The 121,896-nt window shown below is 41.8% G+C and overlaps 2 protein-coding genes and 1 non-coding gene across 4 annotated transcripts; 1 reads left to right on the top strand and 2 right to left on the bottom strand.

The window, feature by feature from the left end:
• Positions 1 to 34,378: 34,378 nt before the first annotated feature.
• Positions 34,379 to 39,220, bottom strand: Aard (alanine and arginine rich domain containing protein). The gene is made up of 2 exons (XM_075963622.1): positions 38,873 to 39,220; positions 34,379 to 35,282 (listed from the first exon to the last, which is right to left on the bottom strand). The coding sequence occupies exons 1-2, from the start codon at positions 39,212 to 39,214 to the stop codon at positions 35,127 to 35,129; spliced, it is 498 nt and encodes a 165-aa protein (XP_075819737.1). The 5' UTR covers positions 39,215 to 39,220; the 3' UTR covers positions 34,379 to 35,126.
• A 31,308-nt stretch (positions 39,221 to 70,528) lies between these two features.
• Positions 70,529 to 98,721, top strand: Rad21 (RAD21 cohesin complex component). Of its 2 annotated transcripts, XM_075961029.1 has the most exons (15): positions 70,726 to 70,926; positions 75,821 to 75,863; positions 80,361 to 80,535; positions 84,274 to 84,403; positions 85,914 to 86,013; positions 88,020 to 88,126; positions 88,767 to 88,973; positions 89,412 to 89,537; positions 89,862 to 89,984; positions 91,394 to 91,617; positions 92,813 to 92,984; positions 93,507 to 93,655; positions 94,478 to 94,627; positions 96,275 to 96,358; positions 97,068 to 98,721. In XM_075961029.1, exons 3-15 carry the CDS (start codon positions 80,392 to 80,394, stop codon positions 97,257 to 97,259), a joined length of 1,908 nt encoding a protein of 635 aa, XP_075817144.1. In that variant the 5' UTR covers positions 70,726 to 70,926; positions 75,821 to 75,863; positions 80,361 to 80,391; the 3' UTR covers positions 97,260 to 98,721. The 2 variants fall into 2 exon arrangements, with proteins under 2 accessions (XP_075817143.1, XP_075817144.1); XM_075961028.1 differs by lacking the exon at positions 75,821 to 75,863 and having other exon boundaries at positions 70,529 to 70,926.
• A 3,633-nt stretch (positions 98,722 to 102,354) lies between these two features.
• LOC142845367 (U6 spliceosomal RNA) lies at positions 102,355 to 102,461 on the bottom strand. Its single transcript, XR_012909912.1, has one exon. It is a non-coding gene; the product is annotated as a U6 spliceosomal RNA (small nuclear RNA).
• Between the last annotated feature and the right edge of the window lie 19,435 nt (positions 102,462 to 121,896).

The raw sequence follows: 121,896 nt of genomic DNA on the forward strand, positions 1-121,896 counted from the left end.
TCGTGACATTTTGGCTAGCATGTCCTTTATGTCTGATAGGATTTTCCAGACGAAATCACTCGGAAAAGGGGAGTTAGGATGCGCACAGAGTGAAGAGGCAATTGAAAGGGCTCTTGAGCCTGTTGTTATCCCCTTGAACTTTAAACAGCTGTGCACAGGCGCACAGGCACGGGCATTTACAATGAGATTCTGCTGAGTTTTTCTGGAGCTGTATCCTGATTTTCAATATTGTTCACCACGTCACTGGCTGGAAGAAGGAAAACAGCTCTCTCTTAAACCAAGTCTGAGGAAAGCCTTGTTGGATCAAGTGGGCCTTGCTTCTTACAGCACCACATTCTAGAAGCCTGTTCCAAGGACCCAGAATTTAAAAAAAAAAAAAGGTGTTGTAAGGCTGATAAGCAAAGGCAAAGACACAGAAATCTCTCTGTCGTGTTCACCTGACAGAATCACTAATTGATTGTTTCGTCTGCTAGTGAGTCCATGTAGGGAAATCTACTTGCCATGAACTGCTTATATGATTAAGATTCTAAAGAAGCTGCAGAAAATACAAAGTTCCGGTGTTTTTACTTATTAAGATCACACTCATTGTGTAAGTGCATATTAAATGTTATTCTTTCCGTGACACCCTGTCTGTCTGTGCTCGAGTTATGTATCCCTGAAGGAAATGAAAAGGCAGGTTGATAGACTTTATGTTGGAGTGTGATACTGCGCCTAACACTTCTTCCAAAATAATTTTTTCAAGTAATTTTGCCTTTACTTTTCCTAATAACTAGTTATCTTTCTCCTTGCAAAGTTTTAATAGATTACAATATTTCTGCTCTTTTAAATTAGCCATTATTATTGTCAACAGCAATGCTGAAGAAAGACTTCTTTAAGAGTTTGTACAGAGTAACACATTCAGTGAGCTAGCTCATCTCCACACTAAATAAGTGTGTGTATGCATTCCACTTTGTTATTTGACCACTCTCACCCCATCTACCACGGAGTAGGTACTCCATGAAATACTGGTTCTTATAATAAATGCATTGGCAATACTAGTGGTTCACTGAATAGCCACACAGGCCTTAATGAGAAATTTCAAAGGCCATAGAAAACACTGTGTGTTGTAACAGTCTTTGCTTTCCTTCACCACAGGCATTCTGGACCTTGAGTGTTACACTCTGCAGAAATAAAAAGCACAGCTGTAAGAGAAAGTACCAGACTAATGTCCAACAAGATTACATACCATGGCCTTTTTTTTCCAAAAAAGAATAGAGTCATTCAATCATAGACATAGGATGCGTTTGGCTATCATTTATTGTACTATATCCAAGTTAGTTAATACAGACAAGATCATATACTTCCAAATATTACAACTCATAATTAATGACTGTTGAAAGCAATAATCATCTTTCAATAACAGCACACAGAAACATTATGGTAAATTGCACGTTCCTTTTCTAGATAATTTCTTAAATTTTGAGTTAAGCTGAAAGATTAATATTTTTAGAAGCAGTAGGAGCCATGTACGAATTCCAGTTTTATGGACTATTTCAGCTCTTTTTAAAGTCCTTAGGGCAAGATTCAAATGACAGCTTGAAGCATGCAGTTTGTGATAGAGTAAGTCCCACTGATAATAAGAAAATACCTGAGTTAGCAAAGTGGAGTTTAGCTCCCCTCTCTCTCTCTTGCCCTTGGCAATCGTCTAAGACGTCTAGTTCTTGAAAAAGCAGCAAATATGCTCAAATTAAAAACTGACTCTGGCAAAGCTCAGTTTTCTCAGATGATGGCTGCTTGCCTTGGATATCAATCCAAGATACTAGGGCAATGGACAAAAGTTTAATAGCAATGGGGTGGGACTTTGGTTGCATGGAAGAAGTATGGTATACTGACAAGAGCTAAGACATCTGGGAAAGTCAGACAGGAGTATTAACTCCATTTTCAAATAGCGCAGCATTTATTTAACATGTAACAATTATTTATTAAAAGCTCAACTTCTGTTAGGTACTATTTTAGGCATGAGAGTTTAACACCATTTCTTTATATCAAGTAATTCTGCAAAAGAGCTACAGGAAATGCTATCAAAGCACCTACCCAAGCCCCCGAGACACAGGGAGTGGCTCATAATATCAGTTAATATTATATTGTTGTTTCTATGGCAGAAGTCTGACAGTTTGATGTTATTCTTTCTCCATCTCCAATCCAATATGACTAAAAACTAATTTTACTATTGTATAAATACAGTCTTATCCCTATTTTGAAATACTAAAAAAAATTCAGGATAGCTAAAACAATCATAAACAATAAAAGAACTGTTGGGTGTCCAACCATTCCCAACTTCAAGTTGTACTACAGAGCTATAGTGATAAAAACTGCATAATATTGCCATAAAAACAGCCATGCTGATCAAGGGAATCAGTTGAAGACCCAGACATAAAAGACACACCTGTGAACACCTGACTTTTTTATAAAGAAGCCAAAAATACACATTGGAAAAAGAAAGCATCTTCAACAAATAGTGCTGACCAAACTGGATATCTGCCTGTGGAAGAATGCAAATAGATCCATATTTATTATCCTACACAAAACTCAAGTCCAAGCAGACCAATGACCTTGACATAAGACCAGACTTACTGAACCTGATAGGAAAGGAAGCGCGGAATAACCTTGAAAGCATTGGCACAGGAAGCAACTTTCTGAATAGAACACTTAGATAGTGCAGTCACTGAGAGGAACAATTTTTAAATGGATTTCATGAAGCTTTTAAAAATCTTCCATAAAGCAACAGACACCGTCAACAGGACAAAAGAACAGCCAGGAGAATGGGGAAAGATTCTTACAAACTCCATTTGCAATGGAGGACTAATAATCTAAAATATGTAAGGAACTCAAGAAACTGTATATCAAAATAACAAATGATCCAATTTTTAAAATGTGGTATAGATCTAAACAGAGAATTCTCTATAGAGGAATCACAAATGGCTGAGAAACACTTAAAGAAATGGTCAACACCCACACCCAGACATTATGTGGGGGAAAAAAAAGTCTAAATTGGTGGTCTCCATCAAATACCTCTCCTCTGAGCTCAAGGAATCCCACAGAAAAGGAGGCAGAAAGAGCCAGAGTGGATGGAGGACGCCAGGATAACAAGGCCCTCTGAATCAACTAAGCAAGATGTGTATGAGCTCACAGAAACTAAAACAGCAAGCACAGGGCCTGCACAGGACAGGTCTGCACCGGGTTCTCTGCATACATACACATACATGTGTGTGTATATACACTAAGCTAGTGTGTGTGTGTGTGTGTGTGTGTGTGTGTGTGTGTGTGTATTAGCTTAGTGATTATGGGACTTCTGACTGTGAGAATAGGTAGGTCTCTGGCTCTCAAGTTCCTGGGACTCATTTCCTATGGTTGGGCTGCCTTTTGCTCCATCTCGTTCAGTTTTACTTTGTCATGGTTGGTTGCTATCTCTTAGAGTCTGTTCTTTTCTAATGAGAGACATAAAGGGAGCGGATCTGGGTGGGAGGTGGGTAGGGAGGGGAGAGGGAGGGGAAACTATAATCAGGATGTACTGTATGAAAAAAAACTATTTTCAATAAAAGAAAAAGTTTTTTAAAAAGAAATATAATGGACAATTAAGTTTAAAAAAATAAAATTACATACCCACATAAAAGTGGAAGAGCTGGTTCAGTCCCCCATGCAGTTTTTTCAGCTCCATCGTTAGAGTGAGGCTGCTTTTGGCACACTGTAGTAACACCTGCATCTGGAGGTTTTCAGTTGTACTCAGGACACAAACTGCTCCAATAGCATGCCTTTCCAACTACTTTCCCCATCTCAGGTCTAAAAAGCTCAAGCCCTGCATGAGATCAAGGTAGGTAGTTCATGTGAGCAGCGTGAACTAGGCTCAGTTGGCTATCAATAACAGAAAAAGATTTCCCTTCAAAGGACACATTATAAGGAGCTGGGGTGCACAGGCACTAGTCAGTGTTGGAGGAGGTGGTGATAGACGGATATAGTTAAATACATTGTATAAATGTATGGAATTTTTAAAAGAATAAAATGTGTATTATATTTTAAAAATAACTCAATAAGCCTGACCTGCTGCATCAAGGTAAAAGCTCCCCATAAGCAGAATCTGCTAAACTCTTTATTGACTTGACCTCAAGCAGCAACAAAGACACAGACCACTGACTGTGGCCATTTATTAGTTACACCATCACTGGGCACAGCCTCATCATCCCCTTTCCAACATGCCCCGTGCCAACTTCAAGAAATTACAACTACTAACTCCACTCAATGCTGGGGGCCAACACCAAGTAATTCTGGGTCATAGCATTTGAAAGAGATCAACCAGCCCCAGCTCGGAAGGAAAGATATAACCAGGTTCTTCCCTCTTCCTGTCCTCACGGAGGACAGGCATGCACCTCAAAGCGCAGAATTTCCACTAAGTAACTCCTGAATATCTGGATGCCTAGGCCCATGGTAGTTCATGAACGTTAACCTGTTAAGAAAATCTTTCTGAAACCTGTGAGGTGGCTCAGTGGGTAAAGGTACTTATCACCAAGCCTGACGACCTGAGTTCAAGCCCTGTGACCCTCACTGAGAAAGGACAGAACCAACTCCCCCTTGTCCTTTGACTTCCACATGAGTGTCAGGGTATGTACCAGCACACACATATACATACATACATACACACACATACATATATATACACACATATACATACATACACACATACATATATATACACATATACATACATACACACATACATATATATACATATACATACATACACACATACATATATATACATACATACACACATACATATATATACATATACATACATACACACATACATATATATACATATACATACATACACACATACATATATATACATATACATACATACACACATACATATATATACATATACATACATACACACACATACATATATATACACATATACATACATACACACATACATATATATACATATACATACATACACACATACATATATATACATATACATACATACACACACATGCATATATATACACACATATACATACATACACACATACATATATATACACATATACATACATACACACATACATATATATACATATACATACATACACACATACATATATATACATACATACACACATACATATATATACATATACATACATACATATATATACACACATATACATACATACACACATACATATATATACATACATACATACACACATACATATATATACATACATACATATACATATACATACATACACAATACAATTTAATTTTAAAAAGTTTCTATTTAATTCTCATGGCAGCTAATGAAATACTTTATGATAAATTGTTTGTTTCTGTTCTGCTTCATAGCTTCCTAACTGTGAAACTTTGATTTATCTCTGAGTTTCCAAACTATAATTTTGGTGCTGTTTTATTTCAGTATAAAACATCAAAGAATCTATGGTATAAAATGGGACAATTGTGGCATGATGAGTGAAAGTCTCATCGTTTAGCAAATCCGTTCAGTCACCAATCCAATGCATCTGAAGTCCATCTGAGTCACAGAGCTGCTTTTGGGACAGATTTTCCTACCTCTGATATTCTTAATGTCTTTATACATTCATGTCTGCCAGCTCATTTTGAATAAAAATCTCAGGGTACAGATTTGGTGTTCTCTCTCTCTCTCTCTCTCTCTCTCTCTCTCTCTCTCTCTCTCTCTCTCTCTCTCTCCTTACAACACATGCTATATTCCTTTCACGCTCGCCAACCCAGATTCCAGACCAGAACCAGCTCATTTTTAAGAAGATTTGGAGCAACCTTAATTTCTGATAACCACTAAAAAATTATTATAATCATTTAGTCTTTCGCAGTTCTGGAGGGAGGCAAAGCCCAAAGTCACAGTCACGGTATCAGCGGGATTAGGTCCTGCTAAGAGCTCTACAGAAGGAAAACCCTTTGCTTTCTTCTTCCAGCCTCTGGTGGAGGCTGCATCACTGCCGTGCCTCTGACCACCCACCTTCCTCTCATTCCTGCCTCCATTTCTTCTCTTTTTAAAAGGACACCACAGCCATCGGGTTTATCTTGAGGCTAATTATTCCTCCCATGACCTCATTTCCAAGTGTCTCCTCTGATGCTCCAGCTTACCATGAATTTTGGAAAGACACTATTCTGTCCACAGTGATGTGTGAACTCCACAATGATACTGGAAACACAACCAATATCTGAGCAAACAGAATGGTTTCATTCATTTGGCTGCAAGGTCTTTAGGTACTTTAATTTATACATATATATACAGAATGAGCCCTGCATTGTCTTTGCATGATGTAGGAAGAAGTTCTATCCACATCCTGTAGGGGGCACTCCATCTTTCCACCATTACTGCCAGTTGAGAGTAGCAAATGCTCTCACCCCTCCTTTCCTGATGATTTGAGATTTTGTGTGTGTGTGAGCATGTTGTGTACATCCAACCAAATAAACATCCTTCATTTGACAGTTCTTCATAGCTCCAAGATTCTCAGTTCTAGCCAGTGTTCTCAGATGTCTCCATCAGAGATGAACCTGGACTGTGCCCTTTGCAGCACTGGCCAAGTAACAGCCTTTTTCCCAAGGTCTCCCCTCACCTCTACCCTGGAAGCCAGGCAAGCAGAACCACAGTGCTGCCGTCCTCATCCCCAGTACCAGAGATGCTTTGTGCCTAGAGTAGCCACGTCTTTCTCCACTGACCAAAGGGAATGAACCAGCAGAGAGACTTCGCCAATTTCATGGTTTTGAGTTGGATTGAATTTTATTTCTCCCTCCTCAAGCCAAAGAAACTCTTCTAACAAGTTTTTTTTTTCATTTGCAGCATAATATCCGGGGTATTTTATGATGGACCATGACTAAAATAAAATTCCAAAGTCCTATATTTATATTCATTTTAGTTGGCAATTAGGCTTTGGTGAATCAATTTTATTCTCCTGTTGTAATCTTAATTTCATGCAAAACCATCTCGGAAACAAGTTACTTTTTCATGAGTACTCTTATTTTCTGATGGCTAAATTGTTATGACTGTTTATCAACCCCCTTGTAAATAATCTAGCAGCCGTGAGCGTTCTATATATCTAACAAAGAATAATTTTTAATAGAAGGCAGGGGAAGTGTCATAAATAATGAAAGTTGTAAAAATTAATGCTTTTGCATTTTATGGTTCATCTGCAATGAATTATAGATTACGTTCTTAAAGCAGACTCCGGGCTCTCATCCCCAAAAGACTAACAGCAGAGTACCAGGCAAACTGCTCACTTGTTTTTTCTGTGATCCGTTGGCCGCTTGATGGCCATGCTTCTGGGGGCAGGTGGCATGGACGCAGTGGGGTTGCAAAGCCTGACCCCATGGATAAGGCCTGTTTTGGTGGGAACTGCAAGGTGGCGCTGCCTCCATGGAAATCAGTATGGGAATCTCTCGAAGCTCTACCAGTAGATCTACCATATGGCCCCTCCTGGGTATTTACCGAAAGGAGTCCAAGGTCATCACGTCACAGAGATACTTGGGCGACAATGTTAACTGTAGCACTATTTACAATAGCTGTTCTAGGACCAACCAGATGTCTAACAACAGAGAAGGATAAAGTGTGACACTGGAAAGCTGACACCTCGCAATAGTGAAGTCTTGACAGCCAGAGACCAATTTCATTTAAAGTGATCCCATCTCATGTCAGCTGAAAGACATGCACAAATCACTTTTTCATACCTCACAAAATAAAGAGAATAGTTGGTAAAAAGTTCCAGTGTCTGCTTTGCATTTGAGACAGAGAGAAGTTTCTGTTACCATATGACGCAGAAAAATTTTTTAAAAAATTCAACGAATTGTACAGAGACCCATATCCTGCCTGAAAGAGCTCAAGGTATAGCATTACCTTTAACCAATCACTACTTCTGCCTTTTACGATACATATTTTTGGATGTTTCTTTTGTATTTTTGCCATAATTTTATTGATTCTTTGGGAATTTTACATCATGTACCCAATCTCACTCATTTCCCAGTCCTCCCATGCCTGCCCTCCACCCTTGTAGCAACCCCTCCAAAATAAAATAAAAAAAATCACTCCCCCATCTTTCCACCTCTCCACCATGTCTTCTTTTGCTGTAGTGACCTGGGAGCTGCAGTGTGTCGCACAGTAGATCCTTTTGCCCAAACAGATGGACTTGCAAACATTCATTGCCATGAGTTGTTAGTCTGGTTCAAGGCTTTTAGTTTCTGGTACACCATTAACACTGGCCCTCCCAAAACGTCTCTCGTGTAATCTGCCATTGTCCAGAGTCATGGAGATCCTGCAGCTTTGGTTCCACAGGACAGGTCCCTTCCCAAGGTCCAGCAGGTCATAGATGAGACAGATGATGGGGTGGACCAACTCAAAGCCCCAGATATGGGCCTGGGTGGTAGCTGAGTTGTTCAGTCTGGGCATCTACCTGAAACACCCCCCTCGGGTGAGGATCAGGTCCTGTGCCCACATCACTGGGGCCAGCTCTCCCATTGTGGCAGGCTACACAAGAGGGGTGAGGAGCAGGTAGTTCTCCCAGGGGCCGCAAAAGTCAGGGCCAGCTCTTCTGGAGTCTCTATAGCCAGCTTTCCCTTGATGAGGGAAAACTCTCCCATTCTGGCATACAGCAAGGGGCAGTCCTCTGGCTCCCTGGCCACTTGGGCCAGCTTGTTCATGGCCCCGGGTGATAACATGACCACATACATCAACACGATCCCAGCTACAGTAAGACCATGAATCCAAACATGTCCCTTAGCTGCAGTTCAAACCCAGATGTCACTATGGCACTGGGTGGCAGCTCAGGTCAGTCAGAACAATATGGCCCCAGCAGCAACATGGCCCTAAGACATCAACATACCCTCAGTTGCTGGCCCAGACCATAGGCAACCTCATGGCTATGACTGGTAACACAGGCCATACATGGACATCAGTACAGACCCAGACATGGCCCTTGGTGGCAACACAGTCACAAAAGTCACATGGCCCCAAATGGCAGCATAGGCCACCATATCAGTCTGCTCCTCACCACTCCACTTCTCCAGCTGTCCCATTTCTCCCCCACACACCTGTCCATCAGAGTGGCACCCACCCGCCTGGGCCATGTGGTGCCAACTAGTCCTGTGGCTGTCTGTCAGCTTGCCCAGGCTTTTTTTTTTGAGACAGGGTTTCTCTGTAGCTTTGGAGCCTGTCTTGGCTCTAGCTCTTATACACCAGGCTGGCCTTGATCTCACAGAAATCCTCCTGCCTCTGCCTCCCGAGTGCTGGGATTAACGGTGTGCACCACCACGGACTGGCTGAGATGCATATTTCTTAACATGAAAATAAATGCCTAAAGAATTGTGTGTTGTTTCTATATTTGTCTTCTTTCAGTTGACATTAATTCTATGAGTCATCCATGATGAAATAAGTAGCCATAATTTCTAATTGCTATATAATTTTCTATTGTGTGACTAGCTACAACTATTTTACCACTTGACATTAAATTAAATGCAGATTCTTTCCAAACTGGATCATAGTGTATTTTTTTAAAAATATTTATTTATTATGTATACAATATTCTGTCTGTGTGTATGTCTGCAGGCCAGAAGAGGGCACCAGACCTCATTACAGATGGTTGTGAGCCACCATGTGGTTGCTGGGAATTGAACTCAGAACCTTTGGAAGAGCAGGCAATGCTCTTAACCACTGAGCCATCTCTCCAGCCCCCCATAGTGTATTTTTATAACATATGATTAATACATTGATTGTGTTACTTGTGAACACTGTTTTGCACTTTATTACTTTATTCTTGAAATTTCAACTTTCAGAACCAATATTGATACAGGTTTGAATCTGTTAACCTTGTCTGCTTTTGTATCTAGTATGTTTTTAAGCCCATTCTGTTGTGAGTGTTTTATTCTTTTGGCTTTTGGGGAGGGCCCTCCACTCAGTCCCAAATAAATCACACACAGAGGCTTATTTCTCGTTTTGAATGCTTGACCTTAGCTTGGCTTCTTTCTGGCCAGTTTTTCTTATCTTATTAAGGCATCTACCTTTTGCCTCTGGGCTTTTTATCTTTCCCCATTTCTGTATTTTTACTTCTTCCTCGATGACTTGTGTAGCTGGGTGACTGGTCCCTGCTGTCTTCCTCTCCTTGTTCTTTTGTTGCTCCTCATTCTCCCTCCTCCCAGATTTCTCCTTCTATTTATCCTCTCTGCCTGCCAGCCCTGCCTACACTTGCTCCTGCCTTGCTATTGGCCATTCAGCTCTTTATTAGGACCATCAGGTATTTTAGACAGGTAAAGAATCACAGCTTCACAGTTAATCAAATGCAGCGTAAACAAAAGTAACACACCTGAAAATAATATTCCCCAACACGATTCAATGAGTACTTAGTTATATATTTTACAGTTCATGAATGTTCACTTAATTCTTATAAACATTATAATGGCTCTTTTAATCCTCCATATTTTTGTGAATTTGTTCTTTTTTTCTGTTTTCAACATAATAATCAAAGTTATTCTGAACACATTAATTTAATTCCAGTATCTGGATGACCTCTGCCCTCGGGATCTAGATCACCTTTGCTCTTAATAACTGTTCATTTTTCCTGCATCTTTTCAGGGCCATCATGTTTTCCACATGGTAACTGTTTTAAACTGTGCTGTGTACTAATTTCCTTTCTCTCCATGATGCCAGGATGTTCTGATAGACAAGAGAGTTCTAAGATAAGGACCTTGCTCCCATCAAGACTTTAAATATGCAAGTTTTAGGATTAACTTCATCCCAACTCTTGGACAACATCCTCACTCCTGAAACACGACCCAGGTGAGAGCCCGAAGTGTTCCTGAGGTTACCACAGTGTCTGACCTTAACTGCGTACTTCCTTTCTCTAGCGCCAAGCAGCCTGGGAAATATATGTTCAGCTCCTGAGCCCCATAACATGCTGTCTACAGAGCATTTCAGAACTACACACATTTCCAAGTAATTTGGGGCTAGATCAAGGCTTTAGCGTCACTCACCCAGATTCTGGAGGCTTTCTTCTCTGCTCACTAGGTTGCCTGCCTTTTGTTGGGGAGTAGAACCACCTCTACATCCCCGCCTGTCTGGAATTTCAGTCTCTAGCTCCTTTACTCGCCAAATCCGTCACTTCCTGCACAGGTTCTGTATTCTTTTTTTTTTTTTTTTTTTTTTTTTTTTTTTTTTTTTTTGGTTTTTCGAGACAGGGTTTCTCTGTGGCTTTGGAGCCTGTCCTGGAACTAGCTCTTGTAGACCAGGCTGGTCTCGAACTCACAGAGATCCACCTGCCTCTGCCTCCCGAGTGCTGGGATTAAAGGCGTGCGCCACCACCGCCCGGCTAGGTTCTGTATTCTTGACTTGTCATAATCTTGACTCTTCAACCCAGAGTTGGAGAGAGAAAAGGAGAGAGAGAGAGAGAGAGAGAGAGAGAGAGAGAGAGAGAGAGAGAGAGAGAGAAATAAAGAATGAATCATCTATTACATATTCCTTCTCTCAAAAAGTAAAACGTGGGTTTCATTGCTCACCAGACTTCCCAAATAGCAATTTTGCATGCCATGCCCATGTTCTATACGATTATAACAATACAGTAAGGACAATATCAGATGCGTCTACTCTCTGCAGCTGTTAGCCAAGCCCACCCCTCCATTTCGAGTGCTTCCATAGTTGCAGATGCCCTTTATAACTAGCAGAAGTCTAATGCAGAGGTTACACACCAACTCTTGGGCTCACATCTCTTAATTCCTTTAGGAGTCTCCCTCTCCAACTTTGTGAGATTGCCACAAGTTCCAGGACAAAATGTTTTCTTACTGAATCTTTTCACCAGAACAGAGAACTCTTCATGGCGGATAAGTGACGGCAAATGAGGGCATGCTATGTGTGTTCCTTATTATCTGTTTTGTTTCCATATTTCTAGTCCCCTTTGTCTACTTCTAATGACTGCAAACAATGCTTGCTTTGATTTGAGCTCCACTTCATGTTGCTCTTGGCAGAAGCGCTAGTCTGATATTTACTCTATAGCTGTAAAAATTCCTCCCTTCCGTTCTACATCAACTTTCCAGTTCCCAGCCTGAAAGTTAAAATAGACCAAAATCCAATCAAGGGAAGAGAAGGTGTGACTGGTTTTTCTACACTTTGTCGCCCTGTTATTTTTTTAATCCCTTCCTACGTAATTTATACCATGTTTCACTTATAGTTCACTGATGCAAATAATTTCAATGCATTTTAGTCAAATAAATCTCCCTGGTGAGATATTCCAAGTTAAGACGGAACACATAAAAACCCAGACACGTTTGCCAGAACAATAAATTCTAAGGTAATTTTATAACTGTTGGGGAGTAGAACGTTATTCCAGGCTTTAGACCTATCATGCATGGCTGATCTCCAAGGCCACAGGATCCTACAGAACCAAATGGCCCTGGATAAGCCTTGTGCTGTGTGGTTTTTGTGTTCTCCCTTTGCACACAAACAGCTACCCCTTGCACAATACTCAGGATGCAGATAGAGGAAGAGTAGTTGTGTCTTCAGAAAATGGGTTAAAAACATATTGTTAAAATGTGACAAGTAGCATCATCAGGAAAAAAAACAGTAATGAAAGACAGGGTTTACACACTCACACATCAAACCTGAACACACACCCTTATTAACACACTCAAATGCAAATACACATTCAAAGGCTCCCACTCAAGAGCACACTTATACACACACAAACATGCATACACACAATTTAACATACTTATACACACTCTCCCAAATACATTCATATATACATTGCTAAACACATTCACTCACATGCATTCTCACACAAACACACACACATGCAACATGTACACATGAGCACAAGAACACGCACTCACACATGCCCAACCTCTTCTGAAAATAATTAAATTTTTGTTTAGTTATTGAATTTTGCAACTGGTGCCACAAGTGATAACAAAAATGCCTAGCAACGCTATATAGAGTGAGAAGAGGAGGCTCGAATTTCATTCTTCTACATATAGTTATCCAGTCTGACCAGCACCATTTAGTGAAGATATTGTCTTCTCTTTAATGTGTGCCTTCTTTGTCAAAATCCAGCTTTCTGGGACTGCAGGCTTACATACGGTACATCAATTCTGTTACATTGATCAATGTGTCCGTCTGATGCCATTTTCATGCTGTTTTCTTTACTAAAGCTCTCTAATAAAACATAAAATTTGTCATGGTGATATCGCCAGTAGTAGTAGGTGGTAGTGGTGATACTGGTGGTGATACTGGTGATGCTGATGCTGGTTCTGGTTGTGTTGGTGGTATTTGGGAAGTTTTGGTTATCCTGGTTCCTTCTCATTTTCACATAAAATTTAGGAATGTTTTTCACTGTCTGATCAAGCATCTCAATATAGACCTGATACTCTGAATCTGATAGAGAGTAAGGAATATGTTTGAACCCATTGGGATAAAAACAGGACTTTCTCAACGGGGTCCCGATAGCACAGGCATTAAGACTAACATTTGGCCCACTAAAATCAAGAACATGACAAGGATATCCACTCTCTCCATACCTTTTCGATATAGTGCTTGAAGTTCTAGCAATAGCAATAAGACAACATAAGGGGATCAAGGGGATTCATATTGGAAAGGAAGAAGTTAAGCTTTCATTATTTGCAGATGATATGATAGTATACATAAGCAACCCCAAAAACTCTACCAAAGAACTCCTACAACTGATAAACACCTTTAGTAATGTGGCAGGATACAAGATCAACTCCAAAAACTCAGTTGCCTTCCTATACAGTAAGGATAAGGAAACAGAGAGGGAAATCAGAGAAGCATCACCTTTCAAGATAGCCACAAATAGCATAAAATATCTTGGGGTAACTCTGACTAAGGAAGTGAAAGATCTATTTGACAAGAACTTTAAGTCTTTGAAGAAAGAAATTGAAGAGGACACCAGAAAATGGAAGGATCTCCCTTGCTCTTGGATTGGGAGGATCAACATAGTAAAAATGGCAATTCTACCAAAAGCAATCTATAGATTCAATGCAATCCCCATCAAAATCCCATCAAAATTCTTTATAGATATGGAGAAGACAATAATCAACTTTATATGGAAAAACAAAAAACCCAGGATAGCCAAAACAATCTTATACAATAAAGAATCATCTGGAGACATTACCATCCCTGACTTCAAACTCTACTACAGAGCTACAGTATTGAAAACAGATTGGTATTGGCATAAAAACAGAGAAGTCGACCAATGGAATCGAATAGAAGACCCTGACTTTAACCCACAAACCTATGAACACCGGATTTTCTATAAAGGAGCTAAAAGTATACAATGGAAAAAAGAGAGCATCTTCAACAAATTGTGCTGGCAAAACTGGATGTCAATCTGTAGAAGAATGAAAATAGATCCATATCTATCACCATGCACAAAACTCAAGTCCAGATGGATTAAAGACCTCAATATCAGTCCGAACACACTAAACCTGATAGAAGAGAAAGTGGGAAGTACTCTACAACACATGGGCACAGGAGACCACTTCCTACGTATAACCCCAGCAGCACAAACATTAAGGGCCTCATTGAATAAATGGGACCTCCTGAGACTGAGAAGCTTCTATAAAGCCAAGGACACTGTCACTAAGACAAAAAGGCAACCCACTGACTGGGAGAAGATCTTCACCAACCCCACAACTGACAAAGGTCTGATCTCCAAAATATATAAAGAACTCAAGAAACTAGACCTAAAAAGCTAATCAACCCAATTATAAAATGAAGCACTGAGCTGAACAGAGAATTCTCAACAGAAGAAGTTCTAATGGCCAAAAGACACTTAAGGTCATGCTCAACTTCCTTAGTGATCAGGGAAATGCAAATCAAGACAACTTTAAGATACCATCTTACACCTGTCAGAATGGCTAAAATAAAAAACACCAAGGATAGCCTTTGCTGGAGAGGTTGTGGAGGAAGGGTTCCCTCATCCATTGCTGGTGGGAATGCCATCTTGTGCAACCACTTTGGAAAGCAGTGTGGCGGTTTCTCAGGAAATTCGGGATCAACCTACCCCTGGACCCAGCAATACCACTCTTGGGAATATACCCAAGAGATGCCCTATCATACAACAAAAGTATATGCTTAACTATGTTCATAGCAGCATTGTTTGTAATAGCCAGAACCTGGAAACAACCTAGATGCCCTTCAACGGAAGAATGGATGAAGAAAGTATGGAATATATACATATTAGAGTACTACTCAGCAGTAAAAAACAAGGACTTCTTGAATTTTGCATACAAATGGATGGAAATAGAAAACACTATCCTGAGTGAGGTAAGCCAGACCCAAAAAGAGGAACATGGGATGTACTCACTCATATTTGGTTTCTAGCCATAAATAAAGGACATTGAGCCTATAATTAGTGATTTTAGAGAAGCTAAATAAGAAGGAGAACCCAAAGAAAAACATATAGGCATCCTCCTGAATATTAACCTTCATCATGCGATGAAAGGAGACAGAGACCCACATTGGAGCACCGGACAGAAATTTCAAGGTCCAAATCAGGAGCAGAAGGAGAGAGAGCATGAGCAAAGAACTCAGGACCGCGAGGGGTGCACCCACACACTGAGACAATGGGGATGTTCTATCGGGAACTCACCAAGGCCAGCTGGCCTGGGTCTGAAAAAGCCTGGGATAAAACCGGACTTGCTGAACATAGCAGACAATGAGGACTACTGAGAACTCAAGAACAATGGCAATGGGTTTTTGATCCTACTGCACGTACTGGCTTTGTGTGAGCCTAGGCAGTTTGGATGCTCACCTTACTAGACCTGGATGGAGGTGGGTGGTCCTTGGACTTCCCACAGGGCAGGGAACCCTGATTGCTCTTTGGGCTGATGAGGGAGGGGGATTTGGTTGGGGGAGGGGGAGGGAAATGGGAGGTGGTGGCGGGGAAAAGACAGAAATCTTTAATAAATAAATAAATAAGACTAACATTTGGTAAGTGAGATTTCATAATCTACAATATGTTCTGTACAGCAAAAGACACATAATTCGAGTAAAGAGGTGGCCTACATAATGGAGAAAATTCTTTCCCAGCTATACATCTGACAGAGGGTTCATACCTAGAACATAAAGATCTCAAGAAAAAAAGCATCAAGAAAAAAAAACAGTCTAAAAACTGGGCATAGCACTAAGCAGAGAGTATAAATGGTTAAAAGGAAATAACAGATCAAGAAGGGTTAATCTGGGTCCAGAGAGTAGAGAGTAGTTAGTATAGAGGAAAGAATATGGGGAGGGATAAATAACATTAAAGATATTTTGAAAACGATACATGGAAATCTACTACTGTCAAACCTTCTCATTGTATATGTATTCATGTATGTACATAAATAGCCAAAACGGAGCTACTCTGTAACAGGACAACAATGCCCATACTAAAGGATTAAAAATTAAAGAACCCCAGTAACCTCCCCCCACATCCACCCTCTACATCTGAAGCAGGTGGGAGAGCTGGCCCTGAGATCAGCAGAGTAGGAGAGCTGGCCCTGCCCCTCACCAGCAAGGAAACTGGCCCTACCCCTTGCCTGAGCAACACAGTAGAGTTAGCCCTGAAGGTGGCTCTGTCCTAAAAGAATATGTACACTGCACCTCCACCAAAGTTCAGAGGTTGCTGTGAAGGATGGGGAAGAAAGAGCGTAAGAGCCGAAGGCAGTGTGGATGACTGCAAGGGAACATTTTCCTAGATACAGCAGGGCAGCTCAATGGGATGAATAAAACCTGTGCAGGCCTAAGACAGACCAAATGTGAGTATGGAGAGGGGACTTGCGCACACAATCCCATCCCTAGTCTTGGATCCATTGGCAACAGCTAGTTGCTGGGAAAGGAAGTGTTATACAGCCCCTAGTAAGTTGGCTATGCTCCAGTGAAAGACCACACATCCAAGGATATTTTTGGCTCCACAAACTGGTTTTAGGAGGCTTTTTATTTTCAAGGACACAAAAATAGATATGTATGGAACAGGGTAGCTCGAGAAAGAGTTGGCATAGTGAATATAATCAAAACATATTGTGTGAGACTTGAAACTCTCAGAGAAGTAATAAAATAACCATAGTAGAAAATGATCTTTCTTAATTGGGTGTTTGTAGATGGCATAGACCTGAAATGGTAAATACATAAGCATGTTATTTCCACCTTTGGGTCAGACATCACTAATCAACTGAGCAATACTATGATAATTCTTTTATATTACCAACTGACTATAATCACTGACTCACAAATTGAAAAATATTTGCCATTCCTGGCACATGGGTACAGAAGACTGAAAACTGGATCCAGGAAGAGGCTCTTCCCCACAGCAAATTTCCTAATTGCTTTTTCTGTATACGCCAACTTCATAATGAAGACTGGAAAGTCTGTGTGTTACCATCTCTGACACACAGATGACACACATATCTGATGATACTGCATCCTAATTTATCTACATTTGTCCCAGTGTTTTAATTACGCTACACGTTATTACCTTCTGAGTGAGGTCACAATAGCCCCACGATGAGCGAGATGGTAGAAGAGAAGGACAACTTAGGTAGCTCCACCCACAGTTTTCATGCCGTAAGCTATGAGCCATAAAATCACTGAACTAGTCCAAGTATACTGTACAGATTTTAAAATGATTTTTAATAATCTATGAAAATTTTGTACAATTATTTTGATCATATTCACACTCCACTCCCCAGCTTCTCCCAGACCTACTTCTCTCTACCCCCAAATTCATCTCTTTATTTTTAATAACTCATCAAATTCAATTTGTGCTGAACTATACAAAATTTAAAGATGCTTTCTGTTAATTGTGAAATATATGTAATCCTAAACCTGAGCACTTGCCAGTATGGGGCATTAAGGATGTTCTCTGCCTTGCAATATCTAAAACATAGGCCCTATCTCCTACTACAGAAGTTCCAGGTGGGGATAGATAGATAGATAGATAGATAGATAGATAGATAGATAGATAGATAGATAGATAGATAGATGCATGCATACATACATAGATTAGTAGACAGGTGAGAAGGAAATGAACGATACGTATTAAAAACAAAATAAAGGTGTTAAGTGATGACTTCACCTGGATCACAGGCTGTGAATATGTTTATCAATCTCTTTGTCAGATGGTGGTTACATGCCTGGATCAGAGATTGTTTTAAAAGCATCAGTTTTAAAAACATATGAAGAAATAAAAAAAATCCTATTCCAAATCACCTCAAAAAAAACCCTAAGGAAAAATGTAACCAATAAGAAAAAGTTTCATCTATAATAAGAACTTAAAAATGATGAATAAAGAAATTGAAGAAGACACTAGAAGATTAAAAGATCTCTCATATTGATGGATTCATAAGATTAACTTTACCGCATTACCAATTGATCTACAGACTCAATGCAATTAGTCCTCACCAAAATGCTGATAACATCATTTTTTATTAATTAAATTTGTTCTTTGACAATTTGATATGTGTACATAGTACATTCTGATTATTTTCACCCACAGCCCTCTCCTACCTAATTCCCACCACTGCCTCCTTGCCTTCATCCTTACAAATCCTTTTCCCACATTCATGTCTTTTTGTCTTGTTTTGTGACCTCTTGATTTTAATGAGGGTCGTCTGTGTGATGATGGGTTTGAAATTATCCATTGGAGAATGATGCGTGCTCTGGTCGGTATACAACTGAAGACAATGACTGACCACCCCTATAATCCATCAACCAATGGTTCATCAGGGAAGCATAGGGACTTGTGGTTATTAACGGTGGTTGTCAACCATTTCTAATTGGGTCTGAAGCCCACTCCATGAAATGAAATCCATACATAGCCCTGTTAACAGACCCAAGAACCCGTGGGAGAATGTAATACTATTACCCTCCCAAATGGAAGTAGTATTTGGAAATAATATTAAAATAACTCCTAACGACTTAGTGCAATACCCATAGATTGCCAGGGTGCTACACAGATCTTAAGTCACATTATCCCTAAGAGAAGATGGAAAGGTTGCCTATGACTTGAGAGTCCATATGTTCAACTATTAATAAACACCAGATTATCCTATGTCTAAATGAAAACAAGGAGAAGTGGTGCTGAGGACTAACTGTTGATTCCTATGATGTGCTTTGCTGCTCACTCCTTTGTCTGCTACTTTGAGATGATAACCACAAATGTCATCCATCAAGTTACTACACCCAGCTCTACTTCCATGAACGGTTCGTGGTACTCAATAGATTTCGTTGAAGGCTAGCTCTTGATCAACGTTTAATTTGAATCTTCCTCCTTTCTAGCCACACCAACCTCCACCCCATCCCACCCCCTCAACACACACGCAGCAGAAAATGGTGGAGTAGGAACAGCCTATCTACAATTAAAACTTTCCTTTAATAAACAAAAGAATAAAAACAATAAATCCTTGCTGGGAAATACGAGCAAGAGCATCCTGTTAAACGAGGCTTATCTGAGGATGTTTTGCTTTATCGGGGAGTATAGAACCCATCTCTGTGAACAATTCTCCTAAAGATTTCCCCCCTTGGACCACGGATTTGCTCTCCGACAGCATCTTCCTTGTCCTGTGGCTTCATCCAAAGGCAGAGAGTAGGAGCTGCCAAACAACTCATTTCCTGCTCTTGCGTATATAAAAAAGTCTGATGGATACTATCAGGGTGAGAAGACACCCAAGTCTCCTTCAGGTGGGCTTGCCATTTCTTGGGAAATGCATTTCCAAAATTCAATGGATTGTCTGTTTCTTGAAGTTAATTCATCATGGAGGTGTTTTTGATCTGTTTGTGACCTTATGCAAGCAATATGCTTGTTGATTTGGTTTCCAAAGCCATGTAACTCATGGCAGTAACCCAAAACTGGCCTGGGATTTATATTTATAACATGGAAGTCAGAAGACACTAAAAATCAAGGCATTTTCCTGAACAACCAACTAACTTTAGTAGGAAATATTCACCAGTGCGGTTCCCAAAAGCAAGCATACTCTATATCTCTTTTAGACAGTCGCCCCAGCCTGATGGATCTCCTTTTCTTTAATGATATCTATCATGGCTCATTCCCCTCTCTTATTTTAACAAGCACTATCCGAAACTTGAGTCAAAAGAACGTAACTTTCATGTGCTTGCTGTCTAAAGGTCACCTCCCATTAGGTGGAGAGTCTTCATGAGGCATTTTTGAGGGACACTATGAATGAGTCTTATTTAACTCCTGCTGTTTCAGGAACAGAGAGAGTTGCTTTTTCCAGCCTTGAGTCCGTAGCCCTTCAGCCTAAGCAACGGATCAAAGGCAAAGACACAGTCTCTCTTTACAGTTCTATTTTCTTCCCTCTCTGCTTCAAATTGGCCAATTCTCATTTGATTTCAGTTCTTTCCTCTCAAATCTTGCTAAATGTAGCAAGAAATAGCCAACACACGTGACAGTCTACCTGTATTCTAACTTCTTTACTAGCTAGGTGTCCTGCCCACGTCAGTCATTATAGGTGACACTTTTACCTATTGCGTTAGCAAGACTTGGCAAAATAGTCCTAAGCTTTCCAGCCTTCTACCCTTAATACGTTTCCTGGTTGGATTCAAACTGATGATTAAGACAGGCCAGCATAGTTTCAAGTAGGGATTTCTAAATTAGATATTGCAATAAAGATTCTAAAATATAATGTTCTAAGTTAATATAATTTATTCTTTGCAGACTATTTTAAACAATTGAAAACTGGTGGTGTAGCCTTGATATTCTCAACTTGTAGCCCTAGTTGCTCCATTAGATGGCTTATGTTAAAAAAAATATACTTAGCAATTAGATATTAGCCCCTCCATCTCTTCTGGCTATAATTAACTTCACTCAAGGGAAACTTTCCATGAATCTGTTTGAGCCACCACAGTAGACTCACATAAGCCAAGTGTCTAAAAGCAAAACAAATTTATTTCTTGTAGTTCTTAAATCTGGGAATTCCAAAACCGAGGTGCCAGAAAATGTGGTGTCAGTTGATTGTCAACTCTCTAGCTCACAGATGGCGCCTTCCCCTTGTCTTCGCTTAACAGGAGAACTTCTTTTGTAATGCCACAATCCATTCACAAGGGCTCCACCATCATGATATCATCACCACCCCAAAACCCTACTTTGTACTATCACGTTGGGAGTTAGGTTTCAAGACATGGATCCAGGAGAACAGAAACATTCAGAATGTGGGTGACTAAGGGGTGCAATGTGCCCAGTGGTGGAAATTCGCATGTCCAGCTAAACACCAGAGAGATTATTACTAATAAGGAAAACGTGTGCAACAAAAATTGAAAAGATCTGGTAGTGTTTCCACAAGCAAAGAAAGCTTCATGGACCACCCACCAGGCCCTGTAGACCAGCTGTATAAAAGAGTTCTTGTCTGAACGCAGGGGAAGATCTTATACTGGATTTAGTTGTTTTAGTCTCTCAGATAGTAACATGTCTACTACTTATTGTAGATCCTCAAATGACTCTCAGTTAAGTAAAACATAATTCCATACCGGTATAATAATCAAAACTCAAACAATACAGAAACTTAAAGCTTTCCCTTCTCGTGGGATCAGGTCTCCTAACCAGAAACCTGGTTGAGAAATGAGCAAAGAGTTTGTTTCCTTTCCATTTCTCTTCCTGCCTCATTTGTCTTCACCCAACTATCCCACAGAAGGCATTTTGTTCCTCGACAGTTGAGTCGCATGTCTGTTGACCCCCTTCCTCTCCTTGAATGCAATAAGAAAACACAATCCTATCTCACTTATTTTAGCAGAAGGGTCTCCAGAAATCCACTCCGGATATTTGGTTCAATGCAGATATTCAAACAATCTTCCCAAGAGCTTTATAAATTGTTCTCCAAACACCTGAGAATAATAATGTACACTATGTCTGATGAGTAGAAATGAGGTATAACCATATAGCTGGACATGATTTGTGAGAAAGTAGGCGGACTTGAGCACAGGTAACAAGTTCTTTCAGCACTGGCTAGGCTTCTGCAGTATTTGAAATGAGCAATGCTGGAACTCAGTTGATTCTTCACTAGGTTGCTTCCTTATGACAGGAAAGCTTATAGTATTCTTAAACATGTGTGTGTCTTGGTTTATGGCTACTTTTTCTTACCTAATAAATTTCGAAGGTGCAGTGCAAAAAAAATTAACCCTAAATTTTAAAGCGGAATCTGTGACTCAGAGGAAGTAAAATATGCACAATTCAATTTATGAGAAATCTTCATTATAACTCTGAGTGTTTGTATTAACACAGATAAGAGTTATTTGGGAAATTGCCTTCTTTACTAGTCCTCAAAACTGAGTGCTAAAATAGTAGAAAATGCTCACGTGTAAAGAAATAAGCACAGAGAAGAGAATCATTTGGGATTTGATCTTTCACACATAAAACTTCCACTGCCTTCACTAATACATCTCTGTTATTGACATGGTTGGCTGTGTGAATTAACCAATGAAATACTAGTCTACTAAGGCCCTGAAGATATATAAAGTCCTTCCTGCTTTCTATAGTTTCTCTCTCTCTCTCTCTCTTTCTCTCTCTCTCTCTCTCTCTCTCTCTCTCTCTCTCTCTCTCTCTCTTTCTGAAGGCAGAGGCAGGTGGGTCTCTGTGAGTTCAAGGCCAACCTGGTCTACAAGAGTTACTTCTAGGACAGCCTCCAAAGCTATAGAGAAACCCTGTCTCGAAAAACAAAAACAAAACAAAACAAAAACAAAAACAGTTCCCATATGTCTTAGTTAGGGTTTCTATTGCTGTAAAAAAAAAAATAGCATGTCCTTAGCAACTCTTATACCATTTCATTGGGGCTGGCTTACAGTTCCAGAGGTTTAGTCCGTTGTTGTCATGGCAGCATGCAAGCAGACATGGTGCTAGAGAGGAAGCAGAGAGTTCTGCATCTTAATCCACAGTCAACAGGAAGTAAACTGTGTGTCACACTGTGTAGCTTAAGTATATATGAGACCTCAGAGCCTGCCTCCACAGTGATATACTTCCTCCACCAAGGCCATACCTACTTCAATAAGGTCTTGTCTCTTAACAGTGCCACTCCCTGTAGGCTAAGCATTCAAGCACATGAGTCTATGGGGCCCAAACCTATTCAAACCACCACAACATGTAGAGGCAACTTCATCTGGTCCAAATCTGTCAGCGAGTAACAGGGGTAATAAACGGTTCAACAGTCTTCTGCTAAAACCTGGATGCTATTTGTTGCTACAGCTGATGACTATACTTGTCATCTGAGCGCCGGTGTGGCAACGTGACTTGAAACAAATTCTTGAAGCCTCAAAGTCTGTTACTTCCTCTTCACTGTTTACAATAAAAGAGGGAAGGAGGGAGGGAGAGAGAGAGAAAGAGACAGTCAGAGAGATAGAAGACAGACAGAAAGGGCATTTTGTGTTTCTCAGAAGTAGCAAGAGCCCCAGGAGGCATAAATGCCCTATACAAAATTTGTGACATCTGACTTGAAATTTTATCTGCAATCTCCAACTAACCAGCTAACACAGTTAGCAGTGCCCTAAAAGCTGGATATATCACAGCAGCGTCTCCTTTACTCTTAGCGGCTGTGATAGTTAAGGAGAGCCAGCTCTTTCAACTGAAGCTTGTAGGGCCACACTTTACAGCGTGGTGGACTGCCATAAGGAAACGTCAGCCTGGGTCACCAGTATCCCTGGTTTATTCAAGCACGGGCTTGTTACCTCTCTAAATTCTAAAAGAGCATGACATTTTGAAGATTTAAACCTCTTGTTCAGGCTGAAGGTCAAGTTACAGAGGTCAACTTCGGATTGACCAGCACAGAAATGAGAAAGCATCCCATTCTTGCTAGTTAATTACTTTCCAGAGTGGACAGTCTCCATAGAAGCATGGAATGAAATACGTGTTTGGGCAGTTTGCATCAAGGAGTAGCTGTATACTAGCTTGGCTGAAATTAACTCCCCAGGCAATTTACAATGCATATGGAAAAGATAGTTGGCTGTTCTGTTCTGTTTCTAACTGCCGTTATCTCCTCTCCACTACGTTCTTTTTCATACCAGCTAAATTAGGTTTTGTGAATTGTGTCTGTGTCTCTAAATTTAGGTTGGTATTTAAGATGGGCAATTCTTAAAAATTCACTTGGCTCTGCATCTCTAAAAGTCCATTCCTTCTACTACGGGACTGTGATTTGAGACGTAATATTGGAGTGTTTGTTTATAGAGTGTCCCCCTATTACTTTTCTGACAATAAGATATAGTAGTTTTTTATTACTTTTCAAAGTTTAAAACAAGCAACTGAGCTGTGTAGCCAAAAAAAATTATATATGTTTAGGGAATGAGAACAGATTACTGCAAATTGTCCTGAACCTCGCTTTGCCAAGTGAGCCAGAGATTAATTTTATTCAAACCTGTGGTCCTGGTAGTTAGATGCACCTTTGCACGCTAGCAGATTAGCAATGAAGTGCTGTCTGGAACTCAGCTCCGCTGCCTTTGCGCCACTGACAGCCTTTTTATTGCTCTTGCTTTGTACCTGAGTAATGGCGACCTCTTCCCTTATTTCCCTGGTAATTTTCTTCTATAATTGAGCAAATATTTTACAAAAACCAGATGTCATCCTAAGAATATTGGGCTTCTCTTTCCTACTTTCTAAAAAGTTCAGCTTTGTCAATGCTTGTCCTTCAGACACCCAATTTCATGTGAATATAAACTATAACTTCTAACCATTGCCGCAGAGATCTAAAATAACACATGTAAAATGTGCAGGACACAGTAGGTACAAAAAGGCTTCATTGTGCATCTTAAAAAGTGTGGGCAAATGGATGGATCTAGAAAATGTCAGTCTGAAAAGGCATGGGATAAATCCGGACTGGCTGAACATAGAGGACAATGAGGAATACTGAGAACTCAAGAACAATCGCAGAGGGTTTTTGATCCTACTGCACATACTGGCTTTGGGGGAGCCTAGGCAGTTTGGATGCTCACCTTAGGAGACCTGGATAGAGGTGGGCGGTCCTTGGGCTTCCCACAGGTCAGGGAACCCTGATTGCTCTTCGAGCAGATGAGGGAGGGTGACTTGATGGGGGAAGGGGAGGGAAATAGGAGGCGGTTGCGGGGAGGAGGCAGAAATCCTTAATAAATAAATAAATTAAAAAAATAAAAAAATAAGAAGAAGAAGAAAAAAAATAAAGTCATAGCCATGAGCAAAAAAAAAATAAAAAAGAAAATGTCATATGGAGTGAGGTAACCCAGACCTAGAAAAACAAATATAATATGCACTCACCCATAAGTGGCTTTTAGACATAAAGCAAAGAAAAACCAGTCTACAATTTACAATCCCAGAGAACCTAGACAGCAAAGAGGACCCTAAGAGGAACATACATGGATCTAATCTACATGGGAAGTAGAGAAAGAGATCTCCTGAGTAAATTGGGAGCATGGGGTCATGGGAGAGGGTTAAAGGGGAGGGAAGAGGAAGAGAGGGGAGCAAAGAAAAATATGTAGCTCAATAAAAGCAATTTAAAAAATAAAATAAAATGCTTAATTGTGTAAAAAGGCATTCATATATGGGTGAGTTACTTTTTGTTCTGATTTGACTTTCATTTTGGTTAGGGTATCTAGATACTAGCTCAGTGACGTGGGGCTTGAGTGTGTTCTAGAGTGACATTAAGTAAGTGTATCAGACAACTGTGAAACCATCAATTCCAGAGAAAAATAGAGTGGTCTTGACATCTTCCTCTGGTTCCTGTGCCTGCGGCATGAGTTCCTAGTATTACTCTGAAAACAATGGATTAATTCAAGTCCAAATGGATTGTTCTGAGGCAGCCTTGCATTCAGAACCTAAGAGTGCTCTATTCCTTCCAAGTTACCTTGGAAACACTCAGTGTGTTTCATAGGTAATGAAAGCTGTCTGTCCCTTACCAGGAGATTTTTAGATATGGTCTAAAGCCACGACATAGTTGAAATTTGTTTTTCATTTTGCTATCTGACAGAAACTATTATGGAAGCCTGTTAAAATACTCCAAATGTCATTGTTTCGGGCTCTTTTGCTTCTGTTTTCACAGCAGCAATCTTCTGTTTTAGTTCACTAGAAAGTTCTGGATAGAGATAAATTAATCGATTGTGCTAGCAACTAGAATCAGTGTGCTTATATCTCAAAAAGATAAAAGGCTTTTTTTTCTCTCTCTCTCTTCCAACATCTCATTAGGAAAAAACAGATCAAATCAACACAAACTAATTCAACTCAATTTGTCTCTTTTTAGCTTCAGGTCTTCTCAGACTATAAAAGTCCATACCTTTCCAAATTAAATTTTGTGCAAATTTATTGAACTATCAAACTTCTTGCAAACTACGCTAGAATTGCTGGAGCACATGGTATCTTTAATTTATATGAGAGTTGCTTGGAGAAAAGCCTTAATAGTTTCACAAAGGTTATTAATCCTCAGAGCAATCCTTGGAAGTTGGTGGGAAAATAAATTACCGAGGCACACAGCATCCTTAAAATAAATACTTTCTCATTAAATATAAGTTCAGTAAAGTGGCATAACTGAAGTAGGATGCTGTTTGACAGTTCCTTTGTAAGTTGAAAGTAAAATTACCACATGAGTCAGTAAGTACACTATTGGTTGTACTCCAAAAACTAAAATCAGGTGTTTAAATAAAAACTTGTGTGCAGTGACTTATCATAGAAACACTACACACAACAGGCAAAAAGTGAAAACAACCCAAATTCCATGATGAGTGGAGAAATAAAATGTGATACATCTGTGCAAAGCTCAAAAATGAAAGAAGGTTTGATGTAACATAAATGAAATTTAATAATATTATGCTAATAGAAAAAAGCCTGAAACAAAACTTATACTTTCACTTATATGAAATATCCAGATTTGATATTGCTGAGAAATAGAAAAGTAAATTGGTGGTTGTCAAGATAAGAGGGGAAGGGAAAAAAAAAAAGATAAGAGGGGAAGGGACAATGAGGTGTTTGTGTAACAGAAGCTTGACTTCATCTGAAGGTTACGGATACGCCCTGAAATAATAGTGATGTCTCCTCAATGATAAGAAATATTAATGGCAATTAATGTGTTAGGGCACAGACTCTGATGCTCTATAAGGTTCATCTAAACCTAAAACTAAAGGAAGAAATTTTAAGCACCCTCTGGACCTTAGGTTCCAGATGAATGAATAAATCTCATCTTGGCTTCTTTTCTGTTATCTTTCCAGTACTGACAACCTCCTGTGTAGATCACTCCTACTCTGAACTCTTCTAGGTCTAGGACAGCTCAGCTGCTTGCAGATCTCTCCCCAGTGCTATGGATGGCATATTGTGTCAATGTTTTCTGATGCCTCTTGCTTGCTTCTTCACCAGACTCAGCTCCTTGAAGGCTCCCGTATGTTCCTTGTAACCTGCTTTGGCCCATGGAAGGATTTTTAGGAACTATTCTACCTCAGGTAAAACTATAAAATGAAAGCATACAAGGATTAATATACTTGTATTAATATTATAATTAATATAAGGTCTGCATCCTTTAAGACAAATATCAAAAGTAGACTTTTCCAGCACTAACTCCTCATTACAGATGTGAATGCCTGTATTTCCTTCTGTTTCTCATGAGTGGATGCTTCAATCCATGCAATTACTCTTGATTATACTAAGTGTTCCTAAAATAAATACACAGAAATTATGAATATACACATTTTCATATAGTCTTCTCAAACATGTTTAGTTTGTTATTTGAAGGAGTTTATAGAGTATATAACTGGATGTCTGCCTGACTTGAGGTATTCTCTATTACTGTTATTCTCTGAGTAAACATCAGTCTAGGGATCTCTGCACAAAGGAATTCCCAGTTCCTCCTAAACTGAGCCTGTAGCATCTTAACGATTACTCCATCTTTTTATTATTATGGGGGGTGGGATCAATAATTGACCTCAATTTAAAAACAAAGATGTGTTGGGCTTTCTTCCTCTCCTCTGTTACGGGCAAGAAAGAGTCCCTCTTACAAAAGGTAAGGGTCCGGTTTACCATTCCATTCTATCCAGTAAGATTGCGTTTTGTAGCCCATGAATTCATTGATCCATCCAAACAGTGTTCCTGAAGGATAATGGAAGAGGCATTTCAACCACACCTTTATGTATCCTCCCAGCTGGAAAAAAAAGCAGAACAAAAACAAACCAAACAAAATGTATGATATTAAACACCAAGCAACGAAAGTCATTGTTCTCTGGAATGTAGAAGGAGGCATGGCCATCCTTACAATAGACTCAAATCACACCTTGAGTCATTTCCAAGCTTTTTCACACGTGGGAGGATCCTGGCAGAGTTGATAGAATTGACAACATGATGAGACCTATGCTGGAGATCAATGGACAATATATAGAGTGGAAAACATATAGAAAGAGACTGTATTTTCAGAACTTCCTTCTTGGTATTTTACCAGAAGACTTATCAGTAGATACATCTAACAAAATTGCCCATAGGCATAGGGTCATCCCAAAGAATTAATACGAGTGTTTACAGAGGACTATAACATAAACACCTTCCTCAACAACCATGCCGGAAAACTTCATTGCTCATAAGACATTAGAAAGAGTACACAGGAGGGTCCTCAGTAGTTTGAAATAATTTTCTATGGACTTGGTGCCATTTTTGTCTCATCTAACAAACCTTAAATACAAGATATAAAATGATCAAATGGCTTCTAACCAATGCTACTGTATCTTGGGGAATAATTCGATTATTTCCATAGAAGCATACAGAGAAAGAGAAGGAGAGGAGTGGGAGAAAGTCTGGCAGATAACAATGTGAAATGTATGCTGTCTAGCAGAATTAAATATTCTAAGTATACTAATAAGTAGAAAAAGTATTCATTATGAGAAGAAATATTAATCAGTTGAACCCAATCCAGGGCGAAGATTTCAGAATTTACAGAGAAGTACTTTACAACAAACATTGCAAATATAATTGTTATAATTAAGATCAGGAGTGCCTGCCCAGCTTTATGTCTTGAGTGTCTGGAATGTAATGGGGCGCTGTCTCTGCAGCCTTCAAGACCAGCAAAGGGATGAGCTGAGGGAGGCATGAAGGCAGTTGGCAGTTCGGCACAACTTTCAGCAGCTGGTACTGCCTCAGACTTCAGGAGGAATGAGGTGAGAGGTTCCCAAGAACGCAAAGCAAAATCACATCATTAGAAAAAGAAGAACTTACACAGGAAGACAGTATGTCTAATAGTCCACTACTTGACTCAGCAGGTGGTAACAATAAAAACTGTGAAAGCAAAATGCAAGGGGGAAGGTTACTGTATTAAGAAGACTAAATAGTAAGTATAAGAAAACTGAAACACCCGACTCCCTGTGTCATGCTTGGAACACATAAGCTCTAAGGTCAGCAAAATAAAGAAGCATTTACAAGGCTTTCTTTCTTGGGGGTGAGTGGTCATCCCATCAGAAAACCCAAAGATACTTTGTTTTCGAATTATTTTATTGCAGTGTGTTGGAGAAAGTGTGGCTACAGCAAAAGTCCCATTTTTTTTAAAGTCTTCCTTGAATTTATTTTATTTATTTATTTTTTTTATTGAGAAAAGGAGAAAAAAAAACCAGTTTCCACCTCCTCCCAGCCTCCCATTTCCCTCCCCCTCCTCCCACCCTTCACCCTCTCCTCCCACCCTTCTCCCCCTCCTCCCTCCTCTCCCCCTCCCTCTCCAGTCCAAAGAGCTGTCAGGGTTCCCTGCCCTGTGGTAAGGCCTAGGTCCTCCCCCCTCCATCCATATCTAGGAAGGTGAACATCCAAACTGGCTAGGCTCCCACCAAGCCAGCACATTGCGTAGGATCAAAACCCCGTGCCATTGTCCTTTGCGTCTCATCAGCCCTCATTGTTCGCCATGTTCAGAGAGTCCCCATTTTAAGGTAGTTTTCAAATATCAGCTACATAGTGGGATGTGTTACAGTCACCCGGTAGGGTCCACTTCAGAAGCTGCCTCTAAAATCATAACATGTATGAGTTCCCAGGGCTGCTTGTCTGTCTCTGAAGTGCAAATGAGACACCAGTTTCCCTCAGATATAGCTATGGGCTGTGAGGAGAGCCGAGGGACAACCGAATGTGATCAGAAATGTCTCCTGTCATCAGCAAGACTGCAACAGCTGGGCCAGTGACCAGAACAAGAGAGGTACCTGGGAGAGTCCACTTCCTGGCCAGATGTGGTGATGAACAGATAGTAGCTAGTCCAGCCACAGCAGGGAGAATTAGTTGTTTCTAGATCAAAGGAAAGTCTTTGGATCATTTCTACCCTCCCTCACATCTTCAAAAGATAAAAAAATTAGACAGATACATAGTGATCTGTCCAGTCTCCCAACTAAATTCTATAGGTTGTAAGACACAATTGAAGGTTTTTATTCGGGTGGACACAGTTCCTGGGAGGTATGCCTTCATTGAAGACTGCCTTAGAACTCTAAATATTCTTCTCTTATAATTTGTGTTATAATACTGAGTCTATTTGTTCATACTTAGTTTCCTCGTCCCAGTCAGGGTATGTGATTCCCAAAAGCTCCTACTTGCTAGCTGAGAGATCAGCGGCCAGTTTTCTCCCTTCTCAGATACTTCCTCTCTTTCTCTCTGAAATGGGAAAACCACTGCACAGGGTTATTAGGACAGGTCAGTTGAACTGTACCTGGCACTGTGTGCTGGGCACAGGGATTGGAGAGGGGCAGGTTTTGTTGATTTTATACCCCCTGCTCTTTATTCCCATATTTGAAGAACTAGTCAAGAGAGAAGACTGTCAACAGAGCATTTAAGATGTAAAGGTGAAAGGCAGAAGAGGCACAGGAAAGGTCCAAGTCCAAACTGCCAGTCAGATTCTGTGGAACCGAAAGTATGGGAGAAGAAACTCCACAGAAGTAGAAGAAAGCTCCTCCATCAGAAAGGGCAAAACCAGGGCCTGGGGAGATGGCCCAGACAGGAATGGATTTGCAGCATACTCATAAGGACATGAGCCTCGTCCCTAGCACCCATGACAGCATGCACCAAATGTTTGTAACCTGAGTAGGGATCTGGCTTGTTCAGAAACAGATGGAGCTCTGGGACTTGCTGGTCACTCAGTCTAGCCAAATTACTAAACTCGGGGTTCAGTGAGAGATCCTGTCTTTAAAACTGAGACAGGAAACAATAGGGGAGGACACCCAACTTTGACCTCCCACACCCAAGTGAATACACAGACACACACACACACACACACATACCTCCAGGCTCTACACTGATATGGCTAGTTTTAGTTGTAAATTTGCACAACCTAGCATCACTCTGGAAGGGAATCCAAAGAGGGATTATCTAGATCAGGTTGGAACCTGTGGGGACGACACTGGTGGATGGTCTTGATTCTGTTAAGATGTGAAAAGACCCAGTGCCCTGTGGGCAGCATCATTGCCTGGATTTGGGTCCCAGACTGTACGAGACTGGAAGAGGCTTGCATGATCACATACATGTGTCTCTGCTCTTCAGTACAGCTATGCTGCGATTAGCTGCTATAAATCCTTGCTGCCTTGACTTCCCAGCTACAATGGACAACCTGGAATCACAAGCTAAAGTAAGCCCGTTCTCCCCACAATTGCTTTTTTGTTGGGGAGGTTTATCACAACAACAGAATAAAGCTGATACAGACCCTTCAATGTAGTCTCCTCAAAATTTAAGCAAAGTATTATCGTTAGATTTATTTATTTATTTTTGATAAACCTAATAAACTTGAAGTGTGTGGCTGGCAATGGCAGGGCTAAGACAAACCACCAGGGTCAGAGAACTCTGCAAACAGGTCCTATAAATCACTATGCGTATTAAACAAGATAAAAACAGATGCTGTCCTTGTCACAAAGGCTAGTCCACGAGCAGGGGCTGAAATCATTGCCAGCTTCCTTATTATCTATACACGGCACACATCCCTCTTAGACTGAGCCCAGCAGAGAGAGATGGTGGCACTCCGGCTCCTAAGGAAGTGGAGCGTTGAACCCTCAACATTCAGCAGCACACAAAGAAGAATTTGAATGGTCTATACTGAGGGTTCACCAATCTTAAAGTTCTTTAACCCACCCCAACTTTGTTCTGGTAGATCCAGATGCTGAGGCAGGTGCAGTAAGCCAGCTTGAACCCTAAACCTAACCACGTTATTTCTCATTGTACCCTGACCTTCTTCAAAAGCATGGGCAAAGAGACATTGGCAGTGATGGCAACCACAAAGACATGAGAGAAAGCAGCTGGGACTGGAGAGTCCTCTGCCAGGCCCGCAACCCAGGGGGAGTCAGCCATGATTACAGTGGTAAATAAAGTTGATGCCTACCCTGGGCGCTGGACCCTGCCAGGGAGAGATGGGGAAAGAGGATTCTTGTAATTGAGCTAGTGCAGGCTCAGTTCTCATGAGATTCTCCACAGCAGCCTCGTCTGTCCCCAGGCTGGGTCCTACAGCAGCACCTGTTCCAGCAGAAGTAGTTTGGCGAGCCAAAAAAAAAAAAAAAGTGATTCATGCAGGCCACCTGTAAAGGAATCTGATGCCTAACAACCTGTGCAATGCTCCTAATTGCTTAATTTGCTTGGCGCCTCTCACTGATGGGTGCTAGCGCAGAGTTAAAGACCATTGCCTGCTAATGTGGTTTTATCCCCTGTGCCATCGTTTACCACTGTGAGAAACTCGGTCATTTGAAAAACCCAAGCACCATATTTTCACCCACCAACTCATTTTTAGTATCGCTTCTGTTGGCCCCTTTATCCATTCTGGTTGTAAACATCTTCCTTCCTTGGGCTTTTTCGGTTACTTCTTCCCTGCTGCCTAATTTAGAGTATAATGATTTTCTCATTTTCCCCTCCAGCTGGCACTAGCCTTGGTTGCTTCCATGGTGTATATCTTCAAAATGTCACACTGTTGCCCTGGCTTATTTTTAAACCCCAGAAAGATGGCCCATCCTCACACCTCTTAGAGAAGTTTTCCTGATGGCTTCCCACGAGTCTCCACCGCAATGATGGTACGGCAAGCCAGCAACACACAGCTGCATACCCTTGCAAAGGAAAGACAAGAAAGCAGTTGTGTGCCTTCTGCTACTATTAAAACACCAAGGTGCGTGATATCAGAGCAGAAACACGTGATGAGCATGTCCCGCGAGTCAAGCTCCTATTGTATTTTCATGTTGCATTGTCAAAATCCAAGGCTAACTCAACTGCTTAAGACGCCCATCAATAAGACTCCATTGAGACAAAGAGTTTATTCTGCTTCTGCACCTCTGGCCCCTAAAAAGGCTTGGCGGTCCATTGGTTGTTTCTGAAGATAGAGGGAAAATAGTTTGTGACAAAACTCTACAATAAAATAATAAATACTTTATCCTTTTTGTCTGACAATGTAAGGACCAATTTGATGACTTTCAAAGTTCTCTTTTGGATTTTCTTTCTTTTTACGTCAGTATACATTACCAGAAGAACCAAGTTCTATAACTGAGGAATGATCAATGTCAGCAGTTTGTGCTCTGTATGAATAAAACTCATACAAAGACTATTCCAGTGATTTATTAAGGTTAACCCTAGCAATGTACTCGGGAATGACTGCTCCTGCACTTAAGTTGAAGTTTTAAAAAGAAATTAAAGGAGATCACCGGTAATATCACCAACTCTTTCCTCAAAATTCAAATAAAATTGGGCTGACAAATAGCTGAGTGTGTGAAGGCACAAGCCTGATGTGAATACACACACACAAAGACACACCCAAAGCTGGATGGAGCAGCCCATGAGTCTACCACCTCACCATGGTTCTGTGGGGAGATGGGAGCCTGAGGCAGGAGATCATCCCAAAGCATAAATGTCTAAACATGGGGAAAAAGAAAGGCCCAATCCCTGAAGGTTACCCCCTGCACCCACACACGGACGACAAACAAGCAGCGGCCACACCTCATGCATCCCAACACATAAAGCCAAGTGCTTCTTTCAGAGTGCTTCAAGGAATCCAGGGGTCAGAGGTCAGGGCACTGCATATTGCTCAATCGACAATGTCCACAAAGTGAATTCCAGTCTTACAAAGACAAGAAATTAATTATGAAGGTGTTACAATAGTTAACTTATTGGCAAAAAGAGTTAAAAACAAACTAAACTTGACCCACACAGTCCCCTCAATCCTTACACACAAGTTGGGTTTTTTTTCTTTCTTCTTTTTAAATTATTTTTTCTGTCCTGGGGCTTGAACTGAGGGACTCACACAGGCTAAGCTACATAGCCAATCCTAGCATTTGTTTTTAAGAAAAAGCCTAACTCCTTTCTGTTCTCTTTTGTCTTAAAAACTAATTTTAATTTTCACTAACATTACACACATTGGCATAATTTCATAGATAATAACAATTAGGAACACCAATTAGGTTTGCAACTTTTTTATTGTTTTTACTTTTGCATTGAAAAAGCACTTTTAGGGCACAATAGATCTTTTAATTCAACAGTAAGAATGATTGAAATTCCTAAGTTACTTGAACAAAAGAACTACATTAGTTAAGAATTGGGGAGTGTACCTCAGGAAACTCACACTTGAACCAACTGAGGCAGAGATTTTAGGAGGATCATTACCTATTTTGTCTTTCAATGACAGCAAGGCCTGGAGTACTTGTCTAAATGCAGCAAGAACCTGAGACACCCTTAATGGTGGCCACATTGGGGGCATGGCTGGAATCCAGGCACTAGTAATTCTCAGTTTCCCGAGTCAGAAGAGTACTGGGTTGGCAAAATTAAATACAGGGGAAAAAAAAGCAAAGCACAAAACTACAGAAAAGAAGGCGATAAGGCAACGGGCAGCATTGTAAACTGGCAATAAGGCAGACTCAGATGCTTTGGTTTTTCTTCTCCCTCCTATTTCTCTCCTTCTTCCCTTCCTCCTACTAAGATAACAACCAGTCAAACCAATGGATAAATTATTTTTTTTTACTTCACAACAATGTCTCTCTCCCCTTTCTTAGATCCTTTCTTTCCCCACTTCCTCCTTACACCTAGGTTTTCGCTGGACAGGATGCCCCTCAGAATGCACAGACAGCATCGCTAGTGTTAATGCTAGAACGGTTTCAGAGTTGCCTATGTTATGGTGAGGGTTGGGACTGCTTCGGAGTTGCGGACGTGGGCTTTCCACTATGCATTTCCACACTTGGGGTTCATGGCGTCATCTTCTGGGCTCTGGGATTTGGATGCACGCTCCAGGTCCTGCTGCTTCTTCAGCTGCTGCATCTTCACGTTCAAATCCAGTAAAGTTCGGGCCAGCTGATGGTTCTGGAAACGCAATTCCAGCTAAAAAGAAAAAGAATAATAAGGGATTTTATTAGTTTGAGATATAGATTAAATGAAACTTCTCTCTGGCTGCACTTGAGAAATAAGGAGTCGGTAGGAAAGGCAAGTAAGACAGAGAGAAAGATGAATTTCTCCTCTCGCTCTCCCTTTCCGACCGTTGGCTCCAGCTGTTAAAGTAGCTTCGTCAACAACAAGGTAAAAACCCAGATAAATAAATAGCTTTGGAAATGGCCCTGAAATGAAAACAAAAAGAGCTGATGCACAACGCTGTCCATGTGAAAAATATCTACGCACCAAAGGCTGTTTTCAAGCAATGGTGTGGGATCCCACTGACATCATTTATCTTTATGAGCTTTCGGAGCCTTGGGATAACTGCCGGGGGCCACCTGAGTGCTCAGGAGCTGGGCCCATTGACTTGATTACTTGTCATTTCAAGTTTTCAGGATTTTAAATGGCCTCCCTGCTGAGGAAAAACCTATAACGACACCTCGGAGGCACATGTAGGGTTATATGTCCTTATATAATCTAACACTCTTCGCTCTAGAACAAAGCCTGTTCTGTAGCAAGGCTGATTCATGACCTCCTCCAATGGGAGTTTATGAGGCCCCCGTGTGTTCCAATAAAATTTTAAAAATTACATCTCCAAGGACAGGTTACTTAGGAGGCAGGCTACCAACCAAGTTTGGTCCAGCTGTATTATAACCTAAAGCTAAAGATCAACTACTTGCATATTTCATCAGTTGAAGTCACGCTTGATGCAGTTTGTATAATAATGTTTTCCATGTACCATCATCTCCTATCAGCTCGACATCAGTTGCCCTCGGGATAAGCCAGGGCACTGTAAGAGGAAACTGCAAATACTGCATTGGCGAGTCTTCCTCAATTTGCAAACGAAAATGTTAGGCAGCGGTATCTTTTTATTTTCCTCGGGTGTTTTTATTTTTTATTCTTTGCACTTGGAACCACTTCTCCGGAAGCAAGAACTAGAGATGTTAAAGGAGACGGGCATCCAAGGCACCCAGCAAACAAACAGAAGGCAGATCACTTAGCCATCGCCATAAAAAAGCCCCATAAACTACCACCAGACTTTCTCAGGCTCTAGAATCCTGCCCTGCTCTCCTTGCTTCACTTCCTAGCACTGTTCCCATGACAGCTTTTTTCACAGGGGGCCAGATACCTCGCCAGTCTCCAGAGACATGCTGTGCTGAGACACACCTGCATCCCATCCTCTGTTCTAAGACTCACTTTCCCTCTTCTTTTCCCACGGGATGCAAATAAATATCAATGCTTTCTGAAACTCCCCTGTCACCATGGTCAGGCATCGTGGCCTCTTAAACGTGTTTCCATGGCGTTCCGTTTCCATGCCTCTGATAACTCACAGACTACACGAAACCCTACTGCTGAAGGTGGACCTCAGCTATGTGTGCAGTGTCTTGGCATCCAGGGTCTCGTTGTCCTTGATAGAACACTGAGTGACGGAAGGGATGAATCAATGAGATGATGGATATCTGTCCTCTACTTTCATGCCAAGTATCAAGGTATAAAATTACTGATAAGGATTCGCCCATCTAAGTAAAGGATGTGTAATTCACACTTATTTGCGAAATTCAAACACTCGTGGTTTTTAAACTTCTTTCATCAAGGATCCCTTTGAGAGCCTGATGAAAGAGGCAAAACTTCTCTGAGGGAATGAAAAAAAAGACTATCTACATAGAAAACTTTAGGTTTAACTCAGATATCCAGTCAAAGAACTTAGAAATCAATGTCATTCAATAGTAAGCTAAACAGAACATATATACATAACATTACCATCATTGCTCCTTACATAAACTCCATTGTTAATACATGATATATGAGCATTCTATACATGAGAACACTGATTCCCGTAGAGATCTAGCTAATGGCCCAGATCAAAATCTACTTCTAGTGGTGATGATACTGAGCTAAGTATCCATTCCCTTCGCTTCACACGGACTAGGGAATTCCTGCAGATACGGACCAGGCCCTACACTCCAGGGAAACAGCATCTGGCTGTGTGTAAGATTCTCCACTTCCTTTCCAGAAATTTTAGGTTCTGTTTCGATTTTTTTCATCTCTTTACTTATGCCTGTCTGTGTTTGCATGTGTAAGTGTAGGCATGCTTGTGCCACAGTGTTCCTTTGTGCCCGTCAAGGAGTGGGTTGTCTCCTGCCTCCTTGTGGGGACTGGGGATTGAACTCAGGTCTTCAGGCCTGTCCACAAGCGCCTCTAAAGCGCCACCTCCTTGGCTCAATCCTCAGTTCTCGGTATGTTCTTATTTGCCCTTTAGGCACAATCAGCTTCCAAGATCTATAATAATTATAAAAACAACAACAGTCAACAAAGAATGTGTATGGCCTAGGCATGCATATAATATAATCTCATACAATTATTACAGTCCTCTCGTGAGAGTATCTCTGCATTGCAGATGGATAATCAAACTCAAGTCGACTAGTTCACATTCTCAACGCTGTAGGGCCAGCAAGTATTAGCAGACTCTGTTAACTCCCTACCTTCTCTCACCCATAATGCATTACTTGTCTAAACCTCCAATGGCAAAGCGACTTGTTGGAATGTTAAGGTTAAAGGTGCCTCAGCACTTGTCCGGCAGGACTTTGCTATGAGTCAGCAAGAGATGGGGGAAGGGAGTGGCATAACGCCACTCAGCAGCATAGAGGGTTCTGCCAGGTCCAGGCATTCCAGGGTGGCATCCTGACCCACAGCACCAACCTCCTGGTATGCAGTGAGGTGGCTTCACCAGGCACCAAAGCAGCTTCCCCATCCAGCTTCTCGGGCTCACCATTTATACTCCAGATGAGAGCGTAATGCATTCCTTATCAAATCCAGAATGCTAATGTGGCTGAATTGGATTTATTATCGTGTTGCCCTTCTCAAAATCAGAAATGGAATCGATCACCCGCCGAAGTTTCTAAACTGCTCTGAAGGGGTGGCTATTTGTCGCATTCGATGCAGGGAACTTCCGAAGTCTCCATTATGCAGCATTCATATGCATCACCATTTTAAAGTCTGAGTTCTTTATACTTTTGCCCTTTTCAAATTGTCTAATTTAAGTTTTTTTTTTCATTAAAAAAAGTCATCTAAAGTTTCTACAAACACTCCTTCCTGTTAAATGTCCAGTCGTTTTCTGAATTCTTAGCAAAGGCTAGAATAAAGATAATTGGCATGCCTTGGAGTTTCCGATAGACTCATCCTATCCTTCTAGGTTGTCGGTTTCACTGAAACTTCCATCTCCACACGCTAAGCATAAATAGACTAAGAGTTTGCCATCGAGAAGCTTCTAGACTAGAGGATGGAAAAGTAGAGAAGCAGTCTAAAGGGTTCCTGGAGTCTGGGCCAGCACTGAACCTTGGGCCAAGCCCTGCTCCCTGGAGTTGTGACCCAATGAGGTTTCAACACCCAGCCTGGAGGCAATCGGGCGCCCAGGAGAAATCTTCCACCCCGGCCGCAAGCCTGGGCCCCCCACCCCGGGGTCCTCCTATGGACTACTTCCCAGCTTCGGAGCCGAGGACTCCGTTCAGGAGTTCGAACCCCGCCGTGCATTCCGCGCTCACCAGCTCCGCGCGCAGCCGGGCCAGCGCGCACTCCATGCGCACCCGGGTCCGCTCCTCCCTCGCTGCCGCGGCGGCCGCAGCCACCGCCGCCACCGCCTCCCGCGCGCGCCTGGCGCGCCCGCGTGCCGCCGCCCGCTGGAAGGCGCGCTCCAGCTGTCGCCGGAGGTGTTCCAGTACCGGGGTGGAAGCCCGGGCCTGCTCCTGGGCCTCGATGCGCCAAGTGCCACAAGGCGTGCGGTGCACGGAATGAAAGGCTGGAAACCACAGCGCAGCCCTGCCAGAGACCCGGTGGAGTCCCCGGGACATCCGCTGTCTGCAGTGGCTGTAGTCACCTAGACCCATCGCGGTTCTTTCCGGGGCGCTCTGACTGGGGATTTGGTTGCAAGTTGGAGCTTTTTAAGGCAGATGGGACGGGGGCGGGGGCAATTAACGGAACAGACAGGACCCTGGCCTTGGACACTGTTACTTCCCAGCCACTCAGGGCGCTGCTCTGTTTCTTGTCCATCTCCTCTATCTTCTCTACCTCATAGCAACAAGGGAAGACCTTGTGACTAGAGGATCCGACTGGATCGTTTGTAATTTTTTTTCCAGCTCCTTAGAGCTCGGTCTTTGAGAATGCATAGGGACTGGAACAGTCAACCCGTGCAGGTGGAATGCAAGGAACAAGCTGAAGGTTTGCAAGGCAAAGGATATTTGACAAAAAGTCTTCCCAGTTGCCTGATTTCTTAGTACTGTGCACTTTTGGAATAGTTTCTGACTTTCTACACTTTGAACCCTGTGTCTGGTGTGTTAGAAAGTCTAGATGCCAAGAGAGTATGGCAGCCCACCTGTAATTCCACCCTTGAAAGGCAGAGACACTGTGTTCCCACAGCAAGCTGGCTGGGGAAACTAACTGTATAGAAAAACTTTGAGCTTGCTTTAAAATCTCTGTCTCCAAGCATAAGGTGGAAGAGCTATCAGAGCAAGATTCCTAACAGCAAACTCAGAACAGCCACACGCACTCGCAAACAACACACACACACACTCACACAGGTGGGGGGCAGCGTTTATTATCATTCCTCAGTTTGTATGTGAATGAGTCTGGAGACTGCCTGAATGACAGTCCGTGGCTTTCATGACACTGTAGGCAAACATCAGCCAGCTGTGCTGTCCCCTGAAAAGGAGGTCAATATATGAGCTAGGAAAAGAAGGAGGCAGATCAGGAGAAAAGAGCTGAGCAGGCCAGCCTGGCACTGAAACAAACGTGGAGTATCCAGAATGGTTCCAAAATGAGAAAGAACAGGGTATCATCTCACAAACAAAGAAGCAACTGCTGTCCCTGTAGTGTGTTTCTTCAATGCTCTTATTCGAAGTGGGTCACACAGTCACTCATCAGTCCCAAGTGCAAGATGCTGACGGCTCACTTTCTTGAACTGTGGTATGCCTGGAGCCATATAGTCAGCAGGCAAGGAAACGGAGAATCAGGATTTGATCTCACATCTATATGACTCCAAGGGTCATCTTATTTCCCCTCTGCCACACCAAGCTACATACACTTGCTTTTTGTTGCCAGCATATTTCCGCCCGTAAGCCACTTCCCTGTGTCCTTTTGGACACCAGGAGGAGTTTGCATCTCGTATGGTGTTTCCAATTTATACAGTGCAGGGGCGAAACCAAAGCTGAGAATTCTGAAGCCTAACTCCATCTCGGAATCCCTCTAGGGAAATGGGTTGGTTACTAAATTTACCTCCTTGATAGATGAATAAAATGGGTGAAGCTCATGTCTACGTCCTTCAAAGAGCACACCTACAACAGGCTGCTTCTGCCTGGTCCCCTTTCCCTGGGAAATAGTCACCCAGATCCCTTCAAGTGTCCTCTAACTGTGCTGGGAGCCTCCAGGCTAAAGTCACGTCTTTGGCTGTCCTCTTCACAATCACTCCTTTGAGCAATAAGCTCTGATTGTTCCCTCTGTACACACAATGTCCTTGAGCACTGCTTGCAAAAAGAAGCAAATATTTCTCCGGGCTTCTGAGAATAGAGAATGTTCCTTAAAAGCCTTAAAATAAATATTTGTAATATTTTCACAAACCAGCTTAATAATTTGGCCCATTGAAGACTTGGTGGAGCACATGGTCCTTTCACTCTCTGGTTAACTAAGGGCTGAAAAACATTCCTCTTTGCTTGTGGAATGTCCAAAAGCCATTCACTGTCTTCTTCATTTCAGTTGCCAAGATTGTGGGAACAAAGGCTTCCCAGCTCTAGCCCTTGTTGGCCTTGTGACTTTGCGTTAACACTGTGGGTTACTTTGTTTACAAGCAAGATAAAGGGGCTAAGCAGCATCCCCTCCCTACCCAGCTGGATACATTAACTGAAGCTGCCAGCAAGGCACAAAACAGTGCTCCAAACATCCATGGGAATGCTTTAAAATAAACTTGGCATTTTACTTAGATGCAAATAAACTACCCAAAACTGATTTCTTTCACCAAAAACAATATTTGCAGGATTATTTCTAGATAAGCCACAAAACCACCGTTGTTATAGATTTTGCTTATAAATGAAGACAAGGCAATCACTACAATCATGGAAAAACTTCAGAAGGAAATAAACAAGCCAGTTATCTTGACGCATGGCCTCCGACTCTTGTCTGAAACATGTAGCAGAAGTCTCTGACATTTACCATGCTAAAAGGCTTACAGAGAAAGCAAAGGTTCGCTGAAGGAATGCAAGCGGCCGCCACCACATACAGAGCAGGAATGTCGTCTGCACTTCTGTCTCCACTTTAACTGTAACTTGCTTCTTTAAGGTCATCAAAAAATGACAAAAAAAAAACCCACACCGGCCCTCGAATGGGCTCACAAGCTTCTCTCTGGTGATCCCCATAGCTGTCCATTCCAGTTGTGTTTGCTTGTAGCTGTCTTATCTTTGCGGTGCAGAGCCATGTGTATACTAGTAAATATTCCACCACTGAGCTTTCTTCTCTGTCCTTGGGTTTTTTAAGAGTTTCACTGTGTAGCCCAGGATGCTTTGAGTTCATTCTGTAGCCCAGACTAACCTGAAACTTAAATTCTCCTAGTCTACCTCCCTGGGGCAGCCGTTTCAGATTTTTAACAACACACTTAGAGCTCCGACTAGTGGATCTTTGTGAATCCATGGTGCATATAGTGAGCTCCTCAACAGCCAGAGCTACATAAGGAGACCTGTCTTGAATGAATGAATGAATGAATAAAATGACTAAAACAACGTTAGAGTACCACCAGCCGAAATCATTCACAGAAGTGTGGCCTCATCAAGGCCATCCTCTGGAAGAACAGACAGGTATTCAAAGCATCAGAGTTCAAACAATGACCATTTTAGGCAGACCCTCGATGGCAGGTATAGGCATTCTAGAGGCCTATAAGCAGATATTCGGTGAGTCAGTAGCCTATTATGCCTACTTTTCTCCCATGGTCAAACATAAGAAGTTTGATTTGGGTTTTTTTTTTATGATCTTGACCTCCCCCTTGCTCACATAATCCCTCCTCCTTCTCTTCAACTGAACTCCAGAAGCTCAGCCCAGTATTTGGCTGTGGATCACTGCATCTGCTTCCATTAGTTACTGGATGTAGGTTCTATGATGACAGTTAAGGTAGTCACTAATCAGATTACAGGGGAAGGCCAGTTCAGGCACCCTCAGAGAAATGCAAATCCAAACAACTCTGAGATTCCATCTTACACCTGTAAGAATGGCCCAGATCAAAAACACTGATGACAACTTATGCTGGAGAGGTTGTGGCAAAAGAGATAAATGCCAGTTCAGGCACCCTCTCCACTATTGCTAGGAGTCTTAGCTGGGGTCATCCTTGAAAAAGACACAAACTTTTAAAGGTAACATACATATCTGCATTAACACAAGTATGGAATTACAGTGTGCACAAGTCAATTAAAGCTGATTTTTTTGTTGTTCTATGTTTGAGCAGGTAAAGGCATCTGTCAACTTTGTAAGTCTGTTTGAACTGCATAACCAAACTGTAATATAAATATCTATTCATGCCATAAGAAAGGATGGCACATAATAATAAGTCATGAGAACTCTGTAGCCAGCAAGATTTGTCATGTCTCACCTCATCTCCAAGTTGTTTCCGAGCAGATGGATCAACTTACATGTCACCTATCCTGTACGTAGTCTTTCTTGGCATCCTCCCCCATGTCTATAGTCAAGATACTCAGGAGTTACCCCCCAGTCAAATCTGATCTCTATTAACCCGGAAGGTGTAGCACCTGCACCACGAGAACCATTCGTGAGCCTCGGGCAAGGGCCTGGAGATTTAAACACAAAAAGACACACAGAGACACGGGTTATCCTTGAAACAGAATGCCCCAAGAATGCCCCCTTTATTGTGTTCAGGGGCAGCTTATACAGAGATAGCCATGCCCCAGCCAAAGCACCAGAAACCACTCTCCTGCCATCAGGAACTCCCTAGAGTCTCGCGCTCAGAGCAGCTAGCTGCATGTTGTCTCAGAGAAGAAGAAAACAAGTAAAAAGTTACCATGAAAACACGTGTAGAAGTAATTTACCTCAGACAATGAAGACCTAGTTTTGGAAGATACAGGGGGGGAAAAAGTTCTATTTACCATCCAAACACACTTGCTCTTTTATCAGATTGAATTGTCGGGTATAATAAAGTATAGAGACCATGATTGATGAGAATATATAAAACCTCTTATATGTGGTGCTGTATAATGTCAGACTGCCAGTTCCCAGTCTGAGAAGATTATCACAGCACCGTCTCGGCATGAAATGGAAAGAGACTGTGTCTTCTAATGCAGTTTTATTATTTAGCACATCTCTACACTCTTCATCTTGAAGACATTTCCATTCCATCCCTCGGAGATTCAACAAAACCTGGTGCCCTGCACGTGTGGAGATGAAAAGGCTTAGAGCATTGTTCTGAAAGGCCTTTTATGCACTGTGATAATCAAGAGGTTTGAAAAATAAAATAAATGTCAAATTTATCTATATAACAATTTTGATATTCACTGTAATGAATCTATTTCCATCTTAACATACACAAATACTCAAGTGCCTGTTTTCTTTGTAGACCTCCATTTTGAAATGTCTGTGTATTTTGACAAAAATATTAACTAGAGACTATCGTATCTGCCACCAATGAGCATATGTTTGCAGAACTGCACATAGCAGGATGCACAGTTCAAAGACACCCAAGCTGAGAACGACACCAACAGACACAATCTATTTTCTTTTTTTTTTTTTTTTTTAAATTTATTTATTTAACTTTATTATGTTTGTTGGTGTGAAGGTGTCAGATCTCATGGAACTGTATTTTCAGACAGTTGTGAGCTGCCATGTGGGTGCTGGGAATCGAACCCGGGTCCTCTGGAAGAGCAGTCAGTGCTCTTAACCGCTGAGCCATCTCTCCAGCCCCGACACAATCTATTTTCAATGGATGACACAGATTAAAATTTGCCAAAACGGTCTGTCCTTTTAACATTTGCGTGCTGAAATGGCTTCATCTGTTTATTACATATGTGTATTGGTTTTATACTTGGAATGTGCGTGAATGAAGTTCAAAGAACTTTTGGGAGTTGCATCTCTCCTTCCACCATCTGGATTTGGAGATCAAATTCAAGTCATCAGGCTTGGCAGCAAGCGCCTTTACCCACTGAGTCACCTCACTGGCCTGGATAAAAATTTAAAACATGGTAGTTGGCAGAGCCTTTTTAGGATTTGTAGCACGGCACCTTTAAAATGACCCCCAATGACCTCTGCCTCCCCATAGAGGCAGATTAAAGGGACAGAACACTGGACCACTTCCGAGATAATGAGCTTTCCTCTATTTACCGTGTTCATTTCTTTGGAAGGGAACCTCTTGTCATGCCTTGAGTCGTCTCATGGAGAGTCAAAGCCTTGTAGAAAGGACCAAAGGGAGATCCCAGCCAGCAGCCAAACAGGGACTAAAGCCCCAGGTCTACAGCCCAGAAGCAATGAAATCTTGCCTCACCCAGGAAAGTGAGCACAGCTGGCGCTCCTCTCCCGAAGGTGCCTTCAAGTCATACCGCAGACACCGAATACTTGATTACATCCTCGGGAGAGACCTTGGGGTGTAGGGTTCTGAGAGTTCTGAATATAGAAATTTTGAGAAAGTAACTGTTGATTCCTTTCAACTTCTGAGTTTAGGGATCATTGCCACACAGTAAGAAATGGCCATTGTAGTATACTTAAGTATTGGAAATATTTCTCTTCTCTCATGCTAAGTCGGTAAGTAGTTTTTGCAGTCCTAAAAAAAAAAATGCTACAAATGCAGGTAGAATGCACTCAAGTGAGGACCGATTTCCTGATCTCAAAAGTTTCACGGTCTGTGGGAAAAAAAGCCATACTAATAACTGGCCACACAGCTCCCAGCACCACTGAGCTCAGCAGTCCATCTCAAGATGCTCGGATACACTGCCATTTTTGTAACTAACATGCACTACGGTCAGTCCTCCTCAATCACTATGGGCCAGTGGGCTATTGGCCCATCGGTCTCTTCTTGTCTGTCTTAGTGACACCAAGAAATGAAAACTTTCACTTCATAATTTGCTGAAGACTGTTTCCTCCTAGGCCACTGAACAATAAGCAGCTTAAAACTAATAAATACCATCACCTTGTATATAACAACCCAAAGCACATTTGCTGGCACATACTAGGTGACCATCCATTCCTATTTAATCAAACTGAATGAAATGGTTGGGTCCATCTATTTCCCTCACCTTCATCTCTACCATTTATTTCTCTTGGCTCTACTCAGATGAGATACAGCTGAGAATTTATCTTTGCCCAGGCTGGTGTGTTTAAAGGAGCTACCAAGTGTGTTCTGAGATAGTCTCCTTCTTCTGTCTCCTTTATTCTCTTATCCCATTTTGATGCTTTCCACCTCGTTCCTTTTGGCACCCCACTTACTTAGTCTACGTGTACATTGTTATTGTTTGAATAGAAAATGTCCCCCAAAGGCCTCCTGTGTCAAATGGTGGTGTTATTTAAGAAGCTTGTAGAAACTTGGGGAGGTGGGGGGAGATTGCTACCAGTGAGTCCTTGGGATTATCTTGTTCTCCGTCCCCTCCCACCCCTACCGTTTTGCTCTTTTCTTCCTGTTTGCCAGGAAATAATGAAACTTCCCAGGCACACACCCCTGTCAGCACAGCATTCTGCCCAACTGCATGGGGCCAAGTGTCTGTGGGCTGAACCTTCTGAGACCAATCAGTTCTTCCTCCCTTAGGTTGTGGTCACGGTGACACAAAGCTTCTGCACCCATTGTCTTCAGCCCCATTATTAAGCTGTCTTGGCACTGCCCTGGGTCCATGTTTCTCAGAAGCATGTACTCTTAATCCTAACCTTCCTCTAATCTTGCTCAATGATCCTTAAACTCATTATTCATCGGACTCGCCTGATCTCACAAATAAGCTGATCTTGACGAAACTCGAAACGGAACCTTTCCTCTCACTTCATACTCCCGTTCTCACTCTACAGGATCTTTTCTTTTTAAAATCCCTGACACAATAACTAACCACTGTCAACACATATTCTGCACTTACTACACACAAACATTTTTATTGGGTTTTTTTTAGCTATATATTTTTCTCTGCTCCCCTCCCTTTCTCTCCCCTGCCCTTCAGCCCTCTCCCATGGTCCCCATGCTGCTAATTTACTCAAAAGGTCTTGTCATTTTTCTACTTCCCATGAAGACTACATTCATGTATGTCTCTCTTAGGATCATCTTTGTTGTCTAAGTTCTCTAGGGTTGTGAATTGTAAGCTGGTTTCCTTTGCTTTATGTCTAAAAGTCACTTATGAGTGAGTACATATTGTATTTGTCTTTCTGGGTCTGGGTTACCTCACTCATTATGATGTTTTCTAGATCCATCCATTTGCCTGCAAATTTCAAGACGCCATTATTTTTTTCTGCTGTGTAGTACTCCATTGTTTAAATGTACCACATTTTCTTTATCCATTCTTCAGTCACGGGCATGTAGGTTGTTTCCAGATTCTGACTATTTGTAAACAATGCTGCTATGAACATATTTGAGCACATGTCCTTATGGTATGATTGAGTATCCTTTGTGTGTATACCAAAAAAGAGGTACTGCTAGGTCTTGAAGTAAGTTGTTTCCTAATTTTCTGAGAAATTGCCATACAGATTTCCAAAGTGGCTGTACCAGTTTGCACTCCCATCAGAAATGGAAGAGTGTTCCCTTTACCCCACATCCTCTCCACCATAAGTTGTCATCAGTGTTTTGATCTTGGCCATTCTGACAAGTTTAAGGTGGAATCTCAGAGTTGTTTTGATTTGCATTTCTCTGATGGCTAAGGATGTTGAGCATTTCCTTGAGTATCTTTCAGCCATCTTAGATTCCTCTTTTGAGAGTTCTCTGTTTAGGTCTGTACCCCATTTTTTATTGGGTTATTTCTTCTTTTGATGACCAGTTTCTTGAATTCTTTGTATATTTTGAAGATTGGCCCTCTGTCCCATTTGGGGGTGGTGAAGATCTTTTCCCATTCTGTAGGCTGTTGTTTTGTCTTGTTGACCATTTCCTTTGGCTTTAAAGAAGCTTCTTGGTTTCAGGAGGTTCCATTTATTAATTGTTTCTCTCAGTGTCTGTGCTGCTAGGGTTATATTAAGGAAGCAATCTCCTATGCCAATGCGTTCACGTGTCTCCCCCACTTTTCTTCTGTGAGGCTCAGCTACACACAGACTTTTGTCCCCAGTGCTTTCTTTTAAAGTCACACACAAGTCTCATCAGATAAAGAGCAAAATTAACATTTTTCTAAGAGACAGCTGAGCCACTGGGTAGTTATGTAGCTTCTGAAAATCATGGAGTCAGGAGTTCCACTGTATCCCTATTCACATTACCGGACTAATCTGGCCTCTTAATACAATAATCTGGTTTAGCCTACCTGATTAGCCTCAGTTCATCTTTCTTTTATGTATAAAATTCAGTGTTATAATAATCTGCTATTATGTTTTTGTCACCAGGTTCAAAGGAGTGAGGTACAGCAAAATGAGTAATATGTTTATTATCTTGGCTTTGAGCCAAGAGCAGAAGAAAATAGATGAAGTTGTCACAAGAGAATACAGTGTAGTAGAAGTCAAATAAAATCAACCAAAGTACACAGCAAAATCCAAAAAACAGGGATTGCCGGAGTTAAAAAAAATGATTGTGTGTATTCTTACAACACTATTGTAGAGTGAAATTATAAACAATTACAATATATAGCCATTCATTTGATAAAACTTGCTCCTCTCCCATTGACTAATCTTATTATGTGTGGTGTTCATATGATTTGCTAAGATAACACATTCCCCTTAATTACTCACAGACAGGAATACCTATATATTAATATACAATTAATAAGGTATAAATAGAAATCTTGTCATGTAAAAGTCTTAATGTTTAAAAGTCTTTTTAAAGGAGTTGACTTCACTCACCAATGACTCTTATTCTATGCTGCCCACTTCTCCCTGCATGGATTGAAGATTAATTGCTGGGAACCATGATGTCACCCTGAGAACGGGCACCACACACAGCATTAGAACACTATAATCGCTCTATTCTGTGATATGAATTATTATATCTTTCTAGAATTGCTCAATTCTTAACATATGAGAAAAATAAAACTTCTAATAGTGTAGGAGAAACTTTTCCCTTAGTGTCTGATAGTAACATCCAATTTATTCCTTTTTTTTTTCTTTTTGGTTTTTCGAGACAGGGTTTCTCTGTGGCTTTGGAGCCTGTCCTGGAACTAGCTCTGTAGACCAGGCTGGTCTCAAACTCACAGAGATCTGCCTGCCTCTGCCTCCCAAGTGCTGGGATTAAAGGCACGCGCCACCATCGCCCGGCCAAATTTATTCCTTGAACAATGGAGAGTCATCAGTGATCAATAGTTCTTCTGGTAGACGGGGCCTCAGGAGACCTTCCAACACCAGTGCTGGAATACGGACTGATTACGATCTTTTGTAGGTCTTACTCCGGGCAAGCACAGCTGCCGTGAGTTGATGTGTGCATCAGTATGTCATGTTCAGAAGATAGCATCTCTGCTCCTCACCCTCAGTTCTTGTATTCTTTCTGCCCCCTTGTTTCCTGAGGCTTAGATGGGAGAAGAATGATATAAACTCCCCATCTGTAAGCGCTCAGCATCACTTATTCTCTGACTTTTGAAGAGTTATGCAGCTCTCCACTAATACTCACTGCCAAGGGAAGCGTCTCTGACCAGGGTTGAGAGCTGCACAAATACATGGGTATAAACATAACTATTTGAAAAAGCCATCTGACAAAAGGGCAATTTAGCAGAACAGAAACAGTAGACTTCCCACCCCCTAGTGCCTATGATCCCCTAAGCCATGAGCTTTTGACCAGCTTTGCAGGATTAGACCTGAAATCCCTCCTGGGGAGCAGCACTAGCGGCCAATCAGAAAGTGGTTGGTTACAGCCACAACTGTCAGCCACTACTGCACCAGCTGGCTGGAATCTTTTATCTGTATATCTCTTTATTATATCAGTGTGCAACACCAAATGTGTACTGTGTTCATTGTGTTGCTCAAATAAAGAAAATAGGGCCAGCAAGAGGGCTCACTGATTATATAAAATTGCTGCCAAACCTCCCAACTTTAGTTGACTCTCCAGGACCCATGTGGTGGCAGGAGAGAGCTGACTCTCCAAAGTTGTCCTCTGACCTCGACATATGCTGTGTCATGTGCATTTCCACATAAGTACATGCCAACACACAAATAAATACAATGTGATTTAACTTTTTCATTTAAAAAAAATTAGGGGGCTGGAGAGATGGCTCAGTGGTTAAGAGCACTGGCTGCTCTTCCAGAGATCCTGAGTTCAATTACCAGCAACCACATGATGGCTCACAACCATTTGTAATGAGATCTGGTGCCCTCTTCTGACCTGCAGGCATACATGAAGACAGAATACTGTATACGTAATAAATAAATCTTTTTTAAAAATTAATTTTAAAAAAAGGAGTAGGAACTAGTGTCACATAGCTCTAGGGTAAAATTCCTATCTTGCATAAACAGAGTACTGGAGGAGGCTGGATGGCTCAGAAGTTAAGAGCACTGACTGCTCTTCCAGAGGTCCTAAGTTCAATTCCCAGCAACCACATGGTGGCTCACAGCCATCTAGAATGAGATCTGGTGCCCTCTTCTGGCCAGCAAGCATACATACATACAGAACACTGTATACATAATAAATAAATCTTTTTTTTTGTTTGTTTTTTGTTTTTCGAGACAGGGTTTCTCTGTGGTTTTGGAGCCTGTCCTGGAACTGGAACTAGCTCTTGTAGACCAGGCTGGTCTCGAACTCCCAGAGATCTGCCTGCCTCTGCCTCCCAAGTGCTGGGATTAAAGGCGTGCGCCACCACCGCCCGGCCATAATAAATAAATCTTAAAAAGAAACAAAGAAAAAACAGAGTACTGGATTTGAGCCCAAGGACAACAGAAATAATAAATAAATAAATAAATAAATAAATAAATAAATAAATAGCAGTGAAACCAACCAGAACCCATTCACTTAAGCTACTCGGGACACTTCTCTGGACAGTGTTCTGCTTCAGTGGCACACAGGACAATTTGCCAAGAATGGTATGCAGTGACCTAAACACATCAGTACTTCCAGTTAAAACATAATCCACAAGCACAAGCTCAGGTCATTTTATTTCAACTTTCTCTCAATTTTTTGGTAGCTTAGTTCGATATTATACATGAATAAATAGTGTATACAAATATATAAACTACAAATGTTTACTCAACTCATTAACCTGCATTTCTTTTCTTGCTCTTGATTGGACCCCAAAGTTACATCTTTTAAACAGGTGTGAGCCAGCAAAGGGGAGTGTGCTGCACAGCTGCTTCCCATTCACTCCCACCTCCCTCCTGCAAGGACAAACTAAACAATGGAAGAGTTCACCTGGTTTGGTAAACTCACCAAAATGCTGTGAGTTTGGTAGAGAAGACACCTCAGTTATCCCTTGTGGTTCTTGGTAAATATGGAAAGTTGTTTGTTTTTGCATTCAGATGATTTTCCCCCACTAGTCTTCATTTCCATCAACCTTTCAAAACCCATATTCATTGAAAAAACAATGAATTTCTCAGTCCTAAAAGATATTAATCCCAGAAATTAGCACAAGTATATGAAACTAGGTCATTAATAAGACAACTTTCAGTCGATCTAATGAGTCTGAGGATTAAGGCAAGTCATTCTCGACATGTGGCTTATAGCCCCGTGGAGGGCCTAGCGACCTTTTCACAGGTGTAGACTAAGACCAGCAGAAAACAGATATTTATATTACAATTCATAATAGTAGCAATATTATTTCTGAAGTAGAAATGACATAATTTTATGGTTAGGGTCCCCACAACTGCATTAAAGGGTCCCAGCATTAGAAAGGCTGAAAGCCACTGCTCTCAAGTTTTGCTTAAAGTTTGGCTTCATGGTTGCTGATTAACTTTCTTTGGCTACAGGTCTGGTCACATTCCTTAGGGCAAGTAAGTAGGTAAGTAGCAGATGTGAAGAGAGATGATGAAAATGAGCCCTCGGTGTGCATTCTACTTACCGGGAAGACAACAAAACCATCTGCTGCCAAAGAATTCTACTTTACAACTACAGAAACAACCCAGACAACAGTAAACTAAAATTGGGGTGAGGGGGGCCTACAAAATGCGATTTCTGAGAAGTGATACTTTGAAAGGGATAATAACATTAAAATATGATGGTAGAAACACCAGGTGTATCAACTGAAGAATCAATAACTTAGTGACTTGCGGCTCCTGGGGCCCTGCAGGGAGGCGAGCGGCAAGGAGTAGGAGGAAGCAGCCTTCTTCCTCACTTGGACTTTGAGTCTGTGCAAGACACTCGCCCTCCACTGTCACTTTTCTACAAATGGCATCTTGCCTCCACTGTCACTCTTCTACAAATGGCATCTGCCTCACCTGGAGCATTTCTTGGGCATTTTGCTTCTCCACTCATAGTTTACGGTGACCCTATAAGTTGGAAGCACCCTCGTGCCTTGCCCACTTCTGATGAGTACAGTAAGTCCACAGACAGGGCATCATCCTCCATTACAGGCTCCTTCCTTTCGGTCCTCAACTCCAGCACAGCCCCCTTTTGATGCTAGTCTATTCCCTTTCATCTCTGCCATTCTGATGCAAGCTTCTTCCTTCTTCTATGGGGGCTAATCCGGCATTCTGTATATGCTTCTGGAATGCTTCTGTGCTCTGTCACGGAATGAGTAGATGAACAGTTAAGAATGGGGAAACACTCTATAAAACACAATGGACCTCATCTCTAATGGCAGAAAAAAAAATCACACAATTAAGATTACAGAAATACACAGCTTCTTATTAACCATGGCACCCTGTGAGCGCTAGCTCACGATCACAAGCAGTAACAGTTAACAGGGCACAAGACAGAGAATAATTGACCCTTGCTTGCTGCTTTCCAGCACCTGGGAGCCCCCTGCTGTCGGAAGAAACAAACGCAGCACTTTGCATTTCTGCCCAGGCTAGCAGGGCAGGGTTCAACATTCAACAAGTAACTTTTAAGAACTTATTTTTACCATTTCTGGCACCAGAATGCCATGATCCGCTATGTTATCAGCCTAAATCAACCAAGTCCTCCTTCTGGATCCTAGAGGTGCCACCAGGGTCCAAATCGCCTTGATTCAAGAGTCCACCCACACCTTGCCACCCTTTCTCAAACCACTGGTCGACAAGATCACTATCATGTTCTAAACTTCTGTTATACACCAAGCCTTGTGCTAAGTTCTCCAAAAGCATTACATGTCGTTTGCCTTCAACACTCTAAGAAGAGCTATTATGTTCATTCCAATGCAAAGAGAAAAAAATGAACTTTATAATGGTTAGGGAACTGGCTAAGGCTGAAGCTGGGGCATGAACTAGGAGCATAGCTGCGAAGGTCTTAACCCTTGCTTACTTATACGTCATTTCTTTGGCATTCATCCTGAATATTTTCCCTCAAAGTCCCTGCTACTATGATTTGCCTCTTCATCGCCGCTGTCCCATACTCTGTCCCCCTTTCTTAGGTCCTCATATTTCATCAGCAGGCCTTTATTAATAAGTTACCGTAACAGCTTAAAAGCAACCCGTCACCATCTTGTCCACCTAACTTGTCTTCTTTCGTTCACATAAGACCCATTCCACTGCTTTATACAGGTTCTCCAGACCTCCTATGGGGGAAAGTATTCGTCATAAAATACAGGCAGACTAGCTGCAGCTTAGAGGCAGGACGAATCTAAATGAAGATTTGTTGGCTCCCCAATAAACTTTAGTTATGGTTTTGACCTAACTGCTCTCCTCATATGAAACTCAGTTCTGCTCATCCACGTTGTCTCAGATTTAGGATGGGATTTTTTTTAATGTGATAGTCACATTTTTCTTCAGCCCGTGTAATTTAATTTTATGACTGGCATCTTTTTAGATTGATTTTTACCATTTATTCCCAGGTATGTTAAAATTTACACATAGCTTTATTATTTCCTGCCATGAGTTAGTAGAACTTCTTCTTAATTAATGAAACAGCCTACCTAGCTAAATGATATTCATGGGATATTATAATAAAACTAGCAGAGAAATGAAATACACCAAGAGTAATTTTTAGAAAATGAATCAAGATAAATTTTAATCATGGACAGCATTATTTTATATATTAGCTTGATACTGCTAGAACCTTGTTACTATTAAGCTTGGCACCACAATGTCTCTTAATTAAAAAAAATTATTGTTCCTAGATTTACAATTTTAGGCATTTTAATATAATAAAAAAGTCTCATTTTATATTTGAAGAATCATAAATATCTGTTAAGATGTCCTTAATAACTAAAATAAGGTGTGAAACTATTCTTGGCTACAGCTTTTCTCTTCAAGTAGAGATGTTCCAAATCTGGGAGATAACTTTAAAGCTCTGAGGTAAAGCCTGCCATTGTCCTGGGATCTGAAGAAAGACCATGTTTCATTAATCAGCTTTTCTATCAAATGCAGAGATGTGCTCTCGGCCACTAGCTAGTGCTGCAGTGTAATAAGCCACGGCTCTCGTTTCCTGTTTGGATAAACTAAAAAAGCCACACAGTAATCGTAGCAGAAAGACACAACTATCAAGCCAATCAGAATGTTCTTATCAGCTAACATGTCATCTAAGAAGAAAATAATCGAGATAGGAAACCAAACGACTCTATCAACATCTGATCCGCAGCAGACATTGTGGGAGGGCGTCCAGAAACCTGTCGGGAGCACCCATCTCTTCTACTCTTGAGTGTTATACTAACAACAAATACCGTCATCAAATTCTTATGGGTTTAGATTATAACTTCTCGACAGCACTCCTGAAAAGTCTTGGCCACAAATCAAGGCCTCCCGTAAAATAAGGTATTGAAATTATTTAAATTACATTAAATGTATTTCAACGGAATAAAAATTCCAAAAAGTAAAGAAGGAATCTGTTTCCAAAGCAAACCAGATGCGCATAACCAAAACATGATTGTATTATGTAACTGCCCCCTCGTTAATCTCTTTTGTTCGGGGCACCTTTCTGCGGTATCATTTGGTTAATGCAAACCTGATTTCAGCACGTCTGTCATATCATCAGGGGTTTGGACTTGCTCTTACTGGCCTGAAATAGAACCTTGTTAACACTCACGCTGTGCCTTGTTTTGTCTCAACACGCTTTTGCAACACTGCCTTATCATGAACAATCACATGGCTTTGCTGGAGGGTGCAGTTATTCACATCCTGTATCCACAGATTAACAGGGTGGAGTGCTTGTCCACACACACAGGCACCCCACACACGGGCACACGCTCGCACAAACGTGATGATCAAGAGCAGGGAGTTATGCTTAAGTTCTTTAACAGGACTGAACCAGAATACATTTTTTTAAATCTGGGTTACTTAAAGCTCTAAGACTTCATTACCTCTGCAAGAAAAATTTTCCAAAAGCCAGTGTGGCCCTGATGCCTATTTTCTAATGTTACTCAAGCTCTCCCTCTGGTGAGAGTTCATGCTTCTTGATAAAATGCATAAGCACTTTCTGCTGAGGCTTAATAAGTTTAGGATGTGTTCCAGGGATCCACAATCTCAACTGACTCTCACTATCTGTTAATAAAAATTATATGTGGACTGGTAAGATAGCTCTATAAGTAAAGGAATTTGCCATTAATCCTGCTCACCTGAGCTGGACTCTGAGACCTATGTCGTAAAAGGAAGAACTAACTCCTCCAAGATAGCCCCTGATCTCCACAACATAGCGTGCAGAGTACATGCACACACATGTAAAGAAATGCAATAAAATTTTTGGTTGAGAAACATTACTTTCTATATATTGACAAAAAATGAGCTGGTAATTCTTTTCCTTTTGTTCAATGAAGTACCCTCAGCGGTGATGAATATTTGAATAGGTATTCTAGAAGTCTGATGTGGGATTCCCCTCTGTATGCTGTGATTACCATTGATGAATAAAGAAACTGCTTTGGGCCTATAGCAGGGCAGAACAGAGCTAAGTGGGGAAAACTAAACTAAATGCTGGGAGAAAGAAGGCAGAGTCAGGAGAAACCATGTAGCCCAAATAGAGACAGACACCAGACAGAACTTTACCTGGTAAGCCACAGCCACGTGGTGATACACAGATTAATAGAAATGGGTTAATTTAAGATATAAGAGTTAGCCAGAAATATGCTTAAATGATTTGCTAAGCAGTATTGCAAATAATATAGTTTCTGAGTGAATATTTTGAGGTCTGTACGGCTGGGAACAAACAAGCAGCCTCCTACAACTACAGAAATCTTTCTCCTGTTCATGATTCTGTACTCTGAATGTCTTTCTTTTTCACTATCACAAACCCTCTGTTAGGTTTAGTACGTCATATCTCCTAACAAATCTCCTAGGGAAGACAGCAGATGTAAGTCAATAGTGACAGCACTGTGTGAGGAAGGCCACGTTAGGGTGGAAGCAGACAAGGGCCAGCTTATCGCAAGAGAAACTGAAGCTCACGGGAGCTTCGTAATTATTTTATAGACTACTTTCTTATTCAATGGTCATGTTTAATTCAATTATTAGTTTTGATACAGCCACCAATTTTTACCTTATTTTTTGTTTTGTCTTATTTGTTCTTTGGTTTTTGTTTTGTTTTGTTGAGTTTTCGAGACAGGGTGTCTCTGTAGTTTTGGAGCCTGTCCTGGAACTAGCTCTTGTAGACTAGGCTGGCCTCGAACTCACAAAGATCCATGTGCCTCCCAAGTACTGGTATTAAAGACATGAGCCACCATTGCCCGGCCTCTACTTTGTTTTCTTAAAATTAGTTTGGTTTATCCAAATTGCAGCTCCAACAGGCTTTTGTGGGAAATCCCTGGAAATGTAATTACCATGCTAACATCATTCTTACATAAAAATATTTCAAATTATAAATGAAATATTGTTGATCTACATTTGAGTCACATTCCATTGATAAATTGAGATTTCCTGGAAATCTGTGTAGGATAATATGAAAAGAAATATTAAAGCATCTTCAGGTATATTCATCTTGGCCTTGTTCTACAATATAGTTCTCAGAAAGCCAGTTTCTGGTTGCTTAGTTGAATGACCAAGCAGGTATTTTGGAAGCAGAAACATAACACTGGTGTTAGTCCCAGCAGTCAGATTTTCAGTTACCAATCCACCGCCATTGCTCTAACCTCTTTAACTTAGAAAGCTATGCTAATGCTAGAGTTAAGTGTGTGTGTGTGTGTGTGTGTGTGTGTGTGTGTGTGTGTGTGTCTGTCTGTCTGTGCCTGTCTGTGTGTGTGTGTCTGTGTGTGGGGTTGCAAGTGCACACCCAGGATAGGCAGAATCAATTTAATAACCTTTGTTTCTGTCCTTGATACTTGTTATTATTCATCTGCTTCCTTACATATTGCTAATGATTTGGATATAGCCAAAAAATACAGAAGACATGACTAAGCAAGACAAAATATCTACAAATAATATATTAACTAAAAATAAATGGGAGACATGGCTAAACAAATACAGGAAGACATGGTTTACTAGCACAGAGTATTTTCTTTGAGTAAGAGGGGTTTTAATAGTAAGCTTAGAATAACCCAAAGTAAGTTACTACAGACAAAATATGAACTCAGCACCATCTTTAAGTGCAGTGAGTATTTAGCAAATGCTTATTTCTTGCTATGTTTGTTCCTCCCATGACACTAGTACCCATTTAGGATTGGGAAAGGGGGGGATGAATTTCATTCTGGACAGGTTAGACCACCATCTAGAAAATATCTCCCCATTTAAAATCAACGAGACCGGTTCTGTGTGTTGGGGATGCATCTTTGGGCTGGCCAGCCTTCAATGAATACATTCCCCACAGAAGATGTTTTTTTAAAGAAGTGTTTATTATAGAAAGTTGTTAATAGAGAATGTCATGTTATCCATTGGCCTTGAAGGTGAAGTTGTTTCTAAAAGGGAAATGGATCTATGGTACATTGTCTGGATTCTGCCACCTGATGGGTGCTCTTGAAAAGAAGCAGGGGTCTGTCAGCCTGCCCATTTGTCTGTGATGGGAGTCCATTCCTGTCTGAGTCATCTCCCTATTAAAAAGCATTTTCTGAACTCTATAAAGGCAATGTAAAACAGGATGAGCATCACCTAATTAGCCCAAGGAGCCAGCTGAAATCTTCATCAAAACCCAGACTAGCAGCAAAGGGCCTTCTGTGTAGGAGAAAAGAGCTGTGACTTCGCCCTGACTTTAGGAACACTCTACAAAGCATATTTGTGTGAACTAGTAACAGATAAGAGCAAACCCCAGGATGTTTCATGCTATTCAAAGTCAAGGACTCATTTGCCTCTGAGCAACGCTCAGAAAATTTCACGTAGTACAAGTTTCCTTGGCACAGATGAGCTGAGAAAATTACATGAAAGTCAATTTAGTTTCCCACTTGGAAACTTTTGACTTCTGGGATGGAAGTCAAAATGGGAAAAATTTCCGGCAGCATAATGGGTCCGACTACATGAAAATGCAGACACTAATAATCTGTCTCCATGGAAATGTGGGGAGTTTTGCTGACATCCTTCACCTCCACATTAAGGACCAAGGGTTCCTCACGCGGCCCTGAATTTCAGGAAGCAAACTGCTTCGTCTCGATAGCCTATACTTGAGCAAGTCATCAGAGCCATAATTGCAGTCTTGGGTGAGTTATCAAACAGGTCTAAAAGGACGGATTGCACAATTGAGAAGAATTGCTTTCCTTTGACTTCATCTGTGGCAGCGGTTCTCAACCTTCCTAATGCTGCGACACTTTAGTCCCGTTCCCCATGTTGTGGTGATCCCCAACCATAGAATTATTTTCATTATTATTTCATAACTGTAATTTTGCTAGTATTAGGAATTGCAATGTAAATATCTGATATGCGGCATATGTGATATGTGACCCCTCTTCAACCCCCAAAGGGGTTGTGACTGCTGAGCTATGTGCTCAAAACAGAGAGGTGTTTATTCCCAAGAAAATTTACTAGAATTGGAAAGCCTTGTAGGATGCAGAAAAGACCACTCCTAAAATCTAATCTCCAAGGCCTGGAGAAGAATTTGCTGACAGCTAAGTCGTGGTGTCAGACAGACCTAGAGACTGAGTTAGTGACACATACCTAAGCCTTCCCAATCTTCACGTTTTCCCCTCTATGAACTGAGATAAAATGGTGTCCACTTCAGAATGAATGTGTGCTATATATAACATATATTGTATGCAATACTTTCTTTTACTTCTTTCTAGAAGCAAAGTCAACATTTATTTTCACTTACTGCCTAACAAAGTCTTTTATAAAGTAAATATTCAAATATAAAGGAGATCATCTAAATTATGATTGGTAACCATTACCCATACCGGTTCACTAAATCAAAGCTAGTGTTCCAAGTGTGTGGTGTACGTATATGCTGGTGTTTAAATCGAGCGCTTTTCCCATTCTAAGTCACATTCTCAGCCCCTCAGGGTGTCCCTGATGATGATCATGGGTAACTTACTTCTGTCTTGTCCCTTTCCTTGTCTGTGTTTGTTTTTCTGACACCTTGGTTCCCAAAGGTTAAGGAGTTTGCTTCCTGAGACATCATGGGGAACCTTTGGTTTCTGAACGGGATGTAGCGGACACCAGCAGTCACTCCCCACATTTCCATCAGAATGTATGATCAGCGCCTGCATTTACATGGTTGAATCCAGAAAGCAAACACATATGGTTGTCCTAACAAATAAATGAAGAGTGCTTAGATAAGTGTCTGGCACCCCGAAAGCACTGTGTAAATGAGGTGAGCAGTAATACCAAGTTAGATAAATTCAAGACCAAATACAAATTCATCTGCATGTCTGAGAGCCAGACAAGACAGACGATCACAGTTTTTCATTGCTGGGGAAGTTGTAGTTGGGAAGTATCTCCTGGTGGTAATGAAGACTGGCCTTTTACTGTACAGCATATGAGATCAATGTGGCGATGTGCGGAAGAGACCCTCAAGCCAACTTTATGGTCAGAGTTCCATCTGAACAACCCAAGGCTTCAAGCAGCCTCCTCCTTCAACCTCCCCCTCCAGGTTCCTGATTTCATCCAGAAGTGGAGACAGTTTCACCTTACTGCTCGGTGGCATCCTGATCCGTTCTCTCACCAAACATCTATAAGGCAAGAGCCTGCAAACAAGCTTCCTGTCTCCCTCCCCTTTCCACAACTAGTAAAGGCCTCCTGTTAGATAAATGCAAAAACATCAAGGGTCCACTCTTTCCTTTCTCCAGATAAAACTGTAATGAATGTTATCTCTTAGAATGATAGTCGGGGAAATAGAATTTTACATAATGGACTGGGTTATCCCCATCTTATGGAACAAGCCATGGTGCTTTTCTGGAACTCTCTGAATTAAAAATTTGAGAAAAGTCCCATCTACCTAACTGTGCTAAAGAAAAGCTTTGCAAGCCTCACCCACCCGTGTTGAGTCAGTCGACCTTTTCCCTTTACTGCACCTCAGCTTCCTCCCCACGTTGCTGAGAGCCCACTAGGCCCCTACAAGACGTTTCTCTCCCAGAAGCCAAAGTGAGCAAATCTCAGATCTGATCACATCGGCAACCAGCCTGATCTTCAATGGCTTCTTGTTGAATTTCTCATAAAAGTCCATTATTCTTGACCTTCTATCCAAGACCTACAAACATGTTGTTAGTGCTAGAGAAAGGTTGGGGGAGGAAATGAATTTTGGTGGGATGAGTTCAACAACCATTTGAGAATGTGCAGACTTATCTGTGTTAGCATACAAGATTCAAGAGGAACCATGGATCTGCTAGAGTTGAAATATGTTCACTGGTCTCCTTGTCATTGTTAGGTTTATCACTGTTACTATTATCAAAGCAAAAAAATAATATTTAAGTTTTTCAGAATATATACAGAGAGAGAGAGAACTCAAAGGCAATTTGTTTCTCTGAAGAAAGTAAAAATAAATCTAATTTATAAACCTAAAAAATATCTAAGGAGTTAGAAGAATAATTATATTTGCTAGTAGTACTATAAAGCTGGCGATACAAAATTATCAAATAACACTGGTTCGATTTTACTTTTCTCACACTGAAGTTTTCAGTCTAAAGAATTTTTCCATTCTCAAAAATTGATCCAAAACAGCACAGAAGGCATGAGCAGCCCCAGTAAAGTTATAAATTGGATGATGAGAAATTATCTAATCATTACTAAGAGTGTCTTTCTTTGCACTCAATCAACATTAAATTGCTCTCTGCTCAAACAGAAAGTGGACCAACAACACAGAGGATGCCCCTTTGAAAGGTAGCTTCCCACCATTTGAAGGTTTTTTGGACTGAGGAAATAAGTTGAAACAGAAAGATAAAATCTTCACTAATAGTAATAGAAATTGTATTTAAAAAATAAAAATTTACATCTTGAAACACTGCTGCATCAAATGTTACCCACAAATACATCAGATAGTAAGTATAAATAAATAGGATAATCCCCAGAAAGTACCAAGAAGGATGGGGAACAGGAATGTGGGGTTGGAGACTGACCCTGCCTGTACGTGCAGAGTCAGGCAGACATGAGGTAGAAATGAAATCTCAAGAGCCTTATTTTTGGATCTGTAGGGCTTGAAGAAGAGTTTGGACTATATGGTTTTAGACTAATCGTTAAATTCTATAGCCAGACAATATGATGGTTCAAAAAATACTTGTCAAATAGCTTGACACCTGATAACTACTGAATGCAGAAATAGAGTGTAGTTATTTTTTTTCTTTTTCCTGTCTAAATGGTAAAATGCTGTCTGAACTAAGAAGTTCTTTCTTCCAGCCATGAAGCAAAAAGCCAATACTCTAAGGATGACAGATCTAAAAGATGCGAGGGCATGCGAGACTTTGAAGTTATTAATGAGCCTCCTCCAGATAGCTTGTTGCATGAGATCATTAAAGATCTTACTCCTTGTTTCTGAAACTAATTATTTGTGTCATTTATTCCTTGCAACCAAAAAAAGAATCCTAACTCATAGATACCTAATTGTTAGAGTTTATAGTTTTCAAGGTCCTCCCAAATAGCCAAGCATGATTTCAAAGATTCTTCACTACATTACCCCCCCGGGGGGGGGGGACCCTGGCTTGCCGACAGCTGCAATTCTTGACTTATTAGAACACTCATCTTGCATACAGAGTGCCAACTCATACTTGCCTGTATAGCACCAGGTTTGTGCATTGTTTGTAGACGGGAGTCTGAAATAATACCTGTCCTCTCTTGGCAGTGGGTGGGATGGGAGAGGGATGGATGTGGCAAAGAGGAAGAGAACGATTGATTTCTCTGTATGGTTTCTCTGAGGCGACTCTTGACGAACAGCCAGCAGAGCCTTCAGGGGTATTCATGTATTTGGTAGTTTTGCTAGCCTCGCTACACAGGCTCCTGGACACCCATAGAGGGCAACCTTCCCGTGTCTACCCACATCTCCCAGGGATTCCCAGCTAGTGCACTAGTCCCGGGGCAGGCGCCTTGCACCGCTCTCGGGTGTCTTTTATCTGTAGCTCCTTTCTGACAATAAATGAACCCTATGCTACACTGTTGCTGGGCAGCAGACCTCAAAGGCGCCCTCCTCCTGAGTTTTCCTTCTACTATGGCTAAGTAGGCTTAGTTATTGTAAATGGGTGTTCACCACATCTACCATGCTTGTACCCTGAGGCATTGTCTTTACTTAATAAGCAATCCCTTCTTATTATCAAATCATTACTTACTATTCAGTAGTGTGCTGGCTAGATTTGTGTCATCTTGTCGCGAGACTATAGTCATCTGAGCGGAGGGAACCTCGGTTGAGAAAAAGCTTTTGGAAGAGTGGGCTGTGGGCCAGCCTGTAGAACATTTTCTTAATTGGTGATTGATGAAGGAGGACCCCGCCTATTGTGGGTGGTGCCATCCCTGGTCAAGTGGTCCTGGCTTCTGTAAGGGAGCAGGCTGAGCAAGTCATGGTGAGCAAGCCAGCAAGTAAGACCCCTCTATGGCCGCTGCATCAGCTCTTGACTCCAATTCCGGCTCAGTTTGAGTTCCTTCCTGACATCCTTCACTGAAATGTGGAAGTGTAAGCCAAAGGAACCCTTTCCTTCCCGACTAGCTTTTTGGTCATTTTCTTGCAGCAATAGAAACCCTAACCTCACTGTTGCTGGGTTCTGAATATCAAGGTCAGCTTTCTCCAAAGACAAGCGGTTATCTTTGTTTAGTTAATTATCCATTCATTGTAATTCTTTTATTCTCTTTCATTGAAAATAGATGCTTTTCTCATGCAATATATTCTGATTACAATTTCTCCTCCCTCTACTTCTCCCAGGTCCTCCCTGCCTCCCCTCCCATCCTGACGCACACCCTTTCTGTCATTAGAAAGGAGCAGGCTTCTAAAAGATAACCAAACAAATACAATAAGATAGAACAAAAACCATCACACTGAAGTCAGACGAAAGCAAACCAACAGAAGGAAAAGAGCCTCAGAGACGGCACAAGAAACAAAGACCCTGTTGTTCACACGCTTAGGAATCTTCTCAAAACACTAAACTGGAGACCATACTATAAACACAAAGACCCTTCTGCAGGCCTGTGCAGGCCCTGCTCTTACTGCTTCAGTCTCCCTGAGCTCAGATGAGCTTTCCTTTAAGCCAATGTGGTAGTGTACCTGTAATCTTGGCACTCCAGAGGCCTAGCCAGGCTACACAGCAAGACCCTGCCTCAAACAATAGTCCATTTTGATTAGTGGGGGATCCCTGCCTCCTAACTACACCCAGAGTGGCCCATCATCTCTAGGTAGTTCACAGAAATGTTGGTATCTATATTTTGCATACATGTCAGGAGCTAAGTAAGTTCTGAAATGAATTAGCCTATCAACTGTAAGGTCAGACACAAAAGGTCAGACTGCTAAGCCTGGTAACTACTGTATTTAATGTAACCCAAATATATTATTTTGAAAGAGTCCAAGATCACAAGACTTGATAACATTGGATTTCCATTATACTAAGCTTCTTCAAGTCAATTAATGTTTTATAATCATGATTCCATGCTAAGATTCTGAATGTTGAGTTGCTGAGGAATCCCATCTGGACGGGTGAGTGTGTACTATCCAGGGGCAGACTGTCCCAGAAGAGAGCACAAACCCCCCTCCCCCAGCTCCTTCTGCAGGGCTGTCTTTCTTTTGTACGACCCAGCCCCCCCAGCACCCCTCCCCAACCCTGCCCTGCTGTATGCTAGGACCAGTGCTCAAGAACAGTTTTAAGCTCCTACACTAAGGCTACCCACCCAGAGCAGTGAGTGCCTGCCTACCAGGCAGGCCTCAGGGTCACCTGTAAGGGAGCCCTGGCACCTTCAGCTCCCGCGCCAGGCTTCCTGTGCGCTCCTGGATACCGCCCACCCCCCTTGCTCCATTCATCCTTTTGGCCCTGGATCATTGGGCTACTGGCGGCCCTGTTTAGTTGCTGAGGAATCCCATCAGTACGGGTGAGTATTTGCTATCCAGGGGCGGACTGTCTCGGAAGAGAGCACAACCCCCCCTCCGCCAGCTCCTTCTGCAGGGCTGTCTTTCTTTTGCACGACCCAGCCCCCCCAGACCCCCTCCCCAACCCTGCCCTGCTGTATGCTAGGACCAGTGCTCAAGTACAGTTTTAAGCTCCTACACTAAGGCTACCCACCCAGAGCAGTGAGTGCCTGCCTACCGGGCAGGCCTCAGGGTCACCTGTAAGGGAGCCCTGGCACCTTCAGCTCTGGCGCCAGGCTTCTTGTGCGCTCCTGGATACCGCCCCCCCCCCCTTGCTCCATTCATCCTTTTGGCCCTGGATCATTGGGCTACTGGCAGCACTGTTTAGTTGCTGAGGAATCCCATCTGGACGGGAACGGTTCCTGCTTCTACACTGAAGAGATATACCCAGAGAGTCAATCACAGCAAAGACTGGACCAAGACACCAGGCCTCTCCTGGCTCCATTTGAAGGAAGAGATGGGAAGGCGCCAATGCAAGAATTCCTCCAACAACCTGAAAGGCAACATGACACCACCAGAACCCAGGGATCCCGAAATAAGAAGAATTGTACTCCCTACTCCTGAAGAAATAGAAGAAATCGACTCAAAAGTGAACTATATGAAAATAATAGAGGACCTTAAACAGGAGGTGAAAAACTGCCATAAACAATTAGAGATTACAAACAAAAAGGTAGAGGAAATGAATAAATCGCTCAAAGACACGCAAGAAAACCAAGAGAAACAAGAAAAAGCAATCAAACAGGTTAGGGAAGCGGTTCAAGACTTGAAGAATGAAATGGAAGCAATGAAGAAAGCACAAACCGAGGGAAGAATGGAGATAGAAAATCTGGGTAAACGAACAGGAACTACAGAGACAAGTACTAACAACAGATTACAAGAGATAGAAGAGAGAATGTCAGACACTGAAGATACCATAGAGAAAATAAACACACTGATCAAAGAAAACAGCAAAACCAACAAATTCTCATCACAAAACATTCAGGGAATCTGGGACACAATAAAAAGACCAAACCTAAGAATAATTGGAGTAGAAGAAGGAGAAGAAGTGCAGCTCAACGGTCCAGAAAATATACTTAATAAAATTATAGAAGAAAACTTTCCCAACCTGAAGAAAGATGTACCTATGAAGGTTCAAGAAGCATACAGAACACCAAATAGGCTGGATCAAAAAAAAACATCCCCTCGCCATATAATAATCAAAACACAAAATATACAGAATAAAGAAAGAATATTAAGAGCCGCAAAGGAAAAAGGCCAACTTACTTATAAAGGTAAACCTATCAGACTTACACCTGACTTCTCTATGGAAACCATGAAAGCCAGAAGGTCCTGGATAGATGTACTGCAAAAGCTAAGAGATCATGGATGCAAGCCCAGACTACTATATCCAGCCAAGCTTTCGTTCACTATAAATGGAGAAAACAAAATTTTCCAGGATAAAAAAAAATTTAAACAATACGTAGCCACTAATCCAGCCTTACAGAAAATAATAGAAGGAAAATCACTAACCAAGGAGTCCAACAATGCCCACAATAACTCAATCATCTAGAGACCTTTCACCAGCGCAACTCAAAGAAGGGAAACACACAAACTCTACTACTAAAAAAGTGACCGGAGTTAACAGCCACTGGTCATTAATATCACTTAATGTTAATGGGCTCAACTCACCTATAAAAAGGCACAGGCTAAGAGATTGTATACAAAAACAGGATCCAACATTCTGCTGTTTACAAGAAACACACCTCAACCACAAAGACAGGCACCTACTCAGAGTAAAGGGCTGGGAAAAGGCTTATCAAGCAAATGGACCTAAGAAACAAGCAGGTGTGGCCATACTAATTTCTAACAAAGTTGACTTCAAACTTAAATCAATCAGAAGAGATGGAGAGGGACATTTTATACTCATAACAGGAAAAATTCATCAGGATGAAGTCTCAATCCTGAATATCTACGCCCCTAATATAAAAGCGCCCACGTACGTAAAAGAAACATTACTAAAACTCAAGGCAGCCATCAAACCACACACACTAATAGTAGGAGACTTCAACACTCCTCTCTCACCAATGGACAGGCCAATCAAACAGAAACCTAACAGAGAAATTAGAGAATTAATGGAGGTAATGAAGCAAATGGACTTAACAGACATCTATAGATTATTCCACCCAAATAGGAGAGAATACACCTTCTTCTCTGCAGCTCATGGAACCTTCTCGAAAATTGACCACATACTCGGTAGCAAAGCTAACTTACACAGTTACAAAAAAATATTAGTAACCACCTGTGTCTTATCAGATCACCATGGATTAAAGTTAGAATTCAACAACAATGCTACCCCCAGAAAGCCTACAAACTCATGGAAACTGAACAGTCAACTACTGAACCATACCTGGATTAAGGAAGAAATAAAGAAAGAAATTAAAGTCTTCCTTGAATTCAATGAAAATAAAGAAACAACATACCCGAACTTATGGGACACTATGAAAGCAGTGCTAAGAGGAAAGTTCATCGCACTAAGTGCCCACTTAAAGAAAACAGAGAAAGCACATATTGGAGACTTAACAGCACACCTGAAAGCTCTAGAAAAAAAAGAAGCAGACTCACCTAGGAGGAGTAGAAGACTGGAAATAATCAAACTGAGGGTGGAAATCAACAAAATAGAAACACAGAAAACAATCCAAAGAATCAATGAAACAAAAAGCTGGTTCCTGGAGAAAATCAACAAGATTGATAAACCCCTATCCAAACTAATCAAACGGCAGAGAGAGAATACGCAAATTAATAAGATCAGAAATGAAAAGGAGGACATAACCACAGACACAGAGGAAATTCAGAGAATCATTAGATCTTATTACAAAAGCCTGTATAACACAAAACTGGAAAATGTAAAAGAAATGGACACTTTTTTAGATAAATACCATATACCAAAGTTACACCAGGACCAGGTGAACAATCTAAACAGACCTGTTGGTCGCGAAGAATTAGAAGCTGTTATCAAAAACCTCTCTACCAAAAAAAGCCCAGGACCAGATGGTTTCAATGCGAAATTCTACCAGAACTTCCAAGAAGAGCTAATACCTATACTCCTTAATGTATTCCATAATATAGAAACAGAAGGGTCATTACCTAATTCCTTTTATGAAGCTACAGTTACTCTGATACCAAAACCACACAAAGACTCAACCAGGAAAGAGAATTACAGGCCAATCTCACTCATGAACATCGACGCAAAAATCCTCAACAAAATACTGGCAAACCGAATACAAGAACACATCCGAAAAATTATCTATTATGATCAAGTAGGCTTCATTCCTGAGATGCAGGGCTGGTTCAACATACGAAAATCTATCTATGTAATCCAGCATATAAATAAACTGAAAGAAAAAAACCATATGATCATTTCATTAGATGCTGAAAAAGCATTCGACAAAATTCAACATCCATTTATGTTAAAAGTCTTGGAGAGATTAGAGATACAAGGGTCATACCTAAATATAATAAAAGCTATATACAGCAAGCCGACAGCTAACATCAAATTAAACGGAGAGAAACTCAAAGCCATCCCGCTTAACTCAGGAACCGACAAGGCTGTCCACTCTCGTCATACCTCTTCAATATAGTGCTTGAAGTTCTAGCAATAGCAATAAGACAACATAATGGGATCAAGGGGATTTAAATTGGAAAGGAAGAAGTTAAACTTTCGTTATTCGCAGATGATATGATAGTGTACTTAAGCGACCCCCAAAACTCCACCAAAGAACTTTTACAGCTGATAAACAGCTTTAGTAATGTGGCAGGATACAAGATCAACTCCAAAAAATCAGTCGCCCTCTTATACACAAAGAATATGGAAGCAGAGAGGGAAATCAGAGAAGCTTCACCATTCACGATAGCCACAAACAGCATAAAATATCTTGGGGTAAATCTAACCAAGGAAGTGAAAGATCTATTTGACAAGAACTTTAAGGCATTGAAGAAAGAAATTGAAGAGGATACCAAAAAATGGATGGACCTCCCTTGCTCTTGGATTGGGAGTATCAACATAGTAAAAATGGCAATTCTACCTAAGGCAATTTATAGATTCAATGCAATCCCCCTCAAGATCCCATCAAAATTCTTCACAGATCTGGAGAGGACAATAATCAACTTTATATGGAAAAACAAAAAACCCAGGATAGCCAAAACAATCCTATACAATAAAGGATCTTCTGGAGGCATTACCATCCCTGACTTCAAACTCTATTACAGAGCTACAGTAATGAAAACAGTGTGGTACTGGCATAAAAACAGAGAAGTCGACCAATGGAATCGTATAGAAGACCCGGATTTTAACCCACAAACCTATGAACACCTCATTTTTGATAAAGGAGCTAAAAGTATACAATGGAAGAAAGAAAGCATCTTCAACAAATGGTGCTGGCACAACTGGATGTCAACCTGTAGAAGAATGAAAATAGACCCATATCTATCACCGTGCACAAAACTCAAGTCCAAATGGATTAAAGACCTCAATATCAGTCAGAACACACTCAACCTAATAGAAGAGAAAGTGGGAAATACCCTACAACAGATGGGCACAGGTGATCTCTTCTTAGGTATAACCCCAGAGGGAGAGGGGAAAAGAAATGGATGGAGAGAAAGAGAGAAACTTGCTTTTATAGCAATGGCCCTCTTTCCTAGTCTTTGAATACATTCCCTAGTTATGAATACATTAATGAATTATTCATTAAGAAAGTCAGCGCTCACGAGCCAATCATCTTTCAAAGGCCTCAGTGACTAGCACTGTTCAGGGGACCAACCTTTAACACACAGGCTGTTGAGACGCTGTTGACATCAGAGTCTGGAATGATTCTGCAAGCTCCTGTTTTACATGCTTGCTCTGGAGCTGGTCACCACCACGCTGAGAACCCCTGAAACCTTCAGATGGCTAAGGCTAGCTGATACAAGTGTGTCACTGAAGAGGGGCTTTGAAAATGATACCTGACCTTTGGCTATCTCAGCATTCTCTGCTGCTTTTCTCTCTGGATACAAACAGCTGCTCCAGGTCAGACACTCGCTCCCTCACCAATGTCTGGCCCAAGAGCCTGGAGCCAAGCAGCTGTCAGCTGAAATCTCTGAAAATAAGAAGGAAACGAAGTCTTTTTCTCTCAGGTCTTTCTCTCTTTCTGTCCTGTGTTTTTGATACCACAGTGCAAAGATCATTAATGAAAAACATTAATCCAAATAACACCATCTGAAGTACACAAAAGAGGCAAATCCTCGGCTAATTAATTTCTATTCTAGAGGTTACCCATAGGGGGTATGAGCATGGATTTGCTAAGGGGCACAGGGTTCCCTTGGGAGATAATGAAATTAATCTGAAACTAGACAATTGTGACTGTTAACAAAATTTAGTAAGTAAGTCGGGTGGTGGTGGCACAGGCCTTTAAGTCCTGCACTTGGGAGGCAGAGGCTGGTGGATCTCTGTTAGTTCAAGGCCAGTCTGGTCTATGTACTCCAAAGCTGTCTCAAAAAAACTAACAAACTAACAAAACTTTGTAAGCATAGTACAATGGCATTAAATTATATAGTCCTTTTCATCTAACTATCTACTTATTTTGACACATAGAATCCTGTTTCAAAAGTGCTTTAATTCAGAGGAGCAGCTCTGCAAAATCGTGTGCAATTCTAATCAAAATCTGCTACTGTGCGTTTTATCATCCTCAACGTTTTTCCTCTCACAAATCTGCTGGGTGTCATTGTGATAAGGGCAGGCAGAACACAACTGCTTTATAAAAAGGCTTAAGACAGCAGCAGCACCCAGTTTCTCATCCAGTTATTGTATCAAATCATGCAAGTCATTACTAAGTAGTCAGAAATGAAAAAGAGATTGTTTTCAAATGAAAGGTGAAATCTGTCAGTTAAATCTGTCTTGACAATGGTTTGTTAAACAAATTCCTAAAGTTAACAAATCGGTTGTGTTTCCGAAGAGAGTGGTTCTATCGGCAGCTAACTCCTGCAGTGAGAAATTAGCAATTGAGTACAAGGAACTGATAGGTTGACATGGGCCAGAAGCGGCTGTTGAAGAGACTCGGAACGTCCAAGAACATGTCTGAGAATCCATGAAGAGTAAAACCAGGGTTAGGTTGAGATGTGCTTGCAAAAGGAGTCTTGTAAAATACTCTCAAAAGTTTCTCCCAGAATCCAGGCATGATGGCTCATGACTTTAATCCTGGCACCTGAGAAGCAGAGGCAGGAGGATCTCTGTGAGTTCCAGCCCAGCCTGATCTACAGAGCGAGTTCCAGGAAAGCGACATCTAGGGCTACACAGAGAAAGCCTGTCTCGAAAAACCTAAGTACAGAAACAAACAAATACATACATACAGACAGACAGACAGACAGACAGACATAAAAATTCTCCCAGAGCCTTGCTAGAACGCTTTGTCGCAAATCTAAACAGAGATTACTGAACCAATTAGTCTTTACTTTTCTGGTAACCAGCTTTTTGTTGTTGTTTCCTTCGTCGCTAAAAACGTCATTAAAGTACTTATTTTGCCGGGTCCACAGACAAACAGCCAACTGCAACGACTATGCCTTAATTCTCAACTCAAGTTAAAAACTAAACCCAAACAGCTACGCCACTGGCCAGCACGGCGCATGCGCTCTGTGCGGACTCGCCCGCCCGGCGCAGCTCGGCTAGGAACCTTTGCGCCTGCTCCGCGGCCAGCAGGCCGGTGGTCCCGAGACAAGGAAGTGGTCAGCGCGCCTGCGCCGCCCCATCTGCGGCGCCAGCGGGCCGCGCAGGCGCACGAGAGCGTTTTTGACCGTAAACATCCTGTCGATTTGAACCGAGGATTTGGGCGGCCGGAAGAGCCGCGCCGTAACGGCAGCCATCTTGTTTGTTTGAGTGAATCGGAAAGGAGGCGGCGGCCGTGGCGGTGGCGCGAGTAGCTCCGAGGCGACACCGCACAAGGGCTCCCCCTTTCCCCGCCCCCTTCCCCGACCCTTTCCCCCCCTCCCCGGGCCACCCACCCCTCCCGGCTCCCCGCGGAGATACAGGTAAGCGGCCCGGCCGACCCCTACTTGGGCTCCGGCTCCCTCCCTCCCCCCTGCTCTTCCCCCGCCGTGCTGCTGTCGGGGCGCGGGCCCCGCGGCCGGGAGTGGCGGTGGGAAGGCGACCGGCACCGCGCCCCCACCCCCGCGTGCTGCTGCCAACTCCCGGCCGGCACCGAGCCGCTCCAGGGCGCCTGGGTCCCCCGATTCCCCCCTTCCCGGGCCCGCCCTCGCCTAGGGGGGTCCTCGCCGCCCCTGACCGTGCTCCGCGCGGGCCAAGTGACTAATGGTTCCGCTCCTCTCCTCGCCCCCCCCCCCAAAGTCGCTGCTCTGTGCCGATGTCGGACGGCAGGAACACCGGGCTGGCGGGGAGGCGAGGGAGGTTTGAACGAGCCCGCTCTCCGGGATCCGGCCGCCCCCTCGAGGGAAAATGGCTGGCCGCAAAGACACGGGACTCGCCGAGGGCGGGAGCCTGCAGGGAGGCTCCCGGGGCCGTCGCGGTGCTCCGGGTGTGGGGTCCGAGGTCCGGGTCTCGCGCCAGGCATGTGGTGGCCGCGGGGCCCCCCGGACTCGCCAGCCAGTATGCTGGCTCCCCGACCCGATATCTTTCCAATATTTCCTTTTATTAATGTTTGGAATTCCCAAAATTGGACAGGCTGTTTTAAAACACGACGGGGGAACATTGCTTCCTAGGACATGAGTGTAACTGGATTTCCCCGTAACTTTCTAAACTTTTTTATTATTATTAATGATTAAGGATCGAGTGGTTGTGGGGACGCTCTGATTCTGCCTGCTTATTTCGTGGCACAGGAAGGCTTTTCAGAGTGCTCTGCCAGGATAGTGTAAGGTGGCCCAGTCGAGGTGTTCAGCTAAACCAAGCTGCCTTCAAATTTAAGAGGGAAAGGCTGTAGACGATTTCTTCGGGCTCTCTGATTTGTTAAGCTGAGTTCAGCGTCCCCAAACGCGTTGGTGTTTGAAGGGTTTATGGAAGCGACTTCTGTACGTCACCTTCTCTTTACAAGAGAAAGTTAATATTTACTCCCGTTAAACTGTACGGGATAAGCGTTGTCCACCGTCCGCTCCCCCCAGGTTGCAAAATCCTATTAAAAAATCAAAAGCCAGAGGACTGAGAGGCTGCAGAGTTTTGTAAGCAGACTGAGGCGGCTTTTTTAAGTTGTAAATACCTTTGATGTTGGGAGCAACTTTATTTTTTTTGAGAAGGCATTGGAGAGAGCGTGTGCCCTGTCCAGTGTTTGAAGTACTTCACAGTTTGTAAGTTAAAGACGTTGAAGTAGTGTAATGTTTGTTTTTTGTGCACAAGTTGGGAATTTTGGGAATTTCTTTTCTAACTTAGCAAATCATGTGCCCTGTCCAGTGTTTGAAGTACTTCACAGTTTGTAAGTTAAAGACGTTGAAGTAGTGTAATGTTTGTTTTTTGTGCACAAGTTGGGAATTTTGGGAATTTCTTTTCTAACTTAGCAAATCATGCAGAGTCTAACTTGGGTAATTGGGGAAACTTTAATTCTTGGGAAATACTTTGAGTTTTCCATTTTGTCTTATAGGTGCTAACTGGGCAGGTTATTTTTTGAGACTCCGTTTGCATCTGCTTGGCACTACATGTGCTGTCCCACTTCATTTTTATTATACGTGATGAGATTGCACCCACTATGCGGTTGAGAAAGCTAAAAGTCAGTCGGGGAAGGGGTTGGTTTTCTATTTTGTTAATGTTTGGAGAGTTGGAGGAGTCTTATTATGTAGCCCAGGCTGGCCTTAAAGGTCCTCCTGCCTCAGACTCAGGAGTCCTGGAATTACAGACCGCGGGCCCAGACTAAATTTCAGGCATGAAATGATTTCTTAGCTATTGCAAATAACTAAGTACGGAAGGTGTTAATTTTCAAACTAGAACTGAATCTGCCAATATTGGATCCAAAGGAGAGTCAGTAAAATGCAAGCTAGACATATCCTTTTTGCTTTTATTTTGTTTTATTTTTGGTTTGGTTTGTTTGTTTTTAGCCTTCCATGGCACTTGCCAATAGCTCCGTTTTTATTCAAGTTAAGTATTGATGTTCTCCAGTTAGCAAACTGCCCAGCTGTCATCTGAAGATGTTTTTATGATGGGGAAAGTGAGCTATGAGGTTAGAAAGCATCACTTGCTAACTGATGAAAATCAGGATGATGTTGATTCCTAATGTGGTAGTTTCTATTTTGGATAAGGTATGCCCAAAGTTTTTTTAAAAAAATCACGTTCATGAATACACCCAAAACAGTACAAAAGTGCAGACCCTCTCTCCGGAGATAACTCCTGTGTCCGGTTTCATAAGTACTCCACACATACTTTGTGCTTATGCAAAATGCTCCTGAGTATATACAGGTGACCGTACATGTTCATTGGCTCCCATAGATTGATTAACCAACCATGGATTTAAAATGTTGTACATCTTTTGTTGCCTTTAATATTTCCTGTGGCGATTTTTGTTTTTTAATTAAACTAGTGGAAGGAAAGTTTGTAAGAACCCTTTACGCATCCAACTTGTAAATACTTTTTTCCAACATTCAGATCATGATTAGGTCATTTAGGTTAATAAAATATTGCCTACTTTATAAAGCTACACATAAGAGCTTTATAAAGCTTAGACATAAAGAGGTTATACAATTAATATCCTAAAACAGTTGACTTTATGCGTACTGGCAAACCAAAACCTCCTTTGACTCAGTGGAAATGGTCTAGACCCATGCCTGCAATCTCTCTGAGATATGCATGTGTTCATGTAAATTTGAGGGGGCCACTGTGCCTTAGGGTCAGTAGGAAATTGGCTCCAGGACACACTGTGTTGCTGGGATTACAGCTTCTTCCTATACCAAGGGGAGAAAAGCCTGGGGATGCTTAAATTCTCTGGCACACCATATTGTTTGGGGAATAATGAAAAGAATAAAAGGTGTACACAGACACATGTATTAAAAATACTTCCCATTGCAGTTGGCTGAACCTAAGAATGTGGGGAACCTTTAGATCTGATGGCAACTGAGGCACCTATATATACATAGACCACGTCCATTATATCACAAAGACACCCCCCCACCCACAAGTACTCTTAAGTTTGGCCTGGACCTACTTCTTAAGTTAGTACCAAGCTGACATCATTTTTTAAGTCTGCCTTACATTCTGTTGTATAGATATATTTGTTTTCAAATCCCTTATTGATGGCCAGGTAGAGTCTTCCTAGTGTTTTGATAAATTTGATAATAATGAGTAAGTTACGCTGTCAAGGCAACAGAATATAGCTGCACTTCCATCAAGTGCTTAGAAACTAGGCTTGTCCTGTGTGCTCTTTATTCCTATGTAAACTGGGCTGGCATTTTAATCATTAGGAAATTTGGCAAAACATTTGGTGCTGCTTAGTTCTCTCTCTCTCTCTCTCTCTCTCTCTCTCTCTCTCTCTCTCTCTCTCTCGTAATACATACATCAAAGTATAACTTTAATATTGATTACTGGAAATGTAGTTTCTGCCCAGACAACATGAGTGTGTGTGACCTTTTCAGAAGACCTTACCACATTGCTCTTCAGAGAAGTTGTATTAGTTTATCCATCACTTTCCTATAGGTGAGTGGAGGAATTTTATTTTTATTTTTAGTATTTGAGACAGGGTTACTCTATAGCTTTGGAGCCTGTCTTGGAACTAGCTCTTTAGACCAGGCTGGCCTCGAACTCACAGAGATCCACCTGCCTCTGACTCCCAAGTGCTGGAATTAAAGGCGTGCTCCACCACTGCCCAACCAATTTGACTTTCTTCTTGGGAATAGTTTATTTTTGCATTAGTGAGTATGTTCTAAATAACCATCAACAATAAATTGCTGCTTTAGAAAATGTTGGTTCAAATCATTGTATTGACAAGCTCTGCTCTGCCTTCAAATGCAAAGGTCTTTGTAAAGGATCGACACAATTTAGAATCTCCAAAATCTACAGATTAGACAACCATTTTTAAAAATTAAAAGTTTGCATAACTAGGGAAAGGGGGCAGTGATGATGCTTGGGCTTTTCTTGATTCAGATGTGGCTCCTGCCGCTCTGACTTCCCTTGGTCGAACGCTCTCCTGTTACTAATTGTTTCCCAGATTAATTTTAGTACTCCTCTGCTTCACTTCCCATCTCCCACCCATGCCAGAATCTATTTAGGAGCCTGCCTTCGCATAGCTGGAATGCTTTGGGCACAGTCCTGAGCAGCAGCTGAAGTATTGCCATAAACTCCTGACACCTGCTGAAACTTGCTAGGACTTTTAATTTCTAGAATATCTATAGAGTTTTTGAGATTTCTTAAGAGATCATTTGGTATATCCTGTTTTCTTATTAAGCACATATTTTGTAACTCCTTTGTCGTAACAAGTGTCTTCTTATTTGGAGCACAATGTTTTGGGGTTTTCGTGTAGATCAGTGGCCGCATTTCTAAGAAAAATTTGCCATATTGCGTTTCTATAAATTCTCTAGGTTTATTTGGTTTTTGAGGCAGGATTTTTCTCTGTAGCCTTGACTGTCGTATAACTCACCCTGTAAACCAGGCTGGCCTCAAACTCACAGATATCTTCCTGCCTCTTCCTCCCATGTGCTAGGATTAAAGGTGTGCACCAGTGCCAGGTTTTAGGGATAGTTGAGGTTTTGCTAACAAACTTTATAATGCTTGACAGCTCCGACTTGCAAATGGAAGGCTCCTTTGATTGTGGTAGGCATACTGTTACATAAAATATGAAGTGGCTGATGTAGCTCTGGGAGTTACATACACCACATAGCATTTGATCTGAGTATTTTCTGTTATAGTATTCTTTAGTTCTCAACCTGATATTTGCTAGAAAGTTTACGGTCTTATATTAAATAGTTGATGAAGCTTGTATTTTGATTTCTTTTTTAGAAAACCTTTCTACTGTGAATTAGTGATGCACTTGAAGCATTAGGTGAGAATATGAATTTCAACATCCTTTTTGGCAAAGGGAGAACTGGAGCAAACCTAGTTGTTTTTGTCTTTTTTCCACACTACCATCGCATAAATAATACATAATTTTCCCTTTTTCACCTCTCCAAATCCTCCCATGTACCCCACCTCCTCTTTCAAATAATGGCCTCTTTTTCTTAATTGTTTTGTTCAGGTGTGTGTATGCAGGCATGTGTGCGTATTTGTGCTCCTAAACATAAATAAACCTGCCCAGTCTGTATGTTATTTAGATGTATGTTTTCAGGGCTGACCATTTGCTATTCTCCTTGGGGGAAACTGTTTCTCCTGCTCTCAGCATTCCTTAGCTGCTTCTAGTTCTTTGTCTAGGACTGGGGCCTCATAAGCTTTCCCCCCTTCCATGTCAGCATGTCTGTTGGTGCTGTCGTGTTTTGCCAGCCATCTTGTTGAGACTTTACATTTCTAGTAAACAGTGTCTCGCAGCAAACTTTGGTTCCTCTGGCTTTTAAAATCTTTCTGTCTCCTTCCCTCGGTGGTCTCTGAGCTCAGGTGCAGGAGTTGTGTTGTAGATGTATGTATCATTTGGGCCTGGGCTCCACTAGTCTGTATTTTGATGGATTGAGACTTTCTTTCTCGTAATGGTTTTTTTTTGCAAAGAGAAGTTTCCCTGAGAAGTGAGGACTGCATTTATCTGGATCTAAGGACAGACAGTTGTTTAGACGGTAGTAGGAATGCGCTGTTTAGTAAAATGACGATTGCAGGCTCTCCTTCAAGATCCACAACTTCACCAGCCCCAGGGACTGACCAGGTTTCCAGTACTGGGCATGATTTCCCTGTATATCCAATTGGAGAGCCTCTCCTGCACCCATAGAGTTATGGTGCCATGCTGGTCAGCATTGTGCTCAGAGACGTCATAACTGGGTACAGCTGTTAGTTACTTACCTTCTTGGGCGCTTTCAGGTAAGATCCAGCTTGGAAGCTTTGGCCTGGCCGTCAACATGTATGGTGTCCTTAGCAGTGAGGTCTTTTCACCTAGGGGAAAGGGCAGTAGTAATGTTAAGTCTATGTGTTTAGGGGAGTCTCTTAGACAGTGTTGACCAACGGTTACAAAGAGTGGGGGCTTCTGCCAGTGTTGGAGTTTTGGTTAGGTAGTCTGGCTTTTAGAGAAAGCATTGTCAGCGCAGATGTGAAATTTTCATTTGAATTATATACGTATATTTTTATGACAACTTACATATGTGTAATTTTAGGTAACTAATAATAAGATTCCTTGTGAATTTCAGACACCCTTACTGTTACTTTACTCCCCTTCAGTATTTATCTCCCAATTTTCTCATTTCCCCCTTCAGATCGCTTACACCCTGCTATTCCTCTCTACTGGACACCCTGCCCCATTAGCTCTACTGGTTTCTGTGGTTGCTCCAGGTTACAAACTCACATCTAAAGATTGGAGCTAGGAGCCTCGCGAGAACTTTTCAGTGTTTGTCCTTCTGGTCTGGGTCACCTCATTCAGTATGATCTTCTCTAGTTCTACCCATTTTCCTGCAGATTTCAGGTTTTTTCACCACAGACAGTATTTTTGCACACATGAAATCTCCGGGCTGTGATACCTCACGCCAGTTTCATCAGTAGAAAGAATAAGCATGTTGACAGTTACAGTGTAAGCAGTTTTTCATTTAAAATTTACCATTCCCTTCATGTGGAATATGAAATTATAGTTAGTCCTTTCTTGGTTTTTCAGCTACTGTAAAAATGCTTATATATCCTCCAGCATTTGATATTGCCTTTGTTCTCACTACAACTCTGTAAGGGTGCATTGGTTAACTCGTGGGGCTTTGCTTTGTATTTCCTGGTGGCTTAGAATTGCTAGAAATCTTGTGATGTTCCGGTTTCTCATGGGATGTCCTTCGCTGGGAGAGTTCCATTTCTAATCATATTTTCTCTCTCTGTCTAGTCATGACAGCTCCTTACATGTTCTGGATTCAGGATGTAGCCAGATACTGGGGTTTATAACTTCTTTTCAGTTAAAGTTCTCAGTAGTCTTAAACAGAGCGAAGGATTTTAGTGTACTGAAGGCCGGTTTACAGAGTGCATTAGTGATGGTGTACTGAAGGCCGGTTTACAGAGTGCCTTAGTGATGGTGTACTGTTTTGTTCCCTTCTTGCAGTGCTCTAGTATTCATTTAAGGCTGTGGTCTAATTTTTAATTCAGATTCCGTTTGTTTCTTATACAGTAAGTTGGTGTTAAGATGGCCAGATGGAATTATTTAAAACTAAACTTTGAGCCTTCGACTCTAGGTTTTGTTGCATGTGCTACATATACAGTGTTTTTATCCAGAGAGCAGACAGCCCATTGAGTGCTCGGTGGCTCTATCCCAGTATTCCGAGAGGTATAATCTAATGTTTTGAATAATTATTTGTGTGTAGCTTGAGGTTCAAATTTAGCTGTGTGGGATTTGCATTTTGTTTCTGTTCTGTTTGGGTCTGTGTGTGTTCACTAAATCACTCCAGTCCAGTTGCAGATGTCTTTCCATCTTTGACTTGCTTCTGCATCTTTATGAAAAATCAGTTTGAGATGCATCATGTCTGTTCTGGGCTCTATTTGGTTATAGTTTTCCCTGTGTGTCTTTCTGCCGGTACCACGGTGTTGACTGAGAGCTGTTTAAGGGTTAAAACTGTTGTACTTAGTCTTTCTGTTTTCCTGTTCATTTTTGAAGTTGTTTTAGCTTTTCTAGCTGCTTTGCTGCTCCATATTAATTTTAGAATAATCTTGCCTAGTTGTAAAACATGTAGTTATGATCATTGTATTAAAATATCCTTGAAACCATATGTACTCTTATTGTATTGCCTAGCAACTACACTATAGAATGGTTGTTGTAGAGATAAGTTTGGTTGCCAGTAAGTGTGCAGTGTGTACATGAGTTTTATCAGCAGGTGAGAGAGTGAGAGCGAGGCTAAGTAGACTAGTTCATTTCCTCTCACAGAATGCCCCTCAGCCATAAAGGGAATGCACTGTTGGTGAGTGGTAACGTTGTGCTAACTCTGAAAGAAAGCCTACTCTTTGTGACTTAGATCATTTGTGTTTGTATAAAAATACCGAAATGAGATACGTAGGCTGTTATCTGACAGGGCTTGTACGGGGCAGGGGTAGACGAGACTGTTGTATGTCTTGTTTTGTGGTGGGAAGCACATATCTACACATGCAGCATGATACCGTCGAGATACACATTTAAGCCAGTGTCACAGTCTGCATTTGGAAGATACCACTATTGAAACAGCTATTTATGCATCTGTAGTCACTTCAAAATAAAAAACCAAAGCTAGGGCCTGGAGGGATGGCTTAAGTAGCTAAGAGCACTTGTTATTCTTATAGATGAGATGACCCAAGTTCAGTTCCCGGCTCCCACGTGGTGGCTCACATCCCTCACCCCAGTTTGAGGGAGTCTAATAAGTATCCTCCCTTTTTGACTTCCATGGGCACCAAACATACACGTGGTGTGGATTCATCCAGACAGAACACTCACAAAATCACTTTAAAAAGTCGATCTTAAAAAAAGAGAGAGTTGATCTTGAACAGAGATTTTATTCTTAAGCCAAAACTAGTCATTTTGTTAAAGATACACTTTTTATTTCTTTTATTTTTTTTTAAAAAAAAAAAAGGCCTCTGGTCAGGCCGTGGTGGTGCACGCCTTTAATCCCAGCACTCAGGATGTTGAGTCAAGCAGATCTCTGAGTTTGAGGCCAGGCTGGTCTACAGAGTGAGTTCCATGACATGCTCCAAAGCTACACAGAGAAACCCTGTCTTGAAATATGTGTATGTGCCTCCGGCATTTCAGAAAAGGACAGAATTCATTTGACAAAAGGGGGTGGTGTGCTTACTATCTCCTGTGAAGGGGGAAGTTAACATAACATAAAGGACAAATTTTGTAGTCAAAAGAAAAATTAAAAAGTTAGGTGTGGTGGGTTCCATCTGTCCAGCGGAACAGGCCTTCTCCTCAGCTCTGCTTGAGTGGGCTGAGAGGCGCAGCTGCCTGTACAGGTGCCTTTCTTTACTCTGTAGTTTTGGTTTTGATTGGTTTGTTTTTCTTTGTGGTACTGGGGATTGATTGAGTCCATGTCTTCATATATGCTAGGCTTAGACAGTCTTTTTTCTTTACATCTAGATACCAGTTAGTAAGCAGAATTATGTCTAATGTCAATAATTAGGTTAGAAATAGAATTAATAGTTGGTTAGATTTAGAATAAGAGTTTTGATGACAGTCTTAAAATAGCAAGTCATACAAGCAGTTTGACCCTTTTACCTGTACATCTTAATACTTGGGGATGGTCCGTGCCCTCAAATTAAAATAATAGGATTATTTTGTACAATGTTTACTGCACTTTCCAGCTGTTCTTATGCCTATACTCAATGTAGGAAACTAGAGTTTTCATATTTTTTACATACTTTAATAAATATTTCCATTCTCACATAAAACTTCATAACTTTTTTCTTCTCTCCTCAGGTTTCTTGTTAGTTCATAGCAAACAAGAAAAATGTTCTACGCACATTTTGTCCTCAGTAAAAGAGGGCCGCTGGCCAAAATTTGGCTAGCGGCCCACTGGGACAAGAAGCTAACCAAAGCCCATGTGTTTGAGTGTAACCTAGAGAGCAGTGTGGAGAGCATCATCTCACCAAAGGTAGGTGTGGGCTGGGCATGTTTCTCTACTCTATTCATGTGTGAAACGGAACTTGTAGAACAACTGTTACTGTGTGTGGAAGCAGGGGGAGCCTGCAGGTAGAGTCTCCAAGTGTCCTTCATATCTTCCTGTTTATCATTTCAGGGTGATAATGATCAGAATGTGTGGGCTGGCCTTGAGAAACACTCTTTAGCATCTGTAGCCTGACCCACGTTGGTATTAATGTATGCAGAGTTGATCTTTATTGTGGGGGGAATTATATCTGGGGAATAATGCTGAATATGAACAGAGACTTGTTCTTAGAAGTCTATTTTTAGGTGGAGGGCTTGGGATTAAAGTTTTCATTCTGTATAAGTTTGGCTGGTTTAAAAATTAATAACTCAGGGAACTGACTGAGATTGTGGGTATTTCTTCCGAGGACAGTTCTAATTTGAAGTTTTAGCAATATGAAGACTTGACAGACAATAAAAGTTATCAGTAGTCCTGTCTTCTAGAGAATCCTTTCATGGTATTTTGTTTGCCTGATAGAATATTGTAGGTGTATATGTTACATACAGATTAGCTTTGCTGTTTACATAAAAGTAAACTATATTACCTTGTGATTAACCACACTCAGAAACAGCGTGTTTATAGCCCGTTTAATTGTTGTATGGCATCAGAGTTCCTTATCTACAGAATTTACAGGATTGGAAACAGACCCCTGCCAAGATGAAATAGTTCCTAAGATCGTTATAGGGTTTCCAGTCTAGAAAAGTCACTGTTTGGGTTGAGTGTGATTTACTTAAGCTTTCTCTGTTGGAAAAGTGTACATTATTTCTAAATTTTGAGCTCCTAATTCTCTGGTCCTGTGGAATACAACCATTTCGAGACTGACAGCAGAATACATGAAGAAAGAGTAGTCTTTTCAGGCCAGAGAAATGATAATGTTCAGGTCCCTGGGTCTCAGAGAAAAGCAGAAGGAGGTGGCAGCTGTGTATGATCAGCATGGTAGAGCGGAGTTGAAGCGGGAGGAAACAAGGGTGGTTTTTTTCAGTAAGTAGTACTAGGACAAATGCTATCAGCGCTATGGAAACACCTTATTTTTTGCAAAAATAAGTTAATTCCAGTTCATGGACCTAAAATGTGAAGTATAAAACTCTGAGAAAATAGCTTATTAATAGTTGCCCTTGGTTTGGTCATCTCTTCTGAGAGATAGCACCAAAGGTATAGCCCATCAAAGAATTTACAACTGAGTTCAGTTAAATTTTTCTGGAGTTGGGACTGTATCTCCAACACTGAGGCAAATTCTTACTTTTTAAAAGATACTGTTGAGACAACAAAAGGACAGTCAGACTGATACTGTTGGAGGAAAATGGTTCACAATGTTCGGAGAACTCTTCAGACTAACAAAAGAAAAAATTATATAATAGGCCAAAAACTTTAATCAAAATTTGATCAAAGAAAGTGTATGCAGAAAGCAAGTAAATATATTTAAAAGATGTTGCTGCATCATGTGGTCAAAGAAGTAAAAAATAAAACAACCAAATGTCATCACATATTTATTAGAATGACCAAAATCCAAAACCCCGAGACTACAAAGTGGTAGTGAGAATGTGGAGCAATGGGAACAGCTTTATTGTTGGTGGAAATGTGAATAGCCCAGTCGCTCTGCATTGTAAGCCATGGGTCTTCTCCCTTGGTATTTACTCAGCAGTAAGTAGTTGAAGACTTAATGTCTGTATTTAATTTTTTTTTTAAAGGTGTTTGTAGTAGCTTTCTCCTCAGTAGATGAGCTGATACGCTGCTGTATGGTCTGCACTACTCTGAAAGCTGCCTGCTGCATGACTCTGGCTGTGGGACGCTCTTGGAAGGGTACAGCTAAGATGTAGTGAAAAAAACGAAAGGTTGAGGAAAGACGGAAGCTACGACAGGCAGACACAGGCTTGATTTTAGTGCGGTAAAACTGCTGCTTTGCTATAATGGCAACTGTATGGCCTTGTCCATTCATCTAAACTTCGAGGCATTTTAAAACCATAAGTGAACTTTGGGTCTTCGTATAAATGGACCAATGAGTTGGGTGGTGTTGATAGTTACTTTTCCATGTGAAGTTGAGTATTCTTTCTAGGTCTGTGAAGAGTTTTGCTGGGATTTTTGATGGGCATTGCATTGAATCTGTAGATTGCTTTTGGTAAGATTGCCATATTTACTATGTTAATTCTACCTACCCGAGAGCGTGGGAGATCTTTCCATTTTGTGGTGTCTTCTCATTCTTTCTTCAAAGATTTAAAGTTCTTGTGATACAGGTCTTCCACTTGTTTGGTTAGAGTTACCCCGAGATATTTTATGCTATTTGTGGCTATTGTGGAGGGTGATGTTTCTCTGATTTCTTTCTCAGCCTATTTCTCATCTGTGTACAGGAGGGATACTGATTTCTTTGAGTTAATCTTGTATATTGCTACATTACTGAAAGTGTTTATGAGTTATAGAAGTTCCTTGGAAGAATTTTTGGGGTTACTTATGTAAACTATCACATCATCAGCAAATAGGGAGTTTGACTTCTTTTTTGATTTGTATCCCCTTGATCTCCTTTTGTTGTCTTATTGCTCTAACTGGAGCCTCAAGAACTATATTGGATAGATATGGAGAGAGTGGACAACCTTGTCTTGTTCCTGAATACAGTGGGATTGCTTTGAGTTTCTCTCCATTTAGTCTGATGTTGGCTGTTGGATTGCTGTTTATTGCCTTTATTATGTTTAAATGTTTCTTGTATCCCTTGATGATCTTTGTTATAATTAGAGGTGTCTTAAAATTTACACTAGCAAATTTGTTGTTTTCGCTTCAAATCACATAAGATAACTATAAATACAGAGACTAGATTACAAATAGGGTCCTAGAAAAATGTGGTGTGCACATATAACTTACAGGCACACTTTGAGTAACAATGCATATAATTTAATTTTAGACATGTTTTAACAAAAACCATGTTTTACCATAGAACTTTGGAAGCTTAAGTTTATGGTATGAGTTGGAAAAACCATCCGGGGAACTCTTGAGTTTATATTTTTTATTCTTTAAGTTATTTTTTCTTGTAGTCAGGAGGACTTTGAAGACTTATGTTTAGGTCATTAATAGTGTGTCTGTTTGGGTCATTATTGTGTCTTCTAATCTAGTAACATAAAGTAATAAACGGTGGCTTAACAAAAGAAACAGTGTTAAAGGGACAGATCTGACTGGCTCAGCAACCGAGGGACATCCCAGAGCCAAGGCCTTCTGCTCATTGACTCCTGTCCTTTCCCTCTCTTCACAGAGCAGGATCAGAAGGACAAAGACATTCTGTTATTTTCCAAGTCTGTCTTGGAAATTCCCCAGCAAACGTCACCCTTACTTCTCAGTTGGCCTTGGCCTAAGTGTATAAGCATGCCTGGTCAGTAACAAGTTTTAACAGACAGGGATGAAATAAAATCACTTTAGGGCTAGGAATCTTTGATTCTGAAACAGAATCACAATTCACATTGTCCTTGGTAAAGTCTGGGAAGATTTGCTTCCTGCTTCCCGGCTACCTTTATGTCTAAGTGAATTCACAAAATACTACTGTTTAGTCTGTGTTGAGGGTTAGATTAGGGCAGTAAATGGTACAGTGCAGACGTTTATTAACTAACTTTAAATCATACAGGATATAAGAAAAAATGAAAAGTCCCTACAATTTAAAGTAAGCTTGGCTCTAATGTTTAAGGACAATGAATTTAATATCTTACTCAGGTGAAGATGGCTCTGCGGACATCGGGACACCTCCTCCTGGGAGTAGTCCGAATCTATCACAGGAAAGCCAAATACCTCCTCGCAGACTGTAATGAAGCATTCATTAAGATCAAGATGGCTTTCCGGCCAGGTATTGTGCTTTTCTTCCTTTTTTAACCTGTGGGGTTTCCCATACCTTGGATGGGAACTACTAAGCACATGTTCTTGGGGTGTGTTTTATTTTCATAGCTAAAGCAACTTTCGTACAACAACTGAGTCACCAGAGCTGATGTGATGACTGAGAAACACAGCTGGAGTTTGGGTTAATTTTCCAGAACAATGTCAATATACCTTTAATCCTGGGGCATCTCATTCAGCACTCTTTGTCATGTTGTTGTTGCTGTTGCCTTGTTTGGGCTAAGATTTGGTTCTAGAATTGGATTCTACCAATCAAAATAAATCTAAGTAAATGGTACCTGTAGAATTCATAGTCTGTAATTTTAACACTGATGAAATATTAAATAATCTGAATATGGGCTGGGGATAGGTGAGTTGGCAGGGTACTTGGCCACCAAACATGGAAGACCTGAGATCAGTGTCCAGTGCCCATGAGAAAAGCTGGGGATGATGGCACCTTATACTGGAGAGGAGAAGATGAGATCATCCCTGGGGCTCTCTGACCAATCAGCCTTGCAGAATCTGTGGGCTATGTGTTGAGGATGAGACCCTTTCTCGATGATGATGATTTGAATGTATAAGGGGTGCTTTATGTAATAGTTTGTATCAAGACTGTATTCTGATACTTCTATTATAATACATAACAATAAGCTACATATTGTTTAATTTTTGTCTAATAAAGTGTATTGTAGATAGCATGTTACATAGACAGTCTTTTGTTGTTTTTCTCAATACTTATCACTTTATTTTTGGTTTTTTGAGACAGGGTTTCTCTGTAGAACAGGCTTGCCTCGAACTCACAGAGATCCACCTGCCTCTGCTTTCCAAGTGCTGGGATTAAAGGTGTGCACCACCACCACGGTCCGTCTTGCCATCTTATTTTTAAATTGTTACTTCCTTTCCTAAAATAACCAACTACTGAGCTAAGGAGATGACTTAGTTATTAGTTTCCTTGTTCTTTAAACATGAAGGGCATGAGTTCAGTACCCACGGTATAATAAAACAAAAACCAGGGTTCTGTGGCACCTGATTCCAGTGCTGGGGAAGAACAGAATCCTGGGACTTCTTGTTCAGCCTAATTGTTGAGCTTCACAGTTTGTGAGAGACCAGCTCAAAAAAGGGAGTGAGCACTAGTCCTCTGACCTAGACCTCTGGCTTCCACACTGCAAGGAAAACATGACCAGATTAAGATAATGTATATTTATTATACTCCTCTGCAGCCATTCATACTGCCCCTGATAAAAGGTAAAAAACTTAACAGTGTTCTTTTGTTGACGTGCCTTTAGCTTAGAGCAGTCAGTACCTGGACTGTTTCTGTAGAACAAGTGGTGTGGCTTGTAGTAATGGAACAGCAGAAAGCAAGAGTTCTAGCTTCCAGGTGCATGTGCTACCTGCATTCTCCAGTGCGACCTCAGGAAACTGTCCTGTTACCTCTGGCCCACGTGGTACCTGTACTTAGCTGAGCCTTCATCTCTGTCTTCCAGGTGTTGTCGATCTGCCGGAGGAAAATCGGGAAGCAGCTTACAATGCCATTACTCTACCTGAAGAATTTCATGATTTTGATCAGCCACTGCCAGACTTAGAGTATGTCTCTCTGTCTCCTCCTCCCTGACTCCCTCATCTTGTAGATGGTTAGCATGTTGCTGGCTTCCCCTGTATTCATTGCCTTTGTGTTTGATACTGAGTTACTTCTAGCTGCGTAAAGTACATGTCCTTATTTAAGAGTGTTGATCTTAATTATAAGACGTACCATTTAAAAAATGTTCTTCTCTGGGAAAATCATGTGCCTATAAAATCTAATACAGCTACAATTTGAGAATCCTGGTGGATTTAGGCAAAGCTTATGTGTCCTGAAGCCTGGTCTGGGTATATTCTTCACATGCCATCAGTAATCTTGCAGCTTGTTTCAAGATTATATTTTTCAGAGAATCTATTACAGTTTCATACTGGTTGTCTTAGCAAGCAAGTGCTGAAAGCTCTAATTTTTAAAATATGTATGTATAACTGGGTGGTGGTGTCTCACACCTTTAATCCCAGCGCTAGGAAGACAGAGGCGGGCGGATCTTTGTGAGTTCCAGGACAGGCTCCAAAGCTACAGAGAAACCCTATCTCAAAATAAAAAAAAAAAAATATGAAGACTTTTATCTTGTGAAGGAGTACGAAAGTCTCATCGTTTAGGATATGTTTCCGAGGAAAAGGTTACGTGGAGGTGTACTGTTGCACGCTACTTCTTTCTCAACAGTCAGATCTGGCTGTCATGGGATGACAAGTGTGACTATACATGTGTTTTCCTCTATCTCCGCTTGGATGTCCTGCCTTGCTGTATCTGCACTCCCATAGGCCTCAGCAGCTTCTTTATTAGCCGATGGTAATAAAACATTCACAGCATACAGAGGGGCATCCCACATCAAACAGCTGGAGTAAACTCCTATCCGCTACACATGCAGGAGCACAAAAACATATTCTGAGCAAATCTGTTCTGAAGAAACTGGGGTCTCAAAATTTCACATGACTCCTTGAACGGTGTTCCATCATTCTACACTAAATTCTCCATTATTTCACAACAGATTTTCTTTTTTTTAAAAAAAAAAAAAAAACTCTGACTCCTAATTAATTTTTTCTATGAATTTTCATGCTGTGTCAATTATGGCTGGGCACTAACTGCCAGCTTTCCTCCCTTCCCCCTAAAGATTAGCGCTGTGAATCTCGGTTACTTTAGCCTTTTTGCTAAGCTGATGTCAGCTTCAACTCACTTCCCATTTTCTGTTAATAGCAGGTGGTCTTTTATCTGTAAAGCTTATGTCTTCAGAAACAAGAAGTCTCAAAGCATCTGTAATAATACACTTCAGAAATTCCAGTGATTCCAGTTTGGTTGGTTGGTTTTTGTTTTTGTTTTTCAAGATAGGATCTCACTAGGCTATCCTGGAAGTGACTCACAGAGATCCATCCACCTGCCTCTGCTTCCCACCACCGGAGGATTAAAGGCATGCACCACCACCTGAGGTGGTGATTTTTATATATCCATTCAGTATTTAAATGTCCCCAGTTGTCTTGGCACTTTCCCTCTAGGGTTTAGAATATGTTTTTCTTTTGGGTTTGGTGCTCCATGATGTCTGCAGACTGCATTTGGTTGATGTATCTAATAAACATCAGTCTTCAGGATTCTAACTCTGTGTCTCTTTTTTCTTTGCCATTTATTGGCCACTTCTTTCTGCATTTGCCAGTAGTGTTCTCATCAATGAATAACATTATGTACTTTTAAATTATACAAGAGATGGTTGTTAGTAGATAAACAAGTTTCAAAAAAAATCAGAAAATTTAGAGTTCATCTGGATCCTGTTTCAGAACTGATACATAATTCATCATTTCTGAGTAAATACCATGTTGCCTTAGGTAGTGATTTAATATATTTTGCTTATCTATCATTAATGATTTTAAAAATTTAAAAAGAAATTGACTTTCAAATCATATTTGGATTATATTGAGATTTGCTGGCCAAAGCATTAGACTTCTGAAAGTTGATAGGGTATAAGGAGAAAATTAAGGTGCTTTATGAAACTTAATAATGTATATTTGAACTTTTTTTACAGTGACATTGATGTCGCCCAGCAGTTCAGCCTAAACCAGAGCAGAGTGGAAGAGATAACCATGAGAGAAGAAGTTGGAAACATCAGTATCCTACAGGAAAATGATTTTGGTAAAAGCAAATTGCTAATTATTGGTTAGATTTTAATTACGTTGTTATATTGCCAGGAGTTACAAAGAATAGTACGCTTAAAATTATTTCCCTGTGGACAGAAAAATTGTCTAACTTGTGCCCAACAACTCGCCTCGCGATCTGTAGCAAACAAGTGGTGTAAGGCGTTATGTCTGTTACTGTACCAGAGTTGTGTTCTTGTGGTTCCTGCTCCCCGTGCAGTGAGAGAGCCTGCACTTGACGTGTGGAAAGTCCAGTTGATACAGTAATGCTCACTTGCGAATTAGCCATTTTGGAATAGTTAATTGCATTATTGTGAACATTATTCAAAAACTTAAGTGGTCCAATTGGCAGTTCAGTCACATTCTTTTCTGGATAGCAGCACTTTATAGCAAAGTTGAAGTCTGTGAATGTTAATTGTGCATGTTCCATTTCCCTTATATAAATAAGTTCTGATAACCTAAATCTAGATTCAGGTCTGAATTTTGTTAGAGGTGCAAAGTTTAAACCGGATATTTCAATAATTGTCGCTAAATAAGACTTGAGAAAGCAGTGTAGCATCACAGTTGTAATAACTCGGCAGTTTTTGTAGCAGTCGCATTTCTGACTGCACAGCTAATGCCGTGTCCCTTGTGTGCAGGGGACTTTGGAATGGACGACCGTGAGATAATGAGGGAAGGCAGTGCTTTTGAGGATGACGACATGTTAGTGAGCACTAGCGCGTCCAACCTCCTCCTGGAGCCCGAGCAGAGCACCAGCAATCTGAACGAGAAAATCAACCACTTAGAGTATGAAGACCAGTACAAAGATGATAACTTCGGGGAAGGAAATGATGGCGGTATTCTAGGTGGGTTGTCATCTCTCTTTCAGTTCTGTTTCAGAATAGCCGTCAACTCTGAGTCCTAAGCAGCTATCTCGATATAAATGGGTGAATAATTGGGATCAGTTGTCTCATAGAGCATTCTAGAAAACAAGCCAAAATTGTTCATCTTTGTGTGCATGCTTTTGTCAGAGTTCTGAATTTTGCTAGTTGTTCAGGCTATTGTGTTGTTTGATATCGAATAAGTACATGTTTTATGAATGTATGAACTAGAAATAAAAGTGATGCACAAATTTTTTTCAGATACTGTTTTATACTTTTATAAACTACCTTAGGAGAAACAAGTACAAATTAAATACAGGTTTAAATTTGATCCACTTAAACCTAATGTTTTCCCCCCAGGATTAGTTATTGTGGTTTTAGCACCTCTTTTTCAGATCTTAACTGTTACGTTTACTATTTCAGATGACAAACTTATAAGTAATAATGATGGTGGCATCTTTGACGATCCCCCTGCCCTGTCTGAGACAGGGGTTATGTTACCAGAGCAGCCCGCACACGATGATATGGATGAAGACGACAATGTGTCAAGTGAGCATTTCATGTTTCAGGATTCTTGGTGATGCGCAGCGACAAAAGACACCTTACAAAACAGATGATAACATAGCTGTAGCTCTTGGTAAACTGTAAATACCCTTGACTGGCTTGGTTAGGATCGATTGTTCTCCTGTTTTCAGTATTGTTTACTCTGTGCTATTCCCCTCTTTGTATATTGAACTCCGGGGGCTGCCTGAAAATTTTAGTTTTCTTAAAACCCATGATGTTTTATCTCGCTTCCTGAGCAGGATTTCTTTTTTCCGTTTGTAAGGTATGTGTATCATACCCAAGTCTGTTGTGACCGTGTTGCTTTTACAGTGGGTGGGCCTGATAGCCCTGATTCAGTGGATCCTGTTGAACCGATGCCAACCATGACTGACCAGACAACTCTTGTCCCAAATGAGGAAGAAGCTTTTGCATTGGAGCCCATTGATATAACTGGTAAGTGAATCCTTGGATTCCACAATGTGTAGAATTTTAGATCCTAGGTGTTGTCTTTGTCTGCTGCTTCTTGTACATAGAGTTATCTCAGTCTTCACTTTGGTATAATTGGATGTCTTGTGAAAGACTGTACAGTGAGCTGCACGGTGTAAAATTACAGAACAGGTTTTCTGTTGTTGTGTGTTTTAGTCTTCGGTGGTCCTTGCATACTAACATAAGTAATCTTGGAGCCGGTCAGATAGCTTAGCAGGTAAAGGTGCTTGCCAACAGACCTGAGGACTGAGTTCATCGAATCCCCGTGACGCATCTGGTGATAATAGAGAACTAGTGGCCCCAAATTGCCATCTGACCATCAATCACATATATTTCTGCAATAAAAGCCAAGTAAATAAAGCCAAAAAAAGATACTAGAACATTTCTAGATACCTCAGACTACTCTAGATATTGAATATTTTACAGCTCCTATAAGTTGTTGGCCTTAATAAAAATTAAGCACCATGAAGTTAGTTCCTTTTTCATAGCACACTTAAAAATGTTAGCGCTAGCAGCAGTCAGGGGTGGCACATGCCTAGCATTTGGGAGACACAGGCAGGCAGATCTCTCTGAGTTCAAAGCCAGCTTGATCTACAGAGCGAATTCAAGGACAGCCAGAGTTAAACAGAAAACCATGTCTGGAATGGGGGGTGGGGGGAGTTAGGCCTAGCCAAGTATACTGAAACTCGCCTTTAATCCCAGTACCCAGAGGCAGATAGATGTCTATGAATTTGAGACTAGACTGGATAGACAGGACTACATATCACTTCTGTGCCAGTCAAGGATGTCCAGTGAGACCTTGTCTCCAAAATAAGAACAAAAATCATTACCAAATGGTCAGCCCTGAAAACATACAAACATACAAGTAACTTTATGTAGACTAAACAGGTTAAATTTATGTGCACATGCACACACATGTTCAATAACAATTAAAAAGTCCATGAGTATAAGAGAAGGGGGACATGGTATAATTATGTTCTCAGAAAGCAAAGACTAAAATAAACAGTAAATGTGTACAATTTCAAAAGAAAAGAATATCAGAGCTTATATGAGTTTACGTTTGACAGGTGGGGTGTGTGTGCTGTTCACAGAATAAAGCTGTGTGGATTCTAAGGATTAAGTCAGGTTATTTTACCTGTTCTATGGTAAAAAATCTATGAACTTAATTATGCATTCAGGGAATTTCTGTTGAAATCTCTGTTGTAAATACTGCTTGAGAGACGTCTGTTTAGTCATGCCATCTTCATGAGGACTTGCTCCTAAGTCTGTGCCTAGAAAGGCAGAAAATAATGACCAGACCAGGATGGGGGTGGGGTGGGGGGAGAATGTTTCAGGCTGGTCTCTCAGAAAAATGGCCTTATATTCTTTTGTTCTAGTCAAAGAAACAAAAGCCAAAAGGAAGAGGAAGCTGATTGTTGACAGTGTCAAAGAATTGGATAGTAAGACAATTAGAGCCCAGCTTAGTGACTATTCCGATATTGTTACAACTTTGGACCTGGCCCCACCCACCAAGAAGCTGATGATGTGGAAAGAGACAGGAGGTGTGGAAAAGCTCTTCTCCTTGCCAGCACAGCCTCTGTGGAATAACAGACTACTGAAGGTAGTGCGCTGGGCGGGTTCGTCCTGTTTGCTTCTGACTTCTTCTGGACCTTTGCTTTATCATGAGCAGATACTTCACTCCCTTAAACATGTCAGCGCTCCCCGAGTGTAGGCGGGAAGGGTTCTTCAGGTGTAGGAAGCCATTATTAATGACTGTATTTTCAGCTCCCTGTATTAAGCTGTGTTGCCTTAATTAAACTGTGTTTCGGATAGACATACTTTATGTCTCCGTGAACCCCAAACACATACTAATTAATAGTTTTCAGCTCCCCTGGGTTCCAAACTACTGCACAATCTGTTTTTGTGGCGTCTTGCTTGAATGGTGCCGTTAGCTGAAGTGTACTCCAACTACTCCAGAGCAGCAAGGTTCTGATGGGTTGCTCTTTATTGGAAACACTGTCAGACAGTTTTGAAGAAGGCCACGTTTGTTTACCCTTTGGAAGTAGGCATTTCTTTGGTGGCATAGCCACTAGTAATGTACCCATATTTATATAACTAACCCTAAACCCGTGCTCATGTGTGCACCCCTAATTAAACTCCCTACACTACACTTTGCTCACAAAAAAAAGAGAGACGTAGAGGTAATGAACTAGCTTATGTACATGTATTAAAATGCCATAATAAACCCATTTTCATACAATGAATGTAAGCTAATAGATATCTCAAAAAATTTAACTTTTGATTCAGTTGATTCTTTTTTTTCTAGACAAGGATTTAAAATTTGGGGAGGAACTGCTTCTACCAATATGTTCATTACATTGCTGTTTATAGCTTAAACTGTGAGGTGCTATTCATTCATGAAATAATCACATATTTTTGTGGTGATGTTGTGTGGTAATGCAAAATTCCACATAGTAGTTAAGCTATGTGAAGACAACACAAGGGAAATCTCTTCAGTCTTGTGACAGGTGGAGTGTTGCATTTATCAGTGAAAATAACTGCAGGTAAATACATTTCAGACCTTGAAGCTTAATAGATACATTTGTTTTCAACTTTCTAAAAGGATTGCAATTATAATTCAAACGAATTTCAGATCATTTTCAGATGGAAATGAAGTGTGAGAATGTTAAGTACATTGCTAAAGTGTGCGTTTACTGGCTGTAAACTGTTAACGTTCCTTAATGAAAATAGAAAACACAGGTGTTAGTCTTCCATTGGTGTGGTTTTATAGTTGATGTTTTGCTTATTTTTGATAGCTCTTCACACGCTGTCTTACACCACTTGTACCAGAAGACCTTAGAAAAAGGAGGAAAGGGGGAGAGGCAGATAATTTGGATGAGTTCCTCAAGGAGTTTGAGAATCCAGAGGTTCCTAGAGAGGAGCAGCAGCAGCAACAACAACAGCAGCAGCAGCAGCGTGAAGTCATCGGTCAGTACTCCTGTGAGGGTTCCTGGATGAAGCTTCAAATGCCTCAACGCAGCCATGATGTAGGATGAGGAATGAGCTTGTTCGGGGGGCATGGCGATGCATGTATCTCCTTGCCTTCAGAAACTCATCTTGACAAAGCTGCAGGGCTTGGGGCTAACTGGAGTGATAATTGTGGGGTGTCTGTGCAGGACTGGGAGGGAACCACTTGTAAAGACTGCTCTCCCAGGCAGTGGTGACACTTCCGTCCCAGCACTCGGGAGACAGAGCTGGGTGGATCCCTGTGAGCCCAAGGACAGCTAGGGCTACACAGAGAAACACATCCCAAAAAACCAAAAAATGAAAAAAAACTTCTCCCCACCTGTTACACTTGCATTGTTATAAGCTCGGTGATCCTGGTGCTGTGCTTACTGGCTTTCCTCATTAGGGAGCGTAACTGTATCTGTGGCTTAGTAAACTAATTTTCAAAGCAAATTGTTTCAAAATATTGTTGAAAACTAAATTATTTTCTTGTGATGTTTGCAGATGAGCCCATTTTGGAGGAGCCAAGCCGCCTCCAGGAGTCAGTGATGGAGGCCAGCAGAACAAGCATAGATGAGTCGGCCATGCCCCCACCGCCCCCTCAGGGAGTGAAGCGGAAAGCTGGACAGATTGACCCAGAGCCCGTGATACCTGTAAGTTAAGGAAACATTGGGACAGGGTCCTGCAGTTAGCTCCAAGTGGCATTTAAGGAGGCTTTGATTTAGGAGTGTCTTAGTTTAGGCAGAGAATGGGTCCAGAAGACCGGCAGTGGAGTTTACTGGCACTGTCTTTTTATCTTCTCTGGGAAAGGGACATGAAACTCAGCAGAGACTTCTTGGTTCTTTGTGAATAGTCTTGCTTCACAGTGGGCCAAAATGAGTAACCTTAGTCAGTGTGACGTTAGTGGGCTCTAAACCTGTTCTGGGTTATTGGAAAATTTCTACATCTCGCCAATACCAGACAAGTTTTAATAGTTGGTATATTCTTAAATAATTGTAAAACAGTAAATAAGTGACAGCCAGCTTTAAGTCTGAGAGATAAATTAATCTGAAGAGGAAAGCAGCCTTTGGTAACATTGGGCTCCTATTTCAGCCTTCAGCATAAACTGTTGATAGGACAACTTGTTGCCAGCCATGCAATCGTTCTCTGTGCCCTTGCTGCAAAAGACTTGTCAGTTAGAGCCCTTTTCTCCTTGAGCACAGAAACCAGTGACTACTCTCCTGGTAGTTTCTTAAATACTTCATGCAGTGGTCTCAGATTCTTATACTAATCTCAAAATGAAATAGCACAGAGGCACTCGAAGCGGTGCTCGTTTCCATGTTACTTGATGCTGAGTCCAAAGCTCTTGCTGAGAGAGTGTGGGATGGATAGACAGTAAGTGACTGGAGTGGCTTGAAAGTCGTTGGCCCCTTCCTACATTTAATGACGCTCCCATGAAAACCTGGATCTTGAATTGCCGTCTGTTTTTGTTGAAGCCTCAGCAGGTAGAGCAGATGGAGATACCACCAGTAGAACTTCCCCCAGAAGAGCCTCCAAACATCTGTCAGCTGATCCCAGAATTAGAGCTTCTGCCAGAGAAAGAGAAGGAGAAAGAGAAAGAAAAGGAAGAGGAAGAAGAGGAGGAGGTAAGAAAACTAGAGCTCTCCAGTGAGTAAAGGAGATTCCCAATTTAGAAAAGCTCATTGTCCTGACAGGTTTGAGCCAAGCCAGTTAATGTTGGGCATCAGAGCGAAGAAAAATGTTCAGATAGAATCAAACTTGAACTGAATTCTTAGTGCCGTGAATCACTGAGTACATCACATTTTGTGCTGTGCAGTAATTTTCTGTTTCCCTCAGGAGAAAGAAGGGACTGCCCTTACAGATTGATCAGTATTCAGTTAGTGCTATTAAAGCCAGCCTCTGCTCAAACCTTCTACCTGTGGCCCAGAAACCAGCTAACCAGACATATTCCATTTGCCTCAGTTTGGGCTTTGTTTTAATTAGGCCAGACTAAGACCTGGCTCGTGTGAGTGGAAACTTGGAGAACTGTCACTTTTTACAGACTAGAGATGCTTTAGACATGGCTTTCCTTTTCCCTGGGGTATGTTACAGTCCTTTCTAAAGTTTTCTAATTAAGGTTGTATAACTTAATTAACCCTCTTCATTTGGTGTTTTGTCATATATGTATCTACTTAAACTTTTGCCTTTAAAAATCTTTTCCAGATAACTAAATGTGGTTGCTATAATTCTTTTCAAGACCATTGTGTATATATTGGATATAGTTTTGCAGGCAACCATCATGTTTCTAGTTCACTCTTCATGGCAGATACTTTAGTGTAACATTGCATTATTTTAAAAGCTAAAATTTAGTTTCCAAACCTCTACTAGATTGGAATGTCATCTCAGATTTTATAATGAATCAGTATTAAAGCTCGATTCCTGTTCCAAGTGAAGCTGCTGATCCCAGCTCCTTAGAACATGGTGTCTAATACCCGTGTGCTGGAGCTATGGTCATTTTATTAGTTTAATGGCTATTTGGACAGCTGGTGTAAAGTATATGTTAATAATTAATAGTGTGCCTCTCAATGTGTAGCAGTCTGAGTCCATCAGACATTATGCAGGCTCTTTGTTACTGGTTGGTGATGACAGTCTAGAAAATCATACTACAGAATTAACATTGAACATTGATTTTTCCCAGCATCTGAATTGGCATCATCCAAATACTACTTTATGATGTAGGTTACTTAATTGATCTGTTTTGCTTGGTTTTACTTCCAGCTATATGAAATTGAAAGAAACATTGTACCTAATGTGATTTGAGTCCTGGCTCAAGGTTCTTCCTTTTTTCTTTCTTTTTTAAAAAATATTTATTTATTATGTATATAGTGTTCTGTCTGTGCACCAGATCTCATTACAGATGGTTGTGAGCCACCATGTGGTTGCTGAGAATTGAACTCAGGTTCTCTGAAAGATCAACCAATGCTCTTAGCCTCTGAGCCATCTCTCTAGACCCCGGCTCAAGGTTCTTAACCATGGTCCATGTTATGTAGACCACATCCATATAGACCAGTACAGAGGCGTTATATTCAAATGTTTGTTTGCAAGTACTTTCCTTTGCTATCAGGAAGACAAATTTCAAAGTTCATAGTAGATGGCAAATGATTTTGAAGCAGCGAGATTATAATTCCTGTAGATGCTTCAGACTGGAAATCAAAAGCTTTCCAGATAGAGAGAGGTGCTGCTCTCATGTCAGCCGAGCGCAGGTTTTCAACTTGTGGTGGTCATTTATTCAGGATGAAGATGCCTCGGGGGGTGATCAGGACCAAGAGGAAAGGAGGTGGAACAAAAGGACTCAGCAGATGCTTCATGGTCTTCAGGTACGCCAGCATAGTCTGCAGGTAGTCATTGCCCAGAAAGAAGTCCTACTGGAATCTCGAGTCACACCTTTGTGGAAGTGTTTCCAGGGCTGCGTTGTTTTGAAGTTTTTTAACTACATAGGTGACCTGTAGAGCCAGGAGTAAACCTAGCAAGCATCTAGGGTGCTTAGCCACGGTTATCCTGAAAAGCAGATCCGTGGCGCTGTGATCGAGACCACTCCTATGTGCATTTGTGTTTTACGTTCATTGAGCGAGTTACTGTGCTGCGTCATAGAGCGCCAGGCGTCAGTCACCCTTGGTCTTAGCAGTCCAGACACAGATGAGGTTTGAGCGAAATGAAATTCCCTGCAAGTTGTGCAAGGTTTCCTACAGTAGATTGAAGGAATGAATACTTGGGGTTTGTGGGGCTGAAGTGGAATTGATTTGAGTTTGCTGTTGTTCTTGCTTTAATCCACAAAGAACTTATTTTTACTGTCTCATGTCTATATTGAAGCAACTTTGCTTATTTCATGAACTTTATTTTGCCTTTAGATGTGCTGTAATATTTTATAGTCCTTTACCTTATTGAATAACATGAGAATCACATAACTCGATGCGAATGTCCAGTCTCAGCCCCAACTGATTGTACAAAATTAGTGTTATCCAGTTATTTCTTTATTGTGTGTGTTTTGTTACTTGAATTCATCTGTTTTGCTTTGTTTTATTTCAGCGTGCTCTTGCCAAAACAGGAGCTGAGTCGATCAGTTTGCTTGAGCTGTGTCGAAACACAAACAGGAAGCAGGCTGCAGCAAAGTTCTACAGCTTTTTAGTTCTTAAAAAGCAGCAAGCCATCGAGCTCACACAGGAAGAGCCATACAGTGACATCATCGCAACACCCGGACCAAGGTTCCATATTATCTGAGGCGCTAGAAGCATTTGAGCTAGTGTTCACTCACTAGTACATACAAATTGCCCCATGTGTAGGGCACCAGAACCCTTTAAGAAAGTTTTTAGATTTTTTTTTTTTGTTTGTACAAAATCTTTGCCTTTTCTTTTTTCATCCTCCCCCCCCCCCCCCCAAGTGTTTCTAATTTGCTGCCATCTTTTAAGGGAAACTGCTTATTTGACTTGGGTTTGTATTCCTGGAGAAAACAGTACCACAAAGAACCCAGAAGATTTTTAACAGTTCAGAACAGATGTGTGCAATATTGGTGCATATAAGAATATGGAGTAACAGTCAAAAGTCCCCATTTTTATGTCAGTTTTCCATTACTGTGTTGAAAGGAAAACCTGCCTAGGAAATACCTGACACTTTTAAGAGCTAGTGGTTTGAGTCCCTTGACAGGAAGAGAAAATGTCTTCCCATCAGTGAAACCAGCAGTCTGGTTAACCACTGTGCTAGCACGTGAACACGTTACTGTCTTCTTGATCATGCTTTAAAGTAATCCCATAATGAGCAAGAGTTTGTGAATTGTGTTAGGACTGATCCTCTTGGACTGTTGTGTTCTGAAACCATTCCGTGTGAGTCTTAGGAACTCTGACATTAGCGCAGCTCAGAATGATGAGAGACTTCTACAGTGCTGTGACTCCAGGGGCTGCCGGTCACTTTTTTAAAGATGCTTGGGTATGTTTGCTGGAGTAATGAGATCATGAAAATAGAAATTCCCCCTGCCTGCTGAAGGGCAGACAGATGAGAAACTATACCAGATTGACTTTGCTTTAAGCAAACAGTGCTGTAAAAACTAATGGCTTCTCTGATATTTATTATAAATGTTAGTGCTGATCTCTTTCCAATGCTGCACACTCCTGTATTTGGAACTCACTTTATTAGCTTTGCAACTGTAATCCTGTATCAGTTTCCTATAATTTAAATGGAGAAAAACATCCAGATTAAGGCTTTATTATTAACAGACCAGATAGCACCAGAAATTATGTGACTATATGAATATCAAAATATGTCTTCACTTGTAGGGCAAAATTATGTTGAAAGTTCTAGCTTAAGTGTTGGCACTTTTAAGGGGGGAAATCAGTTTTAAAACTTAAGATTTCCATGTATACCCAGTAATTTTAAATTATGTGAAATATTTTAAATTTGTGAACTCGTAATTACTATTTTAATGATTCAGTTTCTTGAGAATGGTAATTGTATAAAATTGCTCTTGCAGTTTTATTTTCAATACGACGTGCCTGTAAACCATGGATATCCCCTTTGTAAAAAGACACTGTAGATAATTGAATGCTTGATTATAGAAAGGTCATTAGTTTCTTGTTACACATTTTGTTAGTCTGGTTTTTGTTGCTTACTGGGTTTAATATTGTTCTTGAAAATAGTTGACGCTATGTTATGTATGACTTTTCTAATAAAAGTTGTGTTTCGAGCCGTACATTTGGAATATGCTCAGTTGGTGGTCTGTCCCAGAAGAAATGTCAGCTGAAAAAGCAAAATGGCCAAATATTTAATTTGACTTATCTAGAATAATCTGTTCGTTACAAGCGACAACTTGGTTGAAAGACTGCCCTGTCTTAAGGTAGTTCTAAACCTAGGCAAGGTACTTGGAGTCCATATACACAACAAATTCCTCTGCCTTCTTAGAGCTGTCATTCCAATGGGCGCCTCAGTCGCAGGTCCAGGGTGTAGGACAGGCTGCGGTGTTAGAGTGAGGAGTCCAGGTAGGCCTCTTAGAAGGTGGGCATCCAGGTGTGGAGAAGGGTTAAAGACAGCACAGCTGGAACTGTCCAGGTAACAGACGGAGCAGCTGGTAAGATTCAGACTGTGTGATGTACTTGACATGGCTGCCCACTGCAGTCACACATCCGATGAACCTTAAAGCAGACTGGCCTGGGCTCTGCAGAGTGTCCTTGTGCCTCCTGCTTCTTCCTGAGTAATAACTGAATGAATGGAGGAGCTGGTAAAGCTTGTGGGTCTGCTGCCACCATCGTGGGGGATACTGAATGCCGCAGAAAGGTGTTCTTACTGTGTAAGTGAGAGCAATCTCTGCTATCGTGCCACCGTAATTGAATTTAAGAATGTGTGTGCTAGAAAGACTTGATACTTGCAGGTAAAATATACCAGGATTTGAAACCTCACTGTGCCTTTTAGCATTAGTGTGGTCTTGGGTCTTGGTTTTCTCAATTACAAAATTTTGTCTTGAAATCTTCAAAATTATATGACATAAAGAATAGTGAAGTTTCTAAAACTAGGTATTCAATAAATGATAGCTTTTGCAAAAATGTTTAAAACAAGGGACTCATTTTTGAAATACGCTATTTTCAGGATGCTGATAATGGTGGGGTGTTAGGAGAGACTAAAGGTATCGACTAGGAATCCCTCCAAGTCTATTGTGTGCAGTGTGAGTTGTTTGTGTGAGCAGTAAATGTAGCTACTTACCTTTTAGATTTCAGCTGAGGGTAAATTCCTCAAGGGAAATTGTGCGGATGCACGCCCTGTGTCACCCTCAGTCAGACTTTCTGGCTGAGTGCTCGTTAAGCCCCCAGGAAACAAGTGACATAAATAATTGGCTATACTTAAAGCATTTAGTTTTAAGATCAAAGTCTTCCTACCAGTTTGACTAGTAATGCAAAATGTATGTGAGGTATTCCAAGCTCTCAGAATTGTCAGGGTTGGTCCTTTAGTAGATATCTGTGGTAAAATCCTAGCATCCCAGCAAAGGCAAGTTGACTATCCACACTGTAGAAATTACATAAAGGGATCGGCTGGAGGTGTCTTCTCGAAATGTGGCTCTTGAAATGAGTTTATTTTGTTTGGGGGGGGTTATATTAAAGCTCTTGATAGAAATATCAGACTTGACCTAGGTTTTAAGCCTATCGTCTCTCCAAGTCTTTTTCCTCAATAAATTTCTAGAGCAAGACATACTTGGGTTTTGACGCCCATAGGTGTAACTACTACCAAACACAGGGAAGTAATAGTTACATTCTGCTCATCTTTCTCTTGTTCTTTCAGTTTACGGTGTCAAAAGTAAATGGTGTTAAAGTCCTGTGTGAATAATTTATTAAAATTTGTCTTCTCTAAAATCTGGAGTCCATGCTCGTTTAGTTTATGAAACAGTCCCTGGACATGGTGGCCCCCAGGGGCTTTAGTAGGGACAGCCCCTCTGCTGCTTCCGTGAGATCCACTTCGTTCCACACAATATCCTACAGTTGACTCATGCCTGCTGTATGTCACGTAGTCTCTTCCAGGGGCATTTGTGCTGTCACAGATGGGAGCATTTCGTCCCCTTAGGACAGTGTTTCTCTGTCCCTTCCTCCGTTGGTGGACCATTAGATTGATTGCTAATCCTTGCTATTGTGAATTGAAACATTATTTCCGCCCCCTCCCCCCCTCTGTTTTTGCTGTCACGAGTACGTAAAACGGTGGGTGTTACTGTGGAACTTGGCCTTGAGCACACAGTAGCTGACAGTTTCAATTATGTGTGTATACATTCTTGTGTGTATGTGCATACATGTGTGTTTATTTAGGGCATGCCATAGCATGAATAGGGAGGTTAGAAGGCAACTTTTTTTTTACTTTATGTGCATTGGTGTTTTGCTTGCACACACGTCTGTGTGAGGGTCTTGAATCCCCTGGAACTGGATACAGACTGTTGTGAGCTGCCATGTTGGTGCTGGGAATTGAACCTGGGTCCTCTGGAAGAGAGAACTCAGTGTTCTTAACCTCTGATCCATCTCTCCAGACCTGAAAATAATAATCTTAAAGTCCATAGTCAGTACAACAGGAAGCCACTTTGATAGTGAGGATTCAGGGAAGGGGTTACTATGGACATTTTTAAAATAATGAGGCAGTTTTCAACAAAAACTGATGGGCAAGTTTCTGTACTATAATTCTCAACATAGCCTTTCCATCATAACCGAATATACCACCACAGGAAGAGACGGCTCCCTGTATGGTGTTGCAAGAAGACGGTAACATTCCACGATACCCACGTGTCACTGTTGTCCCCTTCTTTCCTGTGGAGACACTATTCTCCAGGACACAGTCACAGCATGGCTGTGAGGTGCGGTGCCACATCTTTGCCCTTTTTACCTCACCACGTGACTCAGATCTGCTTGATATTCAGTCAGGACCAGTGAACAGTGCAAAACCAGTTGTCTTCCCTGACAGTAGTCTGTAGAGCAAGGGGTAGAGAGGCTGTCTTCTGGAAGATGCAAATCTGGAATTTATCCAGACAACTCGCAATATGTTAGAACCATCAAGGTCATAGACAGTCCCAGAAGCATTGCTAAGGAGAATGCAGCTGTTAGGAGTGGGAGTGGGGTGGGAGACTGAGAAATGACCAGGCAGACTGACAAATTTAGGACAGAATGGCATTACCTTAGTCATTTCCTTGTGTATGATTAATACTGATTACCAACTTGGCAGGGTACACAATCACCTAGAAGAAAAGCCTCTAGGCCAGGCGGTGGTGGCGCACGCCTTTAATCCCAGCACTTGGGAGGCAGAGGCAGGCGGATCTCTGTGAGTTCGAGACCAGCCTGGTCTACAAGAGCTAGTTCCAGGACAGGCTCCAAGACCACAGAGAAACCCTGTCTCAAAAACAAACAAACAAAAAAAGACTTTTTTTCAAAAAGCAAAAAAAGAAAAAGAAAAGCCTCTGGGCACATACATGAGAAAGTGTTTTTAGGATAGGTCCATTCAAGTGGGACACTCTATTGTGATTGCAGAAGGAAATGTTCCAAATGCTGGTGTTTTAGACTGAAAGAATGAAAAAGTGCTGGGCAGTGGTGGCGCACGCCTTTAATCCCAGCACTCAGGAGGCAGAGGCAGGCAGATCTCTGTGAGTTCGAGGCCAGCCTGGTCTACAGGAGCTAGTTCCAGGGCAGCTAGGGCTACACAGAGAAACCCTGTCTCGAAAAACAAAGGAGAGAGACAGGGAGGAAGGGAGAGAAAGTGAGAAAGTATAAAGAGCACCAGCATCCACTGCTTTATGCCCCCTGGCTGTGGATGCAGTATGACCGGCTGCTTCCCCTCCTGCTTCCTTGGCCTGGACCATTTCAAACTGTGAACCAAGTAAACCCTTCTTTTTTTTTTTGTCATCCTTGCGCAGGGGCCATGCTAATCTTCTCTGTATCATTCCAATTTTAGTATATGTGCTGCCGAAGCGAGCACAAGTAAACCCTTCTTGAGCTGCTTTATTCCGGTGTTTTGTTGCAGCGACAAGAGAAGTAATTAATATCCCAAGCCCTAGGAGCGCTGAATTCTGGTGCTAGCTATGGCCGTCCTCCATCAGTTTCTTCCATTCTGTTTTACTCCAGGGGCTAGCTGGTTTTCACATCGACAAATTAGTCATCTCAAAGGAGGAAATCTCAGCCTAGAAAATACCCCCTTACAGAATCCTCTTAATTAGTGCTTGATGCGGGAAGCCCATTGTGAGTGGTGGCGTCCCTAGGCTGGTGGTCCTGGGTCTTGTAAGAAAGCAGACTGAGCAAGCCTGTAAGCAGTACTCTTCCCTGTCCTCTGCATCGGCTCCTGCCTCCAGGTTCCTGCCCTGTCTGCCTTCGCTGACAAGCTGTAACATTTAAGTGGAAGCCAAATAAACCCTTTCCTTCCCAAGCAGCTTTTGGTCGTGGTGTTTCACCACAGCAGCAGAAAGTCTAAGCCACCCTACAATCATTTTCCAGTGAGCCTTTCCGTAGATCCCCTTCCATTAAGGGAACCTGAGTTTCTTCTATTGGCAACCAAGAGCAGTGATTGATTCGAAACCCTGCCATCACTACTAAATCAACTCAGCTTTGCATTCTAGTCCGATCACCGTCTTCTGCTGTCAACCCCTGAGCACTTTAAAAACTTCTCTCCAGCACGGCTGTCATGAGGGGGAAGAGAGGAAGAAGGGGAAAGGGCTGCAGAAGACGAGCGGGCCATTGGGATAAGGAAACTGACAGGAAGAAAAACTACCTCTCAGAACGGCCCGGCAGCAGAGAAAGCAGACAGATGAATGGGAGGCTCTTGGCAGCTGAGAAGGCAAATGAAAGGCTGAGAAAGATGACAGAGGACCGAGAACAGTACCACCTGAAGTGCTCGCAGGAATAGGAGCTCAGCAGAGGGGCTCTGGGGGTGGTCGGCGGTTGCTCCTTGGGAAAACACACTTAAGATGATCCTGGAAAGGAAGGGAAAGTGATGAGCAAAGCTACCGCACTGCACATTAAGATGAAAATGGGATGTGGAGAGACTCGCTTCTTGATTAAAGCACAGCCCCGTTGCTTCCAAATTTTCGTATTCCATCAGAACTCCTTTAAGATAACACAGGCTTATCCTCACACAGAAACCGCCCTGCCTGAAGTTTGCTCTGAGGATCATCTTGTAAAGCGTGACCTAGAGAAATTATGCTTTAGCATCCTGGTCCTGGAGTCACGTAAACCGAATCTCTTTTTAGCCGCTTGTCTTACGTTCTAACATCACCTTCAACGTCTTTCTCGTCAATGTCTCCCAAGCAAAGAGGTCATTGACATAATGACAGCGCAGTGGTTATGAGAGTAACCAGCCATCCTCTAAGTGGATTTGGGACCTGCTCCACAGAAGGGAAGTACCATGTGGATACTGTGAACCTTGTCAAAAGCCTATGCCTAGGGAGGTCATAGGTCCAAAGGAAAGAGACAATTATTACACTAAACTGAGTTAGTACTAACTGAGTTTGGTACTAACTCCCTTCTAAATAACTGTGTGTGTGTGTGTGTGTGTGTGTGTGTGTGTGTGTGTGTGTGTGTGTAAAACCTAGGAGAAGAATGGTTTATTTCGCTTACAATTCTAGGTTTCAGTCAGTCACCAGGGGAAAGTCAGGATAGGAACTTCAAACAGTCACATTCACATCCACAGCCAAGAGCAAAGAGAAATAAATGCATGTTTGCTGCTCAGCTGGACTTTTATACAACTCGGGACTGTGCCACCCACAGTGGACTGGCAATTAGCTTAATTAAGGCAGTCCCCAGGGCACGCCCCCAGGCTAATCCAACATAGTCAATTTCTCAGTAAGTCTTTCTTCCCAGACAGTTCTAGGCCATGTCAAGTTGAGAATGAAAGGTAACCATTGCTGTACACCTCTCCCCACTGAGCTCTCACTGGCCATCCGATATTCTTATATGTCAACGAGGAACAAGAATGCGGGCTGCCCACTGTCACTTTCAGAATTAAGCGATTACTAAGAAGGCACGGAAACTGTAAAATGTTGGGTTTTCTTTATACAGTTAAACCAGAAAATAGCAGCATGCGCAGTAAAATTTTCTCAGCTAACAAACGGAAACGTTTTCTCATTGGGTTTATCTTAGAAAAAGAGTTATGGGTCAGAGAGTATTGGTGTCAAAGAATGACAAGATCAGAGACTTCAACTCCAAGTGACCTTTGCTTTGGACTCGATTTCCTGTCATTCTGCTTTGTCAAGAGTGAAAACATAGTTGGTCTCTGCAGGAGTTAACAAGGGCAAGATGCTGGAGCCTAGCTGCCTCCTGGCTTCATCACCTGCCCCAGAGGGAGGTTGGGAGGCAGAGGCAGAGGCCAATGAGATGATATAGCTCTTGTGTCCTGAAGGTATTGGATTTCCAACACAGGGGATGGATGGTGCTGATTAAATCAAGGTGCAGCTCCAAGCTGGAATGTCAGATTTGAAACAGTTTCCTTCATGTGGAAAGTCATCTTGGCATGGTCTCATCAGGAAAGGAGAGCCAGGAGAGCCTTGCCGAGAAGTGTCTGCCTCCAAATCTACTGAGCACTGCTCCTGACGGAAGCCATCATGTCAAAATGCTAGTTGCCTGCAGTTCACTGGACCGGAAATACGTGCAGAGGTCGGGATGTCTGAGAGTCAGGTTACACCCTCAATCTTTCTGCTGGGGCGGAGCGAGATGTGAAAACCTAGGACCTGCTTTAAAGCTACCAATTGTCTCCTTAAGGTGACTCCAGCCCTCGTCTATTTTAGCCCTCCAGCCATGGAGACGGCTGGTCGTCAAAACAGTGTTGAGATGTGTGCAAGGTTAAAGGTAGGGGACAGGGAAAATGAATTCTGTTGAAATACAATTAACAGAATGTTTTAAACACATTTGTCATGAAGAATAATGCCCCTTCTTGATGTGTTTAAATAACAAGACCTGGCACCAGGTCAGTCTCAGCCATAATCATGAATACCAAACAGAAATTAGACACTCGCCTCCTTACAGTGCCTGGAAGGTGGGATGAGACCTATGGCTTTCTTCTGGTCAGCAAGGCTGCTGGCGCTCTGACACTCTGTGGGCTTTCTTCTGGTGCGTGTGGCCACTGGAACTCTTTGGTGTGTTGTTTCTCTTTATAATGGCAAGGAATTAACAACCAATGGCAATCAATGAGTTAACAACAATACCATCCTTTTGTCTTTGAGGGTGGAGATCCCTTCAAAGTCTGATTTCAAATTCCACGCTGTTCTAAGGTGGATAGAAATGAATTCATCTGGTTCATCTCCCACCTCACCCCTAAATAATCCATCAACAAAGGTCCAAATGATATGACTCTTCACAGCTCTCCATTTGGGAGTTTAAAATGCGTTAATCATTAGTCAAAACATTTGTAAATAAAATGGGTCTTGTCTAAAGATAAAAGGTGTTTCTGTTTTCTGAAAAATTCTCTAATTTCAAATCTATGACTTCGTTCAACAAGCTGCTGAGAACTCCGTGCTGGCCATTCCTCCTGTTTTCCCCCAGCGGCTCTGGGATTAGGAACAATTCTAAGCACAGTGAAGACATGAATAAGAGAAAGGAAAGGAGAATGCCTATCTTCATAACATACATACTATACTTAGACACGGAACAGAAATGGTCCCAATATAGAAACAGGAGAAAAACATAGAGGAAAGTCAAACCGATAAAAATGCCATTTAAATGTATTACTGGTTACTCACAGACAGTATAAATAGAAATTTTAAAATCCCTAAACTGGTCAGTGGTGGCACACATCTTTAATCCCAGCACTCGGGAGGAAGAGGCAGGTGGATCTCAGTGAGTTTGAGGCCATCCTGGTCTACAGAATGACTGTGTGGTAGTTTGAACAGAAATGCCTACTCCCCTCCCACTGCTTGAACTTATAAGGAGTAGCACTATTAGGAGATGAGACCTTGTTGGAGTAGGTGTGGCCATGGGGGAGGAAGCATGTCACTGTGGAGGCAGGCTTTGAGGTCCTAAATGCTCAACTTTGACCTAGTGTGGCCGGCTCCTTTTACTGATTGCAGCCCAAGATGTAGAACTCTCATCTTCTCCAGCACCATGTCTGCCTGCATGCTGCCATGCCTCTCGCCATGATGACAATGGACTAAACCCTTGAAACTGTAAGCCAGACCCAATGAAATGTCTTCCTTTGTAAGTGTTGCCATGGTCATGGGGTCTCTTCACAGCAATAAAACCCTAACCAAGACAGAGTTCTAGGACAGCCAAGGCTACACAGAGAAAGCCTGTCTTGAAAAACAAATAAACAAAAAAGCAAAGTCCAGGCAGGGCATAGCATCGATTTCCCCTTCTACATAAAACTAAAAGAAGAAGAAATACATGATAAAATGTTTTCCAAATGCTGACCCCTAAGCTGCCGAGGCCAGAGTCCCGGCAGAAGCAATCTTGATCCAAGCTCAGCTTGCCAACTGGAGAATGTCTCCAGGTTTCAGTGATGCATAGGGAAACCTTAGTAACTCCTGACTGTCCCACTGATTGGGTTAGGTGGAACTGGGACTTCCACAAAGTCACAGTGACTAAAATTCAGTGTCACCTTTAAGAAGAGGACACTGCGAAGAAATACCTTCAGCATTTGAAAGGCAGCTGGTCTACCTTTCTACATTCATAATGGTCTACATTAATACCATCTGAATGTTAACTGGTACATACATGTGAGCTGTAAGAGCCTGGGAAAGAACCACACAGAGGAAGCTGGGGCTCAGCCCCAGAAGACGACACAGAGACAGGAAGAGTTTGTGTTCCATCACTCAGAGTGTCAGCTCTAACAATGACCTCAGAAGGTGGGAACAAGAAAATGACTCAATTTGTTCTGCATCTAATAACAAGTGAAAGACTTGCAAGGAGCCAAGGTTTCCCAAGGAACATAGATATATCATGTGATAAAAGCTCAAGCCATTGGTGGCAGTGCTGTAGGCCTATAATTCCAAGACTCAGGTAGCAGAGAGAGGGGAGAGGGGAAGAGAAGGAAAGGAGGAAAGGAGGGAAGTAGGGAGGAAAGGACGGCAAGCAGGCAGGTAATTGGGAGAACACAGAAAAATGAAACTATTCAACATCCAACATAGTACAGTTCAAAGAAGCAAATCCAAAGCTTCCACACTTTTCCTGAAAGAAGGAAAATGAAGACAAGGTGAGTCAAAATGGTACTGACAGCAGAACAGGTGACAGAGTAAAGGATCCATGGTGACTGCTTTCCATATGTTAAAGAAGTCAACGATCGAACACGGGAAGTGACACTAAAATCTTTAAAGATCAAAATCAAACTCTTGGAAACGAAAAATATAATGATTGGAATAAAAAAAATTACTCCATAATATTAGTAGACTGTGAGCCACTGCAGTTAAAGGAAAAGGGAGCCTGGAGATGTGCCACTAGAACTTTCCCGAATGAATCATAGGAAGAAAACAACTGACAGATGTTGGACAGTCAGTGAGCTCTTGGGAAAATATAGGCAGCTTTATAAATTAAACAGAGTCCCTGATCAAAAATTTTATGAAAGCAAGGGAGAAAGCTTTCTTAAATGTGCTAAAAACTATAAAGAAAAACAGAAAGACCCCAATACAATAAACAAGATAAATTCTACAGTTCAATTAATGGCTTAAAACCACCAGTTAAGATTCAAAAACCAAAGATTCATTATACAGAAGAGATCCAAGGTGAAAACAATCGTTTTATTTTCATCAGAAACACAGCAAGTGTTGAAAGCCAGAAGAGTCACGTTTACTATAAGAATGCAAATGACTGACCATAAAGGAAAAGAAAGAGATAGACCATGCAAACAATAGTCTCAAGAAAACTGGAGTGACATATTAATAACTCACAGAGGTTTTCTATTGCCAGGGATATTATCTCACATAATCACAAATGTGCCAATTTATTATGACAGTATGGGATCCAAAATGTTTAAAAACCTAATACTAGAATTTCATTATTCATGACGTGCGCTCAATGGATCACAGAGCAAAACTGGCAAATCCATAATTAGAGTTGGGTATTTTCCTCATCTCTTTCATAAAATCTGTGATGAAGAAGTAGACAGAAAATCACTAAGGATATGACCAACTTAAACAAGACTGTCAATCAACATGACCTATATGACATTCATAGAACTCTATCCAAAACAGAAGCAGAATACACATTCTCTGTAAACATGTACAGAACAATTATCAAAAGTTGTCACATCCTGGACCACAATGCAAGCTTCAAAAATAATGTAAGGATTAGAAGCGAATCAACCACATGATCTGTGGTCACAATGGCACTAAGCTAGAAATCGACTTGAAAACTTCAGCTCTCAATAACCGACTTTAAATAAACCATGACTCAACAAATAAGTCAAAAGGGGGGTCATGAATAAATTGAAATTGGTAGAAATGGAAATATAAACCATTAAAATGTATGAAATTGAGAGGGAAAGGCCTCACAATGTCCTAACCCTGCCTGAGGATCTATGTCAGTTTATAGCAGCAATGGAGGGGTATTAGAAGGCCCTACCCTTCCCTGAGGATCAATAAATTGTTAATGGTTGCTGAAGGGGCCATTTTCATTAGTGTTGTAGTCATTGGTTAAGTTAGCCATGCTCCTGTAAATAATTCTCTACCAATATTTCTAAGTAACATACACACAGAGACACAGACATGAAAGTGGAAGAGTAGGCAGTTGGAAAGAAGAAGGGAGCAATGGGAACAGAAAGGGACAAGATTTTTGGAGGACGAAAATGATCAAACTACATTATATACATGGATAAAAATATTACAATGAAGTCCTATATCACATATTATTCATATGCATAATAAAAAATTCGAAATCAAAACCACATGGAATTCAGCTCAACAAGCACGTAGAAGCTCATCACACTGAGGAATAAAGGTCGACCAATGTCCTCAGCTTTTATCTAGCACACAAGAACCAGAACTTATGAAACATGATAAGCAACAGAAAGCAAGGAGTGAAGACAAAAGAGAGAATTAAAAGTCACGGAGGAAAATCTTAACAAAACTGGAATCCACCTTCCCAAAATGCCTTTAACCACAGATGCAAAGATTCTCAATGAAGTTTATGCACACCTAGTCCAGTGTTTTATGCATTTGCTTCTTCACTATTCTTTGACAATTTCATACATACAGAATACATTTTTGTCATTTCAATCCCCCACTACCCTCTCTCATCCCGCTCCTACTTCTGCTGAACCCCTTCTCGGCCAAACCCCTCCTCCTGTCTTACTTTCATGTCTTTTGCTCGTTGTGTGGCTCCTGGAGACGATCAGTTTCCTTACATGGACATGAGGAAAGGGTTATTTACTGAAGCATGAGAAATTTACCAATGGCTGCATCACTGAAGAAAATGATACCTTCTCCCCCAGTAGCCATTAATTCCTATTTTCTCCAAGGGGAGAGATGGGCCCTTACGAGCCGCACCCCAGTCATAATGGAAAGTGAGGAGCCCTGGTGTATGTAGATCCTGTGCAGGTGACCTCAGCTGCAGTGAGTGCTATGGATGACCACACTGGGCCTGTGCGCGAAGAGGCCCTTCAACTGTCAGGCATGAATGGAGCAGGGACCCCAGGGACGTTGTCTCTCCCCACTAAACTCTTTGCTACTGATAGATTCGGGGAGAGAAGGGAATCATTTGTGAACCCATTGTTGAGCCCCCAGTCTCCACTGGGTAGTTCCAGCCCAACTGAGATACAGATGGACCTGGTTAAACTAAATGGGCCACAAAACAGAACTGAAACTCACGGCTCTGAGGAAGGGACTGGAAGCAGGGGAGGTGAATGGAGGGGTGGTAGATCATTGAGATGGAAGCAACGTAGAGAGGATAGAGAGTAGTCAGAATATATCATCCACATGTAGAAAATGGTCAAAGAGCAAACTAAGTTCATTTTTAAGGAAAAGAAAATACTTTCCAATTGTTGTAGCTAATGTAGAAATGTAATTAGATTTTATGTATCAAAACAAAGCAAGGCAAGATGAAGCAACATTCCTTTCTCTGTCCTACTTCAATTGAACTGCAATTCAGTATTTTGCACGACACCTCCAAATCACTGACAGACTCTTGCCCATGTGCCCAGAAGCGAGCTATAGGGAGCACATGTGCTCCAGGAGAATGCTTTCCTTCCCAAGCCTGCAAACAGTGAACATTCCACTGACTTTACAGTCGCCGTCGATTATAGGATGCAGACCATATTTTAAAAATACACACACACACAAAATTCCCCTTTTCACTTTTTGACATCTCAACAGGATCCAGGTCACCCAAGGAAACTCTGAAACTCCTAATAGCTCCTTAGTGTAAAAATCAACTCTTGGAAAGTTTCAAGTAGAGAGAGTTTTGCTGATCACCTCCACGGGATAAGGGATGTTCTAGATGTAAAGACTCCCAGGGGTGATGGAGGATTGGTAGATTGGTCCATAACCTATTTTGTCTGAGTTAAGATAGAGTTTCAAATACCCAGCCATGCTAGGGTAGCACAGCCGACCAAGGGAAGCAGAGGTCTTTCTCCAGAAGAAATGCGAGACTGGCAGGGAGGGGATGGTGTCTCAGCAGAGAGAGAATACACCTGTTTCCAGCAGCGAATTGAATACTTAAGAAATTCTGTTTCCACAACCTTAGGAAAAACTGTCTGTGCAAGACTTTTGGCTGAAAGGGAGGATCCGAAGGACTTGGAGTGGGCTTCAGCATCTTGGAAAATATCTGGGTCACTAGCCAACTCCTGAGATCTCAGTGTCTCACCCTGCAATTGGAAAAGACAGTGGGGTGCAGAAATATTTCACCCTGCATCAAACAGCCTGTGGTTGTCATGCACCAGATAAATCTTTTTGAAAACCAGCAGCTCACGGTGCATCTGTGGTGTGCAGGAGCCTGGATGAGAAGCAGAATGGAAGCCAAGGCTTGATGTCTACTGAGAACCAGCAAGTCGTGCCGGCCCTGATGGGGAAACTCAGAGAGCGAGCCCGGAGGAGAGGAGTGTTCAAAGTCTGCTCTCTTCCAAGAGGTTTTTAGGATTCAATTCAACGCAACTGAGGTGTTTGCAACTTAAAGTGACCTTTGCCATCTCATGGGGCACAATGAGTGACAGGAAGTTAGGTCTTTCCTGTCCAAGTTTCTAGAAGCAGTTCTAAAGCCCTGAAAGACAAGGTAGTGGTGGGCTATATACCTGGGAGAGAAGGAAAGGGAGAAGCTTAGTGTCTTAGTGACTCCATTGCTGTGGAGAGACACCGTGACATGACAACTCTTATATAGGAAAGCATTTAATTGGGGCTGGCTTAAAGTCTCAGAGGTTTAGTCTGTTATCATCATGGTGAAAACACTGCAGCATGCAGGCAGACATGGTGCTGGAGAAGGAGTTGAGAGCTCTGCATCTTGATCTGCAGGCAGCAGGAGACTGTAACCCACCCTGGGAGTAGCTGGAACATATGAGACCTCAAAGCCTGCTTCTACAGCGACACCAGGAGACTGTAACCCACCCTGGGAGTACCTTGAACACATGAGACCTCAAAGCCTGCTTCTACAGTGACACCCTTCCTCCAATAAGAGAATACCCACTTCAACAAGGCCACACCTCCTAATAGTGCCCCTCCGTATGGGCCAACCATTGAAACACATCAGTCTATGGGGGCCACACCTCTTCAAACTACCACACTTAGTCTACCCATTAAACGACGCAATCCATCTCCTAGGTTACATTTCACCAGCATGTCTGGTGGTGGGCTAGGCTCTAATTCCCAGAAGACCAAGGTGGCCCATGATGCTGTGATAATGAGACCCTTCCCAGGCATGCCCCACTAGAGACATCTGGCTACTCCACCCCCTGACTGCCCTCACAACAGCTCGTGTAACCACGGGGGCAGGTCAAGTAGTCTTCTTCAGGACCTTTCCTCTGCCGGCTCGCTGTGTGATTGTTTGTTGGCACACTGAGTACCACCACTCACTGTGCATTCTCTTTAACGTCGGGTCACTGTACTGCAGGCCCTGTAACTCTGTTGTAAAAATGGATGAAGAGAGCAAATACAGAGCCATCGCCAGAGGTCTGGTTGGGATGTGGGCGTCAGGATCTCCTTTGCTGAGGGAAGGAAGTATGTTGAGTTGCAGATTTTGCAGCAAACCTGCTAGTCCTTCCTGCAGTGGGCAGATGCTGTGGACTACGTGTGTCCAGTGGTATCACCCGAACTCCAAACCAAAAGGCTGTCTTTTGGGAGTTGTGTCTGCCAATGAACTTCATGTCCTGGAACAGTGTTTGCACAAACACTGAACACACAGGAACTGGCTGTGGAGACAGCTGATTCCTTCAGCCCCATAAGCACCATGGAGCACCTGGAGTGTGGCTCAGAACCATATGCACCCAGCAGGAACTGTGCTTCTGAATTAGTTAAGAGCATGATTAGCCTGGAAAAAGGCAGATGGCTTTCATGAATACTTCCTGGTAGCAGATTCCTGGGATAGATAAAGGTAACGATTTTGAGGGCTCTTTAAGGACAAGAGCACACACCACCACCCCTTTATTTTCTTAGTTTATGTGTATGGTTGGAGTTAGCCTGCAGGCTGTGCATGACATTCATCATAGGTCAGGAGAGGGCAGCAATTCCCCTGGGACTGGAGTTACAGATGCTTGTGAGCTACCATGTAGGTGCTGGGAATTGAACTGGAAAAGCAGCCAATGATTGCTACCCGTCTCTCCAACCTCAATAAGAGCAGTTTTATCTTGAGCTACTTAACAGATTTTTGTGGCTTTTCCCCCTGTGCTGCAAATAAAAGCCAACGTATGCCAGTCAAGTGGTCTATCATTGAATGGCTTCCCCAGCTTACTGAATATTTTATCAACACTTATTGGTTTCATTATGAGGTTTCTACAAACGTGCATATGTATTTTGACCATATTCACCCCCTTCTCCTCCCTTGCTTCCTTAGCTCTCCTTCTAGTTCTCTCTCTCTCTCTCTTGCACATGTACACACGTGCGTGTGTCTGTGTGTGAGCACATGTGTGTGAGAAAAACCCAGTTAGCTTCACTGGGATTGTTACAGGAGCATGGGTGAGGGCATGGGCACCTTGTCTTGGCTACACTACTGGGGAAATAGTTTCTCTCCTGCTCCCCCCATCAACCATTAACTGCGCAGAAATTCTCAGGACCCTACTGCATATTTTAAGTGAACGTTTTGACTGTAAAACTGTGTGTAATACATAGGAAGGAGAAAAGGACGGGATCTCCTGAGGACATTGGGAGCATGGGGGTCCTGGGAGAAGGTAAAAGGGGAGGGGGGAGAAGAGAGAAAAGAGGAGAAAAACACATAGCTCAATAAAAATAAAAAAGCTGTGTGTAATATTTTTATATACATAATTAGAATATTGCAAATGTATACACAAAAATATCTTCAATGTTTCCCTATGGAGTCCGGCTATGATTGGTTTTTCTGCCTTCCACTGATATTGTTTGGGTTTTTTTGTTTTGTTTTTTGTTGTTCGAGACAGGGATTCTCTGTTGCTTTGGAACCTGTCCTGGAACTTGCTCCACAGACCAGGCTGGCCTGGAACTCATAGCGATCCACCTGCCTCTGCCTCCTAAGTGCTGGGATTAAAGGCTTGCGCCACAACCGCCCGACTGCCTTCTAAAGACTTTTAATGTTTTGCGTTTATGATTAGATTAGAAGTTGTAAGAAGCTGTTTGGTGGCTATCATTTTTGTTTGCTTGCGACGTCGTCTCCTACAGTCCAGGCTGGGCTTGAACTTGGGTAGCAGAGGATACCCGTGAACTCCTGGTAACCCTGCTCTACTTCTCAGATGCTGGGACTTCACGTGCCTGTCATTACATCACCCTTACACATTGCATTTTATAGGACAGATGCCAAACTCGAGAAATCCATCGCAGAATTTGAGACTGCATCTCAGAGATCTTTAGATTTTGTCTCCTTTTCGAGGGTTTTGTGAACCCTCAGATCCTGAATTTCTTGTAAACAATTTGTTTTCCCCTGATCTGAGTGCCTACAGCTGCTCTGAGCACGAGATCTTCAGGAGTTCCTGATGGCAGGAGAGTAGTTTCTGGTGGGTTTGGCTGGGGTGTGGCTATCCCTAGATAAGCTGCCCTTGGACACAATAAAGGGGGCATTCTTGGGCATTCTGGCTTCAAGGATGACCCGTGTCTCTGTCTGCCCATGAGTCTTTGTGTGTTTCAATCTCCAGCCCGTTGCCCAGTTCACGAACCATATGGTGCACCGCACCATTTCTCTTGGCTGTTGAAACAAAGCAAGTCATCTTCCTAGCAAAGGCATGCAGTAGTAGAAGGACTCAGAAACTACGCTAATGCACAGCTCCGACTCATCCTTCCCAGACAGTCACAGAGGGCTCTTTTACTCGTTCAACAAAATTGGTTGTTTCTACACCTCGGGCCCTGTGCTAGTGGGGGAAACTGGAAGTCATCAAAACTATGGTGCCTGCTCTAAAGTGAAACAAGTTTGAAAGAGATGAACTTCCATCGAGTCTGCAGGGTGTGAGAGCAGAGTGAGCCCTGCGTGTTGGGCACAGGAAGGAGGGGGTTGCTGTCCTTAGCGGGAGTGAAAGAGCAAGGCAGTCTCTACCCTCCTGAGGGAAAAGGGAAGCATTTAGCATTGGCCCTGGGAAATCTGGACTGGCCCCTCACCACAGGTGTAAGAGCTGCTGGCCCTTAAAAAAAATCAACCGGTGGCGATGACTTTAACCTTTTGTTGTTGTTGTTTTGCTTTTTGAGACAGGGTTTACTCTATGTAACAGTCCTGGCTGTCCTGGAACTCACTTTGTAGACCGGGCTGGCCTCGAACTCACAGAGATCCTGCTGCCTTTGTTTCCCACATAGTGGGATTAAAGGTGTGAGCCACCACCACCGGCTGGCGAGCTCTTAATCCCAGCACCTGAAGGGGCACTCCTAGCAGAGGCCGGGACTGGCCAAGTCAGCTACCACCCAGGCCCATTTCCAGTGCTTTAAGTTGGCCTACCCTAACCTTTACCCCATCTACGTCCTTCTGGAGAGCATAAAGGGATAGGTCCTGTGAGACCGGAACTACAGAATCTCCATCTCAGGGCATACCAGGATACCCAAGAGGAGTTTTGGTAAAGGTCCAGTATTAATGGTGTACCAAAAGCCAGAGGCCTTGAACCAGACCAACAACTCATTACAGCGAACAAGTGCAAGAAAAGCTGTTTGGACAAGAGGGTCTACTGCTTGACACCCCACAGTTCCCAAGGCCACTAAGATGAATAAACAGATGATGGAGAGGCTGGAAAGATGGAGGAGCAAAGTGGTTTTCTTTTAATTAATTTTTAAAATTTTTTTTGTGGGGGGTTCACTGCAAGGGTGAAGAGCAGATATGGGGGGGGCTGGGAAACAAGTGGGAATGGAACTCAGGACATGAAATTACCAGAGAATCAATATAAAATCATGATTATAAAAATAATCATAATTTTAAAAAGAGCCCTTAAAAAACAAACCGGCAGTGATGAAAACACCTTTTGTTGTTGCTGTTTTGCTCTTTGAGACAGGGTTTACTCTATGTAACAGTCCTGGCTGTCCTGGAACTCACTTTGTAGACCAGGCTGGCCTCGAACTCACAGAGATCCTGCTGCCTCTGTTTCCCACATAGTGGGATTAAAGGTGTGAGCCATCACCACCACCGGCTGGCAAGCTCTTAATTCCAGCACTCTTAAGGCAGAGGTAGGTGGATCTCTGTGAGTTTAAATTCACCCTTGTCTATATAGTGATTTCCAGGACAGCCAGGGCTATTTAAGGAGACCCTTTCTCAAAACAAAACAAGACAAAACAAAAAACAAAAAAACTTGGATTATTGGTTTGTCATAAACTAGATATGATCTGGATTCATATGAACTCCTAGTGATGGTGTAACCACTTGCTGCTCATACCAACTGAGCAGTGAGTGCCAGTAAGAAGTCTAATGTGTTCAGTTTACTGTATTGTGAAGATTACATGAACATCCCATGTCCATGTCACAGAATTCCAAAGCAAAAACTGTAGTGAATGTCACTTTAACTACCCTGAAGGAAAGAAACATGGGAATCCGTAGCCACTGAATACTATTACGATTTTCCAATATTTTTGCAACATTCAGCTACGCAATCACTTTGGTTGTTCACAACCACTATTTCTTATTTAAAAGTGATCAGAGGGGAAAAAAATGAAATGTATGAGTATATCCAATTCTGTCATCAGAAATGCTAGTTCATAAAATCTTCGTTTTAGTGACACTCCGGTATATGGACATAGTTTTATTGCATAATGTTATTAAATCGTCTTTCTCACTCCAGATTGCCGAAAAGGATTTGAAGAACACATTTACAAAAACAGTTGCTATCCAACCCATTTATACAGGAATGTGCTGAGGTGCCGAGATCTTAAATGGTACACCTATGTATACATAACCAGGAGTGGCAGGACCCATTTTTGTGCCAATATAATGGCATGCAGTATAATGTTGTGTACGTATGTATGTATACATATTTCCTCTCCTGGAGGACACAAACCTTGGTATAAGTAAAGAAAAGATGTCTGGGCTGGAGAGATGGCTCAGTGCTTAAGAGTATTGCCTGCTCTTCGTAAAGGTCATGAGTTCAATTCCCAGCAACCACATGATGGCTCACAACCATCTGTAATGAGGTCTGGTGCCCTCTTCTGGCCAGCAGATGTACAAACAGAATATTATATGCATAATAAATAAATATTTTTTTTAAAAAAAAGATTTCTGCAGAGAAGAACCAGGAGGGTTAATAATTAGTGTCTTAAAATAATCTTTATTTAGCAGCATGGCAGCTTCCTAGTTTTACGCGTTCGACAGCATTTTCCAGATTTATAAGCTGTCACAACCCTAGCCCCAGTCTGAACCCCAGGTAAGTTTTCTTTTTATTTTCATCAATGCTAAGCCTGGCTGGAATTCCTGGGCTGTGGGTTCCTTTGGTTTTGATTTACATCCATTGTCATTCCAAGCACACCATAGACTGCTTCCCTGGGTCCTCTCAGCTTCATGAGTGGCCCAGCTTCCCAGAGGCTAAGCCGGTGACCTGGGGCACACCTGGCTGTCTTGGCACCGCGGCCGACTGCACCCATTCACTCATAAGCACTGCACCTGGACAAACAGGCCTCACACTTCGTGGCTCCAAGGACAATATTTCTTTTTTGGATAATTTTCCTGTCTGCATCCTCGGCCATCCCACAGAGAAATGCCTTCCCCATGCTGTCTGTAAAACCCCAGGAATGCCTCTCCTGACACTTGAGCCTTCGTAGTGGTTTGGGCAGTTTGGAAATACAACCAAAGCAATGGTTTAGTGATTTTTCTGTGTTTTTTCTGCTTGTGTATCCTGTGTTTCTTCAAGACCCACAGATTATTGTTTTTCCTGTGGCTGCAAAGAGCCCCGATCTTGTCCATAAAACCCTTCTACCTAATGAACAATGGCTAAGCAAAAGGAACTAAAGCCACGAACTTGGAGCCACCATAGCCTTGTACTCAGAAAGTCATTGAGACACCCACCTAAGGGTGAATGCTCTCTTGGTGGGTCAGGGGAGAACAGCTGGTGAGCAGAGGAACACGGGACTCCAACATGGAGGCCCAAAAATGTGAGCCTATTTCTACCTCGCCTGAAGGTCAGAGAGTTTTAGCTTGTTCAAAGTTGTTGAAAATAAGGGCTACACACTCTCACCTAGGGTGTGGTTACTTGGTGTTTGGGACTTTAAGATGGCTCAAACTGGTAGATCTATTCTACCTTGATCAGAAATCAGAGAATTCAAGCATACATCTGCTCCTTCTTTTGAATTAAGAGGTTTGACCTAGGGAGTGGCTGCCTTCAGAACACTTGGTCTAGGGTGTGTTCGCTGCCTAAACAACAGAATGCTTTTCTCAGGAATTAATGATTTGACAACTCAAGTACTGAAGCAGGTAACTGTTCTAGCTGTCTTTTGTATCATGTTAACAGCAGTCTCTGTCTTCTTCTCCCTGCTGTATTGGGGGTATAAGAGTGTATGGACAATTAAACACAGGAGAGTTTTCTGTATTCACAGGAACTCCCAATACTATCCTAGGTTTCTGCTTTATTATTTTCACTTGCGTCTTTGTGCTCTTTGCCAACTTTTCTAATCCCCATGCCCCTACCCTGGTAAATGGTAAAGCTGGTGTTTGACACTCCAGTCTCCACCATGGGTTAGGAACAATGGCAGGGTTTGTCTTACTTACTCTGGAAAGGTACTGACTTTGATGGTTTGGTTCAGAGCTACTGTGGGATAACCCTTCCTTACACTGTGAATATATGTTGCTCTCATTGGTTGATAATAAAAGCTACCTTGGACTATAGCAAGGCAGAATATCACTAAGTGGGAAAGCCAAAGTGAAGAGAGAGAGAGAGAGAGAGAGAGAGAGAGAGAGAGAGAGAGAGAGAGAGAGGAGTCTCCAGCAGCAAAAGAAACAAGATGCCAGCAGACAGATAACACCAGGGCCACGTGGCAATACATAGATTAAAAGAAATGGGTTAACTTAAATGTAAGAGCTAGATAGCAATAAGCCTGAACTGTAGGCCAAACAGTTTGTAATTAATATTAAGCCTCTGCGTGACTATTTAGACGCAGCGGTTGGACAGAGCAGGACAGAGAAACCTCTGTTTATAAAGGTGTGTAGGCCTTTACATTCCAGTGCAAAAACAGGTGTGTATGTACAGACATGAGTATAATGTTGTGTGTGTATACATATATGTGTATGTGTGTGTGTGTGTGTGTGTGTACACATATATGGATACACACACATTCTTACATAAGGTCCTCTGTGGAAAACTTAATCAAATGTCAAGGTAGTAACAGCAACACACCAAACCAAGCATAAGGGTCTGTGAGACTGCTCAAACCACACAGTTAGGAAGCCCAACCTGGAAGGAGGGAACACTGGCTCTGCTGCTCAGAAACATCTGTTATCAAAATGAACCCTCTTCTTACACAGCCTTCTGTGACTATGTGTGTACTCTCATTATTTGGTTCTGATAGGGTTCTATATAAAGAACATTTAACTAGAATTGGTTACTTGCCCAGCTCTAGACAAATTATTTTTGTGTGCATTCATATTTAATCCTGAGGATGATGACAAAAATCTCTCTCTCTTCTTTCTCTCTCTCTTCTCTCTCTCTCTCTCTCTCTCTCTCTCTCTCTCTCTCTCTCTCTCTCTCTGTGTCATTCTCATTTTGCAGATAAAGAAACTGAACACAGGAATGATACCTTATTTATTAAAGATAATTTAGTAAAAAAAGAAACACTCAACCTAAGTGTGGAAATGAGAACAGGCAGTAGAGGTTTGTCATGGAAAAAAAAACTAATGGAGTGTGAAAAACAGTTATGAAGAAAAATATTACATCAGTGTAATATTTTACTTAAATTTATATTGAAATGAATAATTCTAGATTTATTTGGAATCATAAGAAATAATGAGTTAGATACCTTTTGCTCTGTTTCTTCTTATTCATTTTGTATTTTTTTTATTTATTTTGAGTTTTCGAGACAGGGTTTCTCTTTGTAGCCCTGGCTGTCCTGGACCTCACCCTGTAAAGCAGCCTGGCCTCAAACTCAGAGATCTGATTCTGCCTCCTGAGTGCTGGGATTAAAGGCGTGTGTGACCACAGCCCAGCTAACTTTCTTCTTCTTTATAAAACTATATTCCAATACCACATAAATACACAAGCCTACAAAGGTATTTTATGAATTCCTTCAGCTCCTTCTCTCTATCCCCGGTCCCATCATCCTGTGGTCAGAAAGATGCCCTGAAGAATTAGAAAGTATTCGGGCGGTGGTGGTAGATCTTTGTGAGTTCAAGGCCAGCCTGGTCTACAAGAGCTAGTTCCAGGACAGGCTCCAAAGCTACAGAGAAACCCTGTCTCGAAAAAAAAAATTGGACCCAAGCATAGAGAATTCAGCTTCTTTTTCAAGCCTGTTTTGGTGTAAGTGTGACTGATGCTCAAAGCTCTGTTGCCTACCCATCTGTATTACTGAACATCTTTAAAGTCATTCTTTTCCTTTGCTCATTATCTTTGTTTTCCGCCTAGGGCTTACTCACGGTTGGACATTACCTTGGCTAGCAACAATATGAAAGCCATTTGCTTCTTAATAGAACGGGCACCAGCCCAGCCCAGATGCACGTCCGCACAGGTGATTTATGTACGGCGGAAAAAAGTTTCACAGATGATCAACAAAATGACATCACATGATGATGGCTTCACCCTAGTCATCCCATTGTGTTGTCATAATTACAAACATATGGGAGGACAAATTAGCCAGTCGTCTAGAACCATGCAGGAATGAAGCCCAAACCATTTCCTTGGCAACGCCATATTTTCTTGGTGTGCTTCAGAAAACTTATGGCTAGTCCAGTTTGAGGTCTTGGCTGTACTGGTTTAACTACTTCATAGCGGGAGAAACTGTCGCACACGAATACTGGTGGTATCAGGAGTGTGGCTCTCAGTCCAGTGGGGCTGGGGGTTTTCACTCTCAGTGGACTGTTCTTTCTGTTCCCGCTTGCTGTATTAACCTCGATGACTGTTCAGTCAACACAGACCTTGTCAACGCCAAGAAAACTCAAAAGAGGCCAATAAAGCCACAGTAAACAGCCCTTCTGAAGGGCATGCACGCCACCTGGGCATTGCTACAATGAAGATGACTCGTTACTTCTCAGCGGTGCTCCTGAGGTGTTTCTGATGCTGCCGGTATATGTTCTGTACTCTGAGCAGCAAAGATCTTAATCATTATCATCAGTAATTGAATTCCCTGGAATTCAATTCAAGCAATTGCAGTCCCTAGTTGAGGAGACATTGGCAACTGATACATGCTGAGAGAAGGAAAGCTGGTTTTCTCTAAGATTGGTCAGGTACACTGTAACAGATGATCCCGTGTTCAAGAGTAAATGGGCAGCACAAATTGAACTTGATGTATTTTTAAAAAAAGACAGATGGTAGGATAGGTAAGAAAAGTGAGGGTGGCTCTGGCAGGAGTTACAGGGGGATGAATATGACCAATATACATAGTATGAATTTCTCAAAGAATTTTTTAAAAAAATTTAATGTCCAGGCCATTGGGGTACTTATGATTTTATTTTTTGTTAATGGCATGAATGGATCTGGTTAAAAAGAGAGTCTGAGGGAAGAAAGAACTAAACACAACTGGCAAAAATAAGTTCAATGAAATGATTCCAAATGGTATTCTGCTATACTCAGATCGGTGCCTACCCCAAATGTCATCAGAGAGAGAGGCTTCATCCAGCAACTGATGAAAACAGGTACAGAGACCCACAGTCAAACATTAGGCAGAGCTCAGAGAATCCTTCGGAAGAAGGGGAGGAAGGGTTGTAGGAGCCAGTTGGTAGAATGGCCA

This window comes from Microtus pennsylvanicus, chromosome 2 (assembly GCF_037038515.1).
Source record: "Microtus pennsylvanicus isolate mMicPen1 chromosome 2, mMicPen1.hap1, whole genome shotgun sequence".
In the NCBI taxonomy this organism is placed as follows: Eukaryota; Metazoa; Chordata; class Mammalia; order Rodentia; family Cricetidae; genus Microtus; species Microtus pennsylvanicus.

Excerpts from the sequence above, each read along its gene's own strand:
- Aard (XM_075963622.1), bottom strand. The coding sequence starts at position 39,214 with ATGGGTCTAGGTGACTACAGCCACTGCAGACAGCGGATGTCCCGGGGA. Across the intron at positions 35,283-38,872 it reads CCCGGCTGCGCGCGGAGCTG|CTGGAATTGCGTTTCCAGAA; the intron begins GTGAGCGCGGAA and ends TTTTCTTTTTAG.
- Rad21 (XM_075961028.1), top strand. The coding sequence starts at position 80,392 with ATGTTCTACGCACATTTTGTCCTCAGTAAAAGAGGGCCGCTGGCCAAA. Across the intron at positions 84,404-85,913 it reads CAAGATGGCTTTCCGGCCAG|GTGTTGTCGATCTGCCGGAG; the intron begins GTATTGTGCTTT and ends TCTGTCTTCCAG. Across the intron at positions 91,618-92,812 it reads GGAATAACAGACTACTGAAG|CTCTTCACACGCTGTCTTAC; the intron begins GTAGTGCGCTGG and ends TATTTTTGATAG.